At 45.0% G+C, this 144,179-nt stretch overlaps 2 protein-coding genes across 5 annotated transcripts; one reads left to right on the top strand and one right to left on the bottom strand.

Moving 5' to 3' along the window:
* Positions 1-6,241: 6,241 nt before the first annotated feature.
* ttr (transthyretin (prealbumin, amyloidosis type I)) lies at positions 6,242-24,098 on the top strand. The gene is made up of 4 exons (XM_078217005.1): positions 6,242-6,391; positions 12,089-12,225; positions 15,845-15,980; positions 23,864-24,098. The coding sequence occupies exons 1-4, from the start codon at positions 6,329-6,331 to the stop codon at positions 23,966-23,968; spliced, it is 441 nt and encodes a 146-aa protein (XP_078073131.1). The 5' UTR covers positions 6,242-6,328; the 3' UTR covers positions 23,969-24,098.
* An 8,926-nt stretch (positions 24,099-33,024) lies between these two features.
* On the bottom strand, positions 33,025-114,157 carry b4galt6 (UDP-Gal:betaGlcNAc beta 1,4- galactosyltransferase, polypeptide 6). Of its 4 annotated transcripts, XR_013498285.1 has the most exons (10): positions 113,600-114,150; positions 68,898-69,017; positions 58,614-58,727; positions 57,309-57,433; positions 55,990-56,106; positions 50,715-50,902; positions 49,592-49,714; positions 38,379-38,480; positions 33,917-35,775; positions 33,026-33,821 (listed from the first exon to the last, which is right to left on the bottom strand). XR_013498285.1 is itself a non-coding variant. In XM_078215626.1 (9 exons), the coding sequence occupies exons 1-9, from the start codon at positions 113,706-113,708 to the stop codon at positions 35,628-35,630; spliced, it is 1,146 nt and encodes a 381-aa protein (XP_078071752.1). In that variant the 5' UTR covers positions 113,709-114,157; the 3' UTR covers positions 33,025-35,627. The 4 variants fall into 4 exon arrangements, 3 of the variants coding, with proteins under 3 accessions (XP_078071752.1, XP_078071755.1, XP_078071753.1); XM_078215626.1 differs by having other exon boundaries at positions 33,025-35,775; positions 113,600-114,157; XM_078215629.1 differs by lacking the exon at positions 113,600-114,150 and adding an exon at positions 103,336-103,485 and having other exon boundaries at positions 33,025-35,775.
* Positions 114,158-144,179: the final 30,022 nt, after the last annotated feature.

Raw genomic sequence — 144,179 nt, forward strand, 5'->3', positions numbered from 1 at the left:
TCCCCAAGCACCAGTGACATCAGCATGAACTAAAACCAGCCTCCCATCCATTGACTCTGTCTACACTCCCCGCTGCCTCGACAAAGCAGCCAGCATAATTAAGGACCCCACGCACCCCGGATATTCTCTCTTCCACCTTCTTCCTTCGGGAAAAAGATACAAAAGTTTGAGGTCACGTACCGACCGACTCAAGAACAGCTTCTTCCCTGCTGCTGTCAGACTCCTGAATGGACTTACCTTGCATTAAGTTGATCTTTCTCCACACGCTAACTATGACTGTAACACTACATTCTGCACTCTCTCCTTTCCTTCTCTATGAATGGTATGCTTTGTCTGTATAGCGCACAAGAAACAATACTTTTCACTGTATGCGAATACATGTGACAATAATAAATCAAATCAAATCGAATCAAACTGTCAGTTAGAGTCTTACAGCACAGAAACAGGCCCTTCAGCCCCCATGTCTGTGCTGACCATCCAATACCAATCTGTGCTAATCCCATTTACCAGCACCTGAACCATCGCCTACTCGGCCTTGGCTATTTAATGCTCGTCCAGATGTTTCTTAAATGTTGCTGGAGTTTCTGCCTCCACCATCCTCTCAGGCAGTGCCTTCCATATTTCCACCACCCTCTGGGTAAAAATCTTTTTCCTCAGATCCTCTTGAAACCTCTTACTCTTCACCTTAAACCTATATTCTCTGATCTTAGATGCCTTTGCCATGGGAAAAAGGTTCTTACGATTTACTGTATCTATGCTGCCCATGCCACATGGTGGCACAGTGGTTAGCACTGCTGCCTCACAACACAAAGAACCCGGGTTCAATTCCTGCCTCGGGTCACTGTGTGGAGTTTGCACGTTCTCCCCGTGTCTGCGTGGGTTTCCTCCGGGTGCTCCGGTTTCCTTCCACAGTCCAAAGATGTGTGGGTTAGGCTGATTGGCCATGATAAATTGTCGCTAGTGTCAGAGGATGAGCAGGGTAAATAAAGTTTATTTATTAGTCACAAGTAGGCATACATTAACGCTGCAGTGAAGTTACTGTGAAAATCCCCTAGACGCCACACACTCCGGCGCCTGTTCGGGTACATTGAGGGAGAATTTAGCATGGACAATGCATCTAACCAGCACATCTTTGGAGTGTGGGAGGAAACCAGAGCAGCTGGAGGAAACCCACGCAGACACGGGGAGAATGTGCAAACTCCACACAGAAAGCGACGCGAGCCAGGAATTGAACCCGGGTCCCTGGTGCTGTGAGGCAGCAGCGCTAACCACTCTGCCACCGTGCCACCCACATGGGGTTATGGGAATAGGGCCTGGGTGGGATTGTGGTTGGTGCAGACTCAATGGGTCGAATGGCCTCCTTCTGCGCTGTCGGGATTCTATGGTTCTAATTTTGTACACCTCTATCAGATTTCCCTCAGCCTCCTCTGCTCCAGGGAAAACAAACCCAGCCTATCCAGTCTCTCCTCGTAGCTGAAATTTTCCATTCCAGGGAAGATCCTGCTGAATGCAGATGTGAATCCGCACCCTCTCCAGTGCAATCACGTCCTTCCAATAATGTGGCAATCAGAACTGCACACAGTACTCCATCTGTGACCAAACCAATGTTTTATAAAGTTGTACCAAGACCTCCCTGCCCCTATATTCTATACCCTGACTAATGAAAGCAAGCATTCCGTATGCCTTCTTCACCATCCTATCTGCCTGTGCTGCCACCTTCAGGGATCCATGGACTTGTACCTCAAGGTGCCTTTGTTCCAGGCTAATCTCTTATCCCAGTCTTCAGTCATGAGAAGGCAGACAGAAGACAATGAACTCAAATAACGAGGGGTCCACCTTTACCGTTCCAATTACTTTTATATTGAATTGAACATCTATTTATGTAACCTCATTCATGCCCTCAGGATGCCTTGAACAACTGCCAAAGAAGCACTTTTGCAACATTATCACTGTGTAATGTAGGCAAACATGTCAAAATAATCAGTACTGAGCAAGGTCTCACAAACAGCGGTGGAATAAACAATAGATAATCTTGCTTTCCCAGAGATATTGGCTGAGAGATAAATATTGGTCGGGATATCGAGAGAACCCACTCACTGTTGCAAAGCAATCCATGAGTTATTTCATGGTATATGGACGTCGCTGGCAAGGCCAGCATTTGTTGCCCATCCCTACTGGAACTGTGTGGCTGGAAGGCAGTTAGGAGTCAACCACATTGCCGTGGCCTTGAGTCACAAATAGTCAAAGACTATTTCCTCGGGTGAATGGAGCGGTAACTAGGGGGCATAACTATAGGGTTCATGGTGGGAGATATAGGAAGGATGTCCGAGGTAGGTTTTTTACTCAGAGAGTGGTTGGGGTGTGGAATGGACTGCCTGCAGGGATAGTGGAGTCAGAAACTTTAGGAACATTTAAGAAGCTATTGGATAGGCACATGGAGTACTTCGGGATGATAGGGAGGAAATAGCTTGATCTGGGTTTCAGACAAAGCTCGGCACAACATCGTGGGCCGAAAGGCCTGTTCTGTGCTGTACTGTTCTATGTTCTATGTTCTATGTCAGCCAGACGGGGTAAGGATGGCAGATTTCCTTCCCTAAAGGGCATAAGTGAACCAGATGATTTTTATAACAATCAATAATAGTTTCATGGTCACCATTACCGACACAAACTTTCAATTCTTGATTATCTATTTATTTAGTTGAACTTAAATTGACATCTCATCTCTAGTATTAGACTGGGCCTTTGGCCTACTAGTCCAGTGACATTAGCACAATGTCACTATCTCTTCCTATAACATGATCCAAGTTCTACAATTCAAAAAGGGGCTGCTGGTGTAGTGTCCATGCCGACACTCGAGTTAAGAAAGCCCACCAATGCCTCTATTTTCTCAGAAGACTAAGGAAATTTGGCATGTCAGCTACGACTCTCACCAACATTTACAGATGCATCATGGAACGCATTCTTTCTGGTTGTATCACAGCTTGGTATGGCTCCTGCTCTGCCCAAGACCGCAAGGAACTACAAAAGGTCGTGAATGTAGCCCAATCCATCACTCAAACCAGCCTCCCAGCCATTGACTCTGTCTACACTTCCCACTGCCTCGGCAAAGCAGCCAGCATAATCAAGGACCCCCACGCACCACGGACATTCTCTCTTCCACCGTCTTCCGTCAGGAAAAAGATACAAAAGTCTGAGGTCACGTACCAACCGACTGAAGAACAGCTTCTTCCCTGCTGCCATCAGACTTTTGAATGGATCTACCTCGCATTAAGTTAATCTTTCTCTACACCCTAGCTATGATTGTAACACTACATTCTGCACTCTCTCCTTTCCTTCTCTATGAACGGTATGCTTTGTCTGTATAGCGCGCAAGAAACAATACTTTTCACTAATACATGTGACAATAATAAATCGAATCAAATCAAATCAAATAATTCCATAAGATTTCGGGTAGTCATGGATAAGGACAAGAGTGACCCTCAGGGCTTATTTGAGCAAGGGCCAATACATCCAAATTAGACAGGAACTGGGGAATGTGGATTGGGAGCGGCCATTTGAGGACAAAGCCATGCCTGCCATGTGGGAGGCTTCTAAAGGCCGGTTGATTGAAGTGCAGGACAGGCAGGTCCCCGCAAAAATGAAGGATAGAAATGGCAGGTTTCAGGAACCATGATGACAAGGGAATTTGTAAGCTTAGTCAAAAGGAAAAAGGAAGCATACAGTAGGTCTAAGCATTTACAAACCGACGAAGCCCTTGAGGAATATAGTGAAAGTAGGAAGGAACTTAAACATGGAATTTGGAGAGCTAAAAGGGGCCATGAAGTGTCTTTAGCAAACAGGGTCAAGAAGAATCCCAAGACTCTTTATGCATATATTAGGAGTAAAAGGGTAGTATGAGAAAGAGTAGGCTCAAGGACATTGGAGGGAAGTTATGCGTGGAACCACAAGAAGTTGAGATCCTTAATGAGACTTTGTATCGGTATTCAACAAGGAGAAGGACATGACAGATGTTAAGGTCAGGGATAGATGTGTGAACGCTCTAGAGAATGTCAATATATCGAACGAGGAAGTGTTGAGAATCCTAAAATGCATTAAGGTCGACAAGTCTCCGGGGCCGGATGGGATTTATCCCAGGTTACTGTGGGAGGCAAAGGGAGAAATAGCTGGGGCCTTAACTGATATCTTCACATCCTCTTTGACCACAGGCGAGGTTCCAGAGGCCTGGAGAATAGCCAATGTTGTTTCCTTGTTTAAGAAAGGAAGCAGAGATAATCCAGCAAATTATAGGCCGCTGAGACTGATGTCAGTGGTGGAAAAGTTTTTGGAGAAGATACTGAGGGACAGGATATATGTGCATTTGGAAGAAAATGGGCTAGTTAGTGACAGGCAACATGGTTTTGTACGGGGAAGCTCAGGTCTCACCAACTTTACCGGAAGGATGTGGAAGCTTTGGAGAGAGTGCAAAGAAGGTTCACCAGGATGTTGCCTGGTCTCGAGGGTGTTGGCTATGAGGAGAGGTTGAATAAACTAGGATTGTTTTCACTGGAAAGATGGAGCCTGAGGGGAGACCTGATAGAGGTCTACAAAACTGTGAGAGCCATAGACAGGATGGATAGTCAGAGGCTTTTTCCCAGGGTGGAAGTGTCAATTACAAGGGGGCACAGGTTCAAGGTGAGAGAGAGAAAGTTTAAGGGAGATGTGCGGGGGATGTTTTTCACGCAGAGAGTGGTGGGTGCCTGGAACGCGCTGCCAGAGGAGGTGGTGGAAGCAGACACATTAGCAATTTTTAAGAGGCATCAGGATGGGTACATGAACAGGGAGGAAATAGAGGGATACGGACTGAGTAAGGACAGAAGGTTTTTTGTTTAGTTAGGGCATCATGATTGGCACAGGTTTGGAGGGCTGAAAGGCCTGTTCCTGTGCTGTACTTTTCTTGGCTCACTTGATGAAGGAGCAGCGCTCCAAAAGCTCGTGCTTCCAAATAAACCTGTTGGACTTTAACTTGGTTTTGTGGGACTACTTACTGTGCCCATCCCAGTCCAACGCCAGCATCTCCACATCATGTACTTTTCTTTGTTTTTCTTTGTTATTTATGGAGGAGGACAAGGGCAGCAGGTACCTGAGAATACCACCACCTGTAAGTTACTCACCATCCTGACTTGGAAATATATCAATCATTTCTTAACTGTCGCTGGGTCAAAATCCAGGACCTCCCTCCCTAATAGCACTGTAGGTGTACCTATATCATGTGCACTTCAGCAGTTCCTGAACTGGTGCATGCTATAGTTAAGAAAGCCCACCAACACCTCTACTTTCTCAGAAGACTAAGGAGATTTGGCATGTCAGCTACGACTCTCACCAACTTTTACAGATGCACCATAGAAAACATTTTTTCTAGTTGTATCATAGCTTGGTATGGCTCCTGCTCTGCCCAAGACCACAAGAAACTACAAAGGTCATGAATGTAGCCCAATCCATCACGCAAACCAGCCTCCCATCCATTGACTCTGTCTACACTTCCCGCTGCCTCGGCAAAGCAGCCAGCATAATTAAGGACCCCACACACCCCGGACATTCTCTCTTCCACCTTCTTCCGTTGAGAAAAATATACAAAAGTCTGAGGTCACGTACCAACCGACTGAAGAACAGCTTCTTCCCTGCTGCTGTCAGACTTTTGAATGGACCTACCTCGCATTAAGTTGATCTTTCTCTACACCCGAGCTATGACTGTAACACTACATTCTGCACTCTCTCCTTTCCTTCTCTATGAACGGTATGCTTTGTCTGTATAGCGCGCTAGAAATAATACTTTTCACTGTATACTTATACATGTGACAATAATAAACCAAGCAAATCAAAACTTGCAGGTGGTGGTGTTCCCATGCGTCTGCCGCCCTTGTCCTTCTGGGTGGGAGAGGTGACACGGCTTTGGGAGGTTGCAGTCAGTCTGAAATTTTAAAAATGAGTGCCAACTTCATTGAAAAAGAAAATCTCAAATCGATAGGAAGGAAGCGGTCTTCAAAATGTTGAACAACAACCTGAATATAAAGTGTGGACTTTGGCAAAAAACCGCACTTTGATGGATCCATGCCTTTTTTTCAAATCTCAGAAACTATGTTGAGGGAGGGCTTTGGGTTTTGGCAGAATGTCAGATAAACTGCCTCTTTCTCCGGGTTACTTATTCTCTCAGTGTTGACTGTGGCAACATCCTGAGGCAGCAGTTTGTGGGTTAGAGAGCAGCTGACCTGGTCAAAGCTGAACTATAAAATATCCCCATTCAGAAATCCCATCTCACCTTCTGCCAGGGGCTTACACAGGAGAAGGCAAAATGCAGCGTCTCACACTGTTCCTCATCTTCGCCCTGACCTCCCTTAGCAGAGGCACAGCACAGGTAAGTGTTTCTCATCAGGGGCTGGCCTTTAACAGAGCACCAGCGCCTGCTGTGTCTTCCTTTTCTCAAATGTGCTTGAAGAAGCCAGCCTGTTTAGTGTGACACAGAATCATCGGATCCCCACAGTGCAGAAGGAGGCCATTCGACCCATCAAATCTGCACTGACCACAAGCCCACCCAGGCCCATAACCCCATGCATTTGATGCATGGGCTGGCACTGCGGTTAGCACTGCTGCCTCACAGCGCCCGGGACCCAGGTTCGATTCCCGGCTTGGGTCACTGTCTCTGTGGAGTCTGCACGTTTTCCTCGTGTCATCGTGGGTTTCCTCCGGGTGCTCCAGTTTCCTCCCACAGTCCAAAAGACGTGCTGGTTAGGTGCATTGGCCGTGCTAAATTCTCCCTCAGTGTTACCCGAACAGGCGCCAGAGTGTGGCGACGAGGGGATTTTCACAGTAACTTCATTGCAGTGTTAATGCAAGCCTACTTGTGATTAATAAATAAGGAGATAATGCTATGGGGACCCTGGTCCGAATTCAATTTTTAAAAACCTGGAATTTAAAGATTAAAATTTAAAACCCACCTGGTTCACCAATATTCTTTAGGGAAGGAAATCTGTCGTCCTTACCTGGTCTGGCCGAGAGGTGACTCCAGAGCCACAGCAATGTGGTTGACTCTTAACTACCCTCTGAAATGGCCGAGTGAGACACTCAGTTCAGGGGCAATTAGGAATGGGCAATAAATGCCCAGCCAGTGATGCCCACGGATAAGAACAAAATCTCTACTTCAACATACAGTGCTATCATTCTCAGTGCTTCAGCGGGTAGCACTCCCACCCCTGAGTCAGGAATGTTGTGGGTTCAAACCTCACGCCAGTCACAAGGTTGAAGTAACAATACTGGCTAGAACACAGCGAGAAGACTCCTCAAATAACACCTTTGAGGGGGCCAGTGTAGTTGCTGCATCGATACAAGAAACACAGCAGCCAACTTTCACATAGCAAGCTCCCACGGCAACAATGGCCGGAACTGTACCACCTCCCCCGCCACGGAACCGGCGGGGGCGAGGATCCGACAACAGAAATCTCCGTTGACCTCGGGGGGGGATTTCCAGTCTCGCCCGAGCAAGGCGGTAAAATCCCGGCCAATGAGTTGATGGCCGGATGATTTGTTCTTTCTATGAAGGGCAGCGATCTGATCTTGGTGCATCATGGATTGACAGAAGGAGGCCAATCAGCCCACAGATTCCATGCTGGCTCTCTGCAAGTGCAAACCAGCGAGTCACATCCCCTTGCCCTGTAAACATGTCCTCTCCAGAAAATGATCTCATTCCTTCTTTGAAAGCCATGATTGGTCAGGTTCTACCTCAACAGGAGAACATTCTTATGGTTTGGAAGATCACTGATTCGTAAGCCCACCATCCATGTACCTGCGCTCCCTGCGACTGCCTCACCATATTGATTTGATTTGATTTATTATTGTCATATGTATTAACATACAGTGAAAAGTATTGTTTCTTGCGCGCTCTACAGACAAAGCATACTGTTCATAGAGAAGGAAAGGAGAGGGTGCAGAATGTAGTGTTACTGTCATAGCTAGGATGTAGAGAAATATCAACTTAATGCAAGGTAAGTCCATCCAAAAGTCTGATGGCAGCAGGGAAGAAACTGTTTCCAAGTCAATTGGTACGTGACCTCAGATCTTTCTACCTTTTTCCCGACGGAAGAAGGTGGAAGAGAGAATGTCCGGAGTGCGTGGGGTCCTTAATTATGTTGGCTGCTTTTCCAAGGTAGCAGGAAGTGTAGACAGATTCAATGGATGGGAGGCTGGTTTGGACTTCATTCATAATCCTTTGTAGTTTCTTGCGGTCTTGGGCAGAGCAGGAGCCATACCAAGCTGTGATACAACCAGAAATAATGCTTTCTATGGTTCATCTGTCAAAGCTGGTGAGAGTTGTAGCTGACATGCCAAATTTCCTTTGTCTTCTGAGAAAGTAGAGGCGTTTGTTGGCTTTCTTAACTGTAGTGTCAGCATGGGGGGGACCAGGACAGGTTGTTGGTGATCTGGACACCTAAAAACTTGAAGCTCTCGACCATTTCTACTTCGGCCCCATTGATGTAGACAGGGGCATGTTCTCCTTTATGCTTCCTGAAGTCGATGACAATCTCCTTCGTTTTGTTGACATTGAGGGAGAGATTATTGGAAGTATTGAATTGAAGAATTGCCCTTTATTTGTGTTCAATGTGGAACAATGCTAACTTTGAGGGGTGGGAAGGAATGTCCAAAAGATTATTTAATAATCAAATAACACTAAGGTATATACCGATTATTATACTCATTATTTGGAGTATTGCTGGCAGTTCTGGTCACCACACTACCAGAAGAACGTGGAAGCTTTGGAGAGAGTGCAAAGAAGGTTCACCAGGATGTTCCCTGGTCTCGAGGGTGTTGACTATGAGGAGAGGTTGAATAAATGAGGAGTGTTTTTACTGGAAAGACGGAGGCTGAGGGGAGACCTGATAGAGGTCTACAAAATTATGAGAGGCATAGACAGGGTGGATAGTCAAAGGCTTTTTCCCACGGTGGAAGTGTCAATTACAAGGGAGCACAGGTTCAAGGTGAGAGGGGGAAAGTTCAAAGATGACCTCAAGTTTACAGAGGGTAAAATGGGGGAGGTCATTCAGGAATGCATTGGAATAGTCAAGTCTAGCGGTAACCAGGACACGGTTAAAGCTTTCAACACTTTACTGGGGTGAAGTCAGACAAGTCAGAACAAAGCATCGTAGCTGTGAGGGACAGCTCGGTGGATAGGATATTAGGATGTAGATAGGCTGGAAAATTGGGCGGGGATCCTGGATTCAGGATTCAATCCTGGACCGGGGAGCGGCGCGGGCTTGGAGGGCCGAAGGGCCTGTTCCTGTGCTGTATTGTTCTTTGTTCTTTGTTCTTTGTTAGGGAGAAGACATGTGACCTTTCATATCCGCCTGCCCCAATACATGGCTCCTCTGTTTAATGCCCCACCCAAAATAAATGACAATTCCAACAATACAGCACCCTAATGTCAGTCTGAACTAGGCACTCACATGGTGTGTAAGGGAGAACGTGCAGACTCCGCACAGACAGTGACCCAAGCTGGGAACTTAACCCAGGTTCCTGGCGCTGTGAGGCAGCAGTGCTAACCACTGTGTCACCGTGCCATCCGCGTTGTAATGTGGCAAGCTCCCCCAAACAGTAATGTGATGCCGATCGGATAATCTGATTTTGTGATGATGATTGAGGGTTAGAGATTGCACAGTCACCAGGGTAAACTCCCTGATTATTTTCAAAGCCATGACAGAATCCTTTGCCCCGCGCCTGCGAGAGGGGATGGGACCTCAGTTTATCACCTCGTTTGAGAAGCTGTACCTCCCAACTATCCAGCACCTCCTCAGTGCTGTACTGTACCGGAGTGTCATCGTTTACTCAAGTTTCTGAAATGGGACTTGAACCCACAACTTCCTGACTCAGAGGCGAGGGTGCTACCCACTGAGCCACATTTCTGAATGAAGAGTGGAGGCAGATGATGCTACAGAGATGGAAATAAGCCACCTTAATGCTGGTTAAGATACAAAGTCACTCCATCTGATTGGAAAAGAATTTTGTGGCATGAGTGTTAATGTCCAGAGGCACCAGACTATTGCACTGGGGACATGCGTTCAAATCCCAGGGTGGAATTTAAATTCCAGTTGATAAGTCTGGACTCCAAAGCTTGTCTCAGTAATGAACGTATCATAGGGCGGCACATGGCACATGGTTCCATGAGTCAAGCTAACATATTAATAGATTATAGCATTGTTTTTTTTCCCTGACTATCCTAACTCCAGTGACACGAGGCTTTGATAATACAAAATAAAACGTAAGGATGATGCACAGGTTGGCTCCTCGAATGCACGTTTCATCTGCAGAATGTTAGTATGGTGGCTACGTTACTAGACTAGTAACCAAGAGTCATTAATTCAAATCCTGTCACGCGATTAAGAAACCTAAAATTCAATTGATTAAATCATTCCAGAATAAAAACTGCTTCCAGAATTTTACTGGCATGCCGCCATGGAATCGGGGTGGGGCGAGGCGTGCAGAACAGAATTCTCCATTGGCCTCGAGTTCATAAAATCCCAGCCAGGGTGTCAGTAATGGATTGTCGTAAAAACCCATCTGGTTCACTCATGTCCTTTAGGGAAGGAAATCTGCAGTCCTTACCCGGTCTGGCCTACATGTGACTCCAGAGCCACAGCAATGTGGTTGACTCTCAACTGTCCTCGGGCAACTAGGGATGGGCAATAAATGCTGGTCGGCCAGTGACGCCCATCACCCGTGAATGAGTAAAAAGTGTTGCGTTCGGGGAAATGGAAGCAAGGCGTGTACTTGTAGATAAAATACAGGTTAGCCATGGTCTATCTGAATGGTGCAGCAATGGACTCAAGGGGCTGAATGGCCTCTTCCTGGTCCCATAATATCCCATATTTTTTATATATAAAAAGCAGTAAGCCTCACTGATTTGATTTGATTTGATTTATTATTGTCACGTATCGGGATACAGTGAAAAGTATCGTTTCTTGTGCGCTATACAGACAAAACATACCGTTTATAGAGCACATCGGGAAGAAGGAAAGAAGAGGGAGATCGAGAGTAAAAGATAAGGGTATGCTGGGGACAGCTCGCAAGAAGTCACCACATTCCAGTGCCATCTTGAATGGGCCTGTAAAGCAAAGTAAATAAAATGAAATATCCCCAATATCCTCATAACTACTAAACTCCGTTTCTTGTGCCTCTATCCCATCCCACGTTAAGCCAAATATTTTTGGTGACTTATTATCATAGAATCCCTACAGTGCAGAAAGAGACCATTCGGCCCATCGAGCCTGCACCGACCACAATCCCACCCAGGCCCTGTAACCTCTCATATTTACCCTGCTAATCCCCCTGACACTATGATTAATTTAGCATGGCCAATCAACCTGACCCGCACATCTTTGGACTGTGGGAGGAAACCAGAGCACCCGGAGGAAACCCACGCAGACACGGGGAGAACGTGCAGACTCCACACAGACAGTGACCCGAGGCTGGAATTGAACCGAAGAATGAGGGGGGATCTTATAGAAACATATAAGATTATGAAGGGAATAGATAAGATAGAAGCAGGGAGGTTGTTTCCACTGACGGGTGAAACTAGAACTAGGGGGCATGGCCTCAAAATAAGGGGAAGCAGATTTAGGACTGAGTTGAGGAGGAACTTCTTCGCACAAAGGGTTGTGAATCTGTGGAATTCCCTGCCCAGTGAAGCAGTTGAGGCTACCTCACTGAATGTTTTTATAGATAGATTTTTGAACAGTAAAGGAATTAAGGGTTATGGTGAGCAGGCGGGTAAGTGGAGCTGAGTCCGCAAAAAGATCAGCCATGATCTTATTGAATGGCGGAGCAGGCTCGAGGGGCCAGGTGGCCTACTCCTGCTCCTAGTTCTTATGTTCTTAACCCGGGTCCCTGGCGTGTGGGACAGCAGTGCTAACCACTGTGCCACCGTGCTGCCCCTGAGAAGTACCTAGCCGGTATTTTATGAAATGTTGAATGAGAGATTTTGAGGGACTTTTGGTTTCACTTTTCTCTCTTTGCCTCAATGAATGGATATAATTGATGAGCTGTTGTCTGTATCTGTCTGTTTCAGGGTCATGGTGGCAGTGATGTTAAATGCCCTGTTATCATCAAAGTCCTTAATGCAATCAACGGCACGGCAGCTTCAGACCTCCATATGGAAATGTACCGAAGGAATGAAGACCAGAGCTGGCATCAGCTCAGCACTGGGTGAGTGCAGGAGCGGCAGAAAGGCTCATCAGAGCCCTCCACATCTGTTCTTTGTTCTTTGTGCAGTGCCACCCATATTGGCGTCAGTTGCGTCTCAGTGAGATGCACGTTCACCTTCCACGTCAGGCAGTGGGTTCAGATCCCTCTCCAGGCCCCTGTGGACAAAAGCAAGGCGGGCAACCTCAGTGCAGCGCTGAAGGAATGCTGCACTGTCAGAGGTGCCGAATTTTAGATGTGATATTAAACTGAAGCCCTGCCGGCCCACTCAGGTGGATGTAAAACTGATCTCTGAAGGCGAAAAATATCTCTGAGGGCGGAAAGGCAGGTTAATAGGCTGGTGAAAAAGGCATATGGCACACTCGGCTTTATCAATCGGGGTATAGATTACAAAAGCAGAGAGGTCATGATGGAGTTGGGCGGCACGGTAGCACAGTGGTTAGCACTGCTGCTTCACAGCTTCAGGGACCTGGGTTCGATTCCTGGCTTGGGTCACTGTCTGTGTGGAGTTTGCACATTCTCCTCGTGTCTGCGTGGGTTTCCTCCGGGTGCTCCGGTTTCCTCCCACAGTCCAAAGATGTGCGGGTTAGGTTGATTGGCCATGCTAAAATTGCCCCTTAGTGTCCTGAGATGTGTAGGTTAGAGGGATTAGTGGGTAATATGTGTAGGGATATGGGAGTAGGGCCCTGGGTGGGACTGTGGTCGGTGCAGACTCGATGGGCCGAATGGCCTGTTTCTGCACTGTAGGGTTTCTATGATTTCTATGATAACTCTGGCGAGGCCACAGCTGGAGCACTGTGTGCCGTTCTGGTCGCCACATTATCGGAAGAATGTGGTTCCACTGGAGGGGGTGCAGAGGAGATTCACCAGGATGTTGTCTGGGATGGAACATTTATGTTATAAAGAGGGGTTGGATAGGCTTGGGTTGTTTTCTCTGGAGCAGAGAAGACTGAGGGGGCGACCTGATCGAGGTGTACAAGATTATGAGGGACGTGGATAGGGAGCAGCTGTTCCCCTTAGTTGAAGGGTCAGTTATGAGGGGACACAAGTTAAAAGTGAGGGGTGGGAGGGTTAAGGGGAATTTGAGGAAAACCTTTTTACCCAGAGGCTGGTGACGGTCTAGAATGCACTGCCTGGGAGGGTGGTGGAGGCCTCACACCCTTTAAAAAGTACCTGGATGAGCACTTGGCACATCATAACATTCAGGGCTATGGGCCAAGTGCTGGCAAGTGGGATTAGGTGGCAGGTCAGGGCCTTTCATGCGCCGGTGCAGACTCGATGGGCTGAAGGGCCTCTTCTGCACTGTGGTATTCTGTGATTCTGTGAATTGGTGGCCCAGGGGCCACATGCGGCCTATCTGGGTTCTGAGTGTGGCCCTCACGAGACATTTTGTTGACCGTTGCCAGGCGCAGGGTCACCACATTCCGCTGATTCCCATCCGTGTAGTTTTTTTCCTCCCGGTGTGACTGAAGCGATTCGCACGTAAAGTGAGGGTGAGAGAAGTGAGGTGGGTGCTGATTGCTCACAACACTGACTGTGAGAGCCGTGCGCTCCCTCTGTGTCCAAAGCTTCAATATTCCTTTCGTTTTTACCATTTGAAGTTCATAATCATAGAATCATAGAAACCCTACAGTGCAGAAGGAGGCCATTCGGCCCATCGAGTCTGCACCGACCACAATCCCACCCAGGCTCTAATCCCGTAGCCCCACATACTTACCCTACTGATCCGCCTGACACTAGGGTCAATTTATCACAGCCAATCCACCTGACCCGCACATCTTTGGACTGTGGGAGGAAACCGGAGCACCCGGAGGAAACCCACGCAGACACGGGGGAGAACGTGCAGGCTCCACACAGACAGTGACCCAAGCCAGGAATCGAACCCGCGTCCCTGGCGCTGTGAGGCAGTAGTGCTAACCACTGTGTCACCGTGCTGTTGTTGATGACAGTTCTATTAAAAAATGAAGCATTTTCTATAACTCGTTATGGAATATTTGGCGTGTATTAAATGTATTTAATCTTATTCACGGGGTCACGGTGAGTGAACACGCCCGATTTCAGTCTTGTGACCCACTGAGATGGAGGAGGGCCACTCACACGGCCCACTCACACGGCCCCCTCACACGGCCCACTCACACGGCCCCCTCACACGGCCCACTCACACGGCCCACTCACACGGCCCCCTCACACGGCCCCCTCACACGGCCCACCCACTCGCCGAGGTTGTCCATCGATGAAGATGCCACAGCGTCGTTCAGCTGTGCTGCTCCTGACCAATGATTGGGCAGATATTGGGTGGAATTTTCCCATCCTGCCCACCACGGGAATCGTAGCGGGCAGGACACAGATCATGCGGCACGGTAGCACAGTGGGTTAGCACAGCTGTCTCACAGCGCCAGGGACCCGGGTTCAATTCCCGGCTTGGGTCACTGTCTGTGTGGAGTCTGCACGTTCTCCCCGTGTCTGCGTGGGTTTCCTCCGGGTGCTCCGGTTTCCTCCCACAGACCAAAAATGTGTGGGTTAGGGGGATTGGCCATGCTCAATTGACCCTAATGTCAGGGGATGAGCAGGGTAAATATGTGGGGTTGCGGGGATACGGCCTGGGTAGGATTGTGGTCAGTGCAGACTCGATGGGCCGAATGGCCTCCTTCTGCACTGTAGGGATTAGAACATAGAACATAGAACATAGAACAGTACAGCACAGAACAGGCCCTTCGGCCCACGATGTTGTGCCGAGCTTTATCTGAAACCAAGATCAAGCTATCCCACTCCCTACCATCCTGGTGTGCTCCATGTGCCTATCCAATAACCGCTTAAATGTTCCTAAAGTGTCTGACTCCACTATCACTGCAGGCAGTCCATTCCACACCCAACCACTCTCTGCGTAAAGAACCTACTTCTGATATCCTTCCTATATCCCCCACCATGAAGCCTATAGTTATGCCCCCTTGTAATAGCTCCATCCACCCGAGGAAATAGTCTTTGAACGTTCACTCTATCTATCCCCTTCATCATTTTATAAACCTCTATTAAGTCTCCCCTCAGCCTCCTCCGCTTCAGAGAGAACAGCCCTAGCTCCCTCAACCTTTCCTCATAAGACCTACCCTCCAAACCAGGCAGCATCCTGGTAAATCTCCTCTGCACTCTTTCCAGCGCTTCCACATCCTTCTTATAGTGAGGTGACCAGAACTGCACACAGTATTCCAAATGTGGTCTCACCAAGGTCCTGTACAGTTGCAGCATAACCCCATGGCTCTTAAACTCCAACCCCCTTCTATGATTCTTCTATGATAATCCCATCTGCCAGCACTTGGCCCATAGCCCTGAATGTTATGATGTGCCAAGTACTCATCCAGATACATTTTAAAGGATGTGCGGCAACCCACCTCCACCACCCTCCCAGGCAGCGCATTCCAGACCGTCACCGCCCTCTGGGTAAAAAGGTTTTTCCTCACATCCCCCTAATCTTCCTGCCCTCACCTTGAACCTATGTCCCTTCCTGACTGACCCTTCAATCTGTCCCTGAACTCCAGCTACTTCAGACTTGGAAGGCAAATTTTGGCTATGACTCGATGTGCAGTTTATGTGTAAGTGTTCCTTCATTCTGTCGTTTGTGTTGCAGGGTTACAGGAGTGAATGGAGAAGCCCACAACCTAACCACCGAAGCTGACTTTGTCCCAGGATTGTACAAGGTCCACTTCAGAACTGCTGATTACTGGCGGAATCTTGGTTACGTCCCCTTTCATGAATGTGTTAACGTGAGTGATAATCATTCTTCAGCAGAGTGAGAGGGTAAACGGCTTCGATTCTACAAACCATGCAATTTGCTCAGGTGGAAAAGCCAGTCACATCATTCCTTCCTTCTGCTAAACATCCGTTTACAGTCTTTCAAAGTTGCAGAAAGTTACCGTTTCCTGTGACTCCCCCTACCCCAGCAGGAGTTCTCGATCGCAGAATCATCCTTTATCTCTTTCGTAGAACTTACAGAGCAGAAACAAAACATTTGGGTTCAAATGGCCCTGGCTGGTTTTGATTTGATTTATTATTGTCACATGTATTGGGACACAGTTTGTTTCTTGTGCACTATGCAGACAAAGCATACCGTTCATAGAGTACATTGGGGAGAAGGAAAGGAGAGGGTGCAGAACGTAGTGTTACATTCACAGGTAGGGTGTAGAGAAAGATCAACTTAATGGCCTGAATTTTACCGCCACACCCGCCCCGATTCACAGAACGGGATTCTCTGTTGCTGTTTTGATTTGATTTATTATTGTGTTTATCCTTCGGATGATTCTCCCTCCCAGTCCCCTTCATCAGTATAGTTTTCCTCTCCCCTTCATGTGTTCATCTCCTGTGCCTCTACTCTTAATCTCAACTGCTCCCTGTGTCAGTGAGTTTTTTAAATTCATTCGTGGGATATGGGTGTCGCTGGCTGGCCAACATTTACTGCCAATCTACATTTAAACTTCAGAAAAATTTACCAGAACTTTATTTTTTTTTATTCATTGATGGGATGTGGACATTTCTGGCTGGGCCAGCAGTTATTACGCATCCCTAAAGAGTCAACCACATTGCTGTGGCTCTGGAGTCACATGTAGGTCAGACCAGGTAAGGGCGGCAGATTTCCTTCCCTAAAGGACATTAGTGAACCAGATAGATTTTTCCGACAATCGGCAATGATTTCATGGTCATCGGTAGATTCTTAATTCCAGATATTTTTTATTGAATTCAAATGCCACCAGCTGCCGTGATAGGATTCGAACCCGGGTCCCCAGAGCATTGGCTGAGTTTCTGGATTAATAGTCTATAATGATAATACCACCAGGCCATCACCTCTCTGAGTGCTACATTCTAACCATTGTCTGAGTAAAGAGATTTCTCCTATGATTGGGCAGATAAGTGGCAGGTGGGATTTAACCCTGAAAAGAGTGGGGTGATACATTTTGGAAGGAGTAATTTGACAAGAAAGTACTCAATGAATGGTAGGACACGAGGAAGTTCTGAGGAAGAAAGGGACCTTGGCGTGTTTGTCCACAGATCTCTGGAAGCGGAAGGGCATGTTAGTAGGGTGGTGAAAAAGGCATATGGGACACTTATAGAAAGGAAAATACTAAACTAGAAAGAGTGCAGAAAAGATTTACTAGGATGCTACCAGGGCATGATGGTTTAAGGAGAGGCTGGATAGACTGGGACTTTTTTCTCTGGAGCGCAGAAGGCTGAGGGGTGATCTTATAGAAGTCTATAAAATACTGAGGGACACAAATCAGCTAGATAGTCAATATTTTCCCAAAGGTAGGGGAGTCTAAAACTAGAGGGCATTGGTTTAAGGTGAGAGGGGAGAGATACTAAAGGGCCCAGAGGGGCAATTCTTTCACACAGAGGGTGGTGAGTGTCTGGAACAAGCTGCCAGAGGCAGTTGTAGAGATGGGTACAATTTTGGCTTTTAAAAAGCATTTAGACAGTTACATGGGTAAAATGGGTATAGAGGGATATGGGCCAAATGCGGGCAATTGGGATTAGCTTAGGGATTTTTTTTTAAAAGGGCGGCATGGACAAGTTGGGCTGAAGGGCCTGTTTCCATGCTGTAAACTTCTATGACTCTATGACTTGTCTTTATCAATCGCGGCATGGTGGTTCGCACTGCTGCCTCACAGCTAGGGTCGCTGTCTGTGTGGAGTCTGCACGTTCTTCCCGTGTCTGCATGGGTTTCCTCCAGGTGCTCCGATTTCCTCCCACAGTCCGAAAGACATGCTGGTTAGGTGCACTGGCTATGCTAAATTCTCCCTCAGTGTACCCGAACAGGTGCCGGAGTGTGGCGACTAGGGGTTTTCACATTAACTTCATTGCAGTGTTAATGTAAGCCTACTTGTAACACTAATAAATAAACTTCAAAAAAGCAGGGAAGTCATATTGGAGTTGTATAGAGCTTTGGTGAGGCCACAGCTGGAGCACTGTATGCAGTTCTGGTCGCCTCATTATTGCAAGGATGTGATTGCACTGGAGGGGATGCAGAGGAGATTCACCAGGATGTTGCCTGGGATGGAACATTTAAGTTATGAAGAGAGGTTGGATAGTCTTGGGTTGTTTTCTCTGGAGCAGAGGAGACTGAGGGGGTGACCTGATCGAGGTGTACAAGATTATGAGGGACATGGACAGGGTGGATAAGGAGCAGCTGTTCCCCTTAGTTGAAGGGTCAGTTACAAGGGGACATAATTCAAGATGAGGGGCAGGAGGTTTTAGGGGAATGTGAGGAAAAAATTATTTGCCCAGAGTATGGTGACGGTCTGGAATGCGCTGCCTGGGAGAGTTTTGTTTTTATTAATTCGTGGGACATGGGCGTCGCTGGCTGGCCAGCATTTTTGCCCATCCCTAGTTGCCTTGAGAAGGTGGTGGTGAGCTGCCTTCTTGAATCGCTGCAGTCCACGTGCTGTGGGTTCACCCACAATGCCGTTAGGGAGGGAATTCCAGGATTTTGACCCAGCAACTGCGAAGGAACGGCGATATATTTCCAAGTCAGGATGATGAGTGGCTTGGAGGGGAACTTGCAGGTGATGGTGTTCCCATGTATCTGCTGCCCTTGTCCTTCTAGATGGAAGTGGTCGTGGATTTTGGAAGGTGCTGTCTAAGGATCTTTGGTGAATTGCTGCAGTGCATCTTGTAGATAGTACACACTGCTGCTACTGAGCGTTGGTGGTGGAGGGAGTGGATGTTTGTAGATGTGGTGCCAATCAAGCGGGGCTGCTTTGTCCTGGATTATTTCAAGCTTCTTGAGTGTTGTTGGAGCTGCACCCATCCATGCAAGTGGGGAGTATTCCATCACACTCCTGACTTGTGCCTTGGAGATGGTGGATAGGCTTTGGGGAGTCAGGAGGTGAGTTTTACTCACCGCAGGATTCCTAGTCTCTGACCTGCTCTTGTAACCACTGTGTTTATGTGGTGAGTCCAGTTGAGTCTCTGATCAATGGTAACCCCAAAGGGTGTGGAGGAGGGATGCTTCACACCCTTTAAAAAGTATTTGGATGAGCACTTGGCACATCATAACAACAGTAAGAAGTCTCACAACAGCAGGTTAAAGTATTGGGACACAGTTTGTTTCTTTTTCTTAAAAACCCCTAAGCTAATCCCAATTGCCCACATTTGGCCCATATCCCTCTATACCCATCTTACCCATGTAACTATCTAAATGCTTTTGAAAAAACAAAATTGTACCCGCCTCTACTACTACCTCTGGCAGCTTGTTCCAGGCACTCACCACCCTCTGTGTGAAAAAATTGCCCCTCTGAACACTTTTGTATCTCTCCCCTCTCACCTTAAACCTATGCCCTCTAGTTTTAGACTCCCCTACCTTTGGGAAAAGATATTGACTATCTAGCTGATCTATGCCCCTCATTATTTTACAGACCTCTTAGAACACCACTCAGCCTCCTACGCTCCAGAGAAAAAAGTTCCAATCTATCCAGCCTCTCCTTACAACTCAAACCATCAAGTCCCGGTAGCATCCTAGTAAATCTTTTCTGCACTCTTTCTAGTTTAATAATATCCTTTCTATAATGGGGTGACCAGAACTGTACACAGTATTCCAAGTGTGGCCTTACCAATGTCTTGTACAACTTCAACAAAACATCCCAACTCCTGTATTCAATGTTCTGACCAATCATGTGATGCTGGGTTTGCAGCTTTTAAACACCTGTTGTGAATTGGTCCTTCCAATGTTGGATTAAAACTCTGAGGCTTCCCAGTCCTGACACTTTCAGCATGCCTCTGGAGAGACAGAGACCGAGACACTGCTTTCTGTCTCAAGTCCAAACAGCAGCTGAGAAAAATGAAATTAAAACCTTGGACTTTTCTGTGGAAAAAAAACTGACCCCAGGCATCACTTGACCTGTCAATCATGCTCCACCCGGCAATTCCAAAAGGATCATAAAACCTCAGGACACTGCATTAGGCCAGATTAAAAATGAACATGATGTCCATTATACTGCTTCAGTAACAATCAGAGGACACCGGTTACAGACAAAACAGTGCCGACAACTACCTGGGTCTGCTAGAAACATCCTGCAAAGGAACATGATTACAATGCATTCCTTAAAGGCACAGTAGCGTCACAATAGTACAGTTCTTCAATTCGTACAAAGGAGCAAGGTGTTACTCAGCAGAGTACAATGTAATGTTAAAGCACATGGGATTGCGGGTAATGTATTGAGATGGATTGAAAGCTAGTTAGCAGATAGGAAGCCAAGAGTTGGAATAGGTCTTTTTCCTATTGGCAGTCAGTGACTCGTGGGGTTCCGCAGGGATCTGTGCTGGGACCCCAACTGTTCACATTATATATTAATGATGTGGAAGAGGGAACTGAATGTATTGGCCAGAATTTTAGCATCCCACCCACCAATTCAAGCGGGCAAGGGGCGGCCCATGGAAAGATCCGTTGACCTTGGGTGGGATTTTACGGTTTCAGGATGATCGAGGCCATAAAATCCCACCCATTATCTCCAAATTTGCAGATGATGTGAAGTTGGGTGGGAGGGTGAGCTGTGAGGAGGATGCAGAGATGCTTCAGTGTGATTTGGACAGGCTGAGTGTGTGGGCATCTAGATGGCAGATGCAGTATAATGTGGATAAAGGTGAGGTTATCCACTTTGGTAGCAATAATAGGAAGATAGATTATTACTTCAATGGGTGTAAATTGAGAGAGACTCAGCCAGACCTTGGAGTCCTCGTGCATCAGTTGCTGAAAGTAAGCGCGCAGGTACAGCAGGCAGTAAAGAAGGCAAATGGTATGTGGGCCTTCATGGCGAAAGGATTTGAGTATAGAGATAGGGATGTTTTGCTGCAATTGTATAGGGTGTTGGTGAGGCCACACCTGGAGTATTGTGTGCAGTTTTGGTGTCCTTGTCTGAGGAAGGATGTCCTTGCTATAGAGGGAGTACAGCGAAGGTTTACCAGGCTGATTCCTGGGATGGCAGGTCTGTCATATGAGGAGAGACTAAGTTGGTTAGGATTATATTCACTGGAGTTTAGAAGAGTGAGGAGGAATCTCATAGAAACTTATAAAATTCTAACAGTGTTAGACAGGCTAGATTCAGAAAGAATGTTCCCAATGGTGGGGGAATCCAGAACTAGGGGTCATAGTTTGAGGATAAGGGGTAGACCTTTTAGAACTGAGGTGAGGAGAAATTTCTTCACCCAGAGGGTGGTGAATGTGTGGAATTCACTCCCACAGAATGTAGTTGTGGCCAAAATGTTGTCTGATTTCAAGAAGAAACTAGATATAGCTCTTGGGGCTAAAGGGATGCGGGAGGAAGGCGGGATCAGGATATTGAATTTGATGATCAGCCATGATCAAGATGAATGGCGGAGCAGGCTCAGAGGGCCGAATGGCCTCCTCCTGCTTGTAGTTTTGATGTTTACCTGCTTCATCCGCTTCCCATTTTTCCTGGTTAAATAAACTTCTGTGCTTAAAACGTTTGATGAGCTTCAGGGTGCCTTGCAACCTTTTTATAGCAAGGATAAAGATAGGAAAAATAGTTAAAATATTTTTAATGATTCTTTATTGAATCGTGTCCTTGAAACTGTGACTAAATGTACCATCGTACAAATTGACATGAATTGCAATTGAAAGTCTCAAAGGGCCGAATGGCCTTCTCCTGCTTCTAGTTTCTATGTTTCTATAACATTAACTAAATGCTGCAGACGTGAGTGTCTGAAATATGGACAAAATATGTGAAAACCAGCCTCCCATCCATTGATTCTGTCTACGCTTCCCGCTGCCTCGGCAAAGCAGCCAGCATAACAGGAGAGGGCATGGGATCCAAGGGGCTGCTGCCCTGTGGATCCAGAACTGGCTTGCCGAAAGGAGGCAGAGAGTAGGTATAGATGGGTCTTTTTCTAAACGGAGGTTGGTCACCAGTGGAGTGCCCCAGGGATCTGTTCTGGGACCCTTGCTGTTTGTCATTTTCATAAATGACCTGGATGAGGAAGTGGAGGGATGGGTTGGTAAGCTTGCCGACGACACGAAGGTTGGTGGGGTTGTGGATAGTCTGGAGGGATGTCAGAAGTTACAGGGGGACATAGATGGGATGCAAGACTGGGCGGAGAAGTGGCAGATGGACTTCAACCCAGATAAATGCGTCGTGGTCCATTTTGGCAGGTCAAATGGGATGAAGGAGTACAATATAAAGGGAAAGACTCTTAGTACTGTAGAGGATCAGAAGGACCTTGGGGTCCGGGTCCATAGGACTCTAAAATCGGCCCCACAGGTGGAGGAGGTAGTTAAGAAGGCGTGTGGTGTGCTGGCCTTTATCAATTGAGGGATTGAGTTTAGGAGTCCGGGGATAATGATGCAGCTATATAAGACCCTTGTCAGACCGCACTTGGAGTACTGTGCTCAGTTCTGGTCGCCTCATTACAGGAAGGATGTGGAAAAGATTGAAAGGGTGCAGAGGATCCAGGCAAAGGATGTTGCCTGGATTTGAGTGGCATGCCTTATGAGGATAGGCTGAGGGAGCTCGGTCTTTTCTCCTTGGAGAGACGAAGGATGAGAGGAGACCTAATAGAGGTATATAAGATGTTGAGAGGCATAGATCGGGTGGACTCTCAGAGGCTTTTTCCCAGGGTGGCAATGGCTGCTACGAGAGGACACAGGTTTAAGGTGCTGGGGGGTAGGTATAGGGGAAATGTTAGAGGGAAGTTTTTCACACAGAGGGTGGTGGGCGAGTGGAATCGGCTGCCGTCAGTGGTGGTGGAGGCAAACTCAATAGGGTCTTTTAAGAGACTCCTGGATGAGTACATGGGACTTAATAGGATGGAGGGTTATAGGTAGGCCTAAAAGGTAGGGATATGTTCAGCACAACTTGTGGGGCCGAATGGCCTGTTTTGTGCTGTAGCTTTTCTATGTTTCTATGTTTCTTTTCTATGTTTCTATAATTAAGGACCCCACGCACCCCGGACATTCTCTCTTCCACCTTCTTCCGTCGGGAAAAAGGTACAAAAGTCTGAGGTCACGTACCAACCGACTCAAGAACAGCTTCTTCCCTGCTGCTGTCAGACTTTTGAATGGACCTACTTTATATTAAGTTGATCTTTCTCTACACCCTAGCGATGACTGTAACACTACATTCTGCACCCTCTCCTTTCCTTCTCTAAAGTTAAAGTTTATTTATTAGTCACAAGTAAGGCTTACATTAACACTGCAATGAATTTACTGTGAAATTCCCCTAGTTGCCACAGTCTGGTGCCTGTTCGGGTCAATGCACCTAACCAGCACGTCTTTCAGAATGTGGGAGGAAACCGGAGCACCCGGAGGAAACCCACGCAGACACGGGGAGAACGTGCAGACTCCACACAGACAGTGACCCAAGCCGGGAATCGAACCCGGGTCCCTGGCACTGAGAAGCAGCAGCACTAACCAATGTACTACTGTGCCGTCCCTCTATGAATGGTATGGTTTGTCTGTATAGCGCACAAGAAACAATGCTTTTCACTTTATACTGATACATGTGACAATAATAAATCAAATCAAAACAGCACTATGCAGCAGCTGTGGAGAGAGAGAGAAAGAAACAGAGTTAACATCTCAGACCAATGACTTTTCATCAACTTTGTTCAAGGATTTATTTTTTTTTAATCTTTCTTGTTTCAGGTGGTTTTCCGGGTAGATGCCTCCAATCACCAGCACTACACTCTGGCTCTGCTTCTGAGTCCTTACTCCTACTCCACCACAGGAGTGCTGAGGGGCTCCCACTAGACACAGGAAACAGCTTCTGCTCCATCTCAGACTGGAAGAGCAAGTCGCTCGGAAAGAAATTACAAACCTATTTAACAAGTGTTCCAAACCTTGCTAATGAATTGAGATTAAACTAAACATCTGGCAACGACTGGCTTGGATTTTAATTATCTTTGTAACTGGTCATCGTGAACCATGTGCAATCTAAGCATTTCTCCCCAGCTGAAGTTTTATCAATTGTTAACTAAAGGCATGTCGATAATCCATTTATTAATTCGGGTGGTTTTACGCTCCCGTTAACCGACTGGGTGCTGAGATATGCAGAGCTCAAAATGATACATGCGATAGCAGATCAGAGAAATGGTGTTCTCCAAATCCACAACCTCAAACAGCTCGCATAAGGAAAACATCTTTAACTGAAGCAAATGCCCCAAGGTAAGGAGGGCACGGTGACACAGTGGTTAGCACCACTGCCTCACAGCGCCAGGGACCCGGGGTCACTTCTGGCCTCGGGTCTCTCCCTGTGTGCAGTCTGCACGTCCTCCCCGTTCTGTGTGGGTTTCCTCTGGTTTCCTCCCGCAGTCCAAAGATGTGCAGGTTAGGTGGATTAGCCATTGTGTGTAGAAGGGGTTACGGGAATAGGGTAAGGATGTGAGTCTAGGTAAAGTGCCTTTTCAGACGGTCGGTGCAGACGTACAGAGACATAGAGGTTTACAGCATGGAAACAGGCCCTTCGGCCCAACATGTCTATGCCACCCTTTTTTTTAACCACTAAGCTCGTCCCAATTTGCCCACATCCCTCTATACCCATCTTACCCATGTAACTGTCAAAATGCTTTTTAAAAGACAAAATTGTACCCGCCTCTACTACTGCCTCTGGCAGCTCGTTCCAGACACTCACCACCCTCTGTGTGAAAAAATTGTCCCTCTGGACCCTTTTGTATCTCTCCTCTCTCACCTTAAACCTATGCCCTCTAGTTTTAGTCTCCCCTACCTTTGGGAAATGATATTGACTATCTAGCTGATCTATGCCCTTGATGGGCCAAATGGCCTCATTCTGCACTGCAGGGATTCAATAAACTTCACATAAACATTACAAAGTGAAATGGGACCACCTGTCACATAAGGCAACGGTAAGATGGATGTCCAAAAGAATGGTCAAAGTTGTGGCATCTTAAAGGGGGAGAGGGGTTTGAGGATATTTTGGCGTTTAAAGTTCTGTTGTGCAGCCACCAATGGTAGAGCACTGAAAAAAATTGAGGATAGAAAAGTGAGCAGAATCAGACGGATGCAGTTATAGGATCATTAAAGTTTTATGGCAGAGAAAGATTTGATTTATTATTGTCACAAGTATTGGGATACAGTGAAAAGTATTGTTTTTTGTGTGCTATACAGACAGAGCATACCATTCATAGAGTACATAGGGGAGAAGGAAAGGAGAGGGTGCAGAATGTGTTAGTCATAGCTAGGATGCAGAGAAAGATCAACTTAATGCGAGGTAGGTCCATTCAAAAGTCTGATGGCAGCAGAGAAGAAGCTGTTCTTGAGTTTCAGACTTTTGTATCTTTCTCCTGACAGAAGAATGTACAGGCAGGGTGCGTGGGATCCTTAATTATGCCGGCTGCTTTTCCGAGGCAGTAGACGGAGTCAATGGATGGGAAGCTGATTTGCGTGATCATTTCTGTCCATTCTGAAAAACAAGGTACCCAGCCTGATCCCATTTCCCAGCATTTCATCCATGGCACTGAGGGTTACGGCACCTTGAGGTGCAAGTCCTTTTAAATGCTTGGAGGGTTTCTGCCTTTACGACCCTTTCAGACAGGGAATTTCAGACCATCACAACTCTCTGGATGAAAACATAGAGACTGGAAGCAAGAGGAAGCCATTTTGCCCTTCGAGCCTGCCCTGCCATTCATTTTCTTCATGGCTGATCATCAAATTCAATATCCTGATCCCCCCTTCTCTCCATATCCCTTTAGTCCCAAGAACTATAATCGAATTTCTTCATGAAATCACAATGTTTTGGCCTCAACTACTTTCTGTGGGAGTGAATTCCACACATTCACCACCCTCTGGGTGAAGAAATTTCTCCTCACCTCAGGTCCACAAGGTTTACCCCTTATCCTCAAACTATGACCCCTAGTTCTGGACTCCCCCACCGTCAGGAATATTCTTTCTGATTCTACCCTGTCTAATCCAGTTAGAATTTTATAAGTTTCCGTATGATCCCAGGACCGCAGTCTTCGGGCCTGCGAGCCTCTCCTGTCCTGTTAGGAGTAGTTCTCCACTTTCTTGGAACCAGCTGGAATGAAGGCGGGGGGGGGGGGGGGGGCAATCGGAGCCCCCAGAGGGTTGGGTGGTGAGGGGGTGCCCCTTGGACATTCGCACCCTGGCAGTGCCAGTCTATGCCCCAGCACTGCCCAAGGGGCGAAGTACCAATTCCCAGGGGGCACCTTAGCACTGCCCATGAGGCACAGGGCAGTGCCAAGGAGTGGAGCATATAGGGGTGCATGGCCTGGTGAGGGCGATCGGTGGAGGTGGGGGGGTCCTGCTGCCACTCTGCACAGCGACTGGTGGGGGAGGAGAGAGGCCAGTGAATGGGGTGGGCAGGGTGAAGGGGTAAATGTCAGTAGCAGGAGCCAGTGATTGTGCCATGAGGTTTTGGGGCGGGGGGCGGGGGGGGGGGGGGGGGGGGGGGGTGCGGTGTGGTCAGGGGGCTGGCGTTGCAGGGGTCGCGAAGCTGGCCAGCGATCGGGAGGCCATTAGTGCGGGGCCACTGCGCGTGCGCCACTCTCGGCACTGACAGATTGGCACGTACGCAGTGGCCCGCTCAGCACGCTGATTTCAGCCTCTCTGGGCCACGCCCCCTGAAGTTAAATGATACTCACACTGGGGGCCTCTGCAGTGCACAGCGTGTGGGAGATTCTTCTCTCAACTCCCACTGAAAAAAACAGAGTGAATTACTCCAGCTTTCAAGCAAATTCGACACTTCGAATTTATTTGGGAGAATTCCGGCCTCTGACTCCCCAAAATCCTATCCACCATCTACAGCAACACCATCCAGAACAAAGCAGCATACCTGATAGACACCAAATCCACAACGTTCATTCATTCCCTCCACCACTTAGACCCAGCAACAGCCGTGCACACCATCTCCAAGATGCACTGCAGAAACTCGCCAAGGCTCCTTAAGCAGCACCTTCCAAACCCAAGACCACTGCCATCTAGAAAGACAAGTACACCAGACACATGAGAACACCACCATCTGCACGTTCCCATCCAAACCACACATCATCCTGACTTGGAAATATATCACTGTTCCTTCATTATCACTGGGTCAAAATCCTGGCACTCCCTCCCTAACTGCACGATGGCTGTACCTACGTCACAGGGACGGCAGCGGCTCAGCATCACCTTCTCAAGGACAATTACAGATGGGCAATAAATGCGGACCTAACCAGCAAAGCCCACATCCTTTGAACAAATAAAATAAATTTAAACTAGATAGGTTGGGGGGGAGGGGATCGAGACGAGGTGACTGGGAGCGAGGAAGTTAGCTCGCAAACAGAGAAGGGTTATAGACAGTGTAAGAGGGAGGAGGTTAATAACATTTCAACAATTAGGGTCCAGATAAAAGCTGGAATAAGGACACTTTGCCTGAATGCACGAAGCATTCGGAACAAAGTAAATGAGTTGATGGCACAAATCAGCACAAATTATGATCGAGTGGCCATTACAGAAACGTGGTTACAGGGTGACCAGGACTGGGAAATGAATATCCAGGGGTATCAGGCATTTAGAAAGGATAGACAGGATGGAAAAGGTGGTGGGGTAGCTCTGTTAATAAAGGATATCAGGGTAGTAGTGAGGAACGACATAGGCTCGAAAGAGCAAAACGTGGAATCATTATGGGTGGAGATAAAGAATAGTAAGGGGAGAAAGACACTAGTAGGCGTGGTCTATAGGCCCCCAAATAATAATGTTGAGGTGGGGAGGGCTATAAACAAACAAATAATGGATGCGTGCAAAAACAGAACGGCAATAATCATGGGGGATTTTAACCTGCACATTGATTGGCTGACTCAAGTTGGACGTGGTGGGATGGAGGAAGAGTTCTTAGAATGCTGTCGGGATAGTTTCCTTGAACAGTATGTTACAGAACCTATGAGGGAACGAGTTATCTTAGATCTGGTAATGTGTGATGAAACAGGTAGAATTAAGGATCTTCTTGTGAAGGACCCTCTTGGGTCGAGTGATCACAATATGGTCGAATTTCTGATGCAGATGGAGGGGGCGAAAGTAGAGTCCCAAACCAATGTCCTCTGCTTGAACAGAGGGGTGTACGATAGGATGAGGGCTGAATTGGCTAGGGTGGACTGGGAGAGCAGACTGGTAGGTAGGACAGCAATGGAGGATTTTTAAGGAGATCTTTTTCAGTACTCAGCAACAATATATTCCAGTGATAAAGAAGGACTGTAAGAAAAGGGATAGCCAGCCGTGGATAACGAAGGAAATAAAGGAGAGTATTAAATTAAAAACTGATGCGTACAGAGTGGCCAAAAATAGTGTAGACTTAGAAGATTGGGAAAGCTTTAAAAAACAACAAAGAATGACTAAAAGCGATAAAGGAAAGATAGATGATGAAACTAAACTAGCTCTAAACATAAAAAATAGTGAAAGTTTTTACAAATATATAAAAAGGAATAGAGTGGCTAGAGTGAATGTTGGACCCTTGGAGGACGCGAGGGGGGATTTAATAGTGGAAAACGAGGAAATGGCTGAGACTTTAAATAGGTTTTTTGTGTTGGTCTTCACGGTGGAAGACATAAATAGTTTACCGAATATTAACGATCGAGTGTTGGTAGGAGGAGAGGTACTCAATACAATTATTGTTACCAGAGAGGCAGTGCTTGGTAGACTAACGGGACTGAAGGTGGACAAGTCCCCGGGCCCGGATGGAATGCATCCCAGAATACTGAAAGAAATGTCAGAGGTAATAGCGGATGCGTTAGTGGTTATTTATCAAAATTCACTGGACTCTGGGGTAGTGCCAGCTGATTGGAAAATGGCTACTGTTATGCCGCTGTTTAAAAAAAGTAGACAAAAGGCGGGTAACTACAGGCCGGTTATCTTAACGTCTGTAGTTGGGAAAATGCTGGAATCCATCATTAAAGAAGAAATAGCGAGCCATCTGGATAAGAATGGTTCAATCAAGCAGACGCAGCATGGATTCATGAGGGGAAAGTCGTGTTTGACGAACTTACTGGATTTTTATGAAGATGTGACTAGTGCGGTTGACGGAGGGGAACCGGTAGATGTGGTGTTTTTGGATTTCCAAAAGGCATTCGATAAGGTGCCTCACAAAAGGTTGCTGCAAAAGATTGGGGCACACGGAGTTGGGGGTAGGGTGTTAGCGTGGATTGGGGATTGGCTATCCAACAGGAAGCAGAGCGTTGGAATAAATGGGTGCTTTTCTGGTTGGCAGATGGTGACTAGTGGCGTGCCGCAGGGATCGGTACTGGGGCCTCAACTGTTTACTATTTACATAGATGATCTGGAGGAGGGGACTGAGTGTAGGGTAACAAAGTTTGCTGACGACACGAAGATAAGTGGGAAAGTGAATTGCGTGGAGGAAGTGGAAGGTCTGCAGAGAGATTTGAATAGGCTGAGTGAGTGGGCGAGGATCTGGCAGATGGAGTATAACGTCGGCAAATGCGAGGTTATTCACTTTGGAAGAAATAATAGCAAATTAGATTATTTAAATGGAAAGAAATTACAACATGCTACTGTGCAAAGGGACCTGGGGGTCCTTGTGCATGAGTCACAAAAACTCAGTCTGCAAGTACAACAGGTGATCAAGGCGGCAAATGGGATGTTGGCATTTATCGCGAGGGGGATAGAATATAAAAGTAGAGAAGTCTTGCTGCATCTGTACAGGGCATTGGTGAGGCCACAGCTGGAATACTGTGTGCAGTTTTGGTCCCCTTACTTGCGAAAGGCTATATTGGCCTTGGAGGGAGTGCAGAGAAGGTTCACCAGGTTGATACCAGAGATGAGGGGTGTAGATTATGAGGAGAGATTGAGCAGATTAGGTTTGTACTCGTTGGAGTTTAGAAGGCTGAGGGGTGATCTTATAGACATATAAGATAATGAAGGGGCTGGATAGGGTAGAAGTAGAGAGATTCTTTCCACTTAGAAAGGAAACCAGAACTAGAGGGCACAGCCTCAAAATAAAGGGGGGTCAGTTTAGGACAGAGTTGAGGAGGAACGTCTTCTCTCAGAGGGTGGTGAATCTCTGGAATTCTCTGCCCACTGAAGTGGTGGAGGCTACCTCGTTGAATATGTTCAAGTCACAGATAGATGGATTTCTGATCGGTAGGGGAATTAAGGGTTATGGGGAGCAGGCGGGTAAGTGGAACTGATTCGTTTCAGATCAGCCATGATCTTACTGAATGGCAGGGCAGGCTCGAGGGGCTAGATAGCCTACTCCTGCTCCTATTTCTTATGTTCTTAAATGCCTATGTTTCAGTCAGGAAAAGTCTTGTGTCTCCTTGTGCACCCCTATCCTACCCCTATTTGGGAGTGTTACGGTGCTGCAAGAGATTGGAGGCCAGTGGAACAAGACCATGAGGGATTTGAAAGCCCACTAATGCCTCTACCTTCTCAGGAGACTAAGGAAATTTGGCATGTCACCAACTTCTACAGATGCACCATAGAAAGCATTTTTTCTGGTTGTATCGCAGCTTGGCATGGTTCCTGCTCTGCCCAAGACCACAAGAAAGGTCATGAATGTAGTCCAATTCATCAGATAAACTAACCTCCCATCCATTAAGGTTAGGACCTCACCCATCCCGGACATTCTCTCTTCCACCTTCTTCAGTCAGGAAAAAGATACAAAAGATTGAGGTCACATACCAACTAACTCAAGAACAGCTTCTTCCCTGCTGTTGTCAGACTTTTGAATGGACCTACCTCGCATTAAGTTGATCTTCCTTTACACCCTAGCTATGACTAACATTATTCTGCACTCTCTCGTATAGCGCGCAAGAAACAATACTTTTCACTATGTTAATACATGTGACAATAATAAATCAAATCAAAAAAGGTGTGTTCATTATAAGCTCTTTATTCATCCATATCAATCCTTGCAATGCCACAGAAAGGGCTTTGTCTAGTTATGGCCTCTTGCACATTCCCAATTGACATTGCACCACCATTAGCAGATGTACCCTGGACCCAAACTCTGGAATCCCCTCCATAAATCCCAGTAGCTGAGTTGGCGTCTGTACTCCGGCTTGTGAATCAGTCCTCTGGATTACTTATACTGTGTTAATGTACTCCATAAATGGTGTAGAGATATGTGGGAAAAAATTACCAGAGCTTTCGAGTGCTGGTATTGTTTATTTTCATAAAAGAATGATACAAAATATACAAATATTATCACAAACACACCACAAGACAGATCCTTTAGAAATAATTCGTCACAGTTGTGTTGTAGTTTAGCATGCCTTTTAGTTCCTTCCGCAGCATGCTACAATAAATTACTTTTGCCTATGAACGGACTTCATACTGTATTTTGAAGGTGTACAAATCATGTAATTGGACAGCGCCCTACATCAATGGGTTATATGATTGGCAACTCAGCAAATTATCATTGGAATTTGAGCTAAAAACATTATTGCTGCCACAAATACCTGTTTTCACCAACTGCCAAAGCAGTTTCTTCCCTTCCAATTTAAGATCCAATACATATACGTTTAATATATTATAAATAGATATATATTATGTATATAATAAACATGTGTATGTATAGATAAACTTTAAAGTGCACAATCTTCTCAGTTAATCCTGAACAAAAGGATCTAAGATTCACAAAAAAGGCCAGGGTGGGATTTTCTGCCCCTGACGCTAGCTGGCATTATCATAGGCAGCTCAGGAAAATTCAGAGAAGCTTTAAAAGTCAACAGCTCTCTAGGTTTTCCCACCCCGCCCACAATGGTGTCAGGGGCTGGAAAATCCTGCCCAAAATGTACACCACCTTGCTGTTTGATGGGGTTATTGTAAGATGTTGTTAGCAAATCTCAAGAAAAATACAAAATAAAGGAATAACGACATTTCCTTTTAACTCAAAATTTTAAATGAACACAACTAGATTTTAGAATGTTTTCTTCTTTATAAGAAAATAATCAGCCCTACAGAGAATTAACAACATACATGACTAGATAAATGTAATTTAGAAGCTATAGGGGAACAGTTCAAATGAGTAGGCGGCCTGGATTTGACAACTATTGCTTAATGATTATCAAATGATTGGTGGTTTCAGAATTATACCAACTTCTGTAAAATTATATTGTGGTTCCAGGTTAACAGGGAGTTCCTCAACATTTCATTTTCAGTCTCGATTTAATCATAGAATACCTACAGTGCAGAAGGAGGCCATTCGGCCCATCGGGTTTGCACCGAACACAATCCCACCCAAGCCCTAGCCCCATAACCCCATGCATGTATCCTACTTAATGCCCCTGACTCTAAGGGCCAATTTTAGCATGGCCAAGCCACCTAACCCACACATCTGTGGGAGGAAACCGGAGCACCCGGAGGAAACCCATGCAGACTCGGGGAGAATGTGCAAACTCCACACAGTGACCCAAGCCTGGAATCAAACCCGGGTCCCTGGTGTTATGAGGCAGCAGTGCTAATCGCTGTGCCACTCTATTTAGGTTTGTAGTTCTTCTCGGGTAATTGTGTGTTTCTAGTCACAGTCGTGAAGCAGTTATACACATTCGCCCCACAACCTCACCCTCAAATACCTCAAGTATCGTCATACCAGTGGAATGTTTTGTCTGAATCTTTGTCCAACCTGCTTGGCAAAGCGACACCATAATCTGGAATGTCATCCTGTGAGTTACTTTTTCAATTCTCTGTGGAGAAATTCACAAGTTCCAGGACTATTCCTACCTCACTCCCTCCTCCACCCCCACCCCCAGACTTGGAACTTGTTACACACGGAAAAACTCTGTTGTACAAAACAAAATCTAAACAAAGAAGAATTATCACTGGAAAGGGGGAGATCTATTTGAGAAAATGCATTTTATTGATTTACAAATTTTTGGAATTCTGTATTTAATTCTGAGGCCAAAGCCTCGGCAAGTGTGTGAAAACACTAGCTGGAGTGTTCAAAGAGCCTCATTGCAAATTAACAAGATTCCAAAGGCATCAGATTTATTTTACAGAAGCGAGAAAGTGCGAGGCTAATATTTAGTAGGACGAACAAACATTATGGGTGGGATTTTGCAGTCACGCTCGCCCCAAAGCTGGAAAATCCCCACCCGAGGTCCAGCCCACTACGATTCCCGTGGTGGGCAGGACAGGAAAATTCCGCCCTATATCCTGTAATATCCCATTTGTTCTAAATTCAGCCCTCATCATCTCGTGCGTTGCAAGTTCTAAATGTCACCAAGGTCCACAGTAACACCAATTTGTGAAAGTGTGGCAGCAACTGAAATGAAGGCCGATGATGGGGTCAAAGGGGGTGGCGGTGACTCAAAAAAATGTTTTATTAAAAAAAAAACTTATGGGTCTAAACTGATTCAGAACAGTGATATGAATCCCAACCCCCTACAGCAACATTGGCAAGATTTTGTTACAAGTGAAACTTCATTTATTAGCATGTTTCTGTCAAAATAGTTTAGTTCCTATTCTTCGGTGCTTGCACAAGTACAGCTTTACAGATAATTGAAGCTTCTTTTCAATCCAGTATTTAGTTGTGATCGGGAACAAGCAGAATTGAAAAGTCTGGAATTGGCAGGCAAAGCAAATCATGAACCATACAGTCACAGCAGCTTTATAGTGTTCTATGCCCTTACCATAAGTGCTTTGGAGGTAAATCATCCAGCCTTACTCTTAAGGAAATTTGCTTCCATTAAGCATCTGTGGGTTCCCCCCCCCCGCAAAGCGCTTCTGAAGTGCCAGCATCTTTTCACACTTGCTCAATCCAACTTAATACAAATTAATTCCGTTACTGCTTAAACATTTTGAACCCAGCTGGTATGGTCTCCAGTACAGCTGATAAAGTATAAACCCTAAATCAAAAATAGTAAAAAGTGTCGTTAAATGACAAGTTACATAGGAAATCTTTCCTATCCAAACAAAAATGAAAACAAACAATACCAGGCTCATCCACAACTGACGAGGTGCTGCAGTCATTCACAAATGAGTCAAGGAAACATTTCTCAGACTCTTCAATGAACAAGTAGATTTTGAACAGATTTTAAGATTTCGAAATGGAGCATACAGTTGCCCTTCCCCCACTTGGTAGAGGCTAGCAGGCATCTCAATTCTCGTCAGGTTAAATCAAAAGTAAAGACAGGCACCCGAAGCCATTCAACAAATCCCAACTTAAAAATCCAAGGGATGGGACATTATCTGAAAGGAAGCTATTTGCACAGAATCATGCCATTATTTCAATCAAAATTGGCATAATATACAGCACTCCAATGGAATTTTCTATCCAGTAACTCGCTGCATGCTTTTCTTTGAACTAATTATTAGCAATATGTTAATTTTAGAAAGCTTGTTTTCTGTTCTATGAAAAGATAATAGAAAACAAGGCTTCACATTGCAAATATGGCGAATTGATCAATGCTGAATCTCAGTGCATGCAGGATATCTGTGGGGAACCAATAATGGATGGTCAACCAGTCAGAAGAGAGAGGCAGGAAATTTGGTTTTGCAAGGCCAACAGTTAATTGGTTTGCGTAGCTGTTCAGACACTAAGTCAGCGTACCCTAAACCCTACAAGGAGAGATTTTGGTTTAGCTTGTGGTTTACCATCAATTCTTTCCCCACCCCGCTGGCTTTAAACTTCTCTTCCCTGTTTACGCAAATCAGGTAGCACTATATTACACAGTCGAAGATAATCCCGAGTTAAACTCGTTTCAAGAAGTATTTTCCAAATCATATCTAGAAGGTGTGAAGTGACTTGGCAGTGTACACTCCTATTTTAACAAGGTACGGTGTTAGCTAACAGCAACCAGACAATATATTGCGATTCTTTCCATTATTCAGTATGGAAAGCAAATGATGTGTCTTAAAGACTATTTACACTTTGTTCTTCCATGCCAGGTTACATACATACATATATATATACACATCTCCTTTTTAAAAGGAACATCACATAAATGCATCAGTTCAATAGTATAAAAAAAAGAGTGGCAAAGTGCACAATTTTACAATATATTTACAAATCCATAGCATTATTTCAAGCCTTCATTTTAGCTAAAAATACAATATGTTATGCAATACCTACAAATGGAAATTCTATTGGCTTTAACACCTTTGTACAGGAACAGCTGATCATGACAAGAAAGCTAAGACAATAATGCAAGGACTATATAGTGAACGCAGCCCTGCCGTAAACCTCCTGATTTCAGAAGCACGCCACGTGGTCTTTCAAAATGCAGGGTGAATTCATTAGCAAAGGCTAGTGCGCACACATGCAGATACAATCAGCCGTTCAAATTTCAGGACTCATGCCGTCATTAAATCATCCACAGCTGAGGTGATTTGGCGGTTCCTCAAGACCCTTAAAGCCCTTCACTGAACCGCCACAAGAACAAAATACTCTGAAATCCATAATGTTCCAGGGAAGCTGTTCAAATTTAAGATGGTCCCATCCTCTTTAATCTTCAATCACAGGAGCCAACTCTGGTGTGAGGTTCACGGTTATATTTTTGTACAAAAAGTGCAGAGTTATATTTGGAGTATACTTCAAGTTGTTCAACCCATCCAGGGGCTGACGTTCTTTAGAATACCTCAACAATTTATATCTGTGGGGAGAAAGAAACAAGGGAATAATTAAATGAGTAGTGAAGTCAACAAATGTAAGCCAACAAGTATCAGGATAAAGCTCATGGAATCATACAACACAGCAAGAGCCATTTGGTGCATCATTCTTGGCCCAGCTCTTTAAAGAGCTACCAAATTAATTCTACACCCCTACTCTTTCCTTGTAGCTTTGCAAATGTTTCCCTTTTTTAAAAACAAAGTGTTTATCCAACTCCCTTTTGAACTAACTACTGTTTCCACTACCCTATTAATTCATGCCTTCTAGATTACAATACTTCACTCATCTTTCCCCTGGCTTTTATTCCATTTTTCTTCAAATTACTGGCCCTCCTTGAAAATGTTTCTCCCTTGCTTCCATATCAAAACCTCCCTCAATTTTGAGCATCTCTATTTAAATGTTCCCTTATCCTCGGTTCTACTACCTTCTCGAATACAAAAGAAACATGAGCAGGAGTAGGATATTCAGCCCCTTGAGCCTGCTCCACAGTTTAATAAAGTCATGTCTGACCTTCCATCTCAACTCCAGTGCCTTGTATTATCTCAATATTTCTCAAATCCCTTGGTAACCCAAAATATATCATTTTCAGTCCCGAATACATTCAGTGACGGAGTATCCTCAGTTCCGGATTGCCCTCAAACTGAATTTGAAATTCAAGCATGCAATGATCACTCTTCCCGAGAGGATCTTTTGCAACAAAATTAGTTAATCTGATCTCATTACACAATATTCCATCCTGCTCCCTGGTTTCAAGAATCTCTAATGCATTCTACAACCTCTCCCTTGAGGCTATCCTTGCCAATTTGATTGGTCCAGTCTGTATGCAGATTAAAATCACCCAGAATTATTGTTGTACTTTCTTACAAGCCAAATTATGAATTAATTCTTCAAAAATACTTGCCTTTGCTATCTATCTATCATATCTTTTCATGTATTTTCCCAATCTATCTTAGCCAACTCGGATCATCACCCCTCATACCATGCAGATTGTTTTGTTCAAATTTAGGACTCCCTAGTTAAATACTTAAAAACTCAATATAAAATCCTACAGTTTTAAAGTTTTAAGTTTATTTAGTGTCCTAAGTAGGCTTACATTAACAGTGCAATGAAGTTACTGTGAAAATCCCCGAGTTGCCACACTCCGGCGCCTGTTCGGGTACACCGAGGGAGATTTTAGCATGGCCACTGCACCTAACCAGCTCATCTTTAGTCATCGAGTGTCTTTAAGACAGAGATAGATAGGTTCTTGATTAATAAGGGGGTCAAGGGTTATGGGAAAAAAGGCAGGAGAATGGGGATGAGAAAAATATCAGCCATGATTGAATGGCGGAGCAGAGATGGGCCGAGTGGCCTAATTCTGCTCCTACGTCTTATGGTTTTATGGTCTGTCAGACTGTGGGAGGAAACTGGAGCATCTGGAGGAAATCCGGGTTGTAATCGTTCTTACTACAAAGGTTATTAATTAACTCGTTCTCACTGATCAAAAATAACCTGTTCCCCGGTCACTCCCTCAACATTCTATTGACCTAGGAAACCATCCGCATTCATCAACACGATCTCCACAAATTTGACTTGTCCAGTCTACATGGGAGATAGGCTATTGGAGTACAGTATAGTCTCTATTTCAAATAGAATTCCCTCATCATTGTACCATTCCAGCAATCTCCTCTTCACTGGCAAATTGGCTTACAAACAATCTTCAACATCATTGTCCATATACTGTGTACTGCCTCAATGGACTGGAAGCTCAAGGCCAGCTACTGTTGCATTGCTTTTCTCTTGCTCCATAGCAGCTTAGTTTGCAGCTTTCAAAGAACTAGTTAGTTATTGGCAGCTGTGTGTTTTGCCCTTATGATCACTAGAAACCTAGTTGACTCTCCAACACTACATACGCTGTGAATGCTGAATAAAAACAAAACGCTGGAAATACATCAGAACTGAAATGTTAACCCCGTTGTTCTCTCTCTCCCCACAAATATCGCCAGACCTGAGTATTTCCAAGAGGATGCATCTTTATTCAAGTCTTCTGAAATTTGTTTCAGTTAGGATGAGGGGCGGCACGGTGGCACAGTGATTAGCACTACTGCCTCACAGCACCAGGGATCTGGGTTCGATTCCCGGCTTGGGTCACTGTCTGTGCAGAGCCTGCATGTCCTCCCCGTGTCTGCGTGGGTTTCCTCCAGGTGCTCCGGTTTCCTCCCACAATCTAAAAGACGTGCTGGTTAGGTGCATTGGCCGTGCTAAATTCTCCTTCAGTGTACCCGAACAGGTACCAGAGTGTGGCGACTAGGGGATTTTTGCAGTAACTTCATTGCTGTGTTAATGTAAGCCGACTTGTGACAATAATAAATAAACTTCTAGAATGGATTCAAACCCAGATTCCAGAAGGGACAGTATGCTAACCCATTAAACTATTAAACACTCAAGTCCCCAATCACTTCCCTGGTTTCAAACAGAAATGCATGTATAAGCAATGTTTTTTCAGAAGGACCAAATATCACAAGCTTTGATATCAATTACTGAGGTGAATTGAGAGACAAAGGTTAAGGGAGATTTGCTAATAAATCTCCAACATTGGCTACTTACCTGCCTAGAAATTGTACTTCCCCTCGATGATGATGGGGGATAGACTTGTATTTTCCCAAATCTCCTTCCGGCCTGGTCACATTGTATCCTGCAAAAGAAACTCTGCGAGATGAAGGAGAAAGAGAATTAGAAGTCAGCTTGTCTCAAAACTTCATAGAACATATTCTACTGGCATATTTGTGGAATTAAACAACAACATTGATTGAGCATTCACACATTTAAAAAAGCAAATACCGTGAAGAAAAATGTAAACATGCATCATAATTTTCATCAAATGAGAGTTTTATAATAAGCTCACAGAATACTACAGTGCAGAAGAGTCCCTTCGGCCCATCAAGTCTGTGCCAATGAATGAAAGGCCCTGACCTCCCCACCTAATCCCACTTGCCAGCACTTGGCCCATAGTTGCTGAACTTTGAGTTTAGCAACTGGTAATTTCCACACCAAATGAACAGGCAACTATTTTTTGGAGGTTAGTTCTGCTCCGATTGGATCTGTAATGAAAGGTTAGGTCGAGGCAGAACAGAATTACAGGAACTACTGGAAGTCATAATATGCAACAAGAGTGGATTTGACGCTTCTAAATCTTTTATGGAAGCTTACTGTTCACCACTCACTCATGTAAAACAGAAGAATGTTTTAACATCAAGCTTACTTGCTAAGATATGTCCAATACAATGCACAGTCTTGGAAAGATAAAAGCTGTGAACTCAGCAAGAGTGCACAACAAGCCTAGCCTACTACCTACAGGAATCTTAACGCAACTGAGGAATTCAAATTCATACACAGTCATTGGTAGTACAGAACTTGCAACAAAATCTGGACAATATCCAGGCTTGGGCTGATAAGTGGTAAACAAAGATAATGGGTGTAAGAGAAGGCCATTCAGCCCTTCGAGCCTGCACCTCTATTCAATATGATCATGGCCCCATCATGCACTTTCAGGATCCCACTTCCTCTCTCTTTGATCCCTTTAGCCACAAGGGCCACATCCAGCTCCCTCTTGAACATATCTAACAAACTGGCCCCAATAGCTTTCTGTGGTAGAGAATTTCACAAGTTCACAACACTCAGTGAAGAAGTTCTTTCTCATCTCAGTCCTGAATGGCTTTCCCCTTATTCTTACACTGACCCCTGGTTCTGCACTTCCCCAACATCAAACATTTTTCCCCGCATCTAGCCTGTCCAGCCCCATCAGAATTTTGTGTGTTTCTATGAGATCCCCTCTCATTCTTCCAAATTCCAGTGAGCAAAAACCCAGTCGATCCAGTCTCTCTTCATACGTCAGTCCTGCCATTCCAGGAATCAGTCTGGCGAACCTACGCTGGACTCCCTCAATAGCAAGAATGTCCTTCCTCAGAGGTGACCAAAACTGCACAAAATACTCAAGGTGTGGCAGAACCAAGGCCTTGTATAACTGGAGTAAGACATCCTTACTCTTATACTCAAATCCTCTTGCTATGAAGGCCAGCATGCCATTAGCTTTCCTCATCATCTGCTGTACCTGTATGTCAACCTTCAGCGACTGTTCCACACCCAAGTCACTTTGCACTTCCCCTTTTCCTAAACTATCATTCAGATAATAATCTTCCTTCCTGTTGTTGCCAAAGTAGATAACCTCACATTTATCCACATTATATTGCATTTGCTAAGTATTTGCCCACTCAGCCAGCCTGTCCAAGTCACCCTGCAGCCTCTCAACATCCTCCTCACAGCACACACTGCCACCCAGCTTAGTGTCATCTGCAAATTGGTAAGTAACATTTGCGCCACACAAATGCCAGGCAATGGCCATCACCAATAAGAGACATTCTAATAACCGCCCATTTACATTCAATGGGTGGTACCATCACTGAATCCCCCACTATCAACATCCTTGGGTTTACCTTTGACCATAAACCCAACTGGACTTGCCACTTAAACACAATGGCTAAGAATATTGCGGCGAGTAACTCACCTCCTGACTCCCCAAAACCTGTCCACCATCTACAAGGCACAAGTCAGGAGTGTGATGGAATACTCCCCACTTGCCTGGAAGGGTACAGCTCCAATGACACTCAAGAAACTTGACACCACCCAGGACAAAGCAGCGCACTTGATTGGCACCACATCCACTCCATCTACCACTGACACTCAGTAACATCAATGTGTATTATCTACAAGATGCATTCGAGCAATTTACCAAAGATCCTTAGACAGCACCTTCCGAAGCCACGACCACTTCCATCGAGAAGGACAAGGGCAACAGATACATGGGAACACCATCACCTTGATCCACTGGAGCAAGCTGAGAGGGGTGATTGAAAAGCAGCAGTGCTGGTAAGAGATTAATTGGATTAATTGAATTGTTTATTTATTTAATTAGTCAGCTAGTGTGTGTATTTTTTTGGCCTTTACTTTAACAGCAGTTTTTCAAGTTTAAAGTGAAAACTAGAAGTGGGCAGCAAAGGAGTCTGGGAAGGGTTTTTATTTTAACTTTAAAAGTCAGTTACCTGGGTGGTTCCCCCTCAGTAGTAGTTTTTTTTTTCTCTCGGGCCCCTAGCCCTATAAATTGGTGCAGAGGAGATACCCGATCCTCTACACTGGTAGAGGATCCCACCCTTCCATCCTCCTCTAACCTAATTATAAGTGTGGGGAAGTTTTTTGTTTTCTTTTTTTCTTGCTGGTAATGGCTTCAGGGATGGCAGTTCAGGCAGTATGCTGCATCTCCTGTGGGATGTATGTGGTGAGGAAATCCAGTAGTGTTTCAGGAGATTTTAGTTGTAAGAAGTGCATTAGATTGCAGCTTCTGGAGGAGCGTGTAAAGGAGCTGGAGGGGGAGGTAGAGGAACTCCGCATAATTCGGGAGGCGGAGGTGGAAGTTGATAGGAGTTATAGAGAAATAGTAACTCCTAGAAATGAGGCTTGGGTCAATGCCAGGAGGAGGGGTAAGAAGCAATCGGGAAGACAATCCCCTGGGGCGGTTCCCCTCCATAATAGGTTTTCGGTGCTGGAGGCTACAGTTGAGGAGGAATCAACTGAGCATAGAGAGCAGATCTCTGGGGGTGAGCCGAGTGAGAAAGCTCAGGTGGTTAGGGGCTGTAAAAGACTGGGCCTTGTGATTGGGGACTCCACAATTAAGGGGACAGATAGGAGGGTCGGAACTAAAGGTAGGGACTCAGGGTTGGTGTGTTGCCTACCAGGGGCTGGGGTCCGGGATGTGTCTGACAGGGTATTCAGGACTCTTAGGGGGGAGGGAGATAAACCACAAGTTATTGTACATGTGGGGACACACGACATAGGGAGGATAGGGGAAGGGGATATTAGGCAGGGATTTATGGAGTTGGGGTGGAAACTAAAGGCCAAGACTGACAGAGTGGTTATCTCTGGACTCTTGCCTGTACCACGGGATAGTTTAGAGAGGAATAGGGAGAGGGAAGGTTTGAATTCATGGCTGAGGGGATGGTGCAGGAGGGAGGGGTTCAGGTACTTAAGCAATTGGGGCTCGTACTGGGGAAGGTGTGACCTCTATGAGAAGGATGGTCTACACCTTAATCAGAAGGGGACCAATATCCTGGGGGGTAAATTTGCTAAGGCCATGCAGGGAGGTTTAAACTGATTCGGGGGGGGGGAGGGATCCTGAGTAGTGGGGCTGAAAGTGAGGGATGCATGGATGGGGACTGCAATGCACGGCATTGCAGAGGTGGGGTGGAGCAGGGTTTGAAATGTGTATACTTCAATGCCAGGAGTATTCGCAATAAAGTGGGTGAACTTGCAGCGTGGATCAGTACCTGGGACTTCGATGTTGTGGCTATTTCAGAGACATGGATAGAGCAGGGGCAGGAATGGATGCTGCAGGTCCCGGGGTTCAAATGTTTTAGTCGAAGTAGGGAAGGAGGTAGAAGAGGGGGAGGGGTAGCATTATTGGTCAGAGATTGTATCACAGTGTCAGAGAGGAGGTTTGATGAGGACTTATCTGTTGAGGTAGTATGGGCGGAGATTAGAAATAGGAGAGGAGAGGTCACCCTGTTGGGAGTCTTTTATAGACCTCCTAAAAGTTCTAGAGAGGTTGAGGAAAGGATTGCGGAGTCAATTCTGGTTAGGAGTGAAAGTAATAGGGCAATTGTTATGGGGGATTTTAACTTGACTAATATTGACTGGAATTGTTATAGCTCTAGCTCGTTAGAGGGGTCAGTTTTTGTTCAAAGCGTGCAGGAAGGTTTTTTGACTCAGTATGTAGACAGGCCAACTAGAGGTGAGGCTATATTGGATCTGGTGCTGGGAAATGAGCCAGACCAGGTGCTAGACTTGGAAGTTGGTGTGCATTTTGGTGATAGTGACCACAATTCGGTTACGTTCACCTTAGTGATGGAAAGGGATAGGCATGAACCTCGGGCCAGTGGTTTTAGCTGGGGGAAGGGTAATTATGAGGCTATTAGGAGAGAATTAGGAAACATAGGTTGGACTAGGAGATTACAGGGACTGGGAACGTCCGACATGTGGAGTTTTTTCAAGGAGCAGCTACTGCGAGTCTGTGATAGGTATGTCCCTGTCAGGCAAGGAGGAATTGGTAGGGCTAGGGAACCGTGGTGCACCAAAAAAGTTTCTTTGTTGGTTAAAAAGAAAAAGGAGGCTTATGTTCGGATGAGACGTGAGCACTCGGGTAGTGCACTAGAAAGCTTTAGATTGGCTAAGAGGGAGTTGAAGAGCGAGCTTAGAAGGGCTAAAAGGGGACATGAGAAGACTTTGGCGGATAGGGTTAAAGAGAATCCTAAGGCGTTCTATAGGTATGTCAAGAACAGAAGGTTGGTTAGGGCAAGTTTAGGGCCAGTTATAGATGGCAGAGGGAAGTTATGTGTGGAACCGGAGGAGATTGGTGAAGCATTGAACCAATATTTCTCTTCGGTGTTCACGCAAGGGGACATGAATATAGCTGAGGAGGACACTGGGTTGCAAGGGAGTAGAATAGACAGTATTACAGTTGATAAGGAGGATGTGCAGGATATTCTGGGGGGTCTGAAAATAGATAAATCCCCTGGTCCGGATGGGATTTATCCAAGGATTCTCTGGGAGGCAAGAGAAGTGATTGCAGAGCCTCTGGCTCTGATCTTCAGGTCGTCGTTGGCCTCTGGTATAGTACCAGAAGATTGGAGGTTAGCGAATGTTGTCCCATTGTTTAAGAAGGGGAACAGAGACTTCCCCGGGAATTATAGACCGGTGAGTCTCACTTCTGTTGTCGGCAAGATGTTGGAAAAAATTATAAGGGATAGGATTTATAGTTATTTGGAGAGTAATGAATTGATAGGTGATAGTCAGCATGGTTTTGTGGCAGGTAGGTCGTGCCTTACTAACCTTATTGAGTTTTTTGAGAAAGTGACCAAGGAGGTGGATGGGGGCAGGGCAGTGGACGTGGTATATATGGATTTTAGTAAGGCGTTTGATAAGGTTCACCATGGTAGGCTTCTGCAGAAAATGCAGATGTATGGGATTGGGGGTGATCTAGGAAATTGGATCAGGAATTGGCTAGCGGATAGGAAACAGAGGGTGGTGGTTGATAGTAAATATTCATCATGGAGTGCGGTTACAAGTGGTGTACCTCAGGGATCTGTTTTGGGGCCACTGCTGTTTGTAATATTTATTAATGATCTGGATGAGGGTATAGTTGGGTGGATTAGCAAATTTGCTGATGACACCAAAGTCGGTGGTGTGGTAGACAGTGAGGAAGGGTGTCGTAGTTTGCAGGAAGACTTAGACAGGTTGCAAAGTTGGGCCGAGAGGTGGCGGATGGAGTTTAATGCGGAGAAGTGTGAGGTAATTCACTTTGGTAGGAATAACAGATGTGTTGAGTATAGGGCTAACGGGAGGACTTTGAATAGTGTGGAGGAGCAGAGGGATCTAGGTGTATGTGTGCATAGATCCCTGAAAGTTGGGAATCAAGTAGATAAGGTTGTTAAGAAGGCATATGGTGTCTTGGCGTTTATTGGTAGGGGGATTGAATTTAGGAGTCGTAGCGTTATGTTGCAACTGTACACAACTCTGGTGCGGCCGCACTTGGAGTACTGTGTGCAGTTCTGGTCCCCACATTACAGGAAGGATGTGGAGGCTTTGGAGAGGGTGCAGAGGAGGTTTACCAGGATGTTGCCTGGTATGGTGGGGAGATCCTATGAGGAGAGGCTGAGGGATTTGGGATTGTTTTCGCTGGAAAGGCGGCGGCTAAGAGGGGATCTTATTGAAACATATAAGATGATTAGAGGTTTAGATAGGGTGGATAGTGATAGCCTTTTTCCTCTGATGGAGAAATCCAGCACGAGGGGGCATGGCTTTAAATTGAGGGGGGGTAGTTATAGAACCGATGTCAGGGGTAGGTTCTTTACCCAGAGGGTGGTGAGGGATTGGAATGCCCTGCCAGCATCAGTAGTAAATGCGCCTAGTTTGGGGGCGTTTAAGAGATCCGTAGATAGGTTCATGGACGAAAAGAAATTGGTTTAGGTTGGAGGGTCACAGTTTTTTTTTTTTAACTGGTCGGTGCAACATCGTGGGCCGAAGGGCCTGTTCTGCGCTGTAATGTTCTATGTTCTATGTTCTATGCAAGTTCGCCTCCAAATCACTCATCATCCTGACTTGGAAACATATTGCTGTTCCTTCGCAGTCTCTGGGTCAAAATCCTGGAATTCCCTCCCCAATTCCATCGTGGGTCAACCCACAGTACATGGACTGAATTCAAGGCAGCAGCTCACCACCACCTTCAAGGGCAACTAGGGATGGGCAATAAATGTTGGCCAGCCAGCGACACCAATGCCCCACAAATAAATTTTAAAATATTTCCCAAAAAAGAAACATGTCGCCAAAGCTTTTGTCTTGCACTCATCAGATCAAACGTAAGAATACCAAATTTAAAACGATCACAACAATCCATACAACAGGAGGAATGGGTATTGACCGGTTGTCAAGTCTACTGATTGGCCACGGTATTGCAATGGAGAAAGCAACTGGGAATTATAGGCTCCCCAAGCTTAGAAATAATTCAATAACAGTGCAGGGCTTGAACATATTCCACTACCACCTTCTCGAGGGCAAATGGAGAACAGATGTGTGTATGAATGGATGTCACTTCTATTGAGCATAAATGAGCCACTTTACCGGCTTGACTGATTATCCTAAATTAGTTGTTAGTGTAGCTATTAGCATACACAGCAAATGCTGCCCAATGACAGAATGACAGAATGACATCGATTAGTAACAGTAGATGTTTTGTTTTTGGCAAGCACTAGTTTGTCTTACTCTGCCTATTACAGACAACTGAAGGAACACACTGCTTGATTCAATCAGCCAATGTTTGGGACACAGGGCCTACATACCTGGCATCGCTGAAATTCAGACATGTCATTGCTCATTTGTGTAGTTACAGAATGTCTTTTAGGACTGGTGGCAGCATCCCATTGATGGAAAATACCTCTTGCTTAGCTACTGCAGTGAGGTTTCCACGTTATGAGATTTTATGGGGTCTGAAGTCAATCCTGCTGTTCGGACAGGACATACCCAGGGATGGTGATGTCTGGGGTGTTTGCTGCAAGGTATGATTCAATGGGTATGACTATGCCAGGCTGTTGCTTGACCAGTTTGAGAGACAGTTCTCCCAATTTTGGCACAGGCCGCCAGATGCTAGTAAGCAGGACTAGGTGTGCTCTTGCCATTTCTGTACCTAGGTTAATGTTGGAGGGTCTGTCCAGTTTCATGCTTTTTTTTGGACTTTGCAGAAGTTTGACACAATTGAGTGGCTTGCAAAGCAGTTTCAGAGGGCAGTTAAGAGTCAACCACATCACCGTGATTCTGGACTTGTACATCAGCCAGACCAGCTGAAGACAGCAGATTTCCTTTCCTAATGGACATTCATGACAATCAGTAACGATTTCAAGGTCACCATTACTAATATTAGCATTTACTTAATTTAACAGAATTTAAATTTCATCAGGTGGGATTTTAACTCATGTCCCCAGAACATTAATCGGGGCCTTCCAATTAGCAGTCCAGTGACATTGCTTCGGTGCTGCCTATTATTGTTACTCTAAGCCCAATAACAGCACTTTTTCCATTATTTTGGGCTCAAGTCCCTGCTGAGTGATTTTAAGACCTCACTCTGCTCCTCTGTAGTTTGTTCCTGTTATCCAAATCCATATCCTCTCCACTGCCAAGGCCAACAACTTCTGCCTCCGTAATATTATCCTTCTCCACGAGCAGTTTTGTTTTATTCTTTCGGAGAATGTGGATGCTGTTGGCTAGACCAGCATTTATTGCCCATCGCGATTTGCCCTCGAGAAGGTGGTAGTGGACCATTTTCTTAAACCGCTGCAGTCCCTGTGGTGTGTGGGGTTACTGTGTCCCAGGATTTTGACCCAGCAGCAGTGATATAGCTCCAAGTCAGGATAGGATGCAGCTTGAAGGGGAACTTGCAGGTGTTCCCATGAATCTGCTGCCCTTGTCCTACAAGATAGAGGTCACAGGTTTGTATGGTGCTTTCAAAACAGCCTTGGTGAGTTACTGCAGTGCATCTTGTACATGGTACACACTGCTGCCACTGTGCGTAAGTGTTGCTGGAGCCGCACTCATCCAGGCAACAAGAGAGCATTCCATTACAATACTCACTTGTGTCGTGTAGTTGGTGGACAGGTTTGTTTTGGGGAGTTAAGAGGCGAGTTACTCGCCACAGAATTCCTGGCCTCTGAGCTGTTCTTGTAGCCACAGCATTTACATGGCTGGTTAGGATTATATTCACTGGAGTTTAGAAATGTGAGGGGGGGAATCGCATAGAAGCTTAAAGAGTATAGGATGTTTGGCTGAAATTTATACACTGAGTATATGTAAAAACATGATTTTTGGGACCAAAAACCTGGAGTCATCTTATACAGCAGGTCCATTTCTACACCACAATCTACAGGATCTTTTTCACATTGCTCTCATCCCAGCAGTGAATCATCAGCCACTCCTCCATTCCATATCATTCATTAGAATACTTGCTTCTTTGACAGCAGAGCTCACATCATGCCAAGTCCCACAGTGGATAAACCCAATTACAACCTGCCCCTAATGGAACCCTAGCTTACATGCACCAATTTCATCTCATCCACCCGCACAAGTGAAAGCCTCTCCTTATGGCTACAAATGTCCCTCCAAGCCATTATGGTTATGCCCTTATTGCATCTGCCTCTGAATCCTCTTGACATACTGTGAAGGCCTGAGACAGGGTGCAGAGGAGATTTACCAGAATGGTTCCAGAGTTGGAGAGATTTCAGCCAAATGAATACATCAGAGAAGTTGGGGTTGCTCTCATTAGAGCAGGTAAGGTTGTTGAAGAGATTTGATATAGGTGTTCAAAATCATAGTTTGGGGTTGGAGGTGGGGGAAAAGAGAACCAGAGAGAATAGAATGTTCCCACTGGCAGAAGGGTCAAGAACCAGGAGAACCTTTCTCAACTTAAAAACTCTACTTACTCCCCTCTGGTACAAAATAAATCTCCCAGCATCGTGAGACTCACTTCATAAAATTTCCAATAGAGATGATCATGATTTTTGATTTGTCACATGTATATAGTGAAAAGTATTGTTTCTTGCGCGCTATACAGACAAAACATACCGTTCATGGAGAAGGAAATGAGAGAGTGCAAAATGTAGTGTTAGTCATAGCTGGGGTGTAGAGAAAGATCAACTTAATGTGAGGTAGGTCCATTCAAAAGTCTGATGACAGCAGGGAAGAAGCTGTTCTTGAGTCAGTTGGTACTTTTATATCTTTTTCCCCGACGGAAGCAGCTGGGAGAGAGAATGTCTGGGGTGCGTGGGGTCCTTAATTCTGCTGGCGGCTTTTCTGAGGCAACGGGAAGTTTAGACAGAGTCAATGGATGGGAGGCTAGTTTGCGTGACGACCTTTTGTAGTTTCTTGCGGGTCTTGGGCAGAGCAGGAGCCATACCAAGCTGTCATACAACCAGAAAGAATGCTTTCTATGGTGCATCTGTAAAAGTTGGAGAAACTTGTAGCAGACATGCCAAATTTCCTTCGTCTTCTGAGAAAGTAGAGGCGCTGGTGGGCTTTCTTAACGATAGCGTCGGCATGGGGGGGAACCAGGACAGGTTGTTGGTGATCTGGACACATAAAAACTCGAAGCTCTCGACCATTTCGTCCCCATTGATGTAGACAGGGGCATATTCTCCACTACGTTTCCTGAAGTCGATGACTATCTCCTGTGTTTTGTTGACATTGAGGGAGAGATTATTGTTGCCACACCAGTTCACCAGATTCTCTATCTCTTTCCTGTACTCTGTCTCATCATTGTTTGAGATCTGACCCACTATGGTGGTGTCATCAGCAAACTTGAAAATCGAGTTGGAGGGGAATTTGGCCACAGTCATAAGTGTAAAGGAGTATAGTAAGGGGCTGAGGGCACAGCCTTGTGTGGCACCAGTATTGTTGCCTATCCTTACTGATTGCGGTCAGTGGGTTAGGAAGTTCAGGATCCAGTCGCAGAGGGAGGAGCCGAGCCCTAGAGATAAGTTTCATGGGAATAATGGTGTTGAAGGCTGAGCTGTAGTCAATAAATAGGAGTCTGACATAGATGTCCTTGATATCTAGGTGTTCCAGGGTTGAGTACAGGACCAGGGAGATGGCGTCTGCTGTGGACCAGTTGCAGCAGTAGGCAAACTGTAGTGCATCTAGGCAATCTGGGAGGCCGGAATTGATTCGTGCCATGACTAACCTTTCAACTCAATTCATAATGATGGATGTCAGAGCCACCAGATGGCAGTCATGGAGGCACGCTGCTTGGTACAGGGATGGTGGTCGTTCTCTTGAAGCAGATAGGGAACTTAGATTGGTGTAAAGTGAGGTTGAAGATGTCTGCAAATATCCCCGCCAGTGATCTTACTGAATGGCAGTGCAGACTCAACGGGCTGAATGGCCTGCTTCTGCATCTGCATCTTGTGATTTTCTCAAAGTGAGCCACATTATTTGAGATCGAACAAAGGTAAATAATTCCCCTGTAACTGTTGCAGCTATTGTGTTCTACTTAAGTTAGGAGTGTTGCATTTGAATATCATTTAAAATATTCCATCTCCAATTCAAATAGCTTTCATGTGTGATTTAAAAGGGATCAAAATGCAAACTATTTAACAGAAAAGGCTCAGCCCCGACTCCATCTTTGAGTCATCACCTCCAGCCTTAAATTTATACATCTGAATGATTCTTACCTACGCCACAGGTCATCATCTTCTCCCCCCCATCCCCAGAAAGCATTGGGAAATCCATTGATCTTCCTGAACTGCTCCACTGTGAGGCCACTGACCCCACCGAAGAACTCATTGTACGGCAGACTACGAAAGAGAAGAAAAAAATAAGGTCATCATCCAAGGACTGCGTGGCGTGAAATTTTAAAACAAAAAGACTCAAAGAAAATAGAAATTGAAAACTCACCCCATTAAGTTTGTCAGTGCATTAAGAAAGATATTTAATACGTTAACCAGAACATAAAATATACAGGGCAAAGAAACAGCAACTTGTTAAAAGGAAAGCAAACAGAGTAGCTGCGTTCAGCTTAAACACAAAATACTAAAGAAAATTATTCTATTTACATAATGCCATGCAGCAACAGAAAAGGATTCTATCTATTCATTTATGTTCGCTGAAGATGAAAGCATTTACCAAGTTATTGATAAACCAATGTACTTGGTTCAAAGGGAAGCTAGGGAGAAAGGAATGGAAGAATAGGCTGCCAGGGTTATACGAAGGTAAAGAAGGGTCAAATGGAGAGTCAACATTGACAAAGACCAATTGAGTCGAACTGTCTGCTTCTGTGCTACTGAGCAGGGTTTTACAGCCTCGCTCATCCCAAAACCGTAAAAGCCCACCCGAGGTCAACGGACCTTTCCATCGTCAGCCCCTCGCCCGCTCCGATTCCCATGGCAGGCGGGGCGGTAAAATTTCAGCTGTTATTTCTCTGTCACTCTATGCATTTATTCTGAAGAGCAGCAAGCTATTCTTGATAAGTAATCTCAGGTAACAGAGAAACATTTATGATCTGACTAGCCGAAGTCGTACAAAATAGGTAACAGAAATAAGATTGGCAAAAGCTAAATTTTACCGCTTTCTTTTACGAATAAAGCAAAAACACAACTGAACAGTTGCAACAAGGTTTACTTTGCAGTTTCAATGCTTGCACTGGTCAGGTGACTCAGTCTCTCTCGTTTTCTCCTTCACCCCCCCAAAACAATTACAGATTTTGCACTTGAGGAATATGCCCAACTAGAGAGGTGCAAAATGGATGGTGCAGTCCAAACTATAGGAGGTACAAAAATAGGTGGTGCAGATACTTACAGGTACATGTACTTATCCAGCTTGGATGCAAAATGCCGTGGCATCTGCCCACATCCATAGTAGTTACGATCACTTTCCGGGATGTGATCAACATCATGGAAAACAAGACAGTCCCAATCTAGATCTTTCATAGCTTCCATAAAACCAACATTAAATAACATTGCACGATTAAAGGGATAGTTACCAGCCTGTAGTGAGAAAAGGTGGGGAAAAAAGGTTTAAAAGACTTGCATTTATATAGCATCGCTCATAACCATAGGATGTTCCAAAGTGCTTTACTGCTATAATGTAGGAAATGGGACAGGCAACTTACACACCCTCTGGGGTACAGAATTTCAAAGATATATCACCCTTTGAATGAAGGAATTCTTCCTCACCTCAGTCTTAAATGGCCTCCCCCTTATTCTGAGACGGAGGTGGACATCAAATGCCCCATGGCACTATTTTGAAGAGCAGGGGAATTATCCCTAGCATCCAGAGCTAACATTAATTAAAAAACTAGTCATTAGCACATCAGTTTGTGGGAATTTGCTGTGCTTTTGCTTTGAACTATCAGAGAGATTGGTTGGCTCACAATATGATAAATATTTGGGTGGGTTGTTGAAAAATCCATGGAATCAGGTTTGGTCACATCTGGTATTTCCTGATGTGTTTGACGACAGTTCACCTGTTAACTCAAATGGACCTCATTCTTGTCCTGAACGTTAAGTGTATAAACCAGATATTGTAAGTTGTTTTATCTTTCTGAACATGTAAAGTTTATTCCAAACCTGTGGAATCATGTGGCTTTATTCCCTTCAGCATCTTGAATCTCAAGTTTAACCAACTTCAAATAAAACATTATTGGTCCCTGACCAGATTTCCCCACCTCAAACTGGGACCTGGCAACCCCCAATTGCGAGACAATTTCTGAGAGCACTTAAGAGCCAACCACATTATTGTGGGGCAGGAATCACTTATTTTTATTGTTTCATGGGACATGGACATCACTGGCTAGGCCGGCGTTTTTATTGCTCATCCCTAACTGCCCTTGAGAAGGTGGTGATGAGCCACCTTCTTGAACCACTAGCCCATTTGGTGTAGGTACTGTGCTGTTATGAAGGGCATTCCAGGATTCTGACCCAGCAACAGTGAAGGAACAGCAAAATAGTTCCAAGTCAGGATGCTGTGTGGCTTGTAGAGAAACTTGAGAATGTTGTGATTGCCCATGCATCTTGTCCTTCTGGGGGAGTAGAGGTCACGGGTTTGGAAGGTGCTGTCAAAGGAGCCTTGGTGAGTTCCGCAATGCATCTTGTAGATGGTACACACTGCTGCCACTGTGCACCGGTACAGAAGGGGGTAAATGCTGGAGGTGGTTCGGGTGCCAATCAAGTGGGCTGCTTTGCCCTGGATTGTTGAGGTTTGGTGTTGATACAACTGCATTAATTCAGGCATCAGGAGTACTCACTCACATTCCTGATTTGTGCCTTGTGGACAGGATTTGGGGAATCAGGGGACGAGTTACTTGCTGCAGAATTCCCAGTCTCCGACCTGCTCTTGTAGCCACAGTATTTATATGGCTACTCCAGTTCAGTTTCTGGTCACTGGTAACTCCCAGGATGTTGATAGTGGGGGATTCAGCGATGGTAACACTGTTGAATGTCAAAGGGAGATGGTTGGATTCTTTCTTGTTGGAGATGGCCATTGCTTGGCACTTGTGCCGCTAATATTATTTGCCACTTATCAGCCCATGCTTTAATGTTGCCCAGGTCTTGCTGCACAAGGGCATAAACTGCTTCAGTATCTGAGAAGTTGTGAATGGCCTAAACATTGTGCAGTCATCAGCAAATATCCCCACTTCTGGCCTCATGAAGGAGGAAAGTTCACAATAGAAGCAGCTGAAGGTGGCTGGATCTAGGACACTACCCTGTGGCACTACTGCAATGATGTTCTGGGACGGAGATGACGGACTTCCAACTACAACCAATTTTCTTTTGCGCCAGGCATAACTCCATCCAGTGGAGATTATCCCCCACACCACCCTGATTCCCATTGACTCTGCTTTCTTTCATCAAGGAGCCCTACGCACTCTGTCAAATGCAGCTTTGATGTCATGCACAGTCACTCTCACCTCATGAATTCAGCTCTTTTATCCATGTTTAAAGCAAGGATGTCGTGAGGTCAGGAGCCAAGTGGTCCTGGTAGGATCCAAACTGAGTGTTAGTGAACGGATTCCTGAGTAAGTGCCACCCAATAGCACTGTAAATGACCCCTTCCATCACTTTTCTGATAGTCAAGAGTAGATAGATAGGGCAGAATTGGCTGGGTTCTTTGTGGACAGGACATACCTTGGCAATTTTCAACATTGTTGTAGCTATACTGGAACAACTTGACTAAGGGCGCAGTAGTTTTGGTCACGTCTTTATTATTGCTGAAGTGTTGTCAGGGCCCATAGTCTTGGTTGTACCTAGTGCCTGCAGTCATTTCTTGATATCATGGGGAGAGAATCAAATTGGCTGAGAACTGACATCCATACTGCCGGGGACAAGGAGGAGGCAGAGATGGATCATCCACTCTTCTGGCTAAAGATGTAGGCTAGACCAGCTAAGGACAGCAAATTGCTTTCACTAAAGAACATTGGTTGAACCAGATGGGTTTTTATGACAATCAAATGATAGTTTCAAGATCACCATTACTGAGACTAGAACAAAGAACACTACAGCACAGGAACAGGCCCTTCGGCCCTCCAAGCCTGCGCTGCTCATGTGCCCACTAGACCATTCTTTTGTATCCCTCTATTCCCAGTCTGTTCATGTGGCTATCTAGATAAGTCTTAAACGATCCCAGCGTGTCCGCCTCAATCACCTTGCTTGGCAGTGCATTCCAGGCCCCCACCACCCTCTGTGTAAAATACGTCCCCCTGACATCTGTGTTGAACCTTGCCCCCCCCCTCACCTTGAACCAGTGACCCCTCGTGTTCGTCACCTCTGACCTGGGAAAAAGCTTCCAACTGTTCACCCTATCTATGCCCTTCATAATTTTATACACCTCTATTAGGTCGCCCCCTCATCCTCCGTCTTTCCAGGGAGAACAACCCCAGTTTACCCAATCTCTCCTCATAACTAAGCCCCTCCATACCAGGCAACATCCTGGTAAATCTCCTCTGTACTCTCTCCAAAGCCTCCACGTCCTTCTGGTAGTGTGGCGACCAGAACTGGACGCAGTATTCCAAATGTGGCCTAACCGTCGTTCTATACAGCTGTAACATCATATGCCAACTTTTATATTCTATGCCCCGTCCAATGAAGGCAAGCTTGCCATGTGCCTTCTTGACCACCCTCTCCACCTGTGCTGCCACCTTTAAGGATCTGTGGACTTGTACACCCAGGTCCCTTTGTGTGTCTATACTCCTGATGGTTCTGCCATTTATTGTATAGCTCCTCCTTACATTAGACCTACTGAAATGCATCACTTCACATTTATCTGGATTAAATTTCATCTGCCATTTCTCCGCCCGATGTTCCAGCCTATCTATATCCTGCTGTATTCTCTGAATGTTCATCACTATCCGTTTCCCCAACTAGTTTCCAGATTCATTAATTGAATTTAAATTCCACCAGCTGCTGTGGTGGGATTTGAACTCATGGTCCCAAAACATTTGCCTGGGCCTCTGATTTACTAGTCCAGTGACATCATCATTACCTCTTAAGATCGCACACAAGTTGAGTGAGTGTATACAAGATTCCAGGGGACCTCCGGCACGATGGTGCAAAAGTGGGAATTCTCAACAGGGAGCAGAAAGGCTATGGTCTCTGACAATATCCTTCAGTAATAATGAAGGCTGGTGCTCCAGAACTAGCTGCTTCCCCGGCCAAGCTGTTCCAGTAAAGCCACAACACTAGCATCTATCAAATACCAAGCAATGTGGAAACTTCCCAAATACATCTATTATTTATTTACGTACCGTCATCTAGTGATAATGTCTGCACTATTCAAGTGATCCAGACTTCAGAAAATGCTGTTGCCATTTTAAAATATTTACATCCCATATCTTCTCCCTTCCCAAGTTTATGTATAATTCCACAATGAGACAGCAATCAGCTGATGCACTCCCAAGTCTCTAACAATATTCTAAAATGAAGGGTCATTCTGACTCAGAACGACTGCAGAAGCAGTGTTTGATGCAATGGAGTGACTTGTTATGCTAATCTAGTAGTTTCATCGTCACCAATGAGGAGACTAGCTTTTTAATCCAATTTAAGTAACTGAATTTAAATCCTCTGGCTGCCATGCTGAGCTTTGAGCTCCTATCTCCTGATCAGTAGTTCAGGCCTCTGGATTGTAGAAAAAAGTATAGCACAGGAACAGACCTTTTGCCCTTCAAGCCTGTGTCGATCATGATGCCCTAACTAAACTAAAATACAAACCTTCTGCCCTCACTTGGACAGTATCCCAATTCATGTACCCATCCAGATGCCTCTTCAATGTTGCTAATGTGCCTGCTTCCACCACCTCCTCTGGCAGCGCGTTCCAGGCACCCGCCACTCTCCGCGTGAAAAACTTCCCTCACACATCTCCCTTAAACTTTCCCCTCTCAGTTTGAACCTGTGCGCCCTTGTAATTGACACTTCCACCCTGGGGAAAAAGCCTCTGACTATCCACCCTGTTTATGCCTCTCATCATTTTGTTGACATCTATCAGGTCCCCCCTCAGCCTCCATACTAATCCATAACAGAACAACTTTGTTACCTTACCCTCATTTAGTTATAAATATTACATCCAACACTTCCACGACTGGTGGGTTTGAAGGCAGGGTCACTTAGAGGGAGCCATACACCCACCCATGCTGCCAAAATTTTACTGAGGCTCTTGTGTGACCAGCCCCCCCACTCCAGCCTCCCTCACCTGCCTTAAGAACTGCCAACCTGGTCCCTGCAAAATCCCCAGGCTTGCGTCAAAATCCCACCTCTAGCGCAGCTTTCCTTCCTGCAAGCCTCACTGTAGTGCCAGCCGTGGCCATCGCTCTCAGTGGAGCTGCTGGTCTCCAACTGGTCAGCAGCTCTCCAAGGAGGGACTTCCTGTTGCCTGAGGGACCACAAGTTCTGCTTCAGGTCAATTAACAATTCTGGAATACAGTGGGTCAGGGTATAAACCCCAGCATCAGGTTAACTCCAGACCTTTATGTCACCCAGATAGAAAAATGAAAAGCTGGGGTATAATTTTAATCTTTTATACAAAGAAGCTACCTGAGGTCCAGTTTGTTTCTATGACTTTCAACATAAAAGGGTTTTTTTACCTGCTCAATAACATAGAATCCAAACTGCACATGTTGTCGTTGAAGCATTGGAATCAAATGCCGAAATAAAATTGGGAGGTGCTCGTGTCGATTGCGGAATGGAATAAGAATTGCCACCTGTAAAATACAATCATCTTAACTTTATCTTGTGTTCAAATGAATATTATCCACAAATGCTACGGCCATTGGACCAACCAGAAGTGTCCTGCAACTCTAAGACAGTGAAATATGGAACACATCAAATCTTTGGGCTCATCTAGTGTCTTAAAAACCTTACACACCTATTCGGCATGTCCACTCCGACTCTCACCAATTTTAACAGATGCACCATAGAAAGCATTCTCTCTGGTTGTACCACAGCTTGGTACGGCTCCTGCTCTGTCCCAGACCGCAAGAAACTACAAAGTGTTGTGAACGTAGCCCAGTCCAGCACGCAAACCAGCCTCCCATCCATTGATTCTGTCTACACTGCCCGCTGCCTCGGCAAAGCAGCCAGCATAATCAAGTTCCCAACACACCCCGGACATTCTCTCTTCCACCTTCTTCTATTGGGGAAAAAAGATACAAAAGTCTGAGGTCACGTACCAACCGACTCAAGAGCATCTTCTTCCCTGCTGCCATCAGACTTTTGAATGGACATACCATATATTAAGCTGATCTTTCTCTGCACCCTAGCTACGACTGTAACACTATGTGCTGCACCCTCTCCTTTCCTTCTCCCTTATGTACTCTATGAACGATATGTTTTTGTCTGTATAGTGTGCAAGAAACAATACTTTTCACTGTATGTGGTGCATGTGGCAATAATAAATCAAATTTTCTCCAATAATTGTCACTTCTGCTGAAGACATTTTTTCCTTTAAGCTGCAAAATGCCAGCTGACACACTGACCCAAACAATTTGATAGAAATTTGGTTGGTCAATTCTGACCCAATTTAAAAACATTACAAATCAAAAGGTGAAGACAAAAAAAAAGACCGTCAATACAGCATCCTATTAGGAAAATCTGTGTGCTACAATTTCTCAGTGTTATTGGTTAAAGCTACCTCTCGATGGTTCAACAATGAGAAGCTAAACATAGATGAAAAAAGACCCAAGTTTAATGCAAGATACCAAGGAAATCCTCCCTCTTTGCATGGATTTGTAATCACAACTGCATTGCAATGCATGAGGACAGGGGTGAAAGGTGCTCTCACGAGCTTCTGTAGCAATTAATTGATGCAGAGCCATAAGACGAGTAGTTTTTTTGTATATGATTTACAAAAAATACAAAGTAAAATAAAGATCTATTGTTTTAATTCACAATCTGATACCCTCACCTTCCAGCGAGGTTTACAGTCCTTTGGCTTCCAGTGGCCTCCATATTGGATTTCTAAATCTTGTGAAAATAAGCGGTGGATTTCTTCCATGTCGATTTCACTCATGTTAACATCAATAAACCCCTCTAGGTAACAAAAAAATCAGAACAGGGAATGAGGAGTGTTTCCTTAGCACAGAAGGATTGTGCACATCAGAGCAAAGGAATTAATAGTCAAAACTTTCCATATCTGGCAGATGAAAGGCGGCAAACTGATTAAGAGTTGCACTCCAAGATGCAATTTATCCAAAAATATGTTGCCAGTTCCCTACCTTATACCAAGCTCCATTCCCATGTCCCAGTGCAGGGATTTCAATATCCTCATATGCAGGTTGTACCTCTACAATTTTCACCTGTCCTACCCCTGTTCTTCGGATTTGGAGAAAGTTTTAAATTCTCGCCCTTGTTTTCAACTTCCCCATGGCCTCACCCCTCTATCATCCTATCTTCTTCAGCCCTACAACTATCAAAATCACTGACATTCCCCAATTCTGGCCTCTTGTTCCCGAGTTGTAATCATTCCACTCCCTCGCCCTATCCCCTGCCAAGGCCCCAACCTCAAATTCCTTCCTTAAACCTTTACATCTCTCTCTTGCTTCAAGATGCTTCTTAAAATAAGAACAAAGAATAATACAGCACAGGAACAAGCCCTTTGGCCCACCATGCCTGTCAATAAGCGGTTTCTAGCCCTCTGTTTGCCTCCTCTATGAATGTTGCTAATGTGCATTCTTCCACCACCTCCACTGGAAGTGCATTCCAGGCACTCACCACCCTCAGTTTCCCCGCATGACTCCCCCAAAGTTACCACCTCTCACCTTAAACCTGTGCCCTCTTGTAGTCGACCCTTCCATCCTGGGAAAAAACCTCCAACTATCCACCCTGTCGATGCCTCTCATAATTTTGTAGAAATAATCTACGTATAATAATCATACCTCTTTGACCAAACACTTGGTAATTTCCCCCAAATTCTCCTGATATCACATAGTGCAAATGTTCCTGTGAAATGTCCAGAGATGTATTAAATCATTAAGGGCACTACATGATTACAAAGCTATTTGAAGTGTTGGGAAAGTCTGAATTCTAACAACATATTCTATCAGCTCAACCTGCTTGTATTCAATGTTTGATTGTTGTTAAAGTGCAAAAATGAATAAGTGTACGGCAAAAATACAGATGGTACCCCTAAAGACCAATGGACAGCTCACACATTCATTGAGAACTCAGTAAAAATTATATGCGTTCTCCCTTTTTAACTTATACCACTTACTCATAGAAGGTAGTTTTTCTGGACAAGGCAGGCCGGGAGAATATGTGAAATCTTCAGGAAGGTACGTTCCACTCTGACTAAGGTATTCACTTGAATTATACCCTTCAAGGTAATCTAGAGGAGAAAATGATAATGAGGCATGGTCAATTAATGCAACGCAACGATAACACAACTGATTGAAGCACAGCACGTCTATTCAGCAACTTGTTCACTATTATACATGGTACGGATAGATTACAAATTTAATTTGACAAAAATAAACAGGCACTTGCTGACCTTCACACTCATTGTTTTATTTCCTTAATAGAAAGCCCTCTGTCCTACATTTAATTTGCTGCCACGACACTGTTCCTTGCTTAGGACTATGCATTTTAATATCTTTATAGCCAGAAAGTGACAATTCTCCCTTGCACGAATGTTTGTTCTTTTGCCAAGGACGTAGTGAAAAGAAACTAACAATGACAGATACTTCATAAATTTAACTCCTAATGTTGCTGAGGGCATAGAAAGATGAAAACATTTAGCTGGACGGGCAAATTGTCTTTTGAAGTACTCTTTTATCTGATCAAATTCCTTAATCTGGAATTAGGAATCTACGGGCAGCATAGTGGTTAGCACTGCTGCCTCACAGCGCCAGGGCTCCGGGTTCAATTCCAGCCTCTGGTCACTGTGGGTGTGGAGTTTGCATGTTCTCCCAGTGTCTGATTGGGTTTCCTCTGGGAGTTCCGGTTTCCTCCCACATGCCAAAAGATGTGCGGGTTAGGTTGATTAGCCATGCTAAATTGTCCCTCAGTGTCAGGGGACTTGCAGGGCAAATACGTGGTGTTATGGGGAGACAGTCTGGGTGGAATCCTGGTCAGTGCAGACTTGGTGGGCCAAATGATCTCCTTCGGCACTGGAGGGATTCTATGATAACATTTAGATGGAAGGGTAAATTGTCTTTTGAAGTACTCTTCCATCTGATCGATTTTGGGGATATCAGTCTAACCCCTTCACTAAACTAGCTCACTGGTAGCATTTCCACTTGAATCAGCAATTTACAGGGTTAACCATTAAATTCCTTGAATCCCTATAGTTCAGAAGGAGGCCATTCAGCCCATCAAGTCTGCACTGACCCTTTGGAAGGGAAATTTACTCAGGCCCGCCCCCTCACCCTGTTCCCATAACCCCACGCATTTACCATGGCTAATCTCCCTGACCTACACATCTTCAGACACCAAAGGGCAATTTAGCATGGCTAATCCACCTAACCTACACATCTTTGGACTGTGGGAGGAAACCCACGCAGAGAACGTGTAAACTCCACACAGACAGTCACCAAAGATCGGAATCGAACCCAGGCCCTGGCACCGTGAGGCAACATTGTGCCACCGAGCCCCAATCCAGAACACAAGAGCTGATACTTTGGTCTAATAAGAAGGGTGTGCGGATTACCGGCAAGTCCTGTTGTTGGGATATTAAACTGAAGCCCTTTCTGGCTGTTGGAAAAAATCCCGTTACTCTATTCAAAGAAGAATGGGTAGCTGCACATGATGTTCGGTTAATACCTTATGAAGTACTTTTATTACTTTCATGTCACTGTGAACCTTTCATTTGATGTTACAGACACTTTAAAACATCTTCATCCATCAGAAGGGATTTAAATAAACTATTATTTTTCAGTTCTGTTGAAGAGTCAAATGAAGTTGAAACGTTAACCGTTTCTCTCTCCAGTGATGCTACCAGACCTGAGTTTATCCAGCATTTCCTGGTTTATATTATTTTTCAGTATTTTATTTTCCCCCCTAACAGTCCATCAGGATGAACCTTCTGCAAATTCTTTTCTCTTCCCTAAGTGAAGTTACGCTTAAACACGACAGAGATACTGAAGTGAGGAAAAGAACTGTTCATAGCCGGTGCTCAATAAACTGTCTGCTATCCACAGCTCCACATCTAATAACGTGCTGACGGGATAATTCAATAGATAGAGAAAGAAATCCCGACTGTTCACAGCCCACAATCTGTTATCGGCAGAGAGAATGGATTGAAGGGACTCAGTTGAACAGGAAGACAGAAAATATTGTGGTTTTTTTTTAAATTCATTCGTGGGACAGGGGCATCACTGGCTGGCCAGCATTTATTGCCCATCCCTAGTTGCCCTTGGAGGGCAGTGGAGAGTCAACCACATTGCTGTGGCTCTGGAGTCACATGTAGGCCAGACCAGGTAAGGACGGCCGATTTCCTTCCCTAAAGGACATTAGTGAACCAGATGGGTTTTTCCGACAATCGACAATGGTTTCATGGTCATCAGTAGATTCTTAATTCCAGATTATTTTTGTTGAATTCATATTCCACAATCTGCCATGGCGGGATTCGAACCCGGGTCCCCAGAACATTAGCTGAGTTGTGAATTGTGAGGGGAAAATAGTGGCTGAAGAAATCTGATGACAATGGTCAAAATATATATTTTGCCTGTCCCGAGTAATGGATCTGTCTGTATATCACATACATGCATATATATCGGAGGAAAATGTAACTGGTTTGATGAGTAAGTTTGCGGACGACACAAAGGTTGGTGGATTTGCGGATAGTGAGGAGGACCATCAGAGGATACAGCAAGATATCGATCAGTTGGAGACTTGGGCGGAGAGATGGCAGATGGAGTTTAATCCAGACAAATGTGAGGTAATACATTTTGGAAGATATAATACAGATCGGAAATATACAGTAAATGGCAGAAGAGTATTGAGAGGCAAAGGGATCGAGGTGTACAGGTACACAGGTCACTGAAAGTGGCAATGCAGGTGGAGAAGGTAGTCACGAAGGCATACGGCATGCTTGCCTTCATCGGCCGGGCCATTGAGTTTAAAAATTGGCAAGTCATGTTGCAGCTTTATGGAACCTTGGTTAGGCCGCACTTAGAATATAGTGTTCAATTCTGGTCGTCACACTACCAGAAGGATGTGGAGGCTTTGGAGAGGGTACAGAAAAGATTCACCAGGATGTTGCCTGGTATGGGGGGCATTAGCTATGAGGAGAGGTTGGAGAAACTTGGTTTGTTCTCACTGGAACGACGGAGGTTGAGGGGCGACCTGATAGAAGTCTACAAGAGTATGAAAGGCATGGACAGAGTGGATAGTCAGAAGCTTTTTCCCAGGGTGGAAGAGTCAATTACTAAGGGGCACAGGTTTAAGGAGATGTACGAGGCAGATTTTTTTTTCATACAGAGAGTGGTGGGTGCCTGGAACTCGCTGCTGGGGGAGGTAGTGGAAGCGGATATGGTAGTGACTTTTAAGGGGAGTCTTGACAAATACATGAATAGAACATAGAACATAGAACATTACAGCGCAGAACAGGCCCTTCGGCCCACGATGTTGCACCGACCAGTTAAAAAAAAAACTGTGACCCTCCAACCTAAACCAATTTCTTTTCGTCCATGAACCTATCTACGGATCTCTTAAACGCCCCCAAACTAGGCGCATTTACTACTGATGCTGGCAGGGCATTCCAATCCCTCACCACCCTCTGGGTAAAGAACCTACCCCTGACATCGGTTCTATAACTACCCCCCCTCAATTTAAAGCCATGCCCCCTCGTGCTGGATTTCTCCATCAGAGGAAAAAGGCTATCACTATCCACCCTATCTAAACCTCTAATCATCTTATATGTTTCAATAAGATCCCCTCTTAGCCGCCGCCTTTCCAGCGAAAACAATCCCAAATCCCTCAGCCTCTCCTCATAGGATCTCCCCACCATACCAGGCAACATCCTGGTAAACCTCCTCTGCACCCTCTCCAAAGCCTCCACATCCTTCCTGTAATGTGGGGACCAGAACTGCACACAGTACTCCAAGTGCGGCCGCACCAGAGTTGTGTACAGTTGCAACATAACGCTACGACTCCTAAATTCAATCCCCCTACCAATAAACGCCAAGACACCATATGCCTTCTTAACAACCTTATCTACTTGATTCCCAACTTTCAGGGATCTATGCACACATACACCTAGATCCCTCTGCTCCTCCACACTATTCAAAGTCCTCCCGTTAGCCCTATACTCAACACATCTGTTATTCCTACCAAAGTGAATTACCTCACACTTCTCCGCATTAAACTCCATCCGCCACCTCTCGGCCCAACTTTGCAACCTGTCTAAGTCTTCCTGCAAACTACGACACCCTTCCTCACTGTCTACCACACCACCGACTTTGGTGTCATCAGCAAATTTGCTAATCCACCCAACTATACCCTCATCCAGATCATTAATAAATATTACAAACAGCAGTGGCCCCAAAACAGATCCCTGAGGTACACCACTTGTAACCGCACTCCATGATGAATATTTACTATCAACCACCACCCTCTGTTTCCTATCCGCTAGCCAATTCCTGATCCAATTTCCTAGATCACCCCCAATCCCATACATCTGCATTTTCTGCAGAAGCCTACCATGGTGAACCTTATCAAACGCCTTACTAAAATCCATATATACCACGTCCACTGCCTTGCCCCCATCCACCTCCTTGGTCACTTTCTCAAAAAACTCAATAAGGTTAGTAAGGCACGACCTACCTGCCACAAAACCATGCTGACTATCACCTATCAATTCATTACTCTCCAAATAACTATAAATCCTATCCCTTATAATTTTTTCCAACATCTTGCCGACAACAGAAGTGAGACTCACCGGTCTATAATTCCCGGGGAAGTCTCTGTTCCCCTTCTTAAACAATGGGACAACATTCGCTAACCTCCAATCTTCTGGTACTATACCAGAGGCCAACGACGACCTGAAGATCAGAGCCAGAGGCTCTGCAATCACTTCTCTTGCCTCCCAGAGAATCCTTGGATAAATCCCATCCGGACCAGGGGATTTATCTATTTTCAGACCCTCCAGAATATCCTGCACATCCTCCTTATCAACTGTAATACTGTCTATTCTACTCCCTTGCAACCCAGTGTCCTCCTCAGCTATATTCATGTCCCCTTGCGTGAACACCGAAGAGAAATATTGGTTCAATGCTTCACCAATCTCCTCCGGTTCCACACATAACTTCCCTCTGCCATCTATAACTGGCCCTAAACTTGCCCTAACCAACCTTCTGTTCTTGACATACCTATAGAACGCCTTAGGATTCTCTTTAACCCTATCCGCCAAAGTCTTCTCATGTCCCCTTTTAGCCCTTCTAAGCTCGCTCTTCAACTCCCTCTTAGCCAATCTAAAGCTTTCTAGTGCACTACCCGAGTGCTCACGTCTCATCCGAACATAAGCCTCCTTTTTCTTTTTAACCAACAAAGAAACTTTTTTGGTGCACCACGGTTCCCTAGCCCTACCAATTCCTCCTTGCCTGACAGGGACATACCTATCACAGACTCGCAGTAGCTGCTCCTTGAAAAAACTCCACATGTCGGACGTTCCCAGTCCCTGTAATCTCCTAGTCCAACCTATGTTTCCTAATTCTCTCCTAATAGCCTCATAATTACCCTTCCCCCAGCTAAAACCACTGGCCCGAGGTTCATGCCTATCCCTTTCCATCACTAAGGTGAACGTAACCGAATTGTGGTCACTATCACCAAAATGCACACCAACTTCCAAGTCTAGCACCTGGTCTGGCTCATTTCCCAGCACCAGATCCAATATAGCCTCACCTCTAGTTGGCCTGTCTACATACTGAGTCAAAAAACCTTCCTGCACGCTTTGAACAAAAACTGACCCCTCTAACGAGCTAGAGCTATAACAATTCCAGTCAATATTAGTCAAGTTAAAATCCCCCATAACAATTGCCCTATTACTTTCACTCCTAACCAGAATTGACTCCGCAATCCTTTCCTCAACCTCTCTAGAACTTTTAGGAGGTCTATAAAAGACTCCCAACAGGGTGACCTCTCCTCTCCTATTTCTAATCTCCGCCCATACTACCTCAACAGATAAGTCCTCATCAAACCTCCTCTCTGACACTGTGATACAATCTCTGACCAATAATGCTACCCCTCCCCCTCTTCTACCTCCTTCCCTACTTCGACTAAAACATTTGAACCCCGGGACCTGCAGCATCCATTCCTGCCCCTGCTCTATCCATGTCTCTGAAATAGCCACAACATCGAAGTCCCAGGTACTGATCCACGCTGCAAGTTCACCCACTTTATTGCGAATACTCCTGGCATTGAAGTATACACATTTCAAACCCTGCTCCACCCCACCTCTGCAATGCCGTGCATTGCAGTCCCCATCCATGCATCCCTCACTTTCAGCCCCACTACTCAGGATCCCTCCCCCCCCCCGAATCAGTTTAAACCTCCCTGCATGGCCTTAGCAAATTTACCCCCCAGGATATTGGTCCCCTTCTGATTAAGGTGTAGACCATCCTTCTCATAGAGGTCACACCTTCCCCAGTACGAGCCCCAATTGCTTAAGTACCTGAACCCCTCCCTCCTGCACCATCCCCTCAGCCATGAATTCAAACCTTCCCTCTCCCTATTCCTCTCTAAACTATCCCGTGGTACAGGCAAGAGTCCAGAGATAACCACTCTGTCAGTCTTGGCCTTTAGTTTCCACCCCAACTCCATAAATCCCTGCCTAATATCCCCTTCCCCTATCCTCCCTATGTCGTGTGTCCCCACATGTACAATAACTTGTGGTTTATCTCCCTCCCCCCTAAGAGTCCTGAATACCCTGTCAGACACATCCCGGACCCCAGCCCCTGGTAGGCAACACACCAACCCTGAGTCCCTACCTTTAGTTCCGACCCTCCTATCTGTCCCCTTAATTGTGGAGTCCCCAATCACAAGGCCCAGTCTTTTACAGCCCCTAACCACCTGAGCTTTCTCACTCGGCTCACCCCCAGAGATCTGCTCTCTATGCTCAGTTGATTCCTCCTCAACTGTAGCCTCCAGCACCGAAAACCTATTATGGAGGGGAACCGCCCCAGGGGATTGTCTTCCCGATTGCTTCTTACCCCTCCTCCTGGCATTGACCCAAGCCTCATTTCTAGGAGTTACTATTTCTCTATAACTCCTATCAACTTCCACCTCCGCCTCCCGAATTATGCGGAGTTCCTCTACCTCCCCCTCCAGCTCCTTTACACGCTCCTCCAGAAGCTGCAATCTAATGCACTTCTTACAACTAAAATCTCCTGAAACACTACTGGATTTCCTCACCACATACATCCCACAGGAGATGCAGCATACTGCCTGAACTGCCATCCCTGAAGCCATTACCAGCAAGAAAAAAAGAAAACAAAAAACTTCCCCACACTTATAATTAGGTTAGAGGAGGATGGAAGGGTGGGATCCTCTACCAGTGTAGAGGATCGGGTATCTCCTCTGCACCAATTTATAGGGCTAGGGGCCCGAGAGAAAAAAAAACTACTACTGAGGGGGAACCTCCCAGGTAACTGACTTTTAAAGTTAAAATAAAAACCCTTCCCAGACTCCTTTGCTGCCCACTTCTAGTTTTCACTTTAAACTTGAAAAACTGCTGTTAAAGTAAAGGCCAAAAAAATACACACACTAGCTGACTAATTAAATAAATAAACAATTCAATTAATCCAATTAATCTCTTACCAGCACTGCTGCTTTTCAATCACCCCTCTCAGCTTGCTCCAGTGGATCAATGAGGGGGAACCTCCCAGGTAACTGACTTTTAAAGTTAAAATAAAAACCCTTCCCAGACTCCTTTGCTGCCCAATTCTAGTTTTCACTTTAAACTTGAAAAACTGCTGTTAAAGTAAAGGCCAAAAAAATACACACACTAGCTGACTAATTAAATAAATAAACAATTCAATTAATCCAATTAATCTCTTACCAGCACTGCTGCTTTTCAATCACCCCTCTCAGCTTGCTCCAGTGGATCAATGAATAGGATGAGAATAGAGGGATATGGTCCCCGGAAGGGTAGGGGGTTTTAGTTAAGTTGGGCAGCATGGTCGGTGCAGGCTTGGAAGGCCAAAGGACCTGTTCCTGTGCTGTCATTTTCTTTGTTCTTTGATCTGAGATATCTGTTAAACTCTTTATATAGCTTATGACATTGCAACTTTGTCCATAATTAAAAGGACAAAAATAATTTTAAAGAGTGGTAAAAGATTGAACTATTTGTTCTTGCAAATAAAACATGAATAATTAATATAACATGGAAGTGCCACGGTTCACACAATTCTGCTGTGGATTTGGAATAACGTTTTTCACGACCATGCTCCCTGAGGGTCAAGTGAAGATTTAAGGGGTGGGTTTGGTTTGCGATTAATAGTGGAAGATTCAAACCTAGTCATGTTTCTATGGCAATCCAGTGTCAGAGCATTGCAAGTCCATAGTTTTTCAAGGCAATGTTGATGAACCAGCCGGCCTGGTTCATTAGAGAGATCATGAGGGGAGATCAGAATCAAAGTGCTGAAGTTCTTCCCCACTTAGGCTTCAAATAGCCCTGGACTATTTCAACTGGATTTTTAAGAAAATCATTCTGAAGATTTCTGATAGGGCAAAAGGGAACGGCCAATAAGGGGAATGAATCTGAACACTGCAATTGAAAAGGTTGAGTAAAGAAATCCCATATGTAGAGTTGTTAAATGTTGCAATAGTTGAGGCACAAATCATTGAATCTCTTAAGGGGAAAAAAAGATGAACGGTTGAAAGAGAAATACATTCAGGAGTTAGTGACAGAGTTGGCTGCAGGATTCATTATGACTGTAACACTACATTCTGCACTCTCATTTCCTTCTCTAAGAACAGTAGGTTTTGTCTATATAGCGCGCAAGAAACAATACTTTTCACTGTATGTTAGTACATGTGACAATAATAACTCAAATCAAATTATGGATTGCTCCAGAAAAAAAGAGTGGGTAATGCGTTCAAAATTCCTGTGGTTCTAAAAATTAGCAAGCTAATGCCATAATAGATTATAATTCTGGCTGGGCAAGCAGTGGGATTTTTAATACTGGGTAAGCTGCATGGTCGTCTCCACTGGTTAAAACCCAGTAACAGACATGTGCACATCTTGCAGCTCGGAAGCCTCAACATTTGCCATCGAGTTCCCAAGGTCTCTAGACTTGGGAAAAATAGGTTGTTCTTGGGATCCAAGCATCGCTGGCAAGGTCAGCATTTATTGCACATCCCTAATTTCCCTTGAGCAGATGGTGGTGAGCTGCCTGCAACTGTGTGGCTTCCTGCATCATTTCAGGGAGTGTTAAGAGCCAAGCACATTGCTGTTGGTCTGGAGTCACAGACCAGGTTGGCAAGAAGGGCAGATTTCCTTTCCTGAAGAAAGGTAGTGAACCAGGCGGGTTTTTACTGTTGTGACGACCATTATCAATGATTTTATCCCAGATTTATTGACTGAACTGAATCTTAATTTTCCTCAGCTGCTGTGGTGGGATTCAAACTCGTGTCTTCAGACCATTAGTGCGGACCTCTGGATTACTAGCCCAGTAATATTGCCACCATGCTATTGTCTCCACGAGTGCTCACTCCACACCAGGCAGAGCAAAACTTCATTGGTGTGTGCTATTCTTCTCAATGGCTTAGTTTGTAACGGGTTTCCATGCAGCTCAAATGTCTGGCTGACTGAAAAAATGGAGTGCAAGGTGGCGCATGCCCACCAGATGGAGTGCTAGCTAATTGAATGTTCCGAAGCAACAACAGAAAATGCTGCTTGGCATCCAAAAAGATAAGTTAACATTTCAAGTGTAACTCTTCATCTGATTCTCTTTAGATCTCATTCACTGGTGGGAAGTTTTTTTTTAAATTAAGTAAAGCTGCCTCAGGAACAACAAGTGTGGATTATTGCAATGAAACCAGCAAGCTCCAAATATCTTTGAGACTGCCATCAGCTGCCTTTGGTATCTTTTCCAAGTATCCTTATTTTCCAAATGGTTACTGCCTGCATTGTAAATCTATCCAGTAGGACGGGGAGCTGTTTACTAGCATCCATAGTGGCAGAGAAACTGCTCGACTCCTGGGATACAGTCATGTTAGCGGTGGTTTCAAAACCTCACCATTCCACAAATGTCCAAGCTGCTACATACTGACCCGCAAACAATCAAAACTCAGTGAGAGATCCTAGAGACAGCTGCTTTGCAACACTCCCATGTCTGGTGTCTTAAAGTACTTGTGCACTGAAGGCTCTCCTTAGCATATAATTGGCAAAGGGCCCAGATTTCAAAGTGCATATATTACACCATGCAAGTTATTTGGGGCCTCTCAATGAATGTCAAAGTTTATTTTGCTGGTGTCTCATTCTGGCGAAAGCTGCATGAGAAACTGCATGAACAAATGTGGTTTTAAAAACGGGGTTACGATAATGAAAGTGGCCCACCTGTCCCATTAAGAGTGCTATTCCTTTTGGTGTAGTGATCTCGAATCAGAATGCCTATAGTTCGCACATTGTCCCTCAGCATTTTGCCCTGTGCTTGCATCATGAAGAGGTAGGTATTTGCTGTAAGGAAAAACAGATGGCATGGTTAAACAAATCGCCTCATATTTGGCACCAACATGCAATTAAATCACTGAAAACAATTTTTGTACTGTAACACACACATACACATACATTCACTCCTGAGGATTAACCATCACAAAGACCGATGTTCAGAACGGTCCCTGATCCTCATTTTAACTGGACCAGCCTAGCTGGCACCATTTTCAAGTAAATGTGCAAAGAATTAAGTTATTTTTGCTAGCTCCAACATCACTGCGTCATGCAAATATAAACCTCCAACCACAAAGGAAACGATAACAGCAGATGGAGAGAAAGTAAACCCAACACAATAGATACAGGCAACATCTGTGGAGAGCGAAACAGAGTTAGTCTTTCTGGTCGATAACCTTCCAAAATAGTTCTGATCTTGCCCGACCGGCCGAGTATATGTAGCATTTTCGGTTTTTATTTTTATCTGCAGTATTGTGTTTTTGCACAAAACAATAGGGATTTCTTTGGCCTTATGCAGAATCAAAGATTGCACCAAATTCATTTGGAAAACCCAGCCAATTTCTGTATGTATTTTAAAATACCATACAAGTGCTTGTAGCACAATTCTCTTCAATAAATACAAAGTCATTTATTCCTCTTGTATTACTGTGTAGTCCATCATTTGCTTAGCTTTATAACTTTTGTTCGGTGCCAAGATTTTAGGGCCCAAGCGATTAGGAACAGGAGTAGGCCATTCAGCCTCTAGAGCCCGTTTCACCATTCAATATCATGGCTGATTTGTGGCCTAACTCCATGTACCTGCCCTAGGCCCATATCCCATGATACCCCTGCTCAATAAAAATGTGTCTATGGCAGACTTCAAGGCAAGTGAAAATTATGTCGTAGGAGAGCTTCCTGTTCTACTCTGAATTGTCTCATGGGACTTTGACTCATTACATGTTCAGCTTGGGTGGAGGCACAAAATGGATTTTTTAATTTGTTCATGGGATGCAGACGTCACTGGCTGGGCCAGCATTTATTGCCCACCCCTGAGGGCATTCAAGAACCAGTCACTTTACTGTGGATCTGAAGTCTCATGTCGGCCAGATAGTGTAAGGATCGCAGATTTCCTTCCTTAAAAGATTAGTGGACCAGATGGGTTTTTTTTAAAAACCACAATCAATAATGGTTCTAGTTTTACCATCTGCAGTGGTGGGATTTGATGTTGGGGTCCCAGAGAAATACCTTGCAACTCTCTGGATTACCAGTCCAGTGATAATATCATTACCACACTGCCTCCGTAAATGGAGTGTCTGATAATTAGTTCAATGTAATGGGCAGCCAATTTGACATCACCCATTTTATGTCACAGATGATTTTCTAGCCCATACAGTCTTGCTTTAATGGCTCAGGTTTTGAGGCCAAAGTATCAGTGAAGCCATCAGTACTCCCACTTGAAGAACATACAAAAATGTAGTAGGCCATTCAGTCCCGCAAGCCTGCTCTGGCATTCAATAAGATCATTCGAGATCTGATTACGTTTCGAGTTCCACATTCCCATTCCCTTGCACAACAAGAAATAAGAGAGAATCTGGTGCGGCAACAATAATCTCTCCCTCAATGTCAACAAAATGAAGGAGATTGGCATCAACTTCAGGAAGCGTAAAGGAGAACATGCCCGTCTACATCAATGGAGATGAAGTAGAAAGAGAGCTTCAAGTTTTTACATGTCCAGTTCACCAACAACCTGTCCTGGTCCCCCCATGCCGACACTATAGTTAAGAAAGCCCACCAACGCCTCTACTTTCTCAGAAGACGAAGGAAATTTGGCATGTCAGCTACGACTCTCACCAACTTTTACACATGCACCATAGAAAGCACTCTTTCTGGTTGTATCACAGCTTGGTATTGCTCCTGCTCTGCCCAAGACCGCAAGGAACTACAAAAGGTCGTGAATGTAGCCCAATTCATCACGCAAACCAGCCTCCCATCCATTGACTCTGTCTACACTTCCTGCTGCCTCGGCAAAGCAGCCAGCATAATTAAGGACCCCATCCAACCCGGACATTCGCTCTTCCACCTTCTTCCGTTGGGAAAAAGATACAAAAGTCTGAGATCACGTACCAACCGACTCAAAAACAGCTTCTTCCCTGCTGTCAGACTTTTGAATGGACTTACCTTGCATTAAGTTGATCTTTCTCTACACCCAGCTATGACTGTAACACTACATTCTGCACACTCATTTTCTTCTCTATGAACAGTATGCTTTGTCTGTATAGCATGCAAGAAACAATACTTTTCACTATGTTAATACATTTGACAATAATAAATCAAATCAAAAGAATCTATCTACCTCTGCCTTAAAACTATTCAATGACCCCCACCTCCACTGCCTTCTGAAGCAGAGAGTTCCAAATTGTACAATCCTCTCGGACAGAAAAAAATTCTCCTCACCTCTGTCCCGAACAAGGTGACCCCCAATTTTAAAAACAGTGACCAAGTTCTGGACTCACTCACAAGAAGAAACATCCTTTCCACATCCACTTTATCAATACCATTCAGGATCTTATACACTTCAATCTGGTCAGCCCTTACTCTCCAAAACTACAGTGGAAACAAGCCCAGAATGTCCAAGCTTTCATAGGGCCCGAAGCAGGGTGGGCAAATCCCCTTAGCCACCCTCCTCCCCAGTACACAGAAAGACTAAGATTGAATGTAAATGGTAACACACTTGAAACCAGGTCTCCCTCATTCCACCCTCAGAGCATACCAGCAGAAGAATTCCATTATAAATAAATGGATATTCCTGGCTTATAAAGAACAGGATAACAAGCAACATGCGCCTCAGTGCTCATATATCAAAATACCCTTGTCAGGATAAAAGGCAACATCACAAAATCAGTGTTATAATCACAAGAGGAATCGTTCAGGATTAACGATAAACTGCAAAATAATATAACCATCCACAGAGCTTGAAAAGGCCAAAGCCTTCACAGGATCGTCGAGCAACACCAAGGATCCATCCATAGTTTCACCGAGGTCTCCACACCTCTGTTGTGTCATCACTCAGAAGCCCCGGGAGAGAGAGAGACCTATGCCTGGTAGGTGGCAATGTCCCATCACGTCTGGCTGCCTCCAGCCCTTCAACGAACACCAGTAATTGGTGTACATAACAGACTCCAGATCTCGAAGACCAGATACAGTATGCCTCTTCAAACTGGGAACGCCCAGTCTGCAAATTGAGATTATGAAAGCATGGCAGCCAGTTCTCAAATTCAGCCGAGAATTTATCCTCAGCTCCCCTCGAGATCGGGCGCACAGACACTCCTTCTCCAGCCCCATCTCCCCAAATTAACCAGGATGTCTGACACACCATGCAACAGGATTTCCAAGGACTGAAGGTGAGTCTCCACCAAGGAAACTGCCCACTTGATGGACAGGATTCTTCCCAACGCTGCCTCCATTTTATTTTGGATATCCTGCAGTTCATCAACGTGAGCACCAATGGTTTGTACCAGGGAGCCAAAACTTTACTCTCAATAGTAACCATTATCTCAATGCCTATATCACCAGCAGTGCCTGATCCCACTCACCAGCTAACCCACCACTGTGAACAAGGCCCCACCCATCTCTGGCCAGCTTGATCAAATGAGCATTTTCTTGACTTTGCTTGTATCCCATCGCCCAAACTTAACCCGGATCATCCAGGAACATAGCATGAAGTATACACTCCAGGATTAGATAATTACAGAAACAAAAAACAGAAAAGGCTGGAAAATCTCAAGGTCTGACAGTATCTATGAGGAGTGAATAGAGCCAAAGTTTCGAGTCTAGATGACCCTTCATCAGAGCTAAGAGCAAAGAGAATCAGCAGAGAATATTATGAGGGCGGGGGGTGGAATGGGACAAAGGGAATGTAAATGAGGATACAGAAGGCCGAGAAGGTGCTAAAAGTGTCCATGAAGTGATCAGAATCAGATTCCAATATCCGTAGTATTTTGCTTTTATCTTAGATAATTATACGTTGTGCATCAGGATAAACAAAAGGAATAAAAGATGAGTAGCGCCAGAGCTTATGAAAATACAGCCATTTCCGTACTTCCATCACACGTTTCCCCCACTTCTAAGAGAAACATGTAGCCTTTTGACAAGTGTGATCGAGCTTACTGTGGCATCACAATGACGACACAGCAAAACACTACAACTGCATATGCACAACATTAACAAATCCGTTCCACCTTTAATAGGAAAATCCAACTTCTTAAAGTTGTGATTTTCAGGAATGCAACTACAACACAAGTCAGGATTTACTGCCTTTCATCAGTTGCAGCCAGGATGTGGCGCACAAGTCTTGGAAGTGGACTTCAGCGCAAAGCCTGGACCAGCACCCAGTATGTTCAGTAAGTCATCATGCAACTTACTGCATTTTACTATTCTTTACTGAGATTGAAAACATACAAGTACATTTTATATATTATGCAATGCCAGAGCATGCAAAACTACAACAAAAGCTTTAGTCATTTGCCACTAGATCAATTTAGACATGGCAAGATGACAGGTTTATTGCAATACAGATTTTATTTCCATTAGGGAAAATAAATTAAAATGTCTTGTTAATTCTTCATCAAACAATGGCCCTGATTTTACCGGCACGGCTGCCCCGAAATCAAGGTGGGCGAGGCTTACAAAACGGCATTCCCTGTTGACCTTGGACACAATCTTATGAGCCTCGGGCGGCCGTGCTGGTAAAATCAGGGCCAATGTGTCCAGGAAATAACTTAAAGAAATGGTGGACAGTTTAGACCAATACCCATTGGAGTTTAGAATTGAGAGAGATGATCCTGAGGGGACTTGAGAGTGGATACCCAAAGGATGTTTCCTCTCGAGGGAGGCTAAAACCAGGGGACGTAGGTTAAAAATAAAGGGGACTTCCCCTTAAGACAGAGAGGAGGATATTTTATTTCTCCCAAAGGATCATTGGTGTGTGGAATTCTCTTCCCCAGAGAGCAGTGTAGCTTGGTCATTGAGTTTATTTAAGGCACAGTTAGACAGATCTTTCTTAAGTAAGGGATTCGGTGAGGCAAGACAGGAAAGATGAGCTGAGAGCACAACCAGGCAGCTATGATATTATTGAATGATGCAGCAGACTCAAGGGGCCCAATTGCCTTCCCCAGCTCTCATCAACCCTCCTCTATTATACTTCTTTGTAACCAATTGCTACGAATGTGGTCAGAGAACAAGTTATGCTTAGCCTTATTCAATTAGTGCTTCACTAGAGAAGTACTAGGCTATGAAATGTGGCTGGCTTTCACTACTATCTCTGCAGCCACTTCCATTAAAAGCCTAGCATGCAGTTCATCAGGTCCTGGCAGCTGGGCCACCTTTAGCCCCTTGAGTTTCCCTATAGACACTAGGAGCAGGAGTAGGCCAATTGGCCTTTTGAGCCTGCTCTGCCATTCATTTTGATCATCGAATTCAATATCCTGATCCCCCCCCTTCCCCCTATATCCCTTGATCCCTCTAGCCCCAAGAGCTATATCTAATTTCTTCTTGAAATCAGACAATGTTTTGGTCTGAACTACATTCTGTGGTAGTGAATTCCACACATTCACCATCCTCTGGGTGACAAAATTTCTCCTCACCTCAGTTCTAAAAGGTTTACCCCTTATCCTCAAACTATGACCCCTAGTTCTGGACTACTCCACCATTGGGAACATTCTTTCTGAATCTACCCTGCCTTACCCATGGTAAGTTCTACCATATTATCTGTAATCAGCCCATCTGACATCTTAGGGATATTTGCAATGTCTTCCACAGTGAAGAATGATATAAAATATTTATTTAACATATCCGCCATTTTTTGTTTGCTGTTATCAATTCACCAGCCCCATTCAGTAGGTCCCACGGAACTCATTCCATCCTCTCTCCCCTTGTCCAGTCTCCTCCACCTACATTCATGATTCATTGATGCTTTAAATCATATCAACATTTCCAGTTCCCCGGCCCTAACTGCCTCCTCTTCACTATGGATGTCCAATCCCCCTGCACTTTCATCTGCCAGCAGGATAGTCTGAGGGCTCTATGCTTCTTCCTTGAGCAGAGGCCCGAACAATCCCCGCCCACCACTACTCTCCTCCACCTAGCTGAACTTGTTTTGTCACTAAATAATTCCTCCTTTAACTTTTCTCACTTTCAACAAATAAAAGGTGTGGCTACGGGTACAATCAGGGCCCCAGTTACACCTGCCTTTTTGTGGGTTATGTGGAACACTCCTCGTTTCAGTCCTTCTCAGGCCAGCTCCCACAACTCTTTTTCCATTGCAGCGATGTCTGTATCAGTGCTGCTTCATGCTCTCGTCTAGACCTGAAAATTTTTAATCAATCTTGCTTTCAATTTCTACCCGTCTGTCATTTGCACAAGGTCCATCTCTGACACTTCACTTCACTTCCTTGACCTCTTGCCCCATTTTCCAGTAATAGACCGACCACCAATACTCATCATAAATCCACTGACTCTCAGCTACCTCGACTACAACTCCTCACATTCCACTCCCTGTAAGGACTCCATCCCATTCTCCCAGTTTCTCCAGCTCCCTCGCATTTGGTCCGATGATGTCACCTTTGAAAATGGTGCTTCTGAAATGTCTGCCTTTTTCCTTAACATAGTTTTCTCTCCCTCCTGTGATTGAAAGGGCACTCAGCTGGGTTCGACCCTTCCCCTCTGCCAGCTCCAGCACAATGCTAGCACGAAACACATTTCCCACTCCCTGCCCCACCTCATCAGCATGCCAAAGAGACCACTCCCTTCGGGACACCCCAGTCCACCCCTCTATCATGCCCAACTCCCCGTCCCTTTCCCACAGTACCTTCTCTTGCAATCGTAAAAGATGCAACACCTGCCCGTATACTTTCTCCTCCTCTCACCATTCAAGGCCCCAAATACAGCTTTCATGTTGAGCTGCGTTTTAATTGCACTTCCTTCAATTTGAGTTCTTGAATTCGCTACTCCTCTACACTGGGAAGACTAAATGCAGACTGGGTGACTGCTTTGCGGAACACTGTCGTTCAGTCTGCAGGCATAACCCCAACTTTCCTGTTGCGTGCTATTTTAATTCAGCATCTTGTTCTCATGCCCACGTCTGTCCTTGGCCTGCTGCAATGCTCCAATGAAGCCTGGCGAAAGCTGGAGGAACAAAATCTCATCTTCCGGTTGGGCACGTTGCAGCCCTCAGGACTCACTGTTGAGTTGGGCAACTTTTGACCTTTCACCTCCATCTTAAACCCTCCCCCCCCAACCTTTTTAAAAGATGTCCCATACATGTATTGCCTCAATGCAAAGCCCATCACCTCTCCCCCTTATACCAGGCAATCTGTCTTTTGTTTGTAAAAGTTGCTATTTTTGTTACATTTCTTACACATTCTTGCTCCCTTCAGTTCTGAATAAGAGCTGGATACATTAACTATTTCTCCCCTAAGTTACTGGCAGACCTGCTGAGTTTTTCCAGCGTCCTCTGTTCTTGCCCTGATTACCAACTTCCTACTTTGTTCCAAAAATCATTATTTTCCCTCAAGACAATCACAACAGGTGGAAAAACATCTAGTTGAAAATGGTAAATGAAGTATTTGGAAGAACTTGGTAAGAAAGCAAAAGGAAAAACTGAAGCAGAAAATTAACAAAAATGAACCACTATGGAATAATCTTTCATTAACAAGATGATCAACTCCAACAAATGGTTACAAAAGTATTTTGATAACAGGTGAACCCACACAGTCTGTTTGCTCTTAACTACATAAGCAATATCAATAGCATCATCATGCTAAAAACAAAAAACACCACTGGCATAATAAAATGCAAATATGCCTGCAATTTGTTCATTATTACCATTAAGGCTCACATCCTTAATATCAAAACATGAGTAAAAGATAGTGTTTCACAGCCCAGTGTTATCTAAACTGCACATTCGGATGCCGTAATTTTGTCCCACAGTCTTGCAAATAGACGAATCTTATAATAACATAAAAGCAAAATTCAGAATATGCTGAAAATGTTTGTTATAAAAAAGGTATCAATAAACCATTAACAATCTTGGTAATTTAAAGCTGAAAATATGCCGACTGTAGGAAGACAGGTAAAATGGGTAGAAGAGTGGCAAATGAAGTGTGAAATGATCATTCTGAAAGGAAAAATAAGTATAAATTAAGTGACAGAATTTTAAAGTGGGTTCAGCAGGAATTGGGAATCCCGTCACCTTCAAAGATGTGCGTACAAGACAAGTTGAGAAGGCTACTTACTTTAAAATAGGATCTTTGTTGTTCTAAATAAAGGCACAGTAAGAAGTCTCTCAACACTAGATTAAAGTCCAACAGATTTATTTGGAATTACAAGCTTTTGGAACGCTGCTCCTTCATCAGGTGAGCAGCGCTCCGAAATAAACCTGTTGGACTTTAACCTTGATGTGGAGTTGTCGGCGTTGGACTGGGGTAGGCACAGTAAGTAGTCTCACAACTCAGCTTGTGCTACCAAATAAACCTATTGGACTTTAACCTGGTGTTGAGAGACTTTAACCCGTTGTTGAGATTTCTGACTGTGCCCACCCCAGTCCAATGCTGGCATCTCCACATCATAAATAAAGGGATAAATGGTACAACAGCAAAGAATTTAAGGTAAATCTTTATAACTCAGTTAAACCTCAGTTTAGTTACTGTGCTTAATTCAGAGTACCACACTTCAGGTAAACGCCAAAAGCCTTGGAAAGTTAGCAGAGGGGATTTATCAGAATGGCACCAAGGATGAGTGGCTTCAATCACCAGAGAGATTAGAGAATCTGGGATTGTTCTCCTTCAAGCAGGAGAAAGTTCACAGAATCCTCAGTGCAGAAGGCGGCCATTCGGTCCATCCAGCCTACACTGAGCACAATTCCACCAACCCCCATCCCCGTAACCCCACCCTGTTAATCCCCCTAACCTATTTAGCATAGCCAATCCACCTAACCCACATATCTTTGGACTGTGGGAGGAAACTGGAGCGCCCGGAGGAAACCCACGCAGACATGGGGAGAATGTGCAAACTCCACAAAGAGAGTTACCCGAGGCCAGAATTGAACCGGATTGCTGGCGCTGAGGCAGCAGTGCTAACCACTGTGCCACCGTGGTCAAGGGGAAAGGTATTCAAAACTATGAGGGTTTTTGAGAGCTTGGTTGGGAATAAATTGTTTCCACTGGCAGAGGACAGATTCATGGAAAGGCGAAGAAATTTTTTACTTTTACACAATTAATTATTAGAATCTAGAATGCACCGCTTGAAAGAGTGGTGGAAGCAGATTCAATAGCAACCTTCAGAATGGAGATGTGTAAAAGGAGAAATTTGCTGGGCTATGGAAATAGAACACGGAAATGAGATTAACCGGACAGTCCTCTCAAAGAGCCAGCACATGCAAGTGATCAAATGACGACCTTCCATGCTCTATGATTCCATAAGACACTGAACTACCAGTGTTCTGAAATGGCTGGGTATCACTAGCTCAATATGCAGTATAGATGGAACACCAACTCTGCTAAACGCAGCACAATTTACAAACTGTTGAACCTCAACCAGTTCCAATGAATACATAGTACGTAGGCTCAATGATGAATCAGTGTGTTAACTTGATCATTTACAAATAAAGTTGGTAGCTGCAGGAGTACAGTAGTTTGGCTGCATTTTAGCCAAAGAAAATCGTTCAAATCCCACTATAGAGACAGAAGTTTGATTTAATTAAATAAAATATGGAGTAAAAAAATCTAGTGTCATTAATGGAACTACTGAATTACTGTGAAGACCCATTGATTCACTAATGTCCTTTTGGGGAAGAAATCTGCTGTTCCTAACCTGTCTGGCCCAGATGACACTCCAGTCACAGTTAGAAGCTTGACTCTTAACAGCCCTCTGGAAAGGCTTAGCCAGCCACTCCATTACATTCAAGAAAGCAACGCTTCATCTTCAAGAACAATTTGGAATGGCCTTGCCAGATCTCACACCTAAATTTAAAATACTATTGGGTTTTTATACAAAAAAACTTTAAACCAATATACTGGATGATCACATTACAAACTCAAGGATTTTATACATAGATGCATTAGGACATAGAACCAGAAGGCGGCCATTCAGCCCCTTGAGCTTATTTTGTGAGATCATAGCCGATTTATGACCGAACTCCATATACATACCTTGGCCCCATATTCCTTGATGTTTGGATAACAAAAATAATTCAATTTAAAATTAAAAGCTAATCTAGTATCAAGTGCTGTTTGTGAAAGAAAATTCTAAACTTCCATCACTGTTTCAAATTCCACCCCCGAAAGATCTGGCTCCAATTTGTAAACTTATGCCCTGTTAGTTCAAGTCACCCGGGAACGGATTTTGAGTGTGGAAGCAAGTCATCCTAAATTTTGAGGACTGCCCATCATCATCTTCTGGTAGCTTGACAAAGATGAACATTTATTTTAATATATGAGTCTAGACAGTAAACATTGCCAATCCATTTGACTAGAATGGCATCATCATAGACTTGTATTCATCTCACCCAACCTTTAAGCATACCCTTGAAAGTTCTAGGAGACCATTGGAGAGATTGGCAGAAGGAACCCTGGCTAATTTTGTTCCCTATCCTAACCCAGAAGCAAATAAGCCAGGTATTCCATCTTTCATATGAGATATTCAACCAAGTCTCAATCACCTATCCAGGTGGACATAAAAGATCACAGAGCACTATTTCCAAGAAGAGCAGGGGAGCTCTCCCAGTGTCCTGACTGACATTTATTCCTCAACCAACATCACGGAACAGATTATCTGGTCATCAGCACATTGTTTGAGAGAGCTTGCTGTGTGCAAACTGGCTGCCATGTTTCCTACACTTCAAAAAGTGTAGTCATTGTTGAAGTGCTTCACAATGTCTGGTGTTCAGCAAAGATCCTTCTTTTGTGCTTTTACTGAAATGTACCAAATTAGTCTCTCCGATAGAGCATCTTACTCAGGCTCAGCCCCCTGCCCTATCCCGTAATCCCACACATTTACCATGGCTAATCCACCCAACCCACACATCCCTGGACATTAAGGGGCAATTTAGCATGGCCAATCCACAGTTTGGACTGTGGGAGGAAACCGGAGCACCTGGAGGAAACCCACGCAGACACGGGGAGAAGGTGCAAACTCCAGTCACCCAAGGCTGGAATCAAACCTGGTCCCTAGTGCTGTGAGGCAGCAGTGCTAAACACTGTGCCGCCATGCTGTCCCATGCAGACTACTCCTTGCATTATTTTAATCATAGTCAATCTTTCTTTTAGAATAAAAAAGACAACAGCAAAGCTGAAGTTTCAGACTCTGAAGGGAACTGGAAAATAATTTGATCAAGGATTCAAGTAACAAAAAATTCAAAATAAAAATTTGGAAGTTAAAAGGGAGAAAGGGCAAGCCGTAAAAATCACTGGCCTTCCAATTTTCTCTTTTATCAACCACCCTTAGAAGGCAACACCAACATTTGATGAATTCATTAAACAATTTGTGTTAAGGTTAGTCCCATAATTTACTATTATTCAGATATATACTTTCCTGCAATTTCATTCAGAAATATACTTTTAAAAAACCTGCATACTTAAATCAAAACCCACCCTCCCTTCAAGATGCAAGGCCAGATTCAATCCATCCACCCTGGCCATAAATCTCTGCTGGCAATGGCACACAACATTTACTTCACTGTGTTTAGGTGCAATTCCGACTCGACTCCCTTCAATCTACAATGCAACCAAATGGTTCCCCAAATGGATGAATGCTTTGCCACACAATAGGCGTTTTCCATTTCCTAATAAAATATGTGATTAAATACTCATTAGCTTCGGGCCGTTTATTGTACATATTTGGTATATTCTGAAATGTGACAATAGACAATAAGCTTATTGTAGCTGTACACTAAAAAAATCCCAAAATAAATTATGAGCCCTGCACACAAAATAATTTGCATTTGTCAGCTAATCAGAAAAGAGAGATGGACTTGAGTGAAAGTTGGCAGCCGTTCATGCAAATCTGCAATGATGCAAAATGTACTCAATGTGAAGATCTCAGATGATAATTTCTTTGAGAGTGGGGATACTACAATTATATTTCTAATAAAATATATTTTTCTTAACAAGTGGACCGAGAGGTCATCAGCTGAACAAGGCTAACTACCATGAACAAATTCTGCTATCTTACGTTTATGCCACTATCAGCAACTTCTTCAGTCCTTAACACGCTTTTGCTTTGAGCCCCAGACATCTTTTTCCAATCTCTCTTACTCACAATTTTCCCAGACCTTCTACTTTGCTTCAGTCCTCTTAAAGAGCATAAAATCCATCACATTTCTCCTTCTCTAACTCTGATGAAGTCTTGCGGACGTGAAACATTAACTCTGTTTCTCCCTCCACAGATGCTTCCAGACCTCCTGAGTTTCCTGTCTGTAAATCATTAAGAATTATTGTCTGCCCAAGCATAGGGGTAAGGAATTCAGAGGGAGGAAAAAAAAGCAAATATCTTTGTGAAATATGTAAATATGCATGCAGTGCATGTTGTTTCACCATCGTGACTCAGTATTCTCTTTATATCCATTAATTCTGGTTAAGGGCAGCAGTGTGAGTTATTTATAAAAATGCTAATTTCTTCCTGTAGAGTATGAAGCACAATTTATCTCCCTGACCTCAAATTTAACCTTTGAATGGGAGCCAGAGGCAGAGTGTAGAATGTAAAAATAAAAACAAAGCTGTAGCCCACACAGATTTTAAACAAATAGTGAAATGTTCACATGTAGATATAATTCTATTTTAGTTTAGAATAAAAACATTCAGCTACAACAGGCACGGTTGTGCCAGCATGCTTAGTTACAGCAATTATATATTAGCATTCAGAAATGGTGCATAGTAGCAACGTCGCTACTATCTCCATGTCTCGGATTGAAATGAGTAGAGCTAAAAGACATTTGTGTATTCATAAATTTCATAAGGCAAGACAAATGAGGGACTGAATTGGCTGCACTGCAAGGCTCAGCCATAGTTTTAACTCGAGCAAATCCAAGATGATTGCTCGGAACTTAAATTATGCTTTCCCAACATTCAAAATTGTCAAAACACATTTTCACCATGATGGGGTGGAAGACTTTTGTAGCACTGAATAAACAGCAGCTGATTAGTGTGAAAAATAAATATAAAGATCACGTGGGCGATTCACTGAATTTGCGTGAAAACTGGAGCAACTCCCACTGACGTTTTTAGCAGCACTTTCAAAAATGAATCCCCCACACTTTTGAGCACTGCAGAGTGCCTCAGGGAGATTCACTTTGAAAATCTGGGGCCGTGGCCTATTCCCGCTGGAGAGGCCAGCAGCATAGTGCTGAGCAGGCCATTGCGATTGCACCGATCTGTCAGCGCCGAGATCAGTGCATGTGCAGTGGTCCCACACTACCGGCCTCCCGATCTTCGGACAGCTCCACGACCCCGCATCGCTGCCCCTCCGACTCCGATCTTCCCCCCTCCCCCCCCATCACTGGCCTCCCAGATTTTCACAGTAACTTCATTGCAGTGTTAATGCAAGCCCACTTGTGACACTAATAAATAAACTTGAAACTATCCGAGCCAACCTCAATGTCTCGCCACCCCCACCCAGGCAGTTCTGTCAGCACCCCACCCCCCTCCCCACCCGTATGGCCAGCCCCGATCGTCGTCCTCCCTCCCTCTGCCACCGATCCTTTTGCAGAGTGGCAGCCGGAGCCGCAACCTCCAATGATCACTCCACTATAGGCGCCGCCCAATGGGCAGTGCCCGGGGGCACCCCCTCCCTTACCCCCAAACTCCTGTGGGGAGGCCTCCATTCCTCCAGCAGAGTTGGCCGCCAGTTCCCCGTTCATGGGGAGATGTTGTAAACCCTGTTGGGGTGAACCACTCCTGGCAGCGGGAGCACACTGGCGGACCCGGAGGCTTCAGTCCCAGACCTGCTAATCGAATGCAAATCGGAATTTAAATACAGAAATCAGCTCCGCGCCGATTTCCGCCACAGAGCTGATGACTCAAAAAAACTTGGAGCCGGAGATGGAAACCTGAAGGATTTCAGATCTATCATGGCAGCATGCGTTTTTTGCCTCTGTTGATGTCTCCAGCTCACTGTGCTGCTTGAGCAATGCAATGGGCAAGGGGAATTCCCACCCCCCCATATTTATTCACAAACACATGCTGCCATAACAGATCTGGAAACTCTTCAGGTAAAATTACACATTATTCAAGTTCAGAGTGCTTGATTGTGAAATACTGAGCTGCTATCATGCATTAGCTACAACAGTGTGTTGACAATTGGGAATCCCAGTTGAAATATACAAGAAAACATGCTTCAGTTGTTTCTTTTTCCGTAGCACAATGGATAGCATTGCTGCCTCACAGCGCCAGGTTCAATTCCAGCCTCGGGTGACTGTGTGTGGAGTTTGCATGTTCTCCCCATGTCTGCGTGGGTTTCCTCACATACTCCAAAGATGTGTGGTTAGGTTGATTGGCCAGGGTAAATTGCCCCTTAGTGTCAGGGGGACTGTGGGGGAAGAGGGGGGGTGGAGTGGATGTGTGGGGCTACAGGGGTGGTGCTGTTGTCGGTGTGGGCTCGGTGGCCTCCTTCTGCGCTGTAGATTCTATAACTGAGAATTTCCCACAACCACCGCCCCCCCACCCCCCAAAAGAATTGTAACAAGTTCCGGGGCTTTGTAAATTAACGAGGTGGTTTCAAGCCGATCCACATCCAGCAATCCGATCTGAAATCTTTGCTCACATTTTGGTAGCTGTGACAAATTCCACCACAGCAGCAAAGACAATCCATAACTTTCTAAATCAAACTACTCCAGAACTCTAAACAAAATGTCAATTCACCCAATCTCCCTCTTTAATGGATCCTTTATTAAAAAATCCAGGATCAGGATTCCCGTGTCTGTGTGGGTTTCCTCCCACAGTCCAAAGATGTGCAGGTTAGGTAGATTGGCCATGCTCAATTGCCCCTTAGTGTCAGGGCTACTAGCTAGGGTAAATGCATGGGGTTATGGGGATTGGGCCTGGGTGGGAACGTGGTCAGTGCAGACTCAATGGGCCGAATGGCCTCCCTCTGCACTGTAGGATTCTATCTATCTATGCCTAATCATTTCTTCCTTGGGTCATACTCATATACCATTTTTTAAAAATCTGTCAGTAAGTTGAGAGACATATTGTTTACAGACAAATAGATTTACAGGGTTGGAAACATTACCTCTGACCACCTTCTGTGGATTCATATGGCACCAGTCACAACTGCAGGACATCCATAAGCCCATCACAGCCAGTTAAAAACTTTTGAAATTAAGTCACTAGTGTAACCTAGGAAATGTGGCAACCAAGTTGGGTATAGGCCCCAAAACCAGAGAAAATGACCAGATGATTTTTTTTTAAATGAGAGTTGAGAGATACCAGGGAGAAGCCCTAATTCTCTTTTGAAAAAGGATCATTTATGCCCACCTGAGTGTAGACAGTGCCATAATTATGTCTCATCCAACATGCTGAGCATAGATATAAAAATGTTAACAGGTACTGCGGCCCTCCATTGCCCACATTTGCAATCTCGGAGGCACCCGTTCCAAATCAGGGTTGACAGCTACAAAACATTTCAAAAATCCAACCTCTGATGTGGGTAAACCTATTCCCACTAGTGATGCATTTGAACATGAGGCCGTGTCATTGTTTTGACGGCACGGTGGCAAGCACTGCTGCCCCTCAACTTCACGGACCTGGGTTCGATTCCCAGCTTCGATCACCGTTTGTGCATTCTCGGTGTCTGTGTGGGTTTCCTCCGGGTGCTCAGGTTTCTTCCCACAGTCCATAGATGTGCAGGCTAGGTTGATGGGCCATGCTAAATTGCCCCTTAATGTCCCGGGATGTGTAAATTATTGGGATTAGAGTCAGAGGTTTACAAGCATGGAGACAGGCCCTTTGGCCCCAACTTGCCCATGCCACCTTTTTTTTAAAACAACTAAGCTAGTCCCAATTGCCCATATCCCTCTATAGCCATCTTACTCACGTGACTGTCTAAACGCTTTTTAAAGACAAAATTGTACCCGCCTCTACTACTGCCTCTGGCAGCTCATTCCAGACACTCAGCATCCTGCGTGAGAAAAAATTGCCCCTCTGGACACTTTTATATCTCTCCCCTCTCATCTTCAACCTATGCCCTCTAGTTTTAGACTCCCCTACCTTTGGGAAAAGATATTTACTATCTAGCTGATCGATGCCCCTTATTACTTTATAGGCCTCTATAAGATCACTCCGAAGCCTCCTACCCTCCAGGGAAAAAAGTCCCAGTCTATCCAGCCTCTCCTTATAACTCAAACCATCAAGTTCTGGTAGCATCCTAGTAAAGCTTTTCTGCACTCTTTCTAGTTTAATAATATCCTTTCTATAATAGGGTGACCAGAACTGTACACAGTATTCCAAGTGTGGCCTTACCAATGTCTTGTACAACTTCAACAAGACGTCCCAACTCCTCTATTCAATGTTCTGACCGATGAAACCAAGCATACCAAATGCCTTCTTCACCACTCTGTCCACCTGCGACTCCATTTTCAATGAGCAATGAACGTGTATCCCTAGATCTCTGTTCTATAACTCTCCCAACGCCCTACCATCAACTGAGTAAGTCCTGCTCTGGTTCGATCTACTAAAATGCATCACCTCGCATTTATCTAAATTAAACTCCATCTGCCATTCGTCAGTCCACTGGCCCAATTGATCAAGATCCTGTTGCAATTGGAGATAACCTTCTTCACTGTCCGCTATGCCCAATTTTGGTGTCATCTGCAAACTTACTAATCATGCCTCCTACATTCTCATCCAAATCATTATAAATGACAAGTAACAGTGCATTAGCAAGGTAAATATGTGGGGTTATGGGGATAGGGCCCGAGTGGGATTGCTGCCAGTGCAGACTCAATGGGCCGAATGGCTTCTTTCTGCACTGTAGGGTTTCTATGATTCAGGAGACCGTAACACACCCGTTGCCATACCTCAAAGGTCTCTGTATGGGACTGCTGTTATTGATGGTATCAACAGCCACTAGGATGCAATCCCTCCAGGTATACGGGTTGCGGAGGGTCCATGAGGTGTAGCCCCACCTTTCCCTTGCAGTCATTGTAGGTCCTTCATTAAATTTGTTAATCCTAGGCTTTGTGGTACAACCACAGATGACATTAAGAAGTGTCTACCGTGATGAACAGAGAGAGGGTCTATTTGCAGGGAGGTGTGGTATGCCTCTTGGGCCACTTTATAAAAGTGGGGCTGATCTTGTGCAGTTCCTGAATTTCCAGCAGATCCCAATTGTCCTCTCCCCAGCAGGTCTGCTTTCCTATACAAAAGCTCAAGCAATTAACACAGATGCTGTTGCTGAGTCCTTCTTTCAACTACTTGGAAGATCAACACACAAACATACAAAAGAGGAGCAATTGTAGGCCATTCACTTGGACCCAATCCACCATTCAATATCACGACCATCGAGTTTGCGTTCATTCCCTTGCCCAACAAGCATCTTGTTTGAATGAAGTGCTTCGAAAGCTTAGTCATGGTACGAATCAATCTTGGCCTCCCAGATTGCCTGGATCCACTACAGTTCACCTACCGCCGCAACAGGTCCACAGCAGATGTCATCTCCCTGGCCCTACACTCAACCCTGGAACACCTAGATAACAAAGACACCTATGTATTGACTACAGTTCAACCTCAACACAATGATTCCTACGAAACTAATCTCCAAACTTTATGGCCTGGGGCTCGGCTCGTCTCTCTGCGACTGGATCCTAGACTTTCTAACTCACAGACCGCAATCAGTAAGGATAAGCAACAACAACTCCGCCACGATCATCCTCAACGCTGGTGCCCCACAAGGCTGTCTCTTCAGCCCCTTACTATACTCCTTATACGCCTATGACAGTGTGGCCAAATTCCCCTCCAATTCGATTTTCAAGTTTGCTGATGACACCAACGTAGTGGGTCAGATCTCAAACAATGTCAAGACAGAGTACAGGAAAGAGGTAGAGAATCTAGTGAACTGGCGCGGCAACTATAATCTCTCCCTCAATGTCAACAAAACAAAAGAAGATAGTCATCGACTTCAGAAAGCGTAGTGGAGGACATGCGCCTGGCTACATCAACGGGGACGAAGTAGAAATGGTTGAGAGCTTCAAATTTTAGGTGTCCAGATCACTAACAACCTGTCCTGGTCCCTCCATGCCGACACTATAGTTAAGAAAGCCCACCAACGCCTCTACTTTCTCAGTAGACTAAGGAAATTTGGCATGTCCACCACGACTCTCACCAACTTTTACACAAGCATTCTTTCTGGTTGTATCACAGCTTGGTATAGCTCCTGCTCTGTCCAAGACCGCAAGGAACTACAAAGGGTCGTGAACGAAGCCCAGTCCATCACTGAAACCAGCCTCCCATCCATTGACTCGGTCTACACTTCCCACTGCCTTGGAAAAGCAGCCAGCATAATTAAGGACCCCATGCACCCCAGACATTCTCTTTCCCGACGGGAGATGGTGGAAAAAAGATACAAAAGTCTGAGGTCACATACCAACCAACTCAAGAACAGCTTCCTCTCTGCTGCCATCAGGCTTTTGAATGGACATACCTCGCATTAAGTTGATCTTTCTCTACACCTTAGCCATGACTGTAACACTACATTCTGCGCTCTCTCCTTTCCTTCTCTATGAATGGTATGCTTGGTCTGTAGAGCATGCAAGAAACAATACTTTTCACTGTATTCTAAATACATGTGACAATAATAAGTCAAATCTATCTACCTCCACTTGAAAAATATTCAGTGATCCCGCTTCCAGTGGCATGATCCTCTGAAAAATAATTTCCTCATTTCTGTCCTATTGGGGAGGCCTCTCATTTTAAAACAGTGCCCCTGGTGCTGAATTTACCCACAAGAGGAAGCATCCTTTCCACATTTACCTTGTCAATATTAATCTTGTAAACTTCAATCCAGTCACCCCTCACCCTTCTAAACTCCAGTGGAAACTACCCTCATAACATAACCTGTCCATTCCAGGTATCAATCTAGCGAACCTCTGCTGGACACCTACAACACATTTGCATCCTCCCTTAAATAAAAGTCACTGTTGTCCACCATGCTGGCGTCATTCCAGAACCAGCCATCCGACCAACTGAGCTAACCAACTCAACTGCACACAGTATTGAAGATGCCATTCCCACCACTGTGATGCAGACTTGGAGGTCAATGAGGACCGTTCACAGTTCTATCTTCATTGAGAGCAAGTGAAACAGCTGGTCCCAGACTTTGTACATGATCCTACTTATCTCCTGTATTCGAAGACGCAGCTTTTTTACAGCCCAGTTTCAACTTGCTTTCTGTTCGAATTCTTTTGATTTTCCCTGCTTGTGGGTGTGTGACATCGTGCACCTTTTTCTATCTCAAAACTTTTCCTTCCATATAGCATTGGACTCGCTCGAGTTCTAATTAATGCCTTCTGAATGTCTACACTTTATTCAGCTATTCTTGGACATTTTCCCTGGAATGCAACTTTTCTTTTTTGAAGTAGACTCATTTAGCTTCTTGGTTCAGCTGTTGCGTAAACTTCAATGATTTCCAGTTAATTGCTAGCTCCTGCTCAAAGCTCCTTCTTTAGCTTGAACCATGTTCCCTAGTTATTCATACTTAGCGTACAGTAGCACTGTAGCTGTGAGCTCAATATTCAAATCGATTTAAGAGGTCACACTCTGCAATTACATCCGCTTCATTTGATTTGATTTATTATTGTCACATGTATTAACACAGAGAAAAGTAATGTCTCTTGCGTGCTATACAGAGAAAACATACCGTTCAGAGAAGGAAATGAGAGAGTGCAGAATGTAGTGTTACAGTCATAGCTGGGGTGAAGAGAAAGATCAACTTAGTGTGAGGTAAGTCCATTCAAAAGTCTGACAGCAGCAGGGAAGAAGCTGTTCTTGAGTCAGTTGGTACGTGACCTCAGACTTTTGTATCTTTTTCCCAACAGAAGAAGGTGGAAGAGAGAATGTCCGGGGTGTGTGGGGTTCTTAATTATGCTGGCTGCTTTGCCGAGGCAGCGGGAAGTGTAGACAGAGTCAATGGATGGGAGACTGGTTTGCGTGATGGATTGGGCTACATTCACGACCTTTTGTAGTTCCTTGCGGTTTTGGGCAGAGCAGGAGCCATACCAAGCGGTTGCCATTTTCTTTTTTATTCCTCTTCTAAATTATTCCTTGGAGCAAGTTCACATGTCAGTGTTTTTAAGCACATGGTATTGGCAAGAACATGATTCTATTCCTCCATAAACTTCAGAATAAGGTTTTTAGTTTCTAAACCACCTCCACTTTCATAGAATTCATACAGTGCAGAAGGCGGCTGTTCGGCCCATCAAATCTCCAGCAACTCTCCTAAACAGCATCTTACCCAGCCCCCCACCTCACTATTAGCAAAAACACGATTGTGTGGACATTACAATCCTTGATTTCCAGTGAGAATTTAATTCACTCAGTTATGTTTCTTCAGTTTGTGAATGACTCCTATGATAAATTAAATTATATCTTTAAAAAAGGCTAATGTAACCTTAATAGATTCAAAGTCTCGTCACCAGCCCCAAATAAATTCAAGTACTTTAACTGAAAATATTTAGACCAAGGACAGCAGGGTGAATTCTTAATACACAAAATACCTCCTATAGGAATTTATTTAGACATGAGTGACTGATGCCCAAGGTTCCTCTTGCATCAATCAGCTCAGAATACATCTTAGCATTTACACTACCCATCTATTGTCTTATGGAAAGGAAGTTACATTGAAGCAAGTTTCCCAAACACTCAATGCAGAATATTATAATCGGGTCTCTGTTAGAATGCATAGCATCACATTGAGGGGTTTTCTGCACCTAACACACACAACTTCTTGAAGAATGACTGGGACCGAGCTCTCTGGAGCAACAGTGGTTAGCACTGCTGTCTCAGTGCCAGGGACCTAGGTTTGATTCCTGGCTTGGGTCACTCTCTGTGCAGAGTCTGCATGTTCTCCCCATGTCTGCGTGGGTTTCCTCCAGGTGCTCCAGTTTCCTCCCACAGTCCGAAAGAATTGCTGGTTAGGTGCATTAGCCACACTAAATTCTCCGTGTACCCAAACAGTCGCCGGTGTGTGGTGACTCGGGGATTTTCACAGTAATTTCATTGCAGTGTTCATGTAAGCCTGCTTGTGACACTAATAAATAAACGTTACTCCCTGAAGCTCTCAAAATGCATCTCCAAAGAATGACCATCCTTGAGTTGGCCCATAATTTTGAGATTCTTCCTTAAATTGTCAGACTTATTTACCAAATAAACTTCTATTAATTGCATTTCAAGTAGCTTTATTCACAACTTCACTGAAAGGCCTGGATTAATAGCCATTCATGTCAACATTAAGTACATACTAATCATGTCAACATTAAGTACATATTAAATAGAAATTCTCATTTAATTTCAAAAGACAGCAACCATAACCTTCTGCTACACTAAGGGATGGTGAAGCGTGTTTAGTACAAGGTTTGGGTCAGTGTTTATCATGTTAAGTTTGACGCTCATTTATTATTTACAATACAATTTGTAAACTGAATGTTTCCACCAAGCTCAGTTTACAGACAGGATCTATACACGGAATGCTCTCTTCCAAAACAAATGTTCTCACCTTAATTATCCCATAAATGGATTCGGTCAAACGTTTGATAGTTGACAATCTTTCAAATGTGTTTTTTGTAGACAGATGGAAAGCATTAAACGCTGTAATGGTAATCTGGCCTTGATCAAAATTAAACACTGACTCTTTCAGGTTCTCTCCACTATTCCTGCAGGCATTAATTCCCACAGCAATATGCTGCCTTTCAAGCCTTGCCAACAGTCAGTTCGACTGTTTATGGCTAGGTTCGGTAGCACAGTGATTAACACTGCTGCCTCACAGCTCCAGGGACCCGGGTTCGATTCCCAGTTTGGGTCACTGTCTGTGCGGAGTCTGCACGTTCTCCCCGTGTCTGCGTGGGTTTCCACCAGGTGCTCCGGTTTCCTCCCACATTCTGAACGACGTGCTGGGTGCATTGACCCGAACAGGTGTCAGACTGTGGCGACTAGGGGAATTTCACAGTAACTTCATTGCAGTGTTAATGTAAAACCTTACTTGAGACTAATAAATAAACTTTAAAAAAACTTTTTTTTAAAAGGAGGTTTAAAAGACAAATCGCCCTGTACAATCTCCAAATTTCACACTCCGTGTCCACTCCAAATGACCCAGAGGAATATGTTAGAACCACAGAATCCCAACAGTGCAGAAAGAGGCCCATTTGGCCTGTCAAGTCTGCACCTACTCTCCAAAAGAACATCCCCAATCAATCTAATCTGCACATATTTGGAGCGTGGGAGAAAAACGGAGCACCCGGAGGAAACCCACACAGACAGTCCAAACTCCACACAATCACCCTAAGTTAGAATCAAACCCCGCGGGGTCCCAGGTGCTGTGAGGCAGCAGTGCTGACCACTATGCTTCACTGAACTTGTACTGAAACATTTGTTTCTTGCCTCCCTTCACAACCTCAAATAGACATCCGCAATAATGAAAAGAGTGAAGCTGCAGGTAGATTTCTATAAGAGGAAAGAGGGCTCCCACAGGATATATTACATTGTAACAATGTGCCTCCCAATGGTGACGATGACAGCTCTGTTACATTAAATGTGACCTGGTTCATTAAACAGAAACATAATTAGTTTGTGTCATCAGGCACAAATAGTCCAGCAATCACGGCTGCTAACCTCAACAGAATTCTAATAAAATTCAGAGCTTATCACTCGACTCCATAGGCTATTATTTCCAAGAGAGTCACATTGGACTCAAAACATGAACTTTCTCTCCACAGATGCTGCCAGACCTGCTGAGTGTTTCCAGGACTTTGGTTTTATTTCAGACTTCCAACATCCTCAGTATTTTGCCTTCATTGTCCAAGATTCAGGTTCTCTGATCCAAAACACAATCATACCCGGTTAACTCTTAGGATTTTATATGTGCAGAATAGGGGATGAATGTCATCCCTGATGATTAATCATCCTGTGAGCTTGGATTTAATGTGGCACAATATGAAAATTCAGACCACACAAAGATATGCAGAAAAGCAAGTTCTGATCGTGGTGGTGGTGGTGGTGGTGGTGGTGGTGGTGGTGGTGGTGTGGGGGGGGGGGGGGGGGGGGAGAGAGGAGGAGGAATCTAGAACTAGGGGGCACAGTTTCAAAATAAATAATTACCCATTTAAGGTGGAGATGGAGGAGATTGTTAATCTTTGGAATTCTCTATACCAGAGATCAGTGGAGGCTGGGTCATTGAATAAACTGAAGGCCAAGCTAGGCAGATTTTAGATCTATGAGGGAGTCAAAGGTTATGAAAGAGGTAGAAAAGTGGAGTCGAGCCCACAAGTAGATCAGCCATGATCGTATTGAATGGCAGCGCAGGCTTTAGGGGCCAAAAGGCCTACTGCTGCTCTCACTGTTTTTGTTCTTATATTTGCACTAGACATAAAGTCAAGTATATGGTTAACTCTGAAAAGGACTGCATGTGTATTCAAAGAGATTCATACAGTTCAGATGATTGGGGAGATAGGCATCAGGTAGAGCTTAATGCAGAGAAATGTGGGGTGATATATTTCCTTATTCCTCCTCCCAAAATGTAGCTAGATGGTTAAATTACAGAATGGTGGCTTAAGGATTCAGACATTTCAATATTGGACCAATAAGTTGATTAAGCTGTCACAAAAAAGCATGGGTTTTAGAAATAGTGGCATCAAGTAAAAAATTGAAAGGTTCAATACTCAACCTACAGAAATCATTGCTTAGACTATATGAGGTAATACCACTTCTAGTTTTAGGTTCACCAAGATTATAACAGATGAGAATCTTTAGTTATTAGCAGAAATCTAGAAAGCAGGAACAAGGTTAGGAGAAATCTTTTAGACAGTGCTCAAATTGAGGAAAGGCCACTGAATCATTAAGAGTGTCATTGAGGTTTACAGCACTGAAACAGGCCCTTCAGCCCAACATGCCCATGTCACCCCTTTTTTAATCCCCAAGCTAGTCTCAATTACCCACATTTGGCCCATATCCCTCTATACCCATCTTACCCATGTAACTGTCTAAATGCTTTTTAAAAGACAAAATTGTACCCGCCTCTACCACCGCCTCTGGCAGCTTGTTCCAGATACAGACCACCCTGAGAGAGAAAAAATTGCCCCTCTGGACACTTTTGTATCTCTCCCCTCTCACTTTAAACCTATGCCCTCTAGTTTTAGACACCCCTACTTTTGGGAAAAGATATTGACTATCTAGCTGATCTATGCCCCTCATTATTTTATAGACCTCTACAAGATCATCCCTCAGCCTTCCACGCTCCAGAGAAAAAAGTCCCAGTCCATCCAGCCTCTCATTACAACTCAAACCATCAAGTCCCGGTAGCATCCTGTAAAACTTTTCCGCACTCATTCTAGTTTAATAATAGCCTTTCTATAATAGGGTGACCAGAACTGGACACAGTATTCCAAGTGTGTCCTTATCAATGTCTTGTACAACTTCAACAAGATGTCCCAACTCCTGTATTCAATGTTCTGACCAATGAAACCAAGCATGCCAAATGCCTGTGACTCCACTTTCAAGGAGCTATGAACCTGTACCCCTAGATCTCTTTGTTCTAGAGAACATAAATTTATGAATACAAAAAGGGTGAGCTAGAATTATTTTTAAGGGGGTTTTTAGGACATGGAATCAACAAAGAATCCATGTAAGCTTTCAAAGGGAAATGGATAAATACTTGAAAAATTAAAGCAGAAGGTCACAGAGTCACAGTCACAATGATCTGTTATTGGTCTCCTATTTGCTGTAAAATAGAAATCCCAAATATAATTTCCATTTGTAAAAATCCAAAGTATAAAAGTGCTTGAACCATAGAATCATGCAGTGCAGAAGAGGCCCTTCAGCCCATCCAGTCCACACCAACATATCAGAAACACCTGAACTACCACCTAATCCCATCTGCCAGCACTTGGACCATAGCCCTGAATGTTATGATGTGCCAGGTGCTCATCCAGATACATTTTAAAGGATGTGAGGCAACCCGCCTCTACCATTCTCCCAGGCAGCGCATTCTAGATTACCACCACCCTCTGGGTAAAAAGGTTTTTCCCTCATCCCCTTTAAACTTCCTGCCCCTCACCTTGAACCTATGTCCCCTCATGACTGACCTTTCAGGTAAGGGAAATAGCTGCTCCTTATCCACTCTGTCCACGAATCTCAATCTTGTACTATCCGATCAGGTCTTCTCTGCTCCAATGAAAACAATCCAAGCCTACACAACTGCTCCTCATAACTTAAATGTTCCATCCAGGGAGCATCCTGGTGAATCTCCTCTGCACCCCCTCCAGTGCAATCACATCCTTCCAATAATGTGGCAACCAGAATGGCACATAGTACTCTAGCTGCGGCCTCAAAGTTCTATACAACTCCAACAGGACTTCCTGCTTTTGTAATCTATGCCTCGATTGATAAAGGCAAGTGACCCATGTGCCTTTATCACCACCAAATAACATACCCTTCCACTTTCAGGGATCTGTGGATAAACACACCAAGGTCCCTTTATTTATTTGTCACAAGTAAGGCTTACATTAACACTGCAATTAACTTACTGTGAAATTCCCCTAGTCGCCTGTTTGGGTCAATGCACCGAACCAGCATGTCTTTCAGAATGTGGGAAGAAATTGGAACACCCAGAGGAAACACACACAGACACAGGGAGAATGTGCAAACTCCACACAGACAGTGACCCAAGCTGGGAATTGAACGCAGGTCCCTGGTGCTGTGAGGCAGCAGTGCTACTGTGCTACCGTGCAGTCCCTTTGTTCTACAGCTTGAAAAAATCAATCAAATACATCATTTTAATTTTTTAAAACAAAAACCATGCACACATGTCCAAGAACACCTTATAACCTCTATATCTTCAGATATGTTTCATCATTCCTCGTCACCTCCAAAAAATATGTCATCCATCTCCAATGTCTCTCCTTTGCTAGTTCCATGGGATTGTCCTTGCATGTTTCCATTTCACACAATTTGAATAAAGCCACTGCTTTACCAAAAAAAAAAGGCTCATCTTTCATGGTCCACACATCACTTCTTCTAGGATCCCTGAAGGATTTATCTTTAAACCTCTCCTAATTATTCTCTATGTGCCACCTAATGGCAACAAGCACCGTATGAGCTTTCGTGCGTGCTAATATCCAGCAATACCTCACCCACAACTTGTGCGCTGTCAAGATACTCATCTAACATTGTGTCTTGGTTGAGTCACATCTTCACCCTGTTCAATATCAGGGCAACTTATGCCAACATCCCCTACCCCCATCACAAAACATCAGTCCCTCATTGTACTGGTAGAAGCTGAGAGAAATAGCTTACAATCTTAACACACTCATGAACTTCGGGTTGAGTATTAAACCCTGTGGCAGAGTAGGGGCAGCACGGTGGCACAGTGGTTAGCACTGCTGCCTCACAGCGCCAGGGACCCGGGTTTGAATTCCGGCTCTGGTCACTGTCTGTGTGGAATCTGCACATTTTCCCCATGTCTGCGTGCGTTTCCTCTGGATGCTCCGGTTTCCTCCCACAGTCTGAAAGATGTGCTGGTTAGGTGTATTGACCCGAACAGGCACCGGAATGTGGCAACTAGGGGAACTTCACAATAACTTCATTGTAATGTTAATGTAAGCCTTACTTGTGACTAATAAATAAACTTTCAATATCCCATTCATCACAAGAGCATTTACTTCCACCTCCAAAGTAATGCCCGATTTCATCGCTTAACTGAGGAGAAATAAGCATCAACAATAATATGGGGGCCATGTTGGGTATCAGTAGTTCAGAGTGAACAGAGTCAAAGGAGCAGGAGAAAAGGTCTCAGTGACAAGGTAAATGCAGATAGGGGGCACAAGAGGAGTCAAGAGAGAAAGCTGAAGGTGACGTACATTCTGGGCTAGGGAAGGGGAGAGTCTTTAGAGGAAGATCAGCCTTGTAGGTTAGAAAATAAAGAGCAGAGAAGAAGGAATTCATAGAGAGGCTTTCAAAATTATGAAGGATGGAGATAGATTATTTCTGTTGAGCAATGAGAGGGCACAAATTAAAAGGAGAATGTTGGAAACATTTTTACGGAGAATGATTAATCTTCCAAAATCTCTGGTACAAAAATAGGAAGTTGTTTGAAAAATAAGAAAATTATAGGAAATCTAGGAAGCAAGCAAAAGAGTGGGATTAAACACGATGGTTATATTAAAGACACATTCCTCCACCTCCCTTCCCCCCCCCAAATCAAATTAGCTTGTGTCTGTGAAGTTCCATTCAATAAAGCGGTTATCACACGGAACTGACTGGCTATGCCGAGAGCTAGAGAGACATGGGAGGGGAATAAAGAATGTCATGGTCATCCCAATCACACAATAATTACAGCAATCATGGAACTGTTGTGATGGCACAGAAGCCAGATTGAAGGGATTGGGAACAGCCAACATCAGAAGTTTGAGAAGATGAATGCAAATAATACATTGTAGAAACTTGAATTGCAAGTTCAAGATGAAGTGGGAGTTGAAAGCTGCAGGGGAGATAATAATGGACTGGCAAGAAGTCCAGTATTTCTGGTGCAATGAAATGATAAAATCATAGAATCCCTACAGTGCAGAAGCAGGCCAGGCCATCGAATCTGCACCAACACTCTCCGATAGAGCATCTTACCCAGACCTCATCCCCATAACCCCACATATCCTTGCTACTAATCCCCCTAACCTACGCACCTTGGGACACTAAGAGGCAATTTAGTATGACCAATCAACCTAACCTGCATAACACTGGATATTGGTGAACATTGGGCCAAAAGAGTGGTAGCTGAGTTATTGACACTGGGATAGAATTTGGAACCAATTATGGAGTTAGGGTGGCTTTATTCTTTTATGGGATGTGGGCACCATTGGCAAGGCCAACATCTGTTCCCCATCCATAACTGTCTTTGAATCGAGTAGCTTGATAGTTCAGAGGGCAGCTAGGAGTCAACCACATTTCCTGTACCTGCACCTGCCTGCATTGTTGTGGGTCTTGAGGCACATATAGGCCACACCAGATAAAGATGGAAGACTGCCTTCCATAAAAGGACATTAGTGAACCACATGGTTTCTTTTGACAATCAATGACAGTTTGATGGTTATAATGATCAAAACTAGCTTTAAATTCTGCTGGAAAAGGAGATCGTTTCAGGAGAAAAAAAAGAGACATATTGCAGAAAGTTAAAAATCATGCTGGGTTGAGAGGTGAGCATGCCAACTTTCATAATTAGCTGGCAGGACTATTCACAGACATCTTCAACCTCTCTTTACAAGAATCTGAGGTCCCTATCTGCTTCAAGATGACAACTATCATTCCAGTACCTAAGAAAAACCAAGCAGCGTGTCTTAATAACTATGGTCCAGTGGCTCTGACATCCATCATTATGAAGTGCTTCGAAAGGCTAGTCATGGCACAAATCAGCTCCAGCCTCCCAGACTACCTAGATCCACTACGGTTTGCCTATCGCTGCAACAGGGGACGCCACAGCAGACGCCATCTCCCTGGCCCTGCACTCAACCCTGGAACACCTAGAATACAAGGACACCCATGTCAGACTCCTATTTATTGAGTACAACTCAGCTTTCAACACAATTATTCCCATGAAACTCACCTCCAAACTCTGTGGCCTGGGCCTCAGCACCTCCCTCTGCGACTGGATCCTGAACTTCCTAACTCGCAGACCACAATCAGTAAGGATATGCAACAACACCTCCTCCACGATCATCCTCAACACCAGTGCCCCACAAGGCTGTGTTCTCAGCCCCCAACTATACTCCTTATACACCTGTGACTGTGTGGCCAAATTCCCCATCAATTCGATTTTCAAGTTTGCTGACGACACCACTGTAGTGGGTCGGATCTCAAACAATGTTGAGACAGAGTACAGGAATGAGATAGAGAATCTGGTGAACTGGTGCGGCAACAATAATCTCTCCCTCAATATCAACAAAACGAAGGAGATTGGCATCGAGTTCAGGAAGCGTAAAGGAGAACATGCCCTTGTCTACATCAACGAGGCGAGAGCTTCAAGTTTTTAGGTGTCCAGATCACCAACAACCTGTCCTGGTCCCCCCCATGCCGACACTACAGTTAAGAAAGCCCACCACCAGAGGGTGGTAATAGAGGGTTGGTTTTCAAACTGGAGACCTGTGACCAACGGTGTGCCTCAGGGATCGGTGCTGGGTCCACTGTTATTTGTCATTTATATTAATAAATTGGATGAGAATATAGGAGGCATGGTTAGTAAGTTTGCAGATGACACCAAGATTGGTGGCATAGTGGACAGTGCAAGGAGGTTATCTCAGATTGCAACGGGATCTTAATCAATTGGGCCAGAGGGCTGGCCAATGGCAGATGGAGTTTAATTTAGATAAATGCGAGGTGATGTATTTTGGTAGATCGAACCAGGGCAGGACTAACTCAGTTAATGGTAGGGCGTTGGGGAGAGTTACAGAACAAAGAGATCTAGGGGTACAGGTTCATAGCTCCTTGAGAGTGGAGTCACAGGTGGACAGAGTGATGAAGAAGGCATTCAGCATGCTTGGTTTCATTGGTCAGAACATTGAATACAGGAGTTGGGACGTCTTGATGAAGTTGTACGAGACATTGGTAAGGCCACACTTGGAATAGTGTGCGCAATTCTGGTCACCCTATTATAGAAAGGATATTATTAAACTAGAAAGAGTGCAGAAAAGATTTACTTGGGACTTGATGGTTTGAATTACAAGAGGCTGGATAGACTGGGAATTATTTTCCTTGGAGTGTAGAAGGCTGAGGGGTGATCTTATAGGAGGTCTATAAAATAATGAGGGGCATAGATCAGCTAAATAGTCAATGTCTTTTCCCAAAAGTAGGGGAGTACATTCCTAACCCCCAACACTCGCTGCATTAAAAAGGTTCTCTTCATGCCCTTTTTGCGTTTTCCTTTCATGAATAAGGACAGTTTCTGCATAGCTACTTTGCCCAGACCCCTCAATTTTGAGCATGTCTATCAAATCTCCTCTCGGCTTTCTTTTTTCTATGGAAAATAGATTGGAGAAGTTAGGACTATCTCCACCTTCATCCCTGGAACCATTCCCGTGAATCGTTCCTGCACACTAACGTATTTGCATCTTTCCCAAAGTGCAGCACCCAGGCTTGAAGACAATGCACCAGCTGAGCTTGAACAATTGTGACAACACTACGCCATTTTGATATAATGCTGGAGGTGGGGCAGCTTTAAGAGGCAGTGTTTTGTTACAAGAGTTGATTTGTCTGGGAAAATATGCAGCAGATGCTAAAAATGCAGGATAACAACTGATTTTAGCTAGGAATATGTTACTTTGGAGAGTTAACGGACCTTTTGTTTATTTAAGTTCTCCTGGGATTTTAGACTAGGTATGCAGAGTCATATGAGCTTTGAGTATAGGTCCTGTCTTGTCAGCTTGGATCTGTGATGTCTCTCTTGTATGGACTTTAATTGGATATAACAAAAAAAAACCAGCAGGACGAAATCATGATCTTGCAGGGGTGCTTGCAGATGCCTGTGATTATGGTTGTCCTTGGTAGAGTAAGGATCAAGGTAGCCATATGAGCTTTGATTAGGTTGATTGACAGGGACAGAGTCACGCGATTGATGGGAAGGGCTTAGCTTGCAGCAAAGACCAGTTTCATTTTAAAATACAAGCAGTTGCTGCCTGGACCTGCTAGAAAAAGCAAGTCCCTCAGAAAACCTCTAGAGGGAGAGAATACAAGCTCCAGGACTATTAACCTCAGTCAATGTATGTCTGTGTTTTGGTAACTAATTATAAAGAGGGGTTTAAGTCTATAGGGGAAATTCTGCTCGATTGAAACTCAGTGATAGGTTGGCAGTTAAAAATTGTATCTTGTCATGGTTAACTAAAGTTCAATTGTTAAAGGTTAAACAAATTCATTTGCTATAGTTAAGCTGTATTGTTAAATCAAATTTGCTTTGATAAAAGCCCCTGGTTTGTCAGTAGAATCATGCCTGGAATTAAACAGCATATCCTCACATTGATGCCAAAATAGAAAAATTGTTGAGGTCTAGTCTCAAAATATATCTTGGGGTTCTAATCTGGTACACTAACACAATTGGTTTATACAAGTTCAACATAACCGGGCGGCACGGTAGCACAGTGGTTAGCACTGCTGCTTCACAGCTCCAGGGACCTGGGTTCGATTCCTGGCTTGGGTCACTGTCTGCGTGGAGTTTGCACATTCTCCTCGTGTCTGCGTGGGTTTCCACCGGGTGCTCCGGTTTCCTCCCACAGTCCAAAGATGTGCGGGTGAGGTTGATTGGCCATGCTAAAAAATTGCCCCTTAGTGTCCTGGGATGCGTAGATTCGAGGAATTAGCGGGTAGAATATGTAGGGATATGGGGGTAGGGCCTGGGTGGGATTGTGGTCGGTGCAGACTCGATGGGCCGAATGGCCTCTTTCTGTACATGTAGGGTTTCTATGTTTTAACCTCCATGCTCTTTTACTTTATGCTGCTATTAATAAATCTCAGGATACTATATGCTTTATTAACTGCTTAACCTGTCCTGTCACCTTCAATACTTATGCACATAAACACCCAGGTTCCTCTGCTCTTGCACCCCCAACTTTATGTTGTCTCTCCATGTTTTTCAGACCAAAATGATTCACCTCTCACTTCTTGACGTGGAGTTGCCGGCGTTGGACTGGGGTAGGAGGTAATCAAATCTTTACAGGTGCAGACAACGTGAGTGGAGTCAGTGCCTGGGTTTGCAAAATCTCACCAACTGTCCTGACTGGAGACAATTCACACCTCTAACCTTTGCTTAACCCTCTCTCCACTCTCATTGTCTGCACCTGTAAAGATTTGATTATCTGTTAAGACTCACATTCCAACCATTATCTTGTAATTGAGTGTGTCTATATATGCCCTGTTTGTGAACTGAAGTCTTCACTCACCTGATGAAGGGGCAACGCTCCGAAAGTTTGTGCTACCAAATAAACCTGTTGGACTTTAACCTGGTGTTGTGAGACTTCTTACTGTGCTCATACTTCTTGACATTGACCTTCATTTTCCACCTATCTACCCATTCCACCAACTCATTTATGTCCCTTTGAAGTTCTACACTGTCCTCCTCACAGTGCTTCCAAATTTTGCATTATCTGCAAACTTTGAAATTGTGCCCTGTCGATCAATTCTTTAAATATGCATCACAGAAAGCAAGAACCCCAACACTGAGCTGAGGGAAACTCAACTACAAACTTCCTCTGACAAGAAAGACATCCATCAGCCACAACCTTCTGTTTCCTGTCACTCAGCCACCTCTATCCATGTTGCTACCACCCCTTTTATTCCATGAGCTCTAACATTGCTGACAGGTTTGTATGGCACTGTATCTGTATCAAATACCTTCCAAGAGTCCATGTACACCACATTAACAGCATTATCCTCATCAACTTTTTCCGCTGAGGCTAGGGGAGAAAAAAACCAGAGGGCATGGGTTAAGGGTGAAAGGAGAAAAGTTTAAAGGGAATATTAGGGGGGGGCTTCTTCACGCAGAGAGTGGTGGGAGTGTGGAATGAGCTGCCGGATAAAGTGGTAAATGCGGGTCACTTTTAACATTTAAGAAAAACTTGGACGGGTTCATGGATGAGAGGGGTGTGGAGGGATATGGTCCAAGTGCAGGTCAGTGGGACTAGGCAAAAATGGTTCGGCACAGACAAGAAGGGCCAAAAAGCCTGTTTCTGAGCTGTAATTTTCTATGGTTCTAACTTTCTCTGTTACCTCCAAAAAACGTAAGCAGTTTCAAACATGATTAAGAAATCCATGCTGGCTTTCCTTAATTAATCCACATTTGTCCATGTGATGATTGAGTCCTGAATTATTATTTCTTGAAGTTTTCCCACCACACAGAGGTCAAACTGACTAACCTGCACTTGCTGGGCTTATCTTTACACCCTTTTTTGAACAAGGGTGTAATGGTTGCAAGTCTCCAGCCCTTGGGACTACCTCTGGGTCTAAGGAAGGCTGGAAAATTATGGCCAGTGCCACTGCAATTCCACCCTCACTTGCCCCCAGTATCTTTGGATCCATCTCATTCTGGACTGAACATCACAGGAACAACATTTTCAAGAATAGACATGATGTTAACAGCTCAAATTCTTGAACCTACATTCCAGAAATTAATAAACTATTCAGCAATTTAATAGCAGAAAACCACTTCAAAACAGTGAAATCTCTGAAGTGGGATTATTGGCAATTAAACAAATGTATCCAATTACAGAGCAATGCTACCAACATCACTGGGGTACACTCAGCAGTATCTAAAGGAAACAAATTATTTTCAACCATGACTTGTTAATACAGTATTTTTGAAACACTGTAATCTTGATACTTCAAAAGAACATTGATGTAAAATGTGACGTTAGATTTAAATTTCTGAGTTGTATTTCACTTAGAAGCACAGAGTTTAAGCAAACCTAATGAAGGTTTGTGACCCAAAGTCAAGGGAGAAAATGCTAGACCAACACAATGAGTCAGTCAGCACTTGCAATAGAAATCAAGATGAGACTCTGCGACACAGCTAAATGATGAGTCATCCCAAAATATTAACATTTCATGGAGGTGAATTTACTCCGCCTGATGAATAATTGAAGTGGCAATTCCTTAGTCATAGAAACACGGATAAGATTGATCAAAATTCATAGGTTACTTCAGTTAAACTGTGAATGTATAGTTAGAAAGGTTACTTCAGTTAAACTGTGAATGTATAGTTAGAAAGTGCATATACAAAATTAACCAGTCTCAACTGAGTTGCAAGACATTCTGCTGCATCAGTAACATTAGTTAATTTATTGGGTCAGGCAGTTGTCTTTTTGGACATTTGGTTAATGAACTCTAACAAAGAAATTCAATTATCGATTACAATCTATAAACACTACAAACCATTGGAAACTGGCACAATCAACAACATTCTTTCCACCACCCCCCTCATTTTCCACAAAATTACACTTATTACATTGGATATACTGTATAGAAACAGGCCATTCAATTCCACTCAAAACTCCACCCATCTTATTTCATCTAAATCTATTATTGTAACGCTTATGCTCATTTAACATTCCCTTAAATACATCTACCTCATTTGCTTCAACTGTTCCCGCTGTAGCAAATTCCACGTTCTGTGGTAAAGGAGTTTCGTCTGAATTCCCCATCAGATTTCTTGGTGACTATCTTATATCGATGGTCTCCAGCTGTTCCCCACAAGCGAAAACATTCTCTCTGTATCCACTATTATAAAACCTATCATCATTTTAAAGACTTCTGGTAGCTCACACCTCAGCCTTGTTTTTCTCCCCAGGAGAGAACAGACTCATGACACAAATCCTTTTCTCATATTTCTGGTATCAGCTTTGTACAATTGCTCTGGTGCCTCTATATCCTTTTTATGTACCACCTTTCATAACCTCAGGATGTCCCAAAGCATTTTACAGCCAATGAAGTATTTCACGTAGTCACTATTGTAATCATAGGATCCGTACAGTGCAGAAGGGAGGCCATTCAGCCCATCAAGTCTGGACTGACTCTCCAACTGAGCATCTTATCCAGGCCCACACCCTGCCCGATCCCCATTACCCCACTAATCCTCCTAACCTACACAACTTTGGACACTAGGGGGCAATTTAACATGGCCAATCCATCTAAAACACAAAACAGCCAATTAATGCACAGTAAGGTTCCACAGAAATCAATGAGATAATCTATTCTTAATGATGGGCAAGGGATAAATGTTGACCAGGACACTGGGGAGAACTCCACTTGCTCTTCCTTGCAATGCCACATCAACACGTGAGGGTAGACAGAGTCTCAAAGAGTACTGTTTCATCCAAAAGGAGTTGTTTCTGACAATACGGTAGTCTCAGTATTGCACCGAAATGTCTGCCTAGATATTATGCTCAAAGGTTTGAGAGTTAAACTTGAAATCACAACCTTCTGACTCAGAGGCCAGAATGCCATCAACTGGGCTGCAGTCAGCATTTTCAAACTGTATATTGTTTCCCACCTAGTCGCCATTGCACTTGTCATTTCTTATCAATTCAAAACTTTAAAAACACTTGCACGCTAAAGATTCACTCTCCAATCTACAGTCACAAACCTCAATCTCACAAAAAGCCTCAGAACACTTCCTTAGGCTTTCTTCAATTAAGTGGACAATTTTAAAAACATACAAATAGCTATGGGACAAGTTACATTACTCTCATTTACAATAGGTTTTCAATCAATTATTAAATAAGGAAAACCCACTCCCCCCACCCCCAAATTGTGACTATCCAGCATGAGGAATTGTTTATATTGATGTAATCTATTCCTTTCTCCAGTAGAGAGCAGAGAAGTCGCTATACAGTATGGTGTCAGGAAAATGGCAGACTATGTCAAAATGTATTTGTATTACAAAATATGAAAACAAATGTAATGTGGAAAAAAGGACACAAAGCTTGTTTTTGTTGTTTAAGTACAGCAGCACTTGGGGTGGCACAGTGGTTAGCATTGCAGCACAGTGGTTAGCACAGCTGCCTCACAGCGCCAGGGGCTCAATTCCAGCCTTGGGTTTTAATTTATGACTGTCACATGTATTAGTATACAGTGAAAAATATTGTTTCTTGCGTACTATACAGATCAAGCATACTGTTCATTTTTTTATTATTTTGGGTCATGGACGTCGCTAGCTGGCCAGCATTTATTGCCCATCCCTAGTTGCCCTTGGGAAACAGAAACATAAAAAAGCTACAGGCCCTTCAGCCCACAAAGTTGTGCCGAACATGTCCCTACCTTAGCGATTACTAGGCTTACCTATAACCCTCTATCTTACGAAGTTCCATGTACTTATCTAAAAGTCTCAAAAGACCCTATCGAATCCACCTCCACCACCGTTGCTGGCAGCCCATTTCACGCACCCACCACCCCCTGAGTGAAAAACTTACCCCTGACATCTCCTCTGTACCTACTCCCCAGCACCTTAAACCTGTGTCCTCTTGTGGCAACCATTTCAGCCCTAGGAAAAAGCCTCTGACTGTCCACTCGATCAATACCTCTCAACATCTTATACACCTCTATCAGGTCACCCCTCATCCTTCGTCTCTCCAAGGAGAAAAGACCGAGCTCACTCAACCTATCCTCATAAGGCATGCTCCCCAACCCAGGCAACATCCTTGTAAATCTCCTCTGCACCCTTTCTATGGCTTCCACTTCCTTCCTGTAATGGGGCGACCAGAACTGAGCACAGTACTCCAAGTGTGGTCTGACCAGGGTCTTATAAAGCTGCAACATTATCTCAACTCCTAAACTCAATTCCTCGATTGATGAAGGCCAGTACACCATACGCCTTCTTAACCACAGCCTCAACCTGCACAGCTGCTTTGAGCGTCCTATGAACTTGGACCCCAAGATCCTTCTGATCTTCCACTCTGCCAAGAGTCCTACCATTAATATTATATTCCGCCATCCTATTTGATCTGCCAAAATGAACCACCTCACATTATCTGGGTTGAACTCCATCTGCCACTTCTCCGCCCAGTCTTGCATCCTATCAATGTCTCGCTGCAACTTCTGACATCCCTCCACACTATCCACAACACCTCCAACCTTTGTGTCATCAGCAAACTTACCAACCCATCCCTTCACTTCCTCATCCAGGTCATTTATAAAAATCACAGAGTAAGGGTCCCAGAACAGATCCCTGGGGCACTCCATGCAGAATATGACCCATCTATAACCACTCTTTGCCTTCTGTGGGCAAGCCAGTTCTGGATCCACAAAGCAATGTCCCCTTGGATCCCATGCCCCCTCACTTTCTCAATAAGCCTTGCATGGGGTACCTTATCAAAATGCCTTGCTGACGTCCATATATACGACAGCTACTGCTCTTCATCAATGTGTTTAGTCACATCCTCAAAAAATTCAATCAGGCTCGTAAGGCCTTTGACAAAGCCAAGCTGACAATTCTTAATTATATTATACCTCTCCAAATGTTCATAAATCCTGCCTCTCAGGATCTTCTCCATCAACTTACCCACCACTGAGGTTAGACTCACTGGTCTATAATTTCCACGGCTATCTCTACTCCCTTTCTTGAATTAAGGAACAACATCCGCAATCCTCCGGAATCCCTCCCGTCTCCATTGATGATGCAAAGATCATCGCCAGAGGCTCACCAATCTCCTCCCTCACCTCCTACAGTAGCCTGGGGTACATCTCTTCCGGTCCCGGTGACTGATCTAACTTGATGCTTTTCAAAAGCTCCAACACATCCTCTTTCTTAATATCTACATGCTCAAGCTTTTCAGTCCGCTGCAAGTCTGCACTACAACCACCAAGATCTTTTTCCATAGTGAATACTGAAGTAAAGTATTCATTAAGTACCTCTGCTATTTCTTCCGGTTCCATACAAACTTTCCCACCGTCACACTTGATAGGACCTATTCTTTCACGTCTTATCCTCTTGCTCTTCACATACTTGTAGAATGCCTTGGGGTTTTCCTTAATCCTGCCTGCCAAGGCCTTCTCATGACCCCTTCTGGCTCTCCTAATTTCCTTCTTAAGGTCCTTCCTATTAGCCGTATACTCTTCAAGATCTCTAACATTACCTAGCTCCCTGAACCTTTTGTAAGCTATTTTCTTCTTGACTAGATCCATTACAGCCTTTGTACACCACGGTTCCTGTAACCTACCATAACTTCCCTGTCTCATTGGAACGTTGCTATGCAGAACTCCAGACAAATATTCCCTGAAAATTTGCCACATTTCTTCCGTACATTTCCCTGAGAAAACCTCTTTCCAATTTCCGCCTCCAATTTCCTGCCTGTGAGGTGGTGGTGGTGGTGAGCTACCTTCTTGAATCGCTGCAGTCTATGTTCTGTGGGTTGACCCACAAATTCGTTAGGGAGGGAATTCCAGGATTTTGACCCAGCGACTGCGAAGGAACGGCAATAGATTTCCAAGTCAGGATGGCGAGAGGCTTGGAGGGGAACTTGCAGGGGGTGGTGTTCCCATGTATCTGCTGCCCTTGTCCTTCTAGATGGAAGTGATCGTGGGTTTGGAAGGTGCTGTTTAAGGATCTTTGATGAATTGCTGCAGTGCATCTTGTAGATAGTACACACTACTGCTACTGAGCGTCGGTGGTGGAGGGAGTGGATGTTTGTAGATGTGGTATCAATCAAGCGGGCTGCTTTGTCCTGGATGGTGTCAAGCTTCTTGAGTGTTGTTGGAGCTGCACCCATCCAGGTAACTGGGGAGTATTCCATCACACTCTTGTCTTGTGCCTTGTAGATGGTGGATAGGCTCCGGGAGTCAGGAGGTGAGTTACTCGCCACAGTATTCCCTGCCTCTGACCTGCTTTTGTAGCCACTGTGTTTATGTAGTGAGTCCAGTTGAGTTTCTGGTCAATGGTAACCCCAAGGATGTTGACAGTGGGGGATTCAGTGATGGTTACACCATTGAATGTTAAGGGGCGGTGGTTAGAGTGTCTCTTATTGGTGATGGTTATTGCCTGGCATTTGTGTGGCACAAATGTTCATAGAGAAGGAAAGGAGAGAGTGCAGAAAGTAGTGTTACAGTCATAGCTAGAAAGATCAAGGTAGGTCCATTCAAAAGTCTGATGGCAGCAAGGAAAAAGCTGTTCTTGAGTCGGTTGGTACATGACCTCAGACTTTTGTATCTTTTCCCGACGGAAGAAGCTGGAAGAGAGAATGTCCAGGGTGTGTGGGGTCCTTAATCGTACTGGCTGCTTTACCAAGGCAGCGGGAAGTGTAGACAGAGTCAATGGATGGGAGGCTGGTTTGCATGATGGATTGGGCTACATTCATGACCTTTCGTAGTGACTGGGTGACTGTCTGTGTGGAGTTTGCAAATTCTCCCCATGTCTGCGTGGGTTTTCCCCAGGTGCTCCAGTTTCCTCCCACACTCCAAAGATGTGCAGGTTAGGATGATTGGCCATGCTAATTGCCCCTTAATGCCATGGGGATTAGCAGGATAAATACAGAGGGTTATGAGGATAGGGCCTGACTGGGATTGTTGTTGTGCAGGCTCGATGGGCTGAATGGACTCCTTCCCCTGTCGGGATTCTATGGTTCTAAAGGCTGCCCCTGGACAGCAATTTCATGCGTTTTCTCCTGAGGTACCAACACTTTAGCAAAGGAGAGATACTTGTCACAGCAATAGGCTAACCATTTTCTGCTCAATGGTTACCTCCCTGGTGTCAGGACTAAGGATGTCACTTTTTGTAGCTGCAGAGTGAACAGCCAGCTGTCATGGTCCATATCAGTACCAAATACATAAAGAAAAAAGGGATGAGTGTATCCAGGCATGGTTTAGATAGGTAGGACCAAAACTAGCAAGCAGGACGTCTAAGGTCGTAATCTCGGATTACTCCCAGTACCATGCACAGGTGAATATTGAAGCCAGAGAGTAGAGAAGATAAATGCATGGATGGAGAGATGCTGTAGGAGGGCGAGCTTTAACTCACCAGGACCAGGTCAGATGCATTCAAGGATAAACAGGAAAGTAATGGTGGAAATTGCAGATGCCCTGACTATAACTATGGCAGCACGATGGCACAGTAGTTAGCACTGCTGCTTCACAGCGCAGGGACCCAGGTTCGATTCCTGGCTTGGATCACTGTCTGTGCAGAGTCTGCACATTCTACCCGTGTCTGCGTGGGTTTCCTCCAGGTGCTCTGGTTTTATCCCACAGTCTAAAGATGTGCTGGTTAGATGCATTGGCCATGCTAAATTCTCCATGTACCCAAGCAGGTGCCGGAGTGTGGCGACTAGGGGATTTTCACAGTAACTTCATTGCAGTGTTTATGTAAGTCTATTTGTGACAATAAATAAAAACTTTAAACTTCCAATTCTTCTTAGATATGGGGATATTGCCAGAGGACTGGAGAATTGCACATGTTGTATCCTTTTATAGAAATAGAATAGAAACACTACAGTACAGAAAGAGGCCATTCGGCCCATCGAGTCTGCACTGACCACAATCCCACCCAGGCCCTACCCCCATATCCCTACATATTTTACCCACTAATCCCTCTAACCCATGCATCTTGGGACACTAAGGGCAATTATATATTTTTTTAAGCATGGCCAATCCACCTAACCCACACATCTTTGGACTGTGGAAGGAAACCGGAGCACCCGGAGGAAACCCACGCAGACACGAGGAGAATGTGCAAACTCCACACAGACAGTGACCCGAGCCGGGAATCGAACCCAGGTCCCTGGAGCTGTGAAGCAGCAGTGCTAACCACTGTGCCACCGTGTCGCCCCTTGTTCAAAAAAAAAAGCGGTAAACCCAGCGACTAAGGGTCAATTTAATTCGGTTGTGGCAAAGCTTTTAGAAATTATAATACTGGACTAAATTAATGATCATTTAGAGAAATTAGTATTAAGGAAAGTTAGCATGGATTTCTTAAAGGAAAATTAAGTTTTTTTTGATGAGGCAACACCAATGCTGTTGCTGTGGTGTACACGGCATTTGATAAAGAGCCGCACAACATGAACAAAGTTGGAGCTCATGGAATAAAAGGGACAGTATAGCAAACTGGGAATGAAATTGGCTGAGTGACAGGAAGCTGAGTAGAGATGAATGGTTGCTTTTTGGACTGAAGGTTTATATTGGAGTTCACAACTGATCATAGAATAGAACCCCTCCAGTGCAGAAGGCAGCCATTTGGCCCATCAAGCCTGCACCAACAACAATCCCACCCAGGTCCTATCCCCGCAACCCCATGTATTCACCCGGTTAGTCCCCCTGACACTAAAGAGTCAATTTAGCATGGCCAATCAACCTAACCCACATATCTTTGGACTGTGGGAGGAAACCGGAGCACCTTGAGGAAACTCACGCAGACAAGGGGAGAATGTGCAGACTCCGCACAGACAGTGACCCAAGCCGGGAATTGAACCTAGGTCCCTAGAGCTGTGAGGCAGCAGTGCTAACCACTATGCCACCCATGTTGTTAGGACCCCTGGATAAAAGCAAATTTACTGCGGATGCTGGAATCTGAAACCAAAAGAGAAAATGCTGGAAGATCTCAGCAAGTCTGGCAGCATCTGTAAGGAGAGAAAAGAGCTGACGCTTCGAGTTCAAATGACCCTTTGTCAAAGTGTCATCTGGACTCAAAGTCAGCTCTTTTCTTTCCTTACAGATGCTGCCAGACTTGCTGAGATCTTCCAGTGTTTTCTCTTTTGGCTGTTAGGACCCCTGCTCTTCCTGATATATATTTAATGGCTAGACTTTGAATGTGCAGGGCACAAATTTAATAGAACATAGAACATAGAAAAGCTACAGCACAAACAGGCCCTTCGGCCCACAAGTTGCGCCGAACATGTCCCTACCTACTAGGCTTACCTATAACCCTCTATCTTACTCACTTCCATGAACTTATCCAAAAGTCTCTTAAAAGACCCTATCAAATCCACCTTCACCACCACTATCGGCAGCCGATTCCACACACCCACCACCCTCTGAGTGAAAAACTTACCCCTAACATCTCCTCTGTACCTACTCCCCAGCACCCTAAACCTGTGACCTCTTGTGGCAACCATTTCAGCCCTGGGTAAAAGCCTCTGAGAATCCACTTTATCAATACCTCTCAACATCTTATACACCTCTATCAGGTCACCCCTCATCCTTCGCCTCTCCAAGGAGAAAAGACCTAGCTCTCTCAACCTATCCTCATAAGGCATGCAACCTAATCCAGGCAACATCCTTGTAAATCTCCTCTGCCCCCTTTCTATGGCTTCCACATCCTTTCTGTAATGAGGCGACCAGAACTGGGCACAGTACTCCAGGTGGGGTCTGACCAGGGTCCTATGCAGCTGCAGCATCTAAACTCAATTCCTCTATTGATGAAGGCCAGTATTCCATACGCATTCTTAACCACAGCCTCTACCTGCGATGCTGGTTTGAGCATCCAATGAACCCGGACCCCAAGATCCTTCTGATCTTCCACACTGCCAAGCGTCTTACCCTTAATATTATATTCTTTCATCCTATTCGACCTGCCAGAATGAACCACCACACACTTATCTGGGTTGAAGTCCATCTGCCACTTCTCCGCCCAGTCTTGCATCCTATCTATGTCTCTTTGCAACTGCTGACATCCCTCTATAGAATCTTAGCAGATGAGACCAAACCTGGAAATATTGTGAACTGTGAGAGGGAGCAGACTCACAAAGTGCCTCTTTTAGTGATAGGCTGGAGTGGGCAGACATGTGGCAAAGGAAGTTTCATGCAGAGAAATGTGAAGTAATTTTTTTTGGTAGGAAGAATGAGGAGAGACACTATTTTTAAAAAGATACAATTCTTAAAGGGGGTGCAGGAGCAGAAGGCTATTGAAGATTGCAGGAGGTTGAGAAAGTGGTTAAGACGTGTGAGCCAAGGCTTTATCAACAGAGGCACAGAGTACTAAAGCAAGCAAACTATGGTGAGCTACTGGTAGACCAGTACTGTGTTTACTTCAGAGCATCACAAGTTAGGAAGGATGTGAAAGCTTCAGATGAGGTGCAAAAAACAAATTTACAGGAATGGTTCCACAGATGTGGGACTTCAGTTACGTGGATAGACTGGAGATTTTGGGATGTTTGCCCGAGAGAAGATTTGAGACAGGTGTTCAAAATCGGGAGGAGTACTGACAAAGAAGATTGGAAATGGAAACAATTTCTTCCAAAATGCAGCACAGGGTGAAGGAAAGGGCCTGGGTGAGGTACTCTTCTCAGAGTCAGTGCAGACTCAATGGGCCAAATGGTCTCCTTCTGCACTGTAAGAATTCAATCATCTATTAGCAGAGGGGCTGCAGCCAAGAAACAGAGGACACTGATTTAAGGTGATTGGCAAAAGAATCAAAAGGTGACACGAGGACAAACTTTTGGAATGCTTAGTCCGAGAGTGCGGTGGAGACAGTTTAAATTGTGGTTTTCATAAGGGAACTGGACAATTATGTGAAGGGAAAAGAATTGCAGGGCTAGAGGGGAGTGGAATTTAGCCAAGTAGCTCTTGCAGAGAACTGATAGAAGAACATAAGAAATAGGAGCAGGAGTAGGCCATCTAGCCCCTCGAGCCTGCCCCGCCATTCAATAAGATCATGGCTGATCTGACGTGGATCAGTACCACTTACCCGCCTGATCCCCATAACCCTTAATTCCCTTACCGCTCAGGAGTCCATCCATCCGCGCTTTAAACATATTCAGCGAGGTAGCCTCCACCACCTCAGTGGGCAGAGAATTCCAGAGATTCACCACCCTCTGGGAGAAAAAGTTCCTCCTCAACTCTGTCTTAAACCGACCCCCCTTTATTTTGAGGCTGTGTCCTCTAGTTTTAACTTCCTTACTAAGTGGAAAGAATCTCTCCGCCTCCACCCTATCCAGCCCCCGCATTATCTTATAAGTCTCCATAAGATCCCCCCTCATCCTTCTAAACTCCAACGAGTACAAACCCAATCTCCTCAGCCTCTCCTCATAATCCAAACCCCTCATCTCCGGTATCAACCTGGTGAACCTTCTCTGCACTCCCTCCAATGCCAATATATAACTACAATGGATTGAGTGGCTTCCTTCTGTGTTGTAACCATTCCTAGATTTATACATTGCAGTATTTGAGCATGTTTTAGAAATGCCATTTTGGAATGAATCAGCCCCAGTTGCGATACCAACTGGGAGAACTCTTGGCCAGCGAAGAAGTGTCTTGGAGAATGCTAATCATTCACAAACCTGCAGTAATTCATGGCAAAACTGCTAGGAATCATAGGGAAACACAACAACCATCGTCACAAAAAAAAACTGGCCTTGCATAATCTTTCAATAAATCCAAAACATTTTACCATGTCCTTCATTGCACGACACCATCAGACATTTTTTAGGTTAATAAAAATGAAACCACGACAAGAGCCAGGGCCAAACATTGCCTATGCCTGTTCAAAGATAGCTATTTGCCACTATTGTTACCTCCAGATCTATAACCATCAAGAATCACCACATTTTCTACAAAGCTACATTTCATCGGAGCTGAATACATCTAAAATCAGATATATCCCCTTGTAGTACAGTACAACATTTATTAACATTATAACGCCTGCCATGTATTCTACATGGTACAATTAAATGCCAAATAACCTGAACCTGACAACAGAGCCCAAGACTGAGAGGGTATTCGTTGGAAATAGGATTATTAGCAATTATTGTAACATGCTTGCATGATGATAATCAGGGTTAACTATCATTCTCAATTGCCTTTTGCCATGCACATAAAACCCAAATCTGAGCAGTTTTTAATAAGTAAAAAAAAAAGCAGGAGTGCTGCATACTGAGGATTTAAACATTTTCAGCTCAATGTCTTCTTTCTTACCTATTCCAGGTGCCACATAGATGAAGTACAGGCATGATGTGGACAGGGAGAAGAAGAAGATGAAGGCGAAAAAGGAACGGTTGGAAACACGCAGGACTCTCTTCAACATCCTGATGGTTGGTTTTTAATTCTCCCCCCAACGAGGGGGAGGGAGAAAAACAAAATGAAAGGCAATCCTCACCTCCAACCCTCCCCAAAAGAAAAACTGGCTCAATTCCTTGCTTAATCCCCGAAAGCCAACAAAATAAATACATGCACCATTGAGTAAAAGTGGTAGGCCGAATGAGGAAGAGTTAAAAATGCAGAAAATGTGGAGGCGGCGGCAGGAGCAGCAATAGCAGCATCTTCATCCTTTCTCTCACCCTCCCCCCCCGCCCTTCCTCCTCTTGCTGCTTCCAGTCAGCCAGGCGAATGGAGGTCGGTGCTGTGAAGGGAGGGAGATGTGGAGACTCCCTCCCCGCCTCAAATTCAAACCCTCTTAGAATGAGCAAAAAGCATCGGGACTGGACGGTGGGGAAGCTTCCTCCTCCGCCGTTGCTTTCTGCACTCTCTCCGCCTGGGAGAATGAGGAGGGAGAGGCAAGGAAATGGTTAATGTGGGGGGTGGGGGACGGGACTGTCCCTGGGTGTGTTTAGCTGCTGTGTGGGGGATAGAGGGGGGGGGGGGGATGGGCAGGGGAGGGAGTGGCGGGAGGAGAGAGGGCGGGGGGGGGGGAAGGGAGCCGGATCGCCATGGAGACCTGATGAGCCAATGATCTCACAGAGTGAGCCCCTCCCTCCCCTTCATGGGGCGCGCGCTGACGTCAGAAGCCGTTTGTTTCGGTTTGTTTTGAATGGAGTGGCGCGAGGGGATGACAGGGGGAGGGGGGGGGGGGCTGAACGAGGTGACGTCAGGATCCCCGCCTGCTGAACGTTGGAGCCCGCTGCCCCGCCTTGTTTGAGGTGCGGCGGGCGGAAAAGCGGTGACGTTTGGGTTCCCCACCCCCCCCCCCCCCCACGACTTAAAACGTCGCGACGTCAGAGGGCGCGTTCGGAACGCGGTGACGTGGCAGTGGTCTCGCGCGGCGTGAGCTGTTGCCCTGTAGCCGCTGAGGGGAAATTAGTCCGTTGGCGGTTGGCGATGATCGCGGCCGCAGTGACTGGGAGGGTGGCTCTATGCTGGTTTCGACATTGATCTCTTGCTTGGAAACCAATTAAAATCTCACAACAAAGAATAAATAAAATTACAGCACAGGAACAGGCCCTTCGGCCTTCGAAGCCTGAACCCATCATGCTGTCAAACTGAAGCCCCCCTACCCTCCCGGGGACCATATCCCTCCATTCCCATCCTATTCATGTACTTGTCAAGACGCCCCTTAAAAGTCACGATCATATCCGCTTCCACAACTCACCCGGCAACGAGTTCCAGGCACCCACCACCCTCTGTAAAAAATCTGCATCGTGCATCTCCTTTAAACCTTGCCCCTCGCACCTTAAACCTATGCCCCCTAGTAATTGACTCTTCCACCCTGGGAAAAAGCTTCTGACTATTGACTCTGTCCATGCCTCTCATAATCTTGTAGACTTCTATCAGGTCGCCCCTCAACCTCCGTCGCTCCAGTGAGAGCAAACCAGGTTTCTCCAACCTCTCCTCATAGCTGATGCCCTCCAGACCAGGCAACATCCTGGTGAATCTTTTCTGTACCCTCTCCAGAGCCTCCACATTCTTCTGGTAGTGTGGCGACCAGAATTGAACAGAATTGAATTCAAGTGCGGCCTAACTAAGGTTCTATAAAGCTGCAACATGACTTTTCAATTTTTAAACTCAATGCCCCGGCTGATGAAGGCAAGCATGCCGTATGCCTGCTTGACTACCTTCTCCACCTGCATTGCCACTTTCAATGACCTGTGTACCTGTACATCCAGATCTCTCTGCCTATCAATTCCCTGTCATTTACTGTATATTTCCCATCTATATTAGATCTTCCAAAATCAATTTGTCCGGATTAAACTCCATCTGCCATCTTGATTGTTTTTAAGTGAGATCTGCAAGCATTTCGTTAAGTATGCTCAAGGCTGAGATAGACATTTTGAATCAGTGAGGAAATCAAGGAAACTAAAACAAAAAGTGCTGGAAAATCACAGCAGGTCTGACAGCATATGTGGAGAGAGAATAGAGCCAACGTCTCGAGTCTGGATGACCCTTCATCAGGAGTATTTTGCCTTTATTTTTGGAAATCAGGGATTATGGGGATAAGTCGGAAAAGGACTCATGACCTACTCCTGCATTTTTTTTGTTTTCCATGTGTGCAGTTCTAAAGTTTAAAGTTGAAGTTTATTAGTGTCACAAGCACACTTACATTAACACTGCAATGAAGTTGGGTGGCATGGTAGCACAGTGGTTAGAAGTGCTGCCTCACAGCACCAGGGACCCGGGTTCAATTCCTGGCTCGGGTCACTGTCTGTGTGGAGTTTGCACATTCTCCTCGTGTCTGCATGGGTTTCCTCCGGGTGCTCCGGTTTCCTCCCACAGTCTGAAAGACGTGCTGGTTAGGTGCATTGACCCGAACAGGTGCCGGATGTGTGGCGACTAGGGGAATTTCACAGTAACTTCATTGCAGTGTTAATGTAAGCCTTACTTGCGACTAATAAATAAACTTAAAAAGTTAAAGTTACTGTGAGAACACTGAGGGAGAATTTAGCATGGCCAGCACATCTTTCAGTTTGCTTAAAAACCAGTCGATAGAGTCTATTTTAGTCTCCACAAACTACAGCAAAAAGAACTCATGGCAAAAATTACAGCAACATCTCCCGATTTTAAAAGAGTGGTTTCGCTACAGCAAAGAAAATGCAGTGAGTGGAGGATAGTTGCATAAATAGAAATTCTGTACTTAAAATCAATTCTGAACAAAGAGAAAAGAAAATTATAGCACAGGAACAGGCCCTTTGGCCCTCCAAGTCTGCACCGACCATGCTGCCCGACTGAACTAAAACCCCCTACCCTTCCAGGGACCATATCCCTCTATTCCCATCCTATTCATGTATTTGTCCAGATGCCCCTTAAGAGTCACTAGCATATCTGCTTCCACAACTCACCCGGCAATGGGTTCCAGGCACCCACCACTACTCTGTGTAAAAAATCTGCCTCGTTCATCTCCTTTAAACCTTGCCCTTCGCACCTTAAACCTGTGCCCCCGAGTAATTGACTCTTCCACTCTGGGAAAAAGCTTCTGACTATCCACTCTGTTCATGCCTCTCATAATCTTGTAGACTTCTATCAGGTTGCCCCTCAACCTCCGTCGCTCCAGTGAGATCAAACCAAGTTTCTCCAACCTCTCCTCATAGCTGATGCTCTCCGTACCAGGCAACATCCCGGTAAATCTTTTCTGTACCCTCTCCAGAGCCTCCACATCCTTCTGGTAGTGTGGCGACCAGAATTGAACACTATATTCCAAGTGCGGCCTAACTAAGGTTCTATAAAGACATAGACATAGAACAGTACAGCACAGAACAGGCCCTTCGGCCCACGATGTTGTGCCGAGCTTTATCTGAAACCAAGATCAAGCTATCCCACTCCCTATCATCCTGGTGCCTATCCAATAACCGCTTAAATGTTCCTAAAGTGTCTGACTCCACTATCACTGCAGGCAGTCCATTCCACACCCCAACCACTCTCTGCGTAAAGAACCTACCTCTGATATCCTTCCTATATCTCCCACCATGAACCCTATAGTTATGCCCCCTTGTAATAGCTCCATCCACCCGAGGAAATAGTCTTTGAACACAAAGAGCAGAGGACCAAGCACTGATCCCTGTGGCACTCCGCTAGCAACCTGCCTCCAATCTGAAAATTTTCCATCCACCACCACCCTCTGTCTTCGATCAGACAGCCAGTTACCTATCCAATCGGCCAACTTTCCCTCTATCCCACACCTCCTCACTTTCATCATAAGCCGACCATGGGGGACCTTATCAAACGCCTTACTAAAATCCATGTATATGACATCAACTGCCCTACCTTCATCAACACACTTAGTTACCTCCTCAAAAAATTCTATCAAATTTGTGAGGCACGACTTGCCCTTCACGAATCCGTGCTGACTATCCCGGATTAATCCGCATCTTTCTAAATGGTCGTAAATCCCATCCCTAAGGACCTTTTCCATCAATTTACCAACCACCGAAGTAAGACTAACCGGTCTATAATTACCAGGGTCATTTCTATTCCCTTTCTTAAATAGAGGAACAACATTCGCCACTCTCCAGTCCTCTGGCACCATCCCCGTGGACAGTGAGGACCCAAAGATCCAAGCCAAAGGCTCTGCAATCTCATCCCTTGCCTCCCAAAGAATCCTAGGATACATTTCATCAGGCCCAGGGGACTTATCGACCTTCAGTTTATTCAAAACTGCCAGGACATCCTCCCTCCGAACATCTATTTCCTCCAGCCTATTAGCCTGTAACACCTTCTCTTCCTCAAAAACATGGCCCCTCTCCTTGGTGAACACTGAAGAAAAGTATTCATTCATCACCTCGCCTATCTCTACTGACTCCATACACAAGTTCCCACTACTGTCCTTGACCGGCCCTAACCTCACCCTGGTCATTCTTTTATTCCTCACATAAGAGTAAAAAGCCTTGGGGTTTTCTTTGATCCGATAAAGCTGCCAATTTTTAAATTCAATGCCCCAACCGATGAAGGCAAGCATGCTGTATGCCTTATTGACTACCTTCTCCGCCTGCGTTGCCACTTTCAGTGACCTGTGTACCTGTACACCCAGATCCCTTTGCCTATCAATACTTTTAAGGGAGCTGCCATTTACTGTATGTTTCCTATTTGGATTAGACCTACCAAAATGTGTTACCTCACATTTGTCCGGATTAAACTCCATCTGCCACCTCTCTGCCCAAGTCTCCAACTAATATATCCTGCTGTATCCTCTGATGGTCCTCATCGCTATCTGCAAATCCACCAACCTTTCTGTCATCCACAAACTTACTAATCAATCCAGTTACATTTTCCATCAAATCATTTCTATATATTACAAACAGCAACGGTCCCAGCACTGATCCCTGAGGGATGCCACTTGTCACAGCCCTCCATTCAGAAATGCACCCTTCCATTGCTACCCTCTGTCTTCTTTGACCGAGCCACTTTTGTATCCAAGTAGCCAGCTCACCTCTGATCCCATGCGACTTCACCTTCTGCACCAGTCTGCCATGAGGGATCTTGTCAAAGACCTTACTGAAGTCCATGTAGAAAACATCCACTGCCCTACCCTCATTATATCACCTTTGTCACTTCCTCGAAAAACTCGATCAAGTTCGTGAGACACAACCTCCCCTTCACAAAACCATGTTGCCTCTCACTAATACGTCCACTTGTGGGAATAAATCCTGTCTCAAAGAACCCTCTCCAATAATTTCCCTACCACTGATGTAAGGCTCACCGGCCTGTAATTACCTGGATTATTCTTGCTATCCTTCTTAAACAAAGGAACAACATTAGCTATTCTCCAATCCTCTGGGACCTCCCCGGTAGCCAGTGAGAATACAAAGATTTCTCTCAAGGCCCCAGCAATTTCCTTCCTTGCCTCTCTCAGTATTCTGGGGTATATCCCATCAGGCCCTGGGGACTTGTCTACCTTAATGTTTCTCAAGAATTCTAGTCACTTACAGCAGGGTGGTCTCCAGACATGATTAACTGGGGCCTTACACAATGATCCCCATTCTTGGAAAGAGTAATGGTGTCATGATATGCAACTATTCTTAAATTTTTATCTAGTTTCCCCTTTAAATACATCTATGCCATTCACCTCATTTAGGTGAGCACTTGAAACACCACTGCATACAAGGTTATGGACCAAATGCTGGAAAATGGGTTTAGAATAGATAGATGCTTGATAGCTGGTGCAGACACGATGGGCCAAAGGGCCACTTTCTGTGCTGTATGACTCCTCGTGATGATGAGTTCCACATTATCACCACTCCAGATGAAGAACGTTCTCCTGCATTCCAGATTGATGACTATATTTATATAGATATATGGTTAAGGTTGTTAAAAATCAACAAAATTAATAGCCTTATTGTAAAACATTGTAGTAGCATTGTCTAATGGTCAGAAGATTGCAGGTTCAAATCCCACTCCAGAGACTTGAGCACAAAATCGAGACAAGACACTGCCTGTGCTGAGGGAGTGCTGCATTATCAGTGAAGTTATCTGTCAGATGAGACACTTATCTGGCCTCTTAAGGACATAACGGATCCCAAGTTGTTTGATGAAGAGCAGAGTCCCAACCAATATTTATCCAACAACCAACATCACTAACAACAACTTATCAAGTGCATTTCTTTGTTTGTGGAACCTTGCTGTGTACAAATGGTCTGCCCTGTAACAGGCTTCGGGCATTTGGAATTTTGAATTTAGCCAATCAAATTTGAATCAAGCACTTAGCTACCAACAACCAATTAGATTTGAAATTGATGTTTTAGTAACCTGAGAACAAATCATATTGTAGGGAATGTGGATTTGTCATCACAGGTATAAAAGAACAGGCAGTGGGACGAAAAGCAGAGACAGCAACTGCCCTTTGCCACAGCTCATAGCTTTTAGCTCAAAGCCTCATCTGAATAGCAAAGGTACCAAAAGAAGACAGAAATTCCGACAGAAGAAATCAACATTGAAGACCAGAAGATGCCAAACCTAGTTGTAATTTAGAGAGTGACTTAAATTCTATTTTTTGTGTTAATAAGTTTATTTATTTATCGGTGTCACAAGTAAGGCTTACATTAACACTGCAATGAAGTTACTGTGAAAATCCCCTAGTCGCCACACTCCAGCGCCTGTTCGGGTCAATACACCTAACCAGCACGTCTTCGAGACTGTGGGAGGAAACTGGAGCACCCGAAGGAAACCCATGCAGACACGGGGAGAACATGCAGACTCTGTACAGATAGTGACCCAAGCCAGGAATTGAACCCGGGTACCTGGCGCTGTGAGGCAGCAGTGCTAACCACTGTGTCACCATGGGAATTATCTAAACAGCATTCCATTAGAATAGTGTTTTATTGGGTTTGTTAATAGTTTAGTTAACCTGTTCACTGTCAGTCAGATAAATTAAGTGTTATTTGTTGATTTTTTTTGTTAGAGCGTCAGAGAATTATTTTTAATTTAACCACAAAAAGTTGCTGAAGAGCAGATCATACTATTTCTCACACACTTTTAACAGATTATGAGGTGAGGTACCCCTCTTTGTGTGGTTACGTGTTAGTTCTCAGAGAGGGGATCAACCTTTACTTCTTAACAACATCCCTCCTAAAGTGCAACGCCCAGAACTGGATGTAATACTCCAGCCGAGGCTAAACCAGTGACTGATACAAGTTCATCATAACCTCCTTGCTCTTGTACTCTATGTCCCTGTTAATAAAGTTCAGGATACTGTATGCTTTATTAACTGCTCTTTCAATCTGTCCTGTCGTCTTCGATGATTTATGCACACATACAATTGGTTTCTTCTACTCCTCCATTCCATTTAGTGAGTGGGTGTATAGAATCATAGAATCCTACAGTGCAGAAGGAGGTCATTTGGCCCATCGAGTCTGCACCACCCACAATTCCACCCAGTCCCTATCCCCATAACGCCATGTATTTACTGTAGCTAGTCCCCCTGACACTAAGGGTCAATTTTGCAATCCACCTAACCCACACATCTTTGGCGTGTGGGAGGAAACCGGAGCACCCGGAGGAAACCCACGCAGACACGAGGAGACCGTGCAGACTCCACACAGACAGTGACCCAAGCCGGGAATCCTTGGGTCCCTGGCACTGTGAGGCAGTAGTGGTAACCACTGCGCCACCGTGCCACCCCTATATGAGGACCAAGAAAAAGAATAAAATAGGAAAATATAATGAGTAAAATAGCAAGGAAGATAAAAAGGTAAACACCGGTAAAGATATGGAAAAAGGAAAAGATTAGCATAAACAAATGTGTGTCCATTACAAGTGGAATAAGCCAGTAAGGCAACCAACAAAAGGGAAAAGCATACTGAACCTCAACTTCATCAACCTGCTTGCCGCAGCTGCATCTGTCCATGACAGTGTTGATAGGAGTGACCAGCATACAGTCCTCGTAGAGACTGAATCCCATCTTCACATTAAAGATACTCCCCATTGTGTCAGGTGGTGCTACCACGGTGCTAAATGGGATTGATTTCAAACAGATCTAGCAACTCGAGACTGGGCAACCATGAGGCGCTGTGGGCCGTCACCAACAGCAGAATTGTACTCAATCACAATCTGTAACCTCATGGTCCGCTGCTTCCCCCACTCTACCATTACCACCAAGGCAGGGGATCAACCCTGGTTCAATGTAGAGTGCAGGAGGGCATGCCAGGAGTAGCACCAAGCTTATCTAAAAATGAGGTGTCAGCCTGATGAAGCTACAGCACAGGACTACTTGCATACTAAACAGCATAAGCAGCAAGCGATAGAGAGGGCTAAGTGATTCCACAACCACCGGATCAGATCTAAGCTCTGCAGTCCTGCTACATCCAGCCCTGAATGGTGGTGGACAATTAAACAACTCACTGGAGAAGGAGGCTCCACAAATATCCCCATCCTCAAAGAGGGGGGCGCTCAGCACATCAGGGCAAAATATAAAGCAGAAGTATTTGCAACAGTCTTCAGGCAGAAGTGCCGAGTGGATGATCCATCTTGGCCCCCTCCAGAGGTCCCTAGAATCATGGATGCCAGGCTTCAGCCAATTTGATTCACTCCATGTGTTATCAAGAAACGGCTGAAAGCACTGGAAACTGCAAAGGCGATAGGCCCTGAAAATATTCCAGCAATAGTACTGAAGATGTGCTCCAGAACCTGCTGTGCCCTCAGCCAAGCTGTTTCAAGCTGCAACACTGACATCTACCCGGCAATGTGGAAAATTGCCCAGGTATGTCCTGTCCACAGAAAAAGGGCAAATCCAATCCAGTCAATTGCCACCCTATCAGCGTATTGTCAATCTCAGTAAAGTGATGGAAGCGTTATCAAGCAGTGCTTTCTAAGCAATAACTTGCTCACCAACACCTAGTTTGCATTCCACAAGGATCACTCAGTTCCTGACTTCATTACAGCCTTGGATAAAACAGCAGGTTTCTATTAGTGAGATGAGAGTGACTGCTTCTGGCATTAAGGCAACATTTAGAATCCCCACACCACAGAAGGAGGCCATTCGGCCCATCAAGTCTACACCAACAACAATCCTACCCAGGCCCTATTCCCATAGCCCCACATATTTACTCTGCTAATCCCTATAATTTACGCATCCCGGGACATTAAGGGGCAATTGAGCATGGCCAATCAACCTAACCCGCACATCTTTGAACTGTGGGAGGAAACCGGAGCACCCGGAGGAAACCCACGCAGACACGGGGAGAATGTGCAAACTCCACACGGACAGTGACCCGAGCCGGGAATCGAACCCTGGTCGCTGGCGCTGTGAGACAGCAGTGCTAACCACTGTGCTACCATGCATCAAGAAGCTCTAGCAAAACGAGTTCAGGGGGAAAACGTTCCACTGGGTGGAGTCAGACTGGCACAAAGGGAGATGGATTTGGTGGTTGGAGGTCAATCAGTTCCAGGACGTCTCTGCAGGAGTTCCTCAGGGTGATGTCCTAGGCCCAACCATCATAAGCTGTTTCATTCTTCCTGTCTCACCTCCCTTCCATCATAGCGGCACGGTAGCACAGTGGTTAGCACTGCTGCTTCACAGCTCCAGGGACCTGGGTTCGATTCCCGGCTCGGGTCACTGTCTGTGTGGAGTTTGTACATTCTCCTCGTGTCTGCATGGGTTTACTACGGGTGCTCCGGTTTCCTCCCACAGTCCAAAGATGTGCGGGTTAGGTTGATTGGCCATGCTAAAAATTGCCCTTAGTGTCCTGAGATGCGTAGGTTAGAGGGATTAGTGGGTAAATCTGTAGGGATATGGGGGTAGGGCCTGGGTGGGATTGTGGTCGGTGCAGGCTTGATGGGCCGAATGGCCTCTTTCTGTACTGTAGGGTTTCTATGATTCTATTCTATAAGGTCAGAAGTGGGGACACTCGCTGATGACTGCACGATATTCATCACAATCTGTGACGCTGCAAATACTGATCTGAAGCAGTACATGTCTAAATGCAGCAAGATATGGATAATATCCAGGCTTGAGCTGACAAGTGTCTAGTAACATTTAAGGCACACAAGGCAATGACCATCTCCAACAAGACAGGATCTAACCGTCGCTCCTTGACATTCAATGGCATTGCCATTGCTGAATTCCCCCACTATCAACATCCTGGGGCATACCATTGACCAGAAACTGAACTGGGTTAACCATTGAAATACTGTGGCTTCAAGAACAAGTCAGACGCTCAAACTCCTGCAGGAAGTAACTCACCTCCTGACTCCCCAAAGCCTATCCACCATCTACAAGACACAAGTCAGGAGTGTGATGGAATACTCCCCACTTGACTGGATGGGTGCAGCTCCAACTACAGTCACTAAGTTCGACACCATCGAGGACAATGCAGCCAACTTGATTGACATGCCATCTGCCACCTTAAATATTAAATCCTCCACCACTGACGAACAGTACCAGCAGTGTGTACCATCTACAAGATGCACTGCAGCAATTCACCGAGGCTCCTTCAACAGCACCTTCCAAACCAACAACCACTACCATCTAGAAGCACAAGGGCAGTAGACACATAGGAACACAACAACGTGCAAGTCCTCCGCCAAGCCACCCAGCTGACTTGGAACTATATTAGTTGTTCCTTCACTGTCACTGGGTTAAAATGCTGGAATTCTCTCTCTAACAGCACTGTGGGCGTACCTACACCACATGGACTACAGCAGTTCAAGAAGGCTGCTCACCACCACCTTCTCAAGGGCCATCATCCCGTTACCTAAGAAAAGCCAAGCAGCGTGCCTTAATGACTATGGTCCGGTGGCTCTGACATCCATCATTATGAAATGCTTCGAAAGGCCAGTCATGGCACGAATCAATTCCAGCCTCCCGGACTACCTGGATCCTCCACAGTTTGCCTACCGCCGCAACAGGTCCACAGCAGACGCCATTTTCCTGGCCCTGCACTTGACCCTGGAACTTAGATAACAAGGACACCTATGTCAGACTCCTTTTTATTGACTACAGCTCAGCCTTCAACACTATTACCCCTACGAAACTCATCTCCAAACTCCAAACGAGGCCTGGGCCTCGGCTCCTCTGCGACTGGATCCTGAACTTCCTAACTCACAGACCACAATCAGTAAGGATAGGCAACAACACCTCCTCCACGATCATCCTCAACACCGGTGCCCCACAAGGCTGTGTTCTCAGCCCCCTACTATACTCCTTATACACCTATGACTGTATGGCCAAATTCTCTTCCAACTCGATTTTCAAGTTTGCTGACAACACCACCGTAGTGGGTCGGATCTCAAACAATGACGAGACAGAGTACAGGAATGAGATAGAGAATCTGATGAACTGGTGCGGCAATAATGATCTCTCCCTCAATGTCAACGAAACAAAGGAGATTGTCATCGACTTCAGGAAGCGTAAAGGAGAACATGCCCCTGTCTACATCAATGGGGATGAAGTAGAAAGGGTCGATTGCTTCAGGTTTTTAGGTGTCCAGATCACCAACAACCTGTCCTGGTCCCCCCATGCCGACACTATAGTTAAGAAAGCCCATTAACGCCTCTACTTTCTCAGGAGACAAAGGAAATTTGGCATGTCAGCTACAACTCTTACAGATGCACCATAGAAAGCATTCTTTCTGGTTGTATCATAGCTTGGTATGGCTCCTGCTCTCCCAAGACTGCAAGAAACTACAAAAGTGAATGTTGCCCGATCCATCGTGCAAACCAGCCTCCCATCCATTGACTCTGTCTACATTTCCCACTGACTCGGAAAAGCAGCCAGGATAATTAAGGACCCCACGCACCCCGGACATTCTCTCTTCCACCTTCTTCCTTCGGGAAAAAGATACAAAAGTCTGAGGTCACGTACCAACCGACTCAAGAACAGCTTCTTCCTGCTGCTGTCAGACTTTTAAACATAGAAACCCTACAGTGCAGAAGGAGGCCATTTGGCCCATCGAGTCTGCACCGACCACAATCCCACCCAGGCCCTACCCCCAGATATTTACCCACTAATCCCTTTAACCTACGCATCCCAGGACACTAAGGGGCAATTTTAGCATGGCCAATCAACCTAACCTGCACATCTTTGGACTGTGGGAGGAAACCGGAGCACCCGGAGGAAACCCACGCAGACACGAGGAGAATGTGCAAACTCCACACAGACAGTGACCCGAGCCGGGAATCGAACCCGGGACCCTGGAGCTGTGAAGCAGCAGTGCTAACCACTGTGCTACTTTTGAATGGACTTACCTTGCATTAAGTTGATCTTTCTCTACACCCTAGTTATGACTGTAACACTACATTCTGCACTCTCTCGTTTCTTTTCTATGAACGGTATGCTTTGTCTGTGTAGCGCAAGAAACAATACTTTTCACTGTATACTAATGCACGTGACAATAATAAATCAAATCAAATCAAAGCAATTAGAGAGAGGCAACAAATGCTGGTCTTGTCAGGGATGTTCACATCCTAGGGTAGGTGGTTTTGGTTCAGTTGGCAGCATGGTCGGTGCAGGCTTGGAGGGCCGAAGGGCCTGTTCCTGTGCTGTTATTTTTGTTTGTTTTTTATTCTTTGAATGAATAAAATATATATATAATATCTCACGCTGCAGTGACAATGAAACCTTGCAAGAGATTAATGGACAAATTATGTGATCAACAAAGAAATGACACCTGGAAGAACCTAATATACAGAATACTTTTTTTTTTAGTTCGGTCGTGGGACATGACTGGCCACCATTTATTGCCCATCCTTAGTTGCCCTTGTTCAGAGGGCAGTTGAGAGTCAACCGCACTGCTGTGGCCCTGGAGTCACATGTAGGCCAGACCGGGTAAGGATGGCAGATTTCCTTCCCTAAAGAACCAAATGGGTTTTTCCAACAATCGACAATGGTTTCATGGTCACCAGTAGATTCTTAATTCCAGATATCTTTTTATTGAATTCAAATTCCACCAACTGCCGCGGTGGGATTCGAACCTGGGTCTCCAGAACATTAGCTGAGTTTCTGGATTAATAGTCTAGCGTTCATACCACTAGGCCATCGCCTCCCCAAATGGAAGCTGGACTCCGGTAATAAAATTAGAAAATGCTGGAAATATTAATCAGCTCTGGCTACATCGATGGAGGGAGAAACAGAGTTAATGTTTCACATCTGTGACCTCGCATCAGAACGGAAAGCTAGAAATGTAATAGTTTTTGAGTGAGTAAAGGGGGGAGGGGGAGGAAAAACAGGAAGATGATTGAGTTGAGACCAGATGAAACTAAGTGACTGAAGGATTGATGGGACAGAGTGGAAGGGAGCGGGAATAGAAAAATTAAAGGTAGCATGTAACTAGGAAATCTAATAGAATGTTATCATTTATTGCAAGGGGAACTGAATTTAAAAGTCGGGAGGTTATGCTTCAATTGTACAGAGCACTTGTGAGATTACATCTGAAGTAGTTTTGGTCTCCTTATTTAAGGAAGGATGTAAACGCATTGGAAGCAGTTTAGAGATTTCCTCTTTCCTTTTTCTACATTTTATCTCTGTCCCATTCCACCTCCACCCCCACCCCCTCCCCCACCCCACCATCCATGCCCCCCCCCCCCCCCCCCCCCGTCCCTGACATCTTTATCCGTCACAGCTTACAGCTTCTCTGCCGTTTGGCCATTCACACCCTTTATTCTCTCTATGGGCTGCCATTAGCAGCCTTTCCCCTGGTTTCTGTGGCTATGACTCATCTTTCATTCCCTCAAACCTGCAGTATAAACATCTCCCACTTTCTCTGCCTTTTAGCTTTGACAAAGGGTCATCTGGACTCGAAGCGTCAGCTCTTTTCTCACCGTACAGATGCTGCCAGACCTGCTGAGATTTTCCAGCGTTTTCTCTTTTGGTTAGAGATTTACCTGTTTAAAAATGAAGGGTTGCCCACTTAAGACGGAGGCAAGGCAAAAAATTTTCTCAAGAGGTTTGAGAGTCTTTGGAACCCTCTTCCCGAAAAGCAGAGTCTTTGAACATTTTTAAGCCAGAGATGGATAAATTCTTGGTAAATAAGGTGGTGATAGGTTGTTGGGGGTAGGCAGGATGCAGATTTGGGGTTACTATCAGATCAGCCATGATCTTACTGAATGGCGGGGCAGGTTCGAAGGGTCGAGTGGCCTACTCCTGCTCCTTGTTTGTATGGTCTGTGGTCAGTTTCTATCATATTGTTCTCTTTACTTAATGTCCTAATGATCTATTTACACCCTCTTTACCCTTCTATTTAATTCTGATTAGGAAAAATTGGAGCAAATATGGTGGCACGGTGATTAGCACTGCTGCCTCACAGCACCAGGAACCTGGGTTTGATTCCCGGCTTGGGTCACTGTCTATGCGGAGTTTGCACATTCTCCCCGTGTCTGCGTGGGTTTCCTCTGGGTGCTCCGGTTTCCTCCCACAGTCTGAAAGACAGGGGAGGCGATGGCCTGGTGGTATTATCGCTAGACCATTAATCCAGAAACTCAGCTAATGTTCTGGGGATCCGGGTTCGAATCCCACCACGGCAGATGGTGGAGTTTGAATTCAATAAAAAATATCTGGAATTAAGCATCTACTGATGACCATGAAACCATTGTTGATTCAAAAAACCCATCTGGTTCACTAATGTCCTTTAGGGAAGGAAATCTGCTGTCCTTACCTGGTCTGGCCTACATGTGACTCCAGAGCCACAGCAATGTAGTTGACTCTCAACTGCCCTTCAAGGGCAACTAGGGATGGGCAATAAATGCTGGCCAGCCAGTGACGCCCATGTTCCATGAATGAATTTTTAAAATGACATGTTGGTTAGGTGTATTGGCCATGCTAAATTCTCCCTCAGTGTGCCCCAACAGGTGCCGGAATGATGCGACTAGGGGATTTTCACAGTAACTTCATTTGCGGTATTATTGTCTACTTGTGACACTAATAAATAAACTTTAAAAAGTAACAAGCCTGAAGCAGTGACTCTGCCAAACAGCAGAAGGATGCAGCAGGAAAAGACGTGCTGAGAAAGAGACTCCCAGATGCTCACAGAACAATGGGACACATGTATTTTCTCTTAATTTTTATTGTTGCAGGGACTGCATGCTGAGGAATTCTGCACACGGCACATGCTCCTACTGCAAAGATGTGAGCTCAGTCAAGTTGTTGTTATTCCATATCTAGTCTTTTCAGACAAGCTGAGGCTTCGATGTCAAGGAAATTAATGATAGACACAAAAGGTAATGAAGTGAGCAAATTTCATCCAGTTGTCATGAGTTTATTTTTTGTTTTGATTAAAGCCTCATTAGAAAATTTTCTTACAGAGAATAAAATAACAGTGATTCAAAAGATTACTAATGTCCACAGTTGCTCTGAGAATGTAGTGGTGGGAGGCATTCTTGTCAAACCAGTGCTATTCCCGTGCTCCGATTAGCTAGATAACTCCAGGATATTGAATCAGTGGCATCGAGGGAATGGCAGTAAGTGTCTAAGTTAGGATGATTTGTGAATGAAGGGAAATTGGAGGTTGTGGTGTATACACGACATTGCTACCCTTGTTTTTCTTGTCGTAGAGGTCACTGGTGTTGTTCAAGTTGCTGAAGTACAGTCTGTAGATATGTGACAATATGTCAGTTCCAGAAGTACTGATAGAGTCACAGGTACTGAAAGTAACATCGGAGCCTAACCAACTCCACATGTTCCGTGAGATTACCATCAACTTCCTGCGGGGATCAGAATGAATTGATCACTAATTCAATTTTATTCATTCGTGGGACACGGGCGTCGCTGGTTGGCCAGCATTTATTGCCCATTCCTAGTTGCTCCTGGAGGGCAGTTGAGAGTCAACCACATTGCTGTGGCTCTGGAGTCACATGTAGGCCAGACCAAGTATGAACGGCAGATTTCCTTCCCTAAAGGGTGTTAGTGAAACAGATGGGTTTTCCGACAATCGACAATGGTTTCATGATCATCAGTAGATTCTTAATTCCAGATATCTTTTTATTGAACTCAAATTCCACCAATTGCCGTGGCGGGATTTGAGCCTGGGTCTCCAGGACATTAGCTGAGTTTCTGGATGAATAGTCTGCTGATAATACCACTAGGCCATCACCTCCCCATTGTCATAAAACCCTGTGGGTACAGGGAGAGTTGGAAGCTAGCCATTCAGAGGCATGCGGTCACCTGCTGACTCTCCAAAGCTACCTACAAGTCAGGTATGTGATAGAATACTCTCCATTACCTCAAATGATCCAGCCACAACCAAATCTGCGCTTGCCTCAACTCATTTGGTACAGAAACCCTCAAACCTTTGTTACCCATCAACTTGACTGTTCTAAAGTTCTTCTGGCTGGCCTCACACCTTCCACCCTCCTTTAACTTGAGCTCATTCAAAACTCTATGTCTTATACTCTAACACACCCCGAATCCCATTCACTCATCAGCCTTGTCTGTGCTGATCTCTGTTAGCTCCTGGTTTAGAAACGCCTCCATTTTAAAATTCTCATCCTTGTTTTCAAATCTCACCAAGGCCTCCGCCATCTGATCTCAGTAACCCCACAACTCTCTCTGTGCTCCTTCAATTCTGGCTTGCACCATTGGTAATCTTGTTAGCAACTGCCTACTCCCTAATACCTCTCCTCTGTTAAAATGCTCCTTAAAACCTATCAGCTTTTTAGCCAAGCTTTTGGTCACATCCTAATATCTGCTTAAGTGGCCCAGTGTCAAATCCTGTTTGCCACTGTGCTTGTGAAGCAACTTGGGATGTTATACTCCATTATTGCAAGCGATTGTTGTTGCCATGGTAGCTTTGTCACCACAGAGAAATGATTAGGTGGCCAATTCACACAACTTCCTGTTACATAAATGGACCCTGCGTGAAGCAAACCACAGGCTTTAATTTTTAATTTGAATGTCTGACAGCAACTTCAAACAAGACCACAGAGTTCCCGTAATGCTTGCTGCTCAGTGGGAAATTGCTGTTTGATCTTGTCTCTTGAAGTATTTCTCTGCACTTCCAGAAGAATTATAGAAGAAATAGATATATTGCCTGCGGCTCCTGTTCCTGTTTCGCCGCTGTGTTGGACGGACTTTGGTCGAGCATCCAACATGGCCAGTGGATCCAAGACAAACTCCCTGGACGGACTTTCCCGGGCCTTCCCACCGGCGGGATCTTCCAGCCCCATCGAAGGCAAACCCCTGCGGCAGGTTCCTCGGCAGTGAATGGGCAAACCATGCAAAAACTCTGTTGACAGCGGTCGGACCAGGAGATCCCGCTGATGGGCAATGACAAGCCACCTCCGTAAAACACACTGTGAGGAGGGGGCCGCAATATTTTGCTCTTTTTGTTTTCTTGGCAGCTTATGTATTGCAAGTCGAAAATTAAACTGATTATTTGTGGCACTCTTTTGCTTCTGTATGTTTGTAGTAAATTCAACATTAGCTTCAACAAAAAACCTGTCCTTTGGGGTGGGATCTTTCCCAGTGAGCCAAAGCATACAGGAGAGAATCTCAAGTGTGACGTATCGAGGTAGAACAGTAAAAACACAAGTTTGATACCATTCAAGACAAAACAATCCACTTAATAGCCATTTGATCCACTAGCAAGACTCTTGCGCAAGTCCAATGTGACAGGCTGGTCAGAAAAGTAAAACCCCATGTAGATCCAAGTGAACGTGGATCCAGAATCATCAAGCTTCAAGTTTCTAAGTGTCCAGATCGCCAACGGCCTGGTCCCTCCATGCTGACGCTATAGTTAAGAAAGCCCACCAACGTCTCTACTTTCTCAGGAGGCTAAGGAAATTTGGCATGTCCACTACGACGCTCGCCAATTTATACAGGTGCACCATAGAAAGCATCCTTTCCAGATGTATCACAGCTTGGTACGGCTCCTGCTCTGACCAAGACCGCAAGAAACAACAGAAAGTTGTGAATGTAGCCCAATCCATCACGCAAACCAGCCTCCCATCCATTGACTCTGTCGACACTTCCTGTTGCCTCGGCAAAGCAGCCAGCATAATCAAGCACCCCACGCACTCCAGACATTCTCTCTTCCACCTTCTTCCGTCGGGAAAAAGATACAAAAGTCTGAGATCACGTACCAACCGACTCAAGAACAGCTTGCAATAAGTTCTTGGAATCCCTACAGTGCTGAAGGAGGCCATTCGGCACATCGAGTCTGCACTGACCATAATCCCACCCAGGGCCCTATCCCCACAACCCCAAGCATTTACCCTAGCTAATCCCCTTGACACTAAGGGGCAATTTAGCATGGCCAATCCACCTAACCCACGCATCTTTGGACTGTAGGAGGAAACCGAAGCACCCAGAGGAAACCCACGCAGACATGGAGAGAACGTGCAAACTCCACACAGACAGTGACCCAAGCCGGGAATCAAATCCGGGTCCCTGGAGCTGTGAGGCAGCAGTGCTAACCACTGTGCCACCCTGGCACTCCTTCCCTGCTGTCATCAGACTTTTGCATGGACCCACCATATATTAAGCTGATCTTTCTCTACACCCTACCTGTAACTGCTACATTACATTCGGCACCCTCTGCTTTCCTTCTCCCCTATGTACTCTATGAACGGTATGTTTTGTCTGTATAGCTCACAAGAAACAATACTTTTCACTGTATTTCAATACAGGTGACAATAATAAATCAAATCAAATCATTTCAGTGACAGGAAACCAAAGGGTTAATGATGAGTGGGTGTTTTGGTGACTGGAAAATGGTTTCCAGTGAGGGTTGTGCAAGGCTCAGGTACGGACGGGTATCCTGGCTTTTTGCAGTATATGTGAATGATTTAGACTTAACTGTATGGAGTATGATTAAGAAATTTGCAGGCGAAACAATAAGTAGCAGTGTGGATTTAAGGAAGAAAGTCCCAGGCTGCGGGATGATATCAGTGGATTGATCAAGTGGACAGGAAAGTGGCAAATGGAAATCAATCCAGGGACGTGCGAGCCAATGCATTTGGGGAAGGAAAACAAGACAAAGGAATACACAATAAAGGATTGGATACTGAGAAGTGTAGACGGAGAGAGAGGGATCTTGGAATGTACGTCCACAGATCCCTGAAGGTGGCTGAACGGGTAGATCAGGTTGTTAAGGAGATATGCGGGATGCTTCACTTTGTTAGCTAAGGCTAGAATACTTTATACAGTTCTGGTTCCCGTGTTACAGGAAAGGTGAGTCATGTGGGAGAAAGTACAGAGGAGATTTATGAGTCAGGACATAAGAATTTTAGATTCAAGGGAAGATTGGATGGAATTTGACACTGAGGAGGCTGAGGCTGACTTAATTGAGGCCTATAAAACGATGTGAGGCTGAGATAAGGTGGAAAGGAAGGAGCTATTTCACTAGCAGAGGAGCATAGTTTAGAGAAGGATGAAGGAAATTTGTGGAGAATTTAAGGGTGGAAACTTTAATTGCATTTAGAAACACTCAAATATGCACACAAAGTGTCATAACCTGGAGGATCCAGGAGCTGAAAGGTGGCATTAGACTAGAAAGCTCTGCTTTTGGGTCTGTGCCGACTCAGTAAGCTAAATGGCCTCCTGTGCTAGATATTTCCATGTCTATAATAAAAGGTACGGATGCTCTTTGCCAACATATATCAACGTAACTGCAGATGTACGAGCTGTAAGTGGAATAATTTCTGACCTGAGTATTTTCTTCACTTACGTTTCTAAAAAAAAGTCACACCTAAAATTCAGGTTCCATATATGGCAATGATTGCTGATCAGTCAGTGAAGCCCACATTCCACGATTAATTTGATACTAAGCCAGGTATTGTTGCCTGTAAGTTCGTTATGGGGTGGGTTTTACAGGATGGATTCCACCCCCCCCCATTAAAAGTTGCTTGGCACCTTGCCAATGTGAAATCATTCCCTTAGCAATAAAATGCTGGGAGTGGCCTTAATTAGTGCAGAGTGGGACCTCTACCCCACAAGGACAGGGAGTCCTACCCGAGTCTCAGCAATGCCAGAATACAGTAGTGGAGACGGAAACAGGTCCTTAACTGTCCACTTAAGCCAGGGCCTCAGCAGGGCTGAGGGCAGCCGGACAGCTTACTCACTTGCCATAATATGAGGAACAGGCAGGATAGTGGGTGGACAGACAACCCGTTTTATTTTACATGTCCCCCTGTACATGGGAACATGGAATCATTTGGGATTTCGCCTCCAAGCCACTCATCATCCTAACTTGGAAATATATCGCTGTTCCCTCACTTTCACTGGGACAAATCCCTGGAAGGGCGGCACGGTAGCGCAGTGGTTAGCACTGCTGCTTCACAGCTCCAGGGTCCCGGGTTCGATTCCCGGCTCGGGTTACTGTCTGTGTGGAGTTTGCACATTCTCCTCGTGTCTGCGTGGGTTTCCTCCGGGTGCTCCGGTTTCCTCCCACAGTCCAAAGATGTGCGGGTTAGGTTGATTGGCCAGGTTAAAAATTGCCCCTTAGAGTTCTGAGATGCGTAGGTTAGAGGGATTAGCGGGTAAATATATGTGGGGGTAGGGCCTGGGTGGGATTGTGGTCGGTGCAGACTTGATGGGCCGAATGGCCTCCTTCTGCACTGTAGGGTTTCTATGATTCTATGGAACTCCCTCACTAACTTTTATTAACAGGGGGTTGGAGTTTAAGAGCCGTGGGGTTATGCTGCAACTGTACAGGACCTTGGTGAGACCGCATTTGGAATATTGCGTGCAGTTCTGGTCACCTCACTATAAGAAGGATGTGGAAGCGCTGGAAAGAGTGCAGAGGAGATTTACCAGGATGCTGCCTGGTTTGGAGTGTCGGTCTTATGAGGAAAGGTTGAGGGAGCTGGGGCTGTTCTCTCTGGAGCGGAGGAGATTGAGGGGAGACTTAATAGAGGTTTATAAAATGATGAAGGGGATAGATCGAGTGAACGTTCAAAGACTATTTCCTCGGGTGGATGGAGCTATTACAAGGGGGCATAACTATAGGGTTCATGGTGGGAGATATAGGAAGGATATCAGAGGTAGGTTCTTCACGCAGAGAGTGGTTGGGGTGTGGAATGGACTGCCTGCAGTGATAGTGGAGTCAGACACTTTAGGAACATTTAAGCGGTTATTGGATAGGCACATGGAGCACACCAGGATGGTAGGGAGTGGGATAGCTTGATCTTGGTTTCAGATGAAGGTCGGCACAACATCGTGGGCCGAAGGGCCTGTTCTGTGCTGTAATGTTCTATGTTCTATGTTCTATAACAGCACTGTGGGTGTACCTACACCACATGGACTGCAGGGGTTGAAGAAGGCAGTTCACCACCACCTTCTCAAGGGCAGTTAGGGATGGGCAGTAAGTGCTGGCCTAGTCAGTGGGGCCCACATCCAATAAATGAGTGAAAAAATACACCAAGCGTTAATATCTGCTGGTGTTCTACCTTTCCCCAGTGTTGCTAAGGATGTCCCTGGCCCCGTTGCCATGGAACGCTTCAAATAGTTAGACCATGCTGCATCACCTGTCCTTCTTAGAAACATTTATGCAGAAAAGCATCTTTGACTAGACGTGCATTAGACAATGGTCTGCACGTAACACCCCCAAGCTCACCAGGAGATGGTGGATCCTGCCAGGTGGTTCTCTGAGCAGACTGCTAAAATCGTTCGGTAGAATGTCTCATCAGCAGAACCTTCAAACAGACAACAAGGTGAAGATGGCATGAGTAAGAAGAGTGCTCTCTGTTACATCCTGTACGTCCAGAGTCTCATTCCTCCCACAGGTTGCCCTCAATGTGACTGCAGTAGGGGAGAGACTGCTATCTATCTCCTTCTGGAACTTTCCTTTGCAGACCAGGACCCAGAGGTTTTTTTTGTCTTGGTTCATCCTGAGCAGCTCTGTGAAGCAGGACTCTGTGCTCTATGGGCTGTTCCCAGTTACACATACAGAGATAAACTGAGGCCGGACGACGGGTGCTCTTTGGCCTGCCGGAAACATGTTGATGTACGCCGCTGTTTAAAAAAGGAAGTAGACAAAAGGCGGGTAACTACAGGCCGGTTAGCTTAACGTCCGTAGTTGGGAAGATGCTAGAGTCCATTATTAAAGAGGAAATAACAGAGCACCTGAATAAGAATGGTTCGATCAAGCAGACGCAGCATGGATTCATGAAGGGAAAGTCGTGTTTGACGAATCTACTGGACTTTTATGAAGATGTCACTAGTGCGGTTGACAGAGGGGAACCGGTGGATGTGGTGTTTTTAGATTTCCAGAAGGCGTTCGATAAGGTGCCTCACAAAAGGTTGCTGCAGAAGATTGGGGTACACGGAGTTAGGGGTAAGGTGTTGGCGTGGATTGGGGATTGGCTATCTAACAGGAAGCAGAGAGTTGGAATAAATGGGTGCTTTTCTGGTTGGCAGTTGGTGACCAGTGGCGTGCCGCAGGGATCGGTGCTGGGCCCTCAATTGTTTACCATTTACATAGATGATCTGGAGGAGGGGACTGAATGTAGGGTATTCAAGTTTGCTGATGACACGAAGGTGAGTGAGAAAGCGAATTGCGTGGAGGACGCGGAAAGTCTGCAGAAAGATTTGGATAGGCTGAGCGAGTGGGCGAGGATCTGGCAGATGGAATATAACGTTAGCAAATGTGAGGTTATCCACTTTGGAAGAAATAATAGTAAATTGGAATATTATTTAAATGGAGAAAAATTACATCGTGCGACTGTGCAGAGGGACCTGGGGGTCCTTGTGCACGAATCGCAAAAACTCAGTCTGCAGGTGCAGCAGGTGATCAAGAAGGCGAATGGAATGTTGGCCTTTATCACGAGGGGGATAGAATATAAAAGCAGGGAGGTCTTGCTGCAACTGTACAAGGCACTGGTGAGGCCGCAACTGGAGTACTGTGTGCAGTTTTGGTCCCCTTATTTGCGAAAGGATATATTGGCCTTGGAGGGAGTGCAGAGAAGGTTCACCAGGTTGATACCGGAGATGAGGGGTGTTGATTATGAGGAGAGATTAAACAGATTGGGTCTGTACTCGTTGGAGTTTAGAAGGATGAGGGGTGATCTTATAGAGACATATAAGATAATGAAGGGGCTGGATAGGGTAGAGGTGGAGAGATTCTTCCCACTTAGAAGGGAAACCAGAACTAGAGGGCACAGCCTCAAAATAAGGGGGGGCTGGTTCAGAACAGAGTTGAGGGGGAACTTCTTCTCTCAGAGAGTGGTGAATCTCTGGAATTCTCTGCCCATTGAAGTGGTGGAAGCTTCCTCGTTGAATATGTTTAAATCACGGGTAGATAGTTTTCTGATCGATAAGGGAATTAGGGGATATGGGGAGCAGGCGGGTAAGTGGAACTGATTCGCTTCAGATCAGCCATGATCTTGTTGAATGGTGGGGCAGGCTCGAAGGGCCAGATGGCCTACTCCTGCTCCTATTTCTTATGTTCTTATGTTCTTATGATCCTCCAGTGGAAGGAACTGCTCATTCCAAAGTCCAGGATTACTTCTTAGGCAGTCCCTCGTGACCAAGGATGACTTTCTTCCACTCTGGGGTTGTGGGGCCTGAGGTGACTAAGAAGTCCAATGTTGGATCGCCACAGGTGGGGCAGGTCGTGTTAGACAAGAATAGGAACAGGAGTAGGCCATTCAGCCCTTTGAGCCTACTCCACCATTTAATAAGATCATGGTTGATCTAACACTCACTACTTCCACTTTTCCACTTCCTGCCTTTTCCCCGTAACCCTTAATTCCCCTATTGATTGAAAACCTGTTCGGTGCATTGACCCAAACAGGTGCTGGAGTGTGGCGACTAGGGGAACTTCACAGTAACTTCATTGCTGTTTTAATGTAAGCCTGACTGGTGACTAATAAATAAACTTTAAATAAACTTTACTTTAAAAACCTATCGATCTCAGCCTTGGAAACGTTCAAGGACTTGGTCTCCACAGCTTCCTGGGGTAAAGAATTCCAAAGATATACCACTCTCCGATTTGAGGAAGAATTTCTTCTCTCAGTCTTAAATGGGCACCCCCTTATTCTGTGATGTGCCCTCTGGCCCTACACTCTCCCATGAGAGGAAACATCCTCCCAACATCTACCCTGTTTATCCCCCTAAGAATCTGATATGTTTCAATCATATCACCTCTCATTCTTCTGAAATCCAATGAGTACACACTGACAGGTTAATTTTTCCTCATATGGCAGTCCCTCCATACCTGGGATCATCCTTGTAAACCTCCTCTGTATTGCCTCCAATGATAACATAGCTTTCCTTAAATAAGGGGATCAAAACTACACAGTATTCTAACTGTATGGGACAGGTGAGTGCGATGCTCGGATTTTGAGATCCTCCTTCTGCTGTTTGCATTTGGCCTTCACCTTGGCCTATTGGAGACATTTCAAGCATCCTTCTTGGATGCTCCTTCTCCAATTTGGGCAGTCCCGAACAAGAGCTTCACACAAATCGGTGGGAATATTATATTTGTTTTCAGGGAGGCTTTGTGGACATCCCTGACACATTTCCTCTGCCCTCCTGCTAACCACGTACCATGGCAAAGCTTGAAGGAGAGAGCGTGTTTTGGGAGTCTTATGTCAGACATGTGGATGATGTGGCTCACCCAACGTAGCTGATTAATCATAACCAGTGTCTCAATACTGGGAATGATGTCTGGAGTGCCTGTCCTGCCATTGAATTTGCAGAGGCATTGCTGATGATGTTTCTCTGGGGACATGGGTTCAAATCCCACCGTGGCAGCTGGTGGAATTTATACTCAATAAAACTGGAAAATAAAAACACGACTCAGTAATGGTGACCATGAACCTATCATCGATTGTTGTAGAAACCCATCTGGTTCACTAATGACCCCTGCTGGGAAGGAAATCTACCCTCCTTACCCAGCCTTGCTTACATGTGCCTCCAGATCCACAACAATGTGGTTGACCCTTAACTGCCCTCTGAAATGGCCGAGTGAGACACTCAGTTCAAGGGCATTGAGGGATGGGCAACAAATGCTGGTCCAATCAGCGAGACTCACTTCCTGTGAATGAATAAGGGGAATAGTCATTCAAGTCCAGTCTCAGTTCTCGTTACCTTTCAATCCTTTTATGATGCAAACAAGACACAGAATGAACTAAAAGCACGCTTTCTGATCCATTCCTGATCGCTACCAGTTCACATTAAAAGAAAATGTTGAACCCAATGGAAAAGATACTGTTAGTTCCCTGTGTGGAAGTCTTGCCGTATTAATTATACATTTAAATGACACAATAGCAATAACTGCTGCAGTCCCCGGTCATCAATATTTTACAGCCGATGTATTCTTTTCATCACTAAAATATCTTCGAGAGGTGGAGTGTCTTTACGATGATTCAGTGCCATTCAACTTAACGTAAGTCCTGGCAGCCGAGTTGCATGGGGAGTGTTTATTATGTTGAATACGAGTCCTGACTGAAAGAGGTGGATAAAAGAAGCAGCCTGCATGGTGGCACAGATGATAAATATTTCAGGTGCGATATCGCACGATAGGACGTAGATTCCCCACAGGGGCAGCTCCTTCTTTGAAACTGGCTGTCAAACAGAGATATCAAGCCGGGCTCAAGCACTTGCTTGTTATATGAGAAGGAAAATTGACTCAGTTTGACCTTTGTCACTTGTTATCTAGTAGCTGGTAACAAGCGTTGGCAGACACCCCAGAATGGCTTATCGGCCAGGCCTGTTGAAGGCTGTTGCGTCGTGTGGGATAGGGCGGAGAAAAGAAATGTAATACCTTTTCTGAGCACGAAATGTAATCATTTATTTAAAGATGCAGTCCATTCCGGGGACCGCTACTACAACTGAAAATCCTCATTATAACCAGAGGCTGGAACGCTTCCAAACCACAAACTGGCAAAAAAAGCTACAAACAAAATGGTTCCAACTGAAAATTTTGCTATATGAATAATGAATCATCTCCAAGTCTAGATCCTTTAATTACTACAGTTAAAGTTTACTTTTATGCAAATTCACAAGAATTAGGAGCAGGAGTAGGCCATTCGGCCCCCCCCGGGCCTGCTCCGCCATTCAATTAGATCATGGCTGATTTGATTGTGGCCTCAACTCCACTTTCCTATCTGCTCCCCATAACCCTTCACTCCCTGGTTGACCAACAATCTATGTCAAATCTGAATATATTCAATTAATTCTTGCTGTTAACGCACTCCAGACTGGATATCTACATCATGGCATCTGAAGCTGAATTCTTCATCCACTGCTTTCCCAGGAAGAGAATTCCACAGACTAATGTCCTGCTGGGAGAGAAGGGCAGGAATTTTTCCATCCCGTCCGCCACTGGAATTTTAGCGGGCTGGTTGCAGAGAATGTGAAACACGGCACGGTAGCGCAGTGGTCAGCACTGCTGCTTCACAGCTCCAGGGTCCCGGGTTCGATTCCCGGCTCGGGTCACTGTCTGTGTGGAGTTTGCACATTCTCCTCGTGTCTGCGTGGGTTTGCTTCGGTTTCCTCCCACAGTCCAAAGATGTGCGGGTTAGGTTGATTGGCCAGGTTAAAAATTGCCCCTTAGAATCCTAAGATGCGTAGGTTAGAGGGATTAGCGGGTAAATATGTGGGGGTAGGGCCTGGGTGGGATTGTGGTCGGTGCAGACTCGATGGGCCGAATGGCCTCCTTCTGCACTGTAGGGTTTCTATGATTCTATGACCACTGATGGTCGGCCGGGAATTTCCAGCTTTATAGACCAGCGCGGCCTGAGAATTCTGCTCAAGATTTCTCTTCATTGCTCTTGAAGGGAAGACTCTCTCTCCACACCCCCCCCCCCCCCCCCCCAGGCAGTGATTTTGCCCACAGGCCATTGCCCTCCTTCTCCAGTGGAGGTGGTGATTGGAAGCTGGGATGTGATGAGGAGAGGAGAGGAGAGGAGTCACAGGGGAAATGAGGAGGCGTGTGTGGGAAGGTGAGTGGTGGGGCCCCATGAGGTGGTTGTGAGTGAGTGTGCGATGGGTGCGTGGGGGGGGTGAGTGCTGGAAATGGGAAGAGTGACTTACCCTGGCTGCACGGAGGAGATCATTCATCTTCTTCCTGCACTGGATGTCAGTCTCTTGTGCAGGCAGCTGGTGCTTACCAGCACTGTCACTGCCCCCCCCCCATGAAGGGTTGGTGACCTTGCTGGTTGGTCTTTTGCCAGCCTGAGGGTACAATATGTTTCCCCTCCCTCCATGCCATCCAGCACTCTGGTGAGTGCTTCCTCCGAGAACCTTGGGACGGCATTCCGAGCAGCCATGCTCCTGACTGGACTCGGAATAAGTTGGGGAGGTGTTTAAATGGGGCGGACCCCAGAACAGGTTGTTGATGATTTGGACACCTAAAAACTTGAACTCTCGACCCTTTCTACTTCGTCCTGTTGATGTAGACAGGGGCATGTTCTCCTTTACGCTTCCTAAAGTCGATGACAATCTCCTTCATTTTGTTGACATTGAGGGAGAGATTATTGTTGCCGCACCAGTTCACCAGATTCTCTATCTCATTCCTGTTCTCTGTCTCCTCATTGTTTGAGATCCGACCCACTACAGTGGTGTCGTCAGCAAACTTGAAAATCGAATTAGTTTGGAATATCAATTATCAATTACAATTTGTTGTTATCATTGTCAATGTTGTAATCAGCGCCTCTCTTTGTACAGATAATGAAAGGATAATACACAGAGTGGGGGATAACAGGATAAAGCTTTGAGTACATGGCACAATGGTGCCAACACTCACCCACAGGATAACAAGGACTGAGCTACACAACCCCTATGGGGTCAAATACAACCAATCAAAGCCTAAAACAGCACCTGAAAACCTCCAAATAACACCCCAAAACCTCCGAACAATGAAGTTTTTTTTATTGGGATGCTAAACCTCAAGGAGGAGAGTTGTCCGAGTTGTCCAAAAGGGGACATTTCAGGGGATGATAACTAACTCCCTCGTCTAATATATTCTCCACATGACCCGGGAATGGATAACCAAAGTAACTACTGTTGCCCTAAGCTACTCAGCCAAGGTAAGCTTAGGACCATCACACAATTAAAAGAAGGGTTGACAGGTCAGGAGCACTCACCCCATCCCTGAGCTTCAAACAAAGCAACCATCCATGTTTTTAAAGTTCTATTTATTAGTCACAAGTAAGCCTTACATTAACACTGCAATGAAGTTACTGTGAAATTCCCCTTGTCGCCACACTCCGGTGCCTGTTCGGGTCAATGCACCCTAACCAGCACGTCTTTCAGAATGTGGGAGGAAACCAGAGCACCCGGAGGAAACCCACGCAGACACGGGGAGAACGTGCAAACTCCGCACAGACAGTGACCCAAGCCAGGAATCAAACCGGGCTCCCTGGCGCTGTGAGGCAGCAGTGCTAACCACTGTGCCACCGTGCCTCACAGTTGCTGTTCAGTAAAGGAGATACGAGTTCAGCTTCTTCATAAAATACCTTTATTTTTTTGATCCAACTCCACACACAATTCTCCACCAACAACCCAGTGCCAACCGTGACCCCCTTATATATCAGTGACTTCTACTGAATAATTGACATCAAATTAGGATTTAATTGGAAGATCTGTTAACCCATTTCTAACCTTCCACTATCCCCAGTCACACTGGAGGTGCCATTCAGGCCCCACCATCAACAGGATTCCACCCATTTCCCCCCCCCCCTCCCCATCAATGAAACCCTAGCAACAGGAGGAGTCATCCAGACATCCACAATCGGCATACCTCAGGGAAGGACAAGAACCTCTTCCTCCCAACAGGAACGCTGTTCCTTCATCACTCACCTGATGAAGGAGCAGCACTCCGAAAGCTCGTGCTACCAAATAAACCTGTTGGACTTTAACCTGGTGTTGTGAGACTTCATACCGATAACCATGAAACCGTAAACCATGTCGTAAAAAACCATCTGGTTCACTAATGTCCTTTAGGGAAGGAAATCTGCCGTCCTTACCTGGTCTGGCCTACATGCGACTCCAGCAATGTGGTTGACTCTCGGGCAACTCGGGATGGGCAATAAATGCTGGCCAGCCAGCAACACCCATGTCCCATGAATGAGTACAAAAAATCATTCCAGGATTAGATAATTACGGGTTGTGCAACAGGATAAATAAAAGGATGAATAACGTCACTCTCACATGAACCCTCCACCCTTAATTTTGAAATTGTGGTTCTTAATTCTAGACCCTCCCCCAGAGGAAAGCAACCTCTCAGCATCCGTCATTCTCCTAAACTTTAATGAGCACAACCCCAGCCTGCTCAAACTTTCCTGATTAGATAATCCCTTCATTCCAGGAACTGATCTCATGGACCTTCTTTCAACTCTCCTGATGCAATTATAATTCAAAACCTCTCGGCCATCTCGTTGGAACATCTGTGACACCTCCTGTTCCCGCGAATTAAGCAGCACCAAAGGGTGTTAGCTCATTGAATGTGTAAAAAAAATGACATCGGAACAGAAATAGGCCACTCAACCACTCTAGTCTGTTCTGCCTTTTAATTAGATCATCACTGATCTGTCGCTTCACTCTACGTACCCTAAATTAGTTAGAATACTAACTTGCCTCTGCATCCCAGTAAGGGTATATTTTATCTTGAAATATTTTAGATCAAAATAATAAAGATATTTAACTTGAACCTGGCTGCAAACATGAAGTGGAGATGCCGGCGTTGGACTGGGGTAAGCACAGTAAGAAGTCTCACAACACCAGGTTAAAGTCCAACAGGTTTATTTGGTAGCAAATACCATAAGCTTTCGGAGCGTGCTGCTCCTTCGTCAGATGGAGTGGTCTCTGTTCTCCAACAGTGCACAGACACAGAAATCAAGTTACAGAATACTAATTAGAATGCAAATCTCTACAGCCAGCCAGGTCTTAAAAGGTACAGATAATGTGGTTGGAGGGAACATTAAACACAGGTTAAAGAGATGTGTATTGTCTCCAGACAGAACAGCTGGTGAGATTATGCAAGACCAGGGCAAGCTGTGGGGGTTACTGATAATGTGACATAAATCCAACATCCCGGTTTAGGCCGTCCTCATGTGTGCGGAACTTGGCTATCAGTTTCTGCTCAGCGACTCTGCGCTGTCGTGTGTCGTGAAGGCCGCCTTGGAGAACGCTTACCTGAAGATCCAAGGCTGAATGCCCGTGACTGCTGAAGTGCTCCCCCACAGGAAGAGAACAGTCTTGCCTGGTGATTGTCGAGCGGTGTTCATTCATCCGTTGTCGTAGCGCCTGCATGGTTTCCCCAATGTACCATGCCTCGGGACATCCTTTCCTGCAGCGTATCAGGTAGACAACGTTGGCCGAGTTGCAAGAGTATGTACCGTGTACCTGGTAGATGGTGTTCTCACGTGAGATGATGGCATCCGTGTCGATGATCCGGCACGTCTTGCAGAGGTTGCTGTGGCAGGGTTGTGTGGTGTCGTGGTCACTGTTCTCCTGAAGGCTGGGTAGTTTGCTGCGGACAAT

Source organism: Mustelus asterias, chromosome 7 (genome assembly GCF_964213995.1).
Source record: "Mustelus asterias chromosome 7, sMusAst1.hap1.1, whole genome shotgun sequence".
NCBI lineage: Eukaryota > Metazoa > Chordata > Chondrichthyes > Carcharhiniformes > Triakidae > Mustelus > Mustelus asterias.

Coding starts and splice junctions, on each gene's coding strand:
- b4galt6 (XM_078215626.1), bottom strand. CDS start 113,708: ATGTTGAAGAGAGTCCTGCGTGTTTCCAACCGTTCCTTTTTCGCCTTC. Junction 58,728..68,897: donor TAGCACTCTTAATGGGACAG/GTGGGCCACTTT, acceptor TTTCTCCTCTAG/ATTACCTTGAAGGGTATAAT. Junction 49,715..50,714: donor CTGGATAAGTACATGTACCT/GTAAGTATCTGC, acceptor TCTCTTTCGTAG/TCTGCCGTACAATGAGTTCT.
- ttr (XM_078217005.1), top strand. CDS start 6,329: ATGCAGCGTCTCACACTGTTCCTCATCTTCGCCCTGACCTCCCTTAGC. Junction 6,392..12,088: donor TTAGCAGAGGCACAGCACAG/GTAAGTGTTTCT, acceptor TGTCTGTTTCAG/GGTCATGGTGGCAGTGATGT. Junction 15,981..23,863: donor CCTTTCATGAATGTGTTAAC/GTGAGTGATAAT, acceptor TTCTTGTTTCAG/GTGGTTTTCCGGGTAGATGC.